A 142256-nucleotide genomic window follows, 5' to 3' on the forward strand; every position below is an offset into this window, starting at 1 on the left:
GGAGGTGGCCGATCTCTCAGAAAAGCCCAGTGCTCACGGTCCTGGGAGACATCTGCTGTGACAAAAGGGCTGCTGCCCCAGGCAGAGAGATTTAGTCAGGACTCTGGGAGGAGCAGAGCGTCTCTTTTGGGGAGAAAAAACTAGGGGAGGGAGGTGGTTAATCTTCTGTATGGCGGAGGCCAATAAGCTCTTCAAGAAATTTCTGTGGTTTGCACCCCCTAGTTCTACATGCTGGAATAAACAGTAACAGATATCTCAGAAAGCAGACTTGGATGTTACCTGGCAGCTTGGGAGAAAGGAATGAGGAAGAGGTACAAGCTGCTTTGTACAGGGACATCCAATGTTGTTGGTTTCCTTCCCCCACTCAGCCTTGGAAACAGCTTTAGGTACCAGGTGAACCTGCCGATGACGTGGGCGTAGCCAGGTTTTTTGTTAGGGGGGGCAGAACCTCAGATATGTGTTGATTTGTATTGATGTAGGGTGGCGCTGTGGGTTAAACCACAGAGCCCAGGACTTGCCAATCAGAAGGTCGGCGGTTCGAATCCCCGCGATGGGGTGAGCTCCCATTGCTTGGTCCCTGCCAACCTAGCAGTTCGAAAGCACGTCCAAGTGCAAGTAGATAAATAGGTACCGCTCCGGCGGGAAGGTAAACGGCGTTTCCGTGCGCTGTTCTGGTTCACCAGAAGTGGCTTAGTCATGCTGGCCACACGACCCGGAAGCTGTACACTGGCTCCCTCGGCCAATAAAGCGAGATGAGCGCCGCAACCCCAGAGTCGGCCATGACTGGACCTAATGGTCAGGGGTCCCTTTACCTTTAGACTGATTTAGGGGGAGAAGTTGCCCCACTAAATGCCCGTGGCCCATGAGACTTGGCGAAGCAGTTGCCACGGGGCAGCAAAATCAGGAAAGCTGGGAAGGGCAGCAGATCTGGGCCCATGAGGTATGTGCCACTCACCCCCCTTCCCCCCTCCTTTACCTCCCATTTTTCTTGGTGTTGTCATAGGCAACAGGGGTGGAGTCACTGGCAGAGATTGCATTTTCTATTTTACCTCAAGCAAACAACAGCATGGGCTGGCCCTGCTGGGTACTATGCACAGGTCATACAGTACATCCATTTCTCTCCTTATTTTGAAGATTTATACCCAGGGCTGAGTTCTGGCACCCTTTAGGCACGTTATGGCACCTCTATAGCATTGCCTATTTTTAAAAAAGCTCACCAACTTTGGTTGGTTGCTCCCCCCCCCAAAAAAAAGCACTGTATTTTTCGCTCTATAAGACGCACCTAGTTTTAGAGGAGGAGAACAAGAAAAAAAAATATTCTCTCCCTCTCTGCGCAGCACCTCTCCAGCAAAGCGAAGTCAGAACAGCAAGAGGGATTGCTGCTTTCGCTGCGCAGTGATCCCTCTTGCTGTTCTGGCTTCTGGGATAGCTGCGCAGCCTGCACTCGCTCTATAAGACACACACACATTTCCCCTTACTTTTTAGAAGGGAAAAAGTGTGTCTTATAGAGCGAAAAATACGGTAAGTTCCAGTACAGTGGTACCTCGGGTTAAGAACTTAATTTGTTCAGGAGGTCCGTTCTTAACCTGAAACTGTTCTTAACCTGAAGCACCACTTTAACTAATGGGGCCTCCTGCCACTGCCGCACGATTTCTGTTCTCATCCTGAAGCAAAGTTCTTAACCTGAGGTACTATTTCTGGGTTAGCGGAGTTTGTAACCTGAAGTGTATGTAACCTGAAGCGTATGTAACCCGAGGTACCACTGTATCTCCTTTTTTATAGAAAAAAAGCCCTGATTATACCTCACCTTTCGATCAGCACAATCAATTTCAAATCAAATACAGTTACAGATGGGTAGCCGTGTTGGTCTGCCATAGTCAAAATAAAAAAAATTCCTTCCTGTAGCACCTTAAAGACCAACTAAGTTAGTTCTTGGTATAAGCTTTCGTGTGCATGCACACTTCTTCAGTGTATCTGAAGAAGTGTGCATGCACACGAAAGCTTATACCAAGAACTAACTTAGTTGGTCTTTAAGGTGCTACAGGAAGGAATTTTTTTAAAATCAAATACAAATTGTAATGAAATTGTTTTTACAAAGAAAGCTGATCTCTCTCTCTCTTCTCCTCGGTCAGCAGCCCTTAATTCTCTGTCAGGCGAATGGTGGCAGCTCTGGCTTCCCTTTGGTTCTGCAACCCCAGATCACAAATGAACGGCTTCTGATTTGTTGTGCTATTGCCCTAAGCATGGTTCCCGGTTGCAGCTCCCCCAGGAAGCAAGAAACAGTTGCCCTGTTGCAGCTTGATCCTTGGATTATCACGTGTCTACCCCACGCTGCTTTCTCCAGAAGCTTAAAACTTACTTGATTAATCAACTTAGATTTGTTTAATTGGGTGACAATCCTGCCCCACAAAAGAATAAAAGAAAATATTTTTAAAACCAGTTATAGACAGTGCCACAGACTCTATCAGAACTGTCTCTGGGTAAATATTTTCCGGACTTGGGGTTTGCGGCACACTAAAGATCAGGTGGGTCAGTGGGGCATCCGGGGAACAACTGAGCTAACAATCTGCACCAGCCCCGGACAATGAGGCATTTGAAATGGACCAGTTTTCTTCTGGATGTGTGCCTAGAAAAGACATCCATTCTCTTTCTGCAGCCCTCGTTATATTGCAGCAACAGCTAAAAAGTGTTGACGGAAAGCTTCAAAGCTGCGCTCTGTGACATTGTTAGCAGAGTGTGGGAAACAACCGACCCCTTTAAGCTACGAGTTGCGATTTCTCCCTGTGAAAACCCTGCACAGCAGCAGCAGAAGCCGGCACAGCAGAAGAGGGTGCGTGTTGGACAGGAGTAAAAAATGGCATTACTACTGTTTGTGGAAATGCTGATAAGGACGGTTGTGTGGAAGGAAGAGAGGAAGTGGTTAGGCAAGTTTGCATTTTTAGTTTTCTAAGGAAGGAACAAAAGGATCTCTGTGTTGCAGAATTAAGCTCTTTTCCTGGCAATTTAGACACTCTACAAAGAGAAGGCTACTCCTGTGTAATGTTCATGAAAACTACTGCAACTTCTGCCATGGCTGTCTTGAGCCTTCCTCTGGATTGGGACCCCAGAGTGTAAACCTATTGGATCCCCCACACTTTCACTTTCCCTGGTGCTATGGTATGCGGCAGGCTGAATCCCAGGAGAGCCACTGCCAGTCAGTGTTGACACTATTAAGCTAGACTCAGTCTAAGGAAGCTTCCTGCATTCCCAGCTTCTTTAAGGGGGAAGGCTGTAGCTCACTGGATGTATAGGATATTGGAAAACGACAACGAAAACAGAAACAGGAGCAGAAACGGCGGACACTCACTTATTCTGTAACAGAAAATGATCCAGTGAATACAATCGGTATTTGGTGTTTTGCTTTCTACCTGCAAACAAAACAGTAACTGAGTACGTCCTCCCTCCCCCATTCACATTAGGTTTCCTTTGCAATGAAATAAATGGGGTGGAATAATGTAATGAAAATGTAACATGTAATTAATTATCTAGATTGCGTAAGCTAGGTAGTTTTGCCACAGTGGGCAGCAGGATAAACAACATGGTTTTTGGCAGAAAGTGAACTGCAGTGGAACAGAAGCAGTGTTGTATGCGATGAGCATAGGGGCTCATGGAAGATGGTGCCTTCTTCCATCTCTGGTGGAAGAGCAACTGTTTTGCATGCAGAAGGCCCCAGGTTCAATCCGTAGCATCTCCAGGTATCCATGGCATCTCTGCCTGCAACTCTGGAGAGCCACTATCAGTCATGTTGGCAGGCCATACTCAGCTAGATGGATCAATGGGTTGACTTGGGGTAAGGCATCTTCCTCTGATTCTAGGACCTTTGGACAGAGCCAGGAGAGTTCTTGTGATGTTCTTAGGCCCTGTCTCTTGACTACGCAGGCCCTGAAACCACAAAGAAGGGACCTGGGACAGCCGCCTCCAGGTTCTGCCTCAAAGACACAAGGTGTTTGCTTCATTGTATGCACACACACAGAACTTTCTTTTTAATTCTCCAAGGCTTTTCAACCAAATTTGAAGCTTTGGCTTTTCAGTTTTGCGTGAGTTTAATTTTATTGCTTACGCTCTGCTGTGATGCTATTATTATTATTATTATTATTATTATTATTATTATTATTATTTTACTGCAGTAGTGTTTCAGTGTTCATTTTGCAGGAGAGTTTCACTTATAAGGTGCTGTTGTTAAGCAGATAAATAGGTACTCATTCTCTAATTTTCAAGAGAAGCCCGGATTTCACAATGCATCTTAGAATGCAATTAAAATAATATACCGTATTTTTTGCACCATAACACTCACTTTCTTCCTCCTAGAAAGTAAGGGGAAATGTCTGTGCGTGTTATGGAGGAAATGCCTACGGGTGGCATGCCTACGGATTTTCCTCCTCTAAAAACTACATGCGTGTTATGGTCGGGTGCGTGTTATAGAGCGAAAAATACGGTAATTTTAAAAGCAATAAACATTTCCTAATACTGTGAAAACATTTATTCTCACCCCTCTTCAGTTTAATTTAGGACAGTCCCTCCCAACCTGGGGCCCTTCAAGTTTTGTGCAACTACAACTCCCATCAGCTTCAGTCAGGTTAACCATGTGATGCTGAGGCTGATGGGAGTTGTAGTCCCAAATACCTGGAGGGGCCCAGGATGGTGAAAGCTGCTTCAGAATCTCCCCAGGGCCAAGTTGTCCAAGGGGGAGCCTCTCAAAAGCTGCAGCCAGCCAACTCTCGCTGGTTCTCATGAGGAAATGGAAGGTTGATGGGAAATAATCTATGACTTTCGACATGTGGAGGGAAGTTCATTTAAGAAGCAAGGAGACAGTTGGAAATTGGGGGACATTTGCATTTTAATCTGAGGATTTCCATGTACCACCAATTAGAGACAAAAGATACATAAGAAATTCTGATGAATGACTCAGGCAGCTCGGTAGCCTTCTCATTACATTGGCATCTGAAGTGGAACCAATGCCATTTATTAATAATTTAATTAAAATGGCAACACATTATTTTTTCCCCTGTACTATACAGAACTGTAAACATTAATTTGATATGGTTGAGGATCATGAAATGCAATCTTAATTACTTAGAAACTAGGATAGCCAGTTGAACTGAATCAGGCAGGCAATTATCTTGAGTCCCCCCCCCCTTTCTTCTCCTTCTCAAAACGAGCATCCATCCATCTTAAAGAGCGGAGATAAATAACAAACTGAAAAAATGAAGACTATTCTGGAGAACTCTTTGTATAAACAAACCACCCTCCTCCCCAAACTGATCGAACAGTTCTATGACGCTGTTAAGGAATCTCTAAAAATGAGATGTTTTGGTGCTCAAGGCTCAAAATGGCTCACACACAAAAACACTCAGCATCAGCTGCAATCATCCAAGAGGTTCTTCTATGTATGCTCCATTTAAGTGAATGGGGAGTGGTCTACAACTACACCACAGTGCTCACAGAATCATAGAATGGTACAGTGGCGTAGCGTGGGGGGTGCAGGGGGGGGCCCGGCCGCACCGGGCGCAACATCTGGTGGTTAGGGTTAGGGGGCGCAAATCCACGGGTTAGGGGGCGCAAATTACTTGCCTTGCCCCGGGTGCTGACAACCCACGCTACGCCACTGGAATGGTACAATGTAGGAATCTCAGCTAAAGCATCCATGACAGGTGGACATCCAGCCTCTGCATAAAAATCTCCAAGGAAGGAGAGTCCATAACGTCCCGAGAGCGACCGTTCCACTGTCAAACAGCTCCGTCAGCTCCTGCTCTTTGCAATGGGATACCTGGAGAACAAGCCCCACATTCTGGACGGTGGAGAAGGCTCTGAAAAAAGGTAGGACAGGAGCTCAATTCCGTTGTTTTTTAAGAAGAAGGTGGCGCATAAATTTGTCGCATGTTTCATAAGAACAGGATAAGAACACACAAAATGCACTGAATTTAATTGCCATATTTCTAGGGTTGAGCCTTTGAATTAAAAATAGCTGCTTCCTGTGTGCCCATTTCATGAGCCACCATCACAGCATGAGCTGGACACCACGCCCGCTTGCAACAACAGAGATAAAGTGGCTTTGTGGAATATGAGGTCATTGCTGGGAATAAAAGAGAACTGCAATCAGCAGCCCCTGGTGCCTTTGGCTATTCAGCCTAACGGGGTTCATGGGCAGCGCATGACGCACACACAGAGCATGATAGAGAAATGGGCCCAAGCACAGCCTTCTTTTGCTGGGCCGATTCTCGCAGACCCACATCCACAGGATGAGAAATCCATGGCCTGTGTAGAGCACAAATCCCCAGGTCTCCATCTCTTCATTGCAGTCGGGCAAAGAAAAGAAACCTGAACGTGTCTCTGTCTGTGGCTCTTTCAATGAGGGCTGCTGTCATGAATGGCAGGACAACGGGGAGGAGGAAGAGGATCCCAGTAAGGGACTGGGACACACCAGAGCAAGCTGGGAGTGGAGAAGGAGAGGTTGGTGTAGAAAGTGCTCACGGGGCGAGAGAGGATAGCGAGGGGATGGAGGTCAGTGGACAGGAACCAGAGCAGCAGGACCCATCACCAGAGCCAGAGGAGCCCCTGTTTCCCCAAAGACAGCAGGCTCTGAGGTGTAAGGAGCAGCAGTAGGTGTGCTTGAGGAGGCTAAGGCAGGCATGGCCCCCCAACCCAGATCATTAGCTGTGACGAGGTATGATTCCTCAGCTGGAGTAGGCTCGGGTCAGGTGAATGTCACCTGCCTCATGCAGTTCAGATGCTGCAATCAGCATGCAAGGTATAAAAGGGAAGCAGTGCTGAGGAGCGCAGCCCTTATCCCTGATATGCTAGCTTTCTACTGTTTTCCTTGGAGAAACTGGGCAGCTCCTGCCCCAAATTGCCCTCCACCCTCAGCTCGCAAGAGCACATTGTCCCTGCCTGCAACGCACAGAGAAACGCAAGAAAACTTGGATGCAATTATCTAAGACGCATGTTGAAAAAGAAACATAAAAGAATTAAATGATACAGACTTCCAACAGATTTATAGTCGTCAAAAAACCGAGCTGAAGAAGGCGTGTACTCCGACTGATCACCACTACTGAGTCGTACATCTGATTCACACTCCGGATACTCCTTTTGGCCCTATTTGATTCTTTATTCTTTATTCTTTATTCTGATTTTATATAATATGGACTCCTTTTGACTGCTATTGAGACTTGTATAAAACAATTGTTGTGCACTGGTATTTTATGTACCTTTGTACTATATCACTGTATATTTGAAACTACATTATTTCTGTACTTAAACGTTGTATCCAAACTTACCATTACTTTAAAACTATCGTACTTACACGTTGTGTTTAAATTTACTACTAGCTTTAAACTGTTATTCTTAGCAGAATATACACGTTTTTCATTTCAACTCTTGAGTAGGAATTATTCCTTATATTGAAACTTTTGGCCAGAGTTCTTGATATATCCTTTTCAGTGCATGCTCTGGCCAGCAAGCAAGACTAACTCTGTTATGTACTGAAGTTCTCACCCTGGGCCAGCAGGGGGATACTGTAGATAGTTTTCACTCAGGTCCACATATGCAAATAAGGAATTGAAAGTGACGTTCAGTGATTGGATAGTTACAGAAAGTTGTTACTGTTGCTTTGTAGTTGAGCTCTATATAGGCAGATTGGCTGAACCCTTCAGCTCAGTTATGTACTGGGCCTGTGAATAAACAAGAGCTGTTTGAAGAATCGCTGTGTCGTCTGATATGTTCACCCACAACTTAACAAACTCAACAGCTTTTATAGGGGTCAGGAGGGTCCCACCTGACCAACCCTGGCCTCCATTATCCTCCCAACAGATAAAAATGGAGAGACATTTTAGAATCATTATACTCATTCCAACAATGGCAGCTTGTGCTAAATTCCTTTCTTTGGCAATTGCCTCCCCCACCTCAGACTTAGCTTGGTGGTCACATTTAGTTGTGTGACGATTGCAGGAAAGATGAACCTAAACCTCAGTCAGAGATTTGATTCTGATAGCAGCGGTGGGGACCCCTAGGCCCTGGCAATGAATGTGGCTCTACAGTCCTTTTTCTCTGGCCCTCTAATGTCTCCCCTTATGGCATTTCCTTGAGCCCTTTGGCCTGGCTGGAATGTGTCCTTGGTGTTTGATGACACCTTTTGCCTGTCTTTGCATGACTGGGATGCAGCCTACTGAGCAATAGTAAGAGACGAGCCATTGCTCCGCCCACATTTGCCCCTGGCCTTGCCCACCATTTGCATGTGTCTCCTAGAAGGTCCCCCACGAGGAACTGGGGTCCTTGAACTGAAAAAGATTCCCAGGCCTGTGGGGAGGGAGCTGACAATGCCATATTTGTTAAGGCTGGTGACTCGGTATAAGGCAGCTCACTTTGATCCTAAATACCACTCACGAAAAGGCCAAAAAAGGGGACAATGACTTCCTAGAGCAGGGGTCAGCAAACTTTTTCAGCAGGGGGCCGGTCCACTGTCCCTCAGACCTTGTGGGGGGCCGGACTATATTTTGAAAAAACACACAAAAAAGAACGAATTACTATGACCCACAAATAACCCAGAGATGCATTTTAAATAAAAGCACAGATTCTACTCATGTAAAAATACCAGGCAGGCCCCACAAATAACCCAGAGATACATTTTAAATAAAAGGATGCATTCTACTCATGTAAAAACACGCTGATTCCCGGACTATCTGTGGGCTGGATTTAGAAGGTGATTGGGCCGGATCCGGCCCCTGGGCCTTAGTTTGCCTACCCATGTCCTAGAACAGCCTTTCTCCACCTGTGGGTCTCCAGATGTTGTTGAACTACAACTCCTATCACCCCTAGCCAGCAAGGCCAGAGCTCAGGGATAATGGGAGTTGTAGTCCAACAACATCTGGGGATCCACAGGTTGAGAACCGCTGTCCTAGAGTGAGCTGAACAGGAACAGCTGGAGCAAGTGACTTCCATGGATGGAAGGTGGGGGTGAGCTCAGCCGGGGCACCCTGGGCCAGCTGCCCTTTTGAGCGAATGGCCAAGCATACTGGGACAAGCAGGAGGCGCCTCAAGAGCCAAGGTGGGCCCAGCACAGCAGCAGTATTTGTGCAAATGTTTGCCCCCCCCCCCGCAATTCTTACATCTGTTATTGTCGAATCTGCAAACTAATCCTCTGCGTTCGCTTGATAGTTAGCGACAGCAGCCAATTTCTCCCAAATCCGTTTTCGGGGGATTTCAGATGCTTCCTGTTTAATGAGGGAAGAAGAGAAGGGAATAAGATCCAGAGAGATGCACTACTGAGCCAGATGGACCCAAAGGTCTGACTCAGTATACAGCACACTTCCTATGTCCTGCACCTGATACTGAGGCATCTGATCAAGACCTGTATTTTAAAATGAGCTTAAAAAATATATTTGTAACTGTTTGTATCTTTCATGCCAGGCAGAAACCAGCTGGCTAAGTATTTTGGCAGATGTTTATCTTCCTAAACAGGGCCCCTCTGATTTATAGCATTAGCAGGAGATAAGTACCTCAATGTTGTAAAAGGAAATTACAGGCTGGGAGCAAAGGTTACAGTGACCATACATATTACAGAATACAATCAAGCTGCAAAAACACAATTAAGAGTTGGTAAATAGTGAGATTTATTGTTTAACAGAAAATAATACTAGGTGCCTCCCATTAGACTTGAGCCATATTTTCATAAGGTTAAAGGGCAAGAGCTAATAGGAACAGCAGCTGGCTTGAAAGAGGGGTGTAAATTTAAGGGGTTGCTTTTGGAAACTGTTTTTACTAAGTTCCTTTCCTTCTAAAAAGCTATATATGTTAATGTATGAAATATATTGGCTTAATGTAATTATGCAAAGGATTTAGAAAGTAAGAAATGTTAGATTCTTATGTTAGATTCTTATTTCATTGATGGTGTGTGAGAAGGTGAACCCAAGATCTCTGTTTAAGATAAAAATTAAAACCATGAGCCATCTGTTTTAGCCATCTGTTTTGGAGTGAAGGGGTAATAGGGCAATAGGGCAATAGGGCAAAGATGATCTGGTAATTAAGGTGCCTTGTCGAGGCAAATGTAAGATATATGGCTACTTGTCTGCCATTTATGGATAGAAGGAAATATAGCTCTTTGTCTCCCATAAAAGGTAATAGGAAATGGGTGTATCTTTTATGATTGGTTCTAGCAAACAGCCAATAGGAATTTCAACCAGGCTGATTGGACAGAGGCAGCCAAAGGAGGAGCAAGGGGGCTGGGCTGTGGAAATATAAGTGCTGGCCATCAGGGCTGGAGTGGGCAGAGCTTTGGTAACCATATACCACTGTGTCTCTCATTTATTTGTCTGACAAATAAATTATTATTTTAATTTCTCTATTGCTGTGTTGAATATTTCATTCCAGCTAAGCATTAACCACAAGCAGGGTGCTACAATACGGGCCCCTTTCCTATCTTCTGCTTCTAAAGCTCCCAGAAGCATCTCTTTGCCTACTCTGGGAATTTGGGTGCTGGATTATACTGGACTCCAGTCTGTTTCTGTAAGGAAGTTCTGGTGTTCATATGTCTAAGGCCAGCCATCTTTCCCTCCCCCAGTGGACTCTGGGATAGCACCTTTCCTGGGCCATGCAAAAATTGCTTCCTCCTTGCTCACCTTCCCAGTGATGCTGTCTGCTTCTGGAGGGGTTGGCAGTGATAGGCAGTATTAGATGTGGGGCAGGGCCTATCCGTCCAACGGACAGCAGAATCCAGCCCTTGATAAATGGCCCAATTGCAACAGCTGCTTTGGTCTGGGCTCATTAAGCTACAGTTTTGTTCTTTGGGTTTTTATTTTATTTAATGATCCTCTTGTCATTAGAAGGTTGGTTGTTCTCCTGGGTATTTAAACTGTTTTAATTACTTGTGTATATATGCCTGCTTTGTCAGCTATAATGGCAATTGTGGGGTGTGTGTGATACTGATCCCTCTTAAATCTTTTTTTTATAAAAATGCTGTAACTCTAGCTATAAAAATAAATTCAATAAGAGTTCGGCGTCGATTCTTTCTGTCCAGGAGAAAGGCAATTCTGTCTCCCTCTGTCCCTTATTTGTAATTCCTCAAATAGCGTAGGCTCTAGATGGGACTGGATGGTGTGATCTGGGTGCTGCTTTCAGGGTACAGGGCTATATTCAGGCTGCCTCTACACCTCTCAGGTGATTAAAGAGCCAGGGCCTAAGAATAAGGAGCTGAGAACGGCAACCGAGTTTCTGCCCTCCCTACAGGCCAGGCCTCCTATCTGCTGTTCTTTCAACTTCAGAGCGGCACCTGGCCTTGGAACTGGGCTAATCTTGCTGCGGTTTATTTCTGGGTACTTTTGCGCTGGTACACCGGAAGGTAGGGCAGGGAATGATTAACACCAAAATGAGGAGGGAAAGTCTCTTTTGTGCTCCCAGTTGCAGGCTGTCCAAAGTCAGCAGCAGCAGCAGTGCCAGCAGGGTAGAAAGGAAATTCCACTCTTCCTTTCATCTGTTTGCACTTCCGGGCTCTGGTCACCAGGTGACCAACAATTGCAAAAAGGGACAAGCACTGTTGCCGCCTTCATGTCCTGCGTGTGGGCATCCCACAATGGGTATCTGATTGCCCACTGTGAGAACACGGTGCTGAACTAGATAGGTCCCCTTTGGACTGATCCAGCTACAGCCGGGCTCTTCTGATGTCCCCACAAGTAGAGGGGGAGGGGAATATGCCTCCCATAGTAAGCTCAAGAGGTCTGAAGGCAGAAACTCTGAAGCATGGGCAGTGCCACACTATCTTCCATGGTTGCTAGTTTTAGAAGCCCCTCTGAGAGGGGAGGGAGAATCAGGGCAGTTTCCTGATGTTGCCTCGAAGGCCTTTCTCCTCTGTATGCAGTACAAAGCAAACAAGGCAGACAAACACAAATGTACCTTTGACTTTTCAAACAGAGCCAGGGCTTGTTTGTAGTAACGGATGGCTGGACCAAAGTGGCCCTGGCAGAGGTGAGTCATGCCCAGCTGTTCACAGGCCTGCGCCTCACCATAGGAGTCACCTGGAGGAAGAAACACAGCCAATAGTTGCAGGACAGGGGCCAGGAAGTCCAGGATGGAATGAGGAGGAGCGTAGGGTCAATGGCTTGTAGTTTATTGCCTGGAATTGGGGACACTTTGATCTACAACTAGCTCAGGTCTTTGGCTGGCATATAAGCTGAGCTACTTTTCAAAGTGAAACAGTGTCAATCTGCCCAGTTACAAGCGGGAATATACAAAACTACTCCTTTTTTAGTTTCACCTCCTTGTCAGGCGGCAGGCATTGTAGGTTTCTGGAGACATCAGTGCAAAAACAAGGTTTGCAGTGGTGAGTTGCTGGAAGTTCTTAATAGCCCATTGCTCCACATTTAAGAGGACTTTCAATTACCATTTGTATAAAACAGGTTTTATTGTTCCATTTGCATTTTGCAAGCAGAAATAAGGCAGCTGGCCCCAGAGGCCTTCAAGGTACAGTGAGAGTTCCTTCTTCCACCCTGGCCGTGTAAATTCAGACACATTTTGCACTCCAAAACATTCCTTCACTCACACTCCAAAATGTCTCAACAACACTAACAGCTGCATCTTATATACAGTGGTGCCCCGCAAGACAAATGCCTTGCAAGACGGAAAACCCGCTAGATGAAAGGGTTTTCCGTTTTGGAGGTGCTTCGCAAAACGAATTTCCTATGGGCTTGCTTCGCAAGACGAAAATGTCTTGCGAGTTCCTGCGGGTTTTTTTCCCCTTTCCCCCCCTTTTTCCCAAGCCGCTAAACCGCTTATCAGCTGATCCTAAGCCGCTAAGCCACTTAACAGCTGATCCGCTAAGCTGCTTATCAGCTGATCCGCTAAGCCCACTAAGCCGCTAATAGTGTTAATCTGCTAATGGGCTTGCTTCGCAAGACGAAAAAACCGCAAGAGACTCGCGGAACGGATTCTTTTCGTCTTGCGAGGCACCACTGTACTTACAGAGAACTCATTGCCTGTGTGTGGATTCTTGTGTAGCCAAAGCAGCAGTACCCAAGCACAAGAGGGAGGAGGAGATACTAGCAGGCATGGAGCGAATGACAAGGTGTGCAGAAGTACAAAAAGGCTTTTGGGGCGCAGGGGACTAACAGCTCAATGAACAATACCTACAGAACAGGTCAGTTGGGGGCCCAGGAGGATGGAAAACCAGGGAGAAGGCAAAATGGAATACTGTAGAGTGTTCTGAATGTAGGCGAGGTGGCATGCATGTAACATTGCAACATTTTGCCGCTGGTCCCACCTGCCTGTTCTGTCTCTCAAATTGCTTAGTATGAGCTCTCCTGGAGGTTAACGTAACTCTGTCCCAAACCCACTTGTAGTTCATGATCTTAGCCTGGAGCCTGCAGTGTCAGGGCTGGAGTCAGCAATGAAGGAAGCAGATCTCCGTTGTCAGCAAAGTTAACTCTTTATTCAAGGAAACGGACATACAACTCAGCCTAGTGGTCCCAGCAACTCTCTCCAGTAGGTCTTGCTCCTATGGAGCAGGGGTCAGGACTGAAGGTCCCTGCCAGCCATCCTCTCTAAGCCTCCTCCTCTCCTGGGTGTTTCCCAAGCAGCCTAAAACTGCGTCTGCGTACCTCTGCTCTTTGGTCTGCTCTTCTCATTACTCTGCGCATTCTTGGGAGACCAGGGGGGAGGAGAGCTTGTCACACAGGAGAGGGAGACTCCTGGGGTTCTTCAGCAGTCCCTTGACCCCTCTCCTCCGCCTCCTCCTCAGAGTCTGAACTGCTCCCTTAAGCCTGTTGCCCCTTCAGCAGTGGGCACCTCCTCCTAATCTTCTCTCTCTGGGTCTCCCAGCTCCTAGTCTGGCCCTCTAACCACCACACCACCACTGGCTCTCTGCTTTGCATACAGAAGGGCCCCAGCATCCCACGCTAGCTAATACAGTAGGATCAGTAGGTGTTCCTGGAGAGCCCCTGCCAATCAGAGTGGACCTGCCTTCCCCAACTGGGCACTCTGCACATGTTTTGGACCACAACTCCCATCACCCCTGACTCAGGCTGGGGCCAAGGGGAGCTATCATCCAGTCATTGGGAGAGCACCTGGTTGGAGATGGCTGGAGTGGGTCATACTGGATCATAGGCACCAAAGGACTGACCTGATACAGTGGTACCTCGGGTTAAGAACTTAATTCATTCTGGAGGCCCGTTCTTAACCTGAAACTGTTCTTAACCTGAGGTACCACTTTAGCTAATGGGGCCTCCCGCTGCTGCTGCGCCGCCACACGATTTCTGTTCTCATCCTTAAGCAAAGTTCTTAACCCGAGGTACTATTTCTGGGTTAGCAGCGTCTGTAACCTGAAGCGTCTGTAACCCAAGGTACCACTGTATATAAGGTGGGCTTCACCACAGTCACTTACCTGCATCCACAAAAGCTTTCAGCGCCTGCTGGGAGTAAAATCCAGCCATGTCGTAGTTTTTCAGCTGGCCATGAGCAGTGGCCAAATTGTAGTGGCATTGCGCCTGAGCAGCCCTCTCTCCCAGTGCCCCTGGCAAAAAAAGAAAAAAAAAGAAAAAAGATCCAGCATGGATGATGTCAGCAGCTTGGCAAATGGATCCAGCCCTTCCCAGAACTCTAGAAACTTTCCCCGAATGGATATTGTTCTGAAAACATCCCTAGCAGGGGACATTTTAGCCTTATGCAATTCTGTAGGCGTGAGAGCGAATCTGCCACAGGGGCAGTGAGGGCTCCTGAGTCCTGCAGGCTTGGAATTCTGCATCAGAGTGACCAAAATTATGCCCCAATGAAAGCTACAGTCTGCAATCTGCATATATTATACAAATCACCATACCGTCTCTTATTTGACTGTTTTGCTGAGAATTGAAGCAAAGAGATCTACATGCTTCACTGGAAGCCTTATACAGCCATCTGCTCTGGCTTCTGACATTTCAGACAGGGTAAAGAAGTGGAAAGGGAACCAATTTGCAGGGGGGTTTTCATGATTGAGGCTCATGGTTGATCCCCACTTACCTTTTGCCCCGCTGTTTCCAGACACAGGCCTGCACTTTAAAGCTCCAAGTCTGAGTGCTCTTTTTTGCCCCAGAGCTTTCCCCACCAAAACCCACTCTTTAAAGCTCAAGTGTAACAAGCAGCAAGTTCGGAAAACCCAAATTGTGATTTGCTCTGATTCAGCAGTGAAGATCAGGTTTTTCTGGGGAAAACAGCAGGACAAAAAATATATATAAATCTCTTGGACACAGACTGGGAAAGCATGGACTTGTGTCTGTGAAGACACAGGGCAAAAGGTACCGGCAAGTGTGGATGAGTCCTTTGCTTTAAAGAGTGTGTCTTCATTGGAAAAAAAGTCCAGAGGGGGAAAAGTACCCCTCAGTCACAGAGTTTTCAAGCGTGTAGGAAAGTTAAGTGTCAGAACTGACCTCTGCCTCTACTCACTTGGTGTGGTCATGGCCAGTTAGGCGTTTCCTCACTTGTGCCTTTCCTTAAAATGGGCGTTGTATTGCAGCAAGAAATAAGACAAAAGAGTGTTTTGGTTTTTGGTGTTCAGATCCTACCTCTCCATTACAGTCTGTTTGCTTCATGGGTATAGTCATTTGCAGTGTTTGAAACTCCCATTGTCCTAGGCGCATTTTGCAACAGGGAATTTCATTAGTGTGAGCAATTTCTTAAGGTTGCCATATTTCAAAAAGTAAAAATCCTGACACAGGGCAAAAGGTACCGGCAAGTGTGGATGAGTCCTTTGCTTTAAAGAGTGTGTCTTCATTGGAAAAAAAGTCCAGAGGGGGAAAAGTACCCCTCAGTCACAGAGTTTTCAAGCGTGTAGGAAAGTTAAGTGTCAGAACTGACCTCTGCCTCTACTCACTTGGTGTGGTCATGGCCAGTTAGGCGTTTCCTCACTTGTGCCTTTCCTTAAAATGGGCGTTGTATTGCAGCAAGAAATAAGACAAAAGAGTGTTTTGGTTTTTGGTGTTCAGATCCTACCTCTCCATTACAGTCTGTTTGCTTCATGGGTATAGTCATTTGCAGTGTTTGAAACTCCCATTGTCCTAGGCGCATTTTGCAACAGGGAATTTCATTAGTGTGAGCAATTTCTTAAGGTTGCCATATTTCAAAAAGTAAAAATCCTGACACCTGCAAAGTTTTTGAGCTTTTGTTTTAGAAAGCCACCACTCTGAAGACTGGAGAAGAGACCCTCTTATGAATATTAGGGGGGTGGACAGGGGATAGACTAGATCATGAACATAAAATTTTAGTTGCAGTTCATTCATTTTCAGCTTTGTATTCTTGTTATTAAAAAAGTGTGCCTAGACATTCCATTGTTGTGCCCATAACCTAGGTTTAAGGCGCCATTTAGCTCCCAGCTTTCATATCTCAGTTTCTAACACCGGTCATTTGTCCCTCTCTAGCCCAGTATCCTATTTTCCACATAGGCCAGCTAAATGCCTGTGTCAAGCCCACAAACAGGGCACAAGAGCAAGAAAATTTCCCTGTTGCATGCCCCCAATATTCTGAGGTAGACTGCCTCTGAAATGGAAGGTTCCATTTACCTGTTGCGGCTTACACAGGCACAGAGAGGGTGGAGAAGGGAGGAGGAGCTTTCAGTGGCTGGAAGTGGTTTAGTAGGGTGCAGCACCCCTGCAGTTTGGAGGGCAGCACTTGGTGGAGGAGGAGAATCTCAGGGAGCCCATGGTGGGACTGAGTGCTGTCTTCCTGAGGCCTTGAAGAGTGTGGCTATCAGCCAGCGGAGGTGGGCTGTGGGATTAATTTAGCCTAAGGAGGCAGCCTGGCAGAAATAAGGACATTTTTTTTTGTCTCTCAACCAGTGCTTGCTTTATGGCAGTGGTGGCCAAACTTGGCCCTCCAGCTGTTTTTGGACTACAACTCCCATCATCCCTAGCTAATGGGACTAGTGGTCAGGGATGATGGGAATTGTAGTCCCAAAACAGCTGGAGGGCCAAGTTTGGCCCCCACTGCTTTATGGTGTCGCCCAAGCTCCACCTCTTCCCGTCTCTCCCCTGCAAGAGGCAGCCATGAGAAACTGGCTCCCACCATGTGAGCTTAAAATCTGAAGCCCTCCTTGCAAATAGAACAGAGAGGAAAGCAAAGAACACCCCGCCTCCCTTTACCAAGGAGCCCTGTGTAGCCTCCCATGGCTCTTTCCAGCAGAAAGAGGCACAATGGGTGGTGTGGTGGTGGGACCAGGTACAGTACTTCCAGCTTCTAAGTCTTTCAAATCTCTGCTAAGCCGCTTAGCAATGCATACCCCAGCCTAGAAACTCCAGGAGGACATGTTTTCAAACAGGGATTGTAACATTCTAGGTAAGAAGGAGTGGAAATGAATTGAACAAGCACAGCGCCACACAGATGAGACCAGTGACCCACAAGCTTTGTTAGCTGACAGACAGAGGCCCAATTGGCAAACAAAGCTGAGCAGAAATTAACAGACAATGACATGCAAAGATGTGTGAACAAAATAAACATTGCAATTAATTATTTGATGTGATCAAAACAACCAAATATTATAAAAGTTTGTATTAAGAAGTAGATATTTTGTTTATCTTTAACAGTAATATGAATAGGGACAATAATTTAAGCTTTTTGTTTATGTCACATCATTCTCTATGTATTGGTACAGCAATGTGTTTTTCAGACTTGAATAATTTGGCTTAAAAAAACCTAGCCCAATGCAACTCACCGTACATGTCAGCTGCTTCGCTGTGGTACCGCAGGGCCCTGTCGAAGCACTCCAGGGCATTGCAGGCAGCCCCCAGGTTCTGCAACAGGACAGCTTTCTTCCGCACCGAAAAGCCTTTCCCGCTGCAAAGGCGGAGAGCTGCTTCAAAGTGCTGCTCTGCCTGCTGGAAGCACCTCATTTCCGCGTAGTGCAGCCCCAGGTGATTGTAGAGTTTGCCTGAGAGCCAAAGTGGTGGGAGAAAACCCACCATTAGCTGGAGCTTGGGATCTTTCCAACTGATCAAGCAGGACCTTGTAGGCATTGCACAGTTGAAGGGAGCAAGACTCAGAGGAAATGTGTTCCCCAAAGATTGGGTCTTTCCACTGGGATGGAGCATCCCCCTCGCCCCTAGACTTAAAGGGCCCCTGGGGGTAGAAAAGGCTCAGAGGATGCTCCTCCCACTCAAAAAGTGGCAAAGCCCCCATCCCTACTTGAAACAGGCCATCGTCAGTTACTGTATTTTTCACTCCATAAGACACACGTTTTCCCTCCTAAAAATTAAGGGAAAACGTGTGTGCGTCTTATGGAGCGAATGCAGGCGGGAGGCTCTGCTCAGTGCTCCCTTTAAAGAGCCGCATGGTGTGTGTGTGCGGCTCTTGGGGGCTTTTCCCCGAGGAGGGAGAAGGGCAGCCCGTCAGTGTTGGGTGCCCTTCTCCCTCCTCGGGGAAAAGCCTGCAAGCGCCGCACACACACTCCATGCGGCTCTTTAAAGGCTTGTGAAAGGGAGCGCTGAGCAGAGCCTGGGATGCAGACAGGCTCTGCTCAGTGCTCCCTTTAAAGAATATTTTTTTTCCTGGCATCCCACCTCTAAAAACTAGGTGCAACTTTTGGAGCAAAAAATACAGCACTTAAAGAACCTTCAGCGTCCTCTTCTTGCAGAAGTTCTCTTAGCATTGTAGCGTCAGTGTGAGTTCCAGCTATGACTGGAAGATAGGAGTCAACTCCTAGGGGCCAAGGCCCCTTCGCACCCCAATAAAATATTTGAGAGGGCATGCCCCCCCAGAAGTTGATGGACATTGCCATTCAAAAGGCGTGTGTGAGCTGCATCTTGTGAGGGGCTTACCTGGGCCGCCCTAATATTTTATTCAAGTTGGCACCCCTATTGGAGAATGAGAGGCAATTAGAGTAGCATCCTGCTAGGCCAGGCTTTCCCAACCAAGTGCCCTCCAAATGTTTTGGACCACAACTTCCATCTGCCCCCAGCCAGACCAGCCGGGCTCCTAGCAGCCCTAGCTGTGCAGGCCGGGGTTGAGGGGAGTTGTGGCCCAAAACATCTACAGGGCACCAGGTTGCAGGAAGTCAAGCCAAGATTTTCCTTGCAGCGCACAGGAAGAGACAGGAAGGGCCACTCCATCCTCTCTGCTGCAAGACCAGCTCCACCAGGACCTTCCTCTCCCAGTTCCCATTCAAGCTGGTCATTCGAAGAACTACCCCTCCTTCCCTCAACACGGCCAGGAATATAATATAACTGCAACTCAGGATAACACTTCATGCATCTGCAGAGGTGGGCTGTAATTCACAAAAGCTCATGCCATAATAAATTTGTTAGTTTTTAAGGTACCACAAGGCTCTTTGTTGTTTTTGCTGCTAGAGACTAACCCAAGGGATACCCCTCTGGAAAATATGTAGCTTTTGTAATTGGTGTCTATTTTATGGTTACCAGATTTTTTTCAAGGAATCCGGGGGCACTTTTTAAAAAAAATTCATGCTTCGTTATTTTAGGAAAGGATTGCCCAGAGTTCTTGACCTTTTTTAGGGGGTGTGCACCTTGACACAAGGCAGGTGGAGAAGCCCATCTCCCATCTACAAACACACAAATGCCCCCAAAAAATAGGTTTGCGGGGGGAGAGATTGACTAAAGGTGCTCGCTGGTCTTGAGAAAACACGCATTAAAACATGCACGCAAGGCTTCTCCTCTTCTTCTTCACCACCTCAGCACCTTGCTCACCCCCCCAACTCGGGTGTGCAGAGCCCGCAGCAGAAGGGTGTCAAGGACTCTTCTGCGGGCGGCTCTGCGCAATTTGGGGGCAAGCGTTGATCGAGGAAGCGAGTCAGAAGGAAGCTCTCTGGCTCGCGCCTCGGTTTAAATAGCCCCCCCCCCCAGCCAGCAGATTGGCTGGCTGGAACTTTGACATGGCCGGGACCTCCAGTGCTGCTTCCATGGCACCCTCCATGTTGCCTCGCCGGAAGCCCCCAAGCATAAATCAGGGGACATTAATTAAAATCCAGGGACATTCCGGGGACAGATTTTGTCCGGGGACAGATTGGTGAATTCGGGGACGTCTGGTAACCCTAGCCTATTTGCCTGTTTCCCTCTTCCCTCCCCCTCCTTTCCCTTTGTGATGTGCCCATTGTAAACACGTGAACAGGGACAATCTTGTTTTTAATGATCATATGTAAGTTGCCCTTGGAGCCTTTCTAGCTGAAGAATGTGTTAGTACATCTGTCACACACACTGTCCCTGGGCATGAGATTTCGTCTTCTGATTCATCTTAATACTTGTCTATCAAAAAACCTGCGTTTGGGAATCCCCATTCCTGCTGAGATCAAGGGTGGGAACTGGGTCCCAAAGGCAGAGTAGCTCATCTGGCTAGAGGGCACTCTGGCAGCCCCCTGAGATTTCTGGGGTGGCAGGATTTTTCCTTAAGGAGACCCAATGGGGACTGCGGAGGTACTTAGCTATACCCAGCAGTTCCTGGTTCCTTATCTTGGTGCACAACCGGCTGCAGGCCTGCAAGCTCTCCAAGACGTCGTCTGGGGAGTATACTGGGCTTCGCAGGAAGTAATTTGCTGCCTCCCTCATAGCCATGGCTGCGTCTTCTGGGAGTTGCACTCTTTGGTAGGCCTGGCCGGCCAGGCGAAAAGACTGTGCGGCTGACTCCACGTCACCTGTGCTCACCAGGCAATAGGCCAGCTTGATCAGGGCATTGGCTGAGCTTTGTGTTTGATTTGTGCCATATTCCTGGATGGCCTTTCCGTAGAACTCTGCGGCTTTTGCGTATTCTCTCATGTCGTCGTAAGCAGCGCCCATGTTGAAGGAGAAGTCGCCATCCTTCCCCTCACCTCCGAGCTCCTTGGCCTTCAACAGGCACTTGAGGCCCTTCTGGGGCTTGCCGGTGGCAACGTAAGCCGCCCTGAGGTTGAAGAGACACTTGGCTTTGGAGCAAGGCTCTGGGAGGCTACCCGAGAGCCTGTATGCCTTCTTGAAGGCAGCCAAAGCCTGGCCTTCCTCATTGCTGCTGAAAAGACATATACCAGCCTTCAGCAGCCTTTGCATTTCACTTTGGACAGAGCCCAGCTGGCTCACAGACTGGTCTCCGACAGAGCCAGAGGTCGGAGGAGCAGAGGCCATCTCTTCCGAAGGCGCAATGGAAGGGAACTGCAAAAGGAAGCAGAGCATCACAACCACCTGCACTTTGAAGCACAGTTTATCTGCATATTTAGGTGTTTTTTTAAAAAAATCTAGACTGCTTTTCTTTTCTTTTGTTGTTGTTGTTAATTTCAAATTCTTTTTCCCCCTTCTTTTTTTTGTATTAAAGATTTTCTTGTTTCACAAAAGTGTTTGCAATGTCTCTCTCGTATTTTTTCCCCCATGTAACATTTTTACAAATCAGTTTCATTTGTTGAGACATTGGGAAGAAAAAGGGGGAAAGAGGTGGAGGGGGGGGAATATGGGTGGGGGTGGGGTCAGGCGACGGTGTTTCTATTTTACTTACTATATGCAGGGTTTGATGTCAGCGTTGTTTGTGTAGGTTCTTTGCTGTTCGCTTGTGTTCCTTTGGTGGTGAGAGAGGTTGGGGTTGGTCTAGGGTGTGGCTGTTCATTTGTGGTTGGCTGTGGTGGTCTTTGTTTTCATGTGTGAGTGGGGTGGGTGGGTGTTTTGGATCAGGTTAGCCATACTGATTTGTATGCCATTGGTGGATTATTGTCATTGTCTTGTTGGGCTGTGTATGTGATAAAGGGGAGCCATACTGGGGTGAAGGTGTCTAGACTGCCTTTCAAGGCACAGACCGTGGCTCTAGGTAACTACCTCCCACCTCCCAGTGATGGGTCAGAAAAACAAATGTAAGGGAGACCCATGGCTGGCATCAGCACCCAGCCCTTCCAGGGTGCAAGTTGTCCAAGTAAGCCACCCTTCTCAGAAGATGGAGGTGCCACTTTCCTCTCTTCCTCCATGTGGTCAGGCAAGATGACCTTCACGGCCCCCCCAGCTTTATGATTTGCCCCACTCTCCTTTTTATAGCTCCCAAACCAGGGGCCATCATCACTACACCTTGTGGCAGAGAATTCCAAAGAATATCAGGATGTTACACAGAGATCTCACCATCTTGTCTAATGCCTCACTTTCCCACTGATCTTGCAGTGAGAATGCATCATGTAGCTATATTTGTATGTTGCCATTTCAAATGATCTGTGTCAAGAGGTTATAAAATCATAGAGTTGTAGAGTTGGTAGTGACCCTGAGGATCTCTAATCTAACCCCCTGCGAGGCTGGAATATGCAGCTGTCTCATATGGGGATCGAACCTGCAACCTTGGCGTTCTCAGTACCAACTGAGCTCTAACCAGCTGAGCTGTCCAGCTGGTGTCTGTGCCTTCCATTTTTCCTACATGCATTTTATTATCCCATACTTGTTTCGCTTGCCCGCTCCCCACAACGTAGCTTTAAAAATGATTTCTAACAGGCAAAAGGGGAGCAGAAAAAGGGTGAGGGGCGCGGAATATTATGAACCAACACGTGTCTTCCATGAGAACATTACTGACAGGTAATGCAAACAAGTCAGCAGAAAGAAAAAAGGAACTTTTGAAGAGAGAGATGCAGATTTTGGTATAATATTAGCTTCAGCTATCCAGGGAGCTCATTAGTTCCTCATTAAATGTTTGCTATAAACATACGTTTTGATTGATAATTATGTAATGAGCTGGAGAGCCTCATTTCCCATCATCATGCTTTCCAGCTTGCGTGGCTGTTGTGCAAACTAGACTTTGATTAAAAATAGTTAATTGATGGGGGGTGGTCAATAAAGGAAGCAGACCATTTATGATCTGTGCAGTGGGAATCCTCTCGATTTCCTGGCTCTGGTGGATTATCTTTGGCTGCTTAAATGCCTTTCCAGGGAGCTATTTTGGTCTGTATCTGCATGTGTGTGTGTAAGAGAGAGAGAGGGAGAATGATTCTGGGAGAGGAGGCAAAATTCTCTGCAAAAGGGGTGGAGGAAAACAGCATATACCAAGGAGGATGAGTTGCAATTTCTTTCAGTAACTCAAGATGGCTATAGCAATGTTGTTGTGGTCACTATGGCACAGGAATGGGTTTCTGAAACCTCAGGGTTGGTGGAAAAGTCCATGGCAGACCCTACAGGAAGGACACCGAGAATGGCCAAGTCTGTCTTGGGGAAGCGGGAGTTGAAAAATAATCACACATGGTCTGGAAGGTGTGGGGTGAACATTACTCCTTCATGCTCAGTGGCACGCCTCATGAGTTTAGGGATGCAAAGATAGTAAACTGTGCATAGAATGGTAGAGTTAGAGGGGAACCCAAAGGTCATCTAGTCCAGCCCCTGCAATGCAGATAATCTCACCTAAAGCATCCATGACAGATGGCCATCCAAACTGCTTAAAAACCTCCAAGGAGGGAGAGTCCACCACCTCCCGAGGGAGACCATTCTGTGGTTGAACAGCTCTTACTGCCAGAAAGTTCTTCTTGATGTTTGGTCTGAACCTCCTTACTTGTAACTTGAAGCCATAGGTTCGAATCCTGCCCTCCAGAGCAGGAGAAAACAAGCTTGCTCCGTCTTTTATGTGACAGCCCTTGAGATATTTGAAGATGGCTATCCTATCTCCTCTCAGTCTCCTCTTTTCCAGGCTAAACATACCCAGCTCCAACCATTCCTCATAAGGCTTGGTTTAAAAACCCTTGATCATCTTGGTTGCCTTCTTCTGCACACTTTCCAGCTTGTCAACATCCTTCTTAAATTGTGGTGCTCAGAATTGGACACAGTGTTCCAGGTGTGGTCTGACCAAGGCAGAATAGAGTGGTTCTCTTACTTCCCTTGATCTGGACACTCTACTTCTGTTGATCCAGCCTGGAATAGCATTAGCCTTTTTTTTGCTGCTGCATCACACTGTTGACTCATGTTAAGCTTGTGGTCCACTAAGACCCCTACATCCTTTTCACATGTACTACATGTACATGACCAGGACATGGTGTGGAGGCTAAAGCCACAGAGCTGTAGGGAGAGGAGAAGGGGAGGTTGCTAGGCATTGCTAGCTGCATGGCTACCTGCTCTTTTGCCGGGCTTCTCTCCTCCTAGGTAGACCCATGGCAGTCAAATGAGCACTACTCTGGGCTTCTGCTGCCTTCACTCCTGAGGCCTGTCAGGGGGAGGGGGACATGGGTGAGGGTGGAGATCAAGGCAGGGCTTGGAATTGGATCGGTGGGGTTCCTGAGGAATCCCTAAAAGGGGGCTCTGAATCCAGTCTGGTTTCTCCAGGTCTTCAGTTGGGAGTGAGATCTGCAGGGCCCTAAGCGAAAGAGGTCTCTCTAGGGTCTACGTTGGATGGGATCCTGCTGTAAACACAAAGCAATGGCTTCTCTCTGGGGAAGACCTATGGGGGTGGACCAGGAAAGCTACAGCAAGCAGCACAAGGGGACAAGGCTGGTCCCAACAGCAGCTGGCTGAGCCTGGAACATCTGCCTTCAAGGATACTTCCAGACATGGACAATTTAGCAGTGGCCTGTGGCAAAACGCAACCAAGTAACAGCCTGTAAATTTGGTCATTTTTGAGAGAGGGGGCTTTCAAAGGGAAAGCGTGTGAGGTATTTATCTTGGACTGTCAAATAATCTGTCCATTTAAATTAACTTTGACACCTTTATGAGTATTTTTCCTCAACCTCAGTTGACCTGCTGTTGGGTTTTAGGTTGTTGTTGCTGCTATGTTTGCTGTGCCCCTGCCCCAATATCTCTATTTTTTGCTTCCCAATAACCTAATCTATTGTTGGGCATCTCTAGTTGCATTATTGGGGGGGGTGCGCCATACACAGGCCAGGAATCTTGAGGTGCTTTAGTCTGGAATGGCTGACAGGGAAGGAGAACGGGGGGAAAGAGAGAGAGAGGAAAAGCACAATCCTATGGGGTGCGCAGAGCTGCTCATCACTTACCTGTGCAAACTTTTGGAAAGGAAAGTTCTGAATTGTACCAGAGACGGCAACTGCAGGCAAGCCCAGAGGCAAGAAGGAGAAGGGGCAGTTCGGCCTTTCTGCAAAACTCTGTTAGGGAAATGCTTGTGGAGGCATCAGACAGGCTTAGCAACAATGCCTGGTTGTCATCAACAAACTTACTAAGGCTGTGCACACGTCATTCATTGAAGCCACTCCCCTAAAAAAGAACAATTCTTGGAACTCTAGTTTGTTAAGGGTGCTGGGAATTGCAGCTGTGTAAGGAAGGCCGGCTGTTCGAATCCCTATGATGGAGTGAGCTCCCATTGCTCGGTCCCTGCTTCTGCCAACCTAGCAATTCAAAAGCACGCCAAAGTGCAAGTAGATAAATAGGTACCACTCCGGCAGGAAGGTAAACGGTGTTTCTGTGTGCTGCTCTCGTTCGCCAGAAGTGGCTTAGTCATGCTGGCCACATGACCCGGAAGCTGTATGCCGGCTCCCTCGGCCAATAAAGCGAGATGAGCGCCGCAACCCTAGAGTCGTTCGCGACTGGACCTAATGGTCGGGGGTCCCTTTACCTTTAAAGAGCAAACTACAGTTCCCACGGTTCTGTGTGCGTGTGTGTGTGTGTGCACTTTAAACATATGGTGTATATGCAGCCTAAGACTGTGATTCCAGACGCACCTACTTGGCTGCCTGTGTTTAAAGCCTGCCTTTCATGCAACTGCAAGGCAAGCCATCAATTGGAGGACAGCCAGCACGGCACCACCAGAAAGGGGCTGGCTGGCTTTCCTGGGTTCAACGGTTGGGTTCCTCTGGAGCACTGTGGGCTACTTCCCGCCTACCTGGTGAACATTGACAAGTTGCAACACTCCTGTGATGGCCTGGGGCTCGGGCTCGGACTCGGAACTGGAGGAGTCTCAGTCTGCACCGGATCCTCTGCCTCAGGATTCATCTGAACCAAGTCTGGGGCCTGATCCTGAGGAGTCCCAGTCTGCACAGTTTCCCCTGCAACAAGCACCAGCTGGGCCAAGTCAGGGGCCTGAGCCTGCCCTGGCTCCAGATGTGGGGATGACCTCGTTGCCTCCAGCTGGGCCATCACTTACAGCTGCTCCACTGCCAGTTGGGTCAGGAGAGGCTGAGGTGGCCTCTGGGTCTAGTAGCCCACCGACATCTCCTGAGCGGCAGAGACTCAGATCTGAGAGAAGGAGAGACCTGAGTACTCGCAGGAGGAGTGCTCGCCTTCGGGCGAGACAGGGAGTTGAGTCACTGGGGGATCAGGACCGGCCGCTACCCCGTCAGAGATAAAAGGCTGTCGGACCCTGCCCCAGGTTGTGGCAGCAACATTGCTGTTTGCTGGAACCTGCCTGAGACCCTGTGCCTGACCTAGCCTGGTTTCCTGCCTTGGCCCTGTTGGACTGACTCCTCATAGAATCCTTGGATTTGGGACCAGACCTGGACCACGTTGCTCGGGTTAACCCCTGGGCCCAGCACAACTTCCTAGTCCAGGAAGTTAGCCTCTTTGCCAAGGTTTGGAGGCACTAGATTGTTCTGTGTTCTAGTTGTGTGGTATCCTGGGTGGAGAGCCAGGGCAGGGTCAGAGGCAACTGAGCTCAAATTCCTTCTCAGCCATGGAAGTTCATTTGGGCGACCTGGTTGGCTCAGCGCCATACTTTCTCAACCTAGATTATCTTGAAAGGTGGTTGTGAGGATAAAATAGTGAATCATGGACACTCGTCCTGCTCGACCTTATGCTCTCCAGATTCTGCTGGGCAATAACTTCCACCACCTGCCTGACCGCTGGCCAGGATGCCTGCGGCTGAGAGGGGTTGGGAGTCGAACAACATCTGGAGAGCATCAGTTTGGGGAGGACTGATGTATGCAGTTCTGGGCTTTCTGAAGGAAAAGCGGGAAGACAAATGTAACAAGTTATTAAAAAAACGAAACAGATTGCCAACCATAAATCTGAGCTCTAAAGATGCAACGAACCTGCACTGGCTACCAATTTGCAACCAGGCCGGTCTCATGGTTCTTGTTTAGATTCTTGTGTTGGTTCACAAAGTTCTAAGCAACTTGGGCCCAAAGTCCACCTGATTCCTTATGCTCTGATCTTCTGATGGGGCACTTTTGGTGGTCCAACCTGGCCCTGAGGTTTCACCCGGCCTTTACGAGGCGCTGAGCCTGGCCCTGTGGAACACTGTGCCAACAGAGGTTCGGCAGGAGCCCATTCTCTGCTTGCTTTGAGTCAGCTTCTGAACAGGGGCGTAGCGCTGCTTGCTGGTCCTGGGGCAGGTGAGCACAGTTGCCCAGCTCTTGCTGCCAGGTGGGCTCTCTCTTCACCCTCTGCTCTCACCAAGCCCCTGCTGCTGGAGTCAGGCAGGGCACAGGGATCTCTGTGGGGCTGGGGCGCCCAGTTTGTGCCCCCGATTCTGCACCTAGAGCCATGCCCCCCTAACACTACACCGCTGCTTCTAAAAACTGTATTACCCAGGCAGGCCTTTCAAACCTGCGATGGTCTTCCAACTGGCTCTTTGATTTTTCTGTTGTAATGCTGTGTTTTTAATCTGTATGCTGCCTTGTGATATAGGAAAGTGCGGCTTATAAATATTTCAGCAGCTCTTGGCCTCCTACACAGGCCAATTTTGCTTTTTGATCTCATTAGCTGCACTGTTGTAGTAGTGGAGAGACACCCCTATTACCTGCACAGGTGATGCTGTGACCATCGTGGCATGCTGCTAAGAGGGAGTTCTGCCACACACACACACACACACACACCTTGTTTTGCCCCAGATAAACTTTTGAGTTACCAGAAGACCAAAAAAATCACTTTATTTGTGGTCATTATCAGTGTATATATAAAAATCAGAGAAGGCTCTCTACTCTTTTCCCACTGCTGGAAACCAGGAGAGAGGGCGGGGGGGGGGGAGAGGGAGAGGGAGGAGAGCGCACTTCTGCCACCAAAGACTAAGGCCCAAGCGCCTCCTGCCCATTCTGTGGTGGAGAAAAAATTTGCTGGTTGCTGGTTGGGTCCTGCAAAGCGTTTTGGAACCTCTTAAGTAGGTATAAATACTTTCCGTTGAAAGGCTAGTCCTTGGGTGATATGCCAGGGGAAAGAGGCAAGAGTGAGTAGGAGAAAATATGGCACATTGCGGAACTTCCCTGACAAATTTAGCATTACTGAAAGACGCAGAGGTGCTGTTGGTGATGGACTCCTCCCCACATTTACCATTAATAAACATGGGGCACAGTCTGCTGGGAAGTTGTTATTGTAGGTGTTAGTGGAACTTGTGTAGGAAGGAGAGTGTCCAGGTGGATTGGGCCCTGTGGGTCAGACCTGCCTATCTCCTGCACAGCATGTTTAAAAGTCCTCTGTGCACAGGGTGCCCTGTCCAATGTGCTCCTCCCACTCTTTTGTGCAGAGATGGCTAAAGTGTAGCCGCCTTTCCCTGATGTTATCAGACTACAACTCCCATCACTCTTGAACATTAGCTATGCCTTGGGCTGAGGCTGGTGGGAGTTGGGAGTCTAGCAACATCTGGAGGGTCATGGGGGGGTCACCCCTGCATTGGAGTTGCTGCTTTGGCCTTTGAGCCTAACAACCACTTCGTTTGAGCCTAACAACCAGCCTAAATGCCCACTTCGTTCCTAAACTGTTGAATTGCTTGATTAAACTGTTACAGGTGGAAGATGTGGGTGGAATGAGAGGGGTACATTTGTAAAATGTTCTTTCCCCTCCAGAGCATTTGCCCCCAAAGGTGCGGGTGCATAAAATCAGAAAAAGAGTATTTCGTGGATGGATACTGATGAACAGATGTCATAGGAACAGCAAAGTTATGATTAGTGATGCGTGTATTTAAACACACGACAGTGAAATTAGATGGGGCTGCAGACACAAACCAAGAAACACAGGAAGGGAAGTACAGGGAACTCTTCTAGTTTAGGAAGATCCCATTAAGATTAAGATATCTGGCACGGGAAGTAAGATATCTGGCACGGGAAGCCCTTGGAAATGCCTGGAATAAAGCCTTTGGTGTCCCAAACTTTAGTGTCCCAAAAAGTTAGAGACTGACAATTTTAAATTTGGTTTTTCCAATATTCAGTTTTCCACATCCATATATATATTTATATCTCTCCACAAAGATTGCCAGGATTTTAATGTGCATTTCTTCTAAAATACACATTTTTGCATCCAATTTGCCTAATTTTAAAAAAATATTTCCTCCCAATAGAATGCATTTTGTATATTTTCACATAATTGCATTTTTTTACACATAGTGTGTGTGTATGTGCATGTTTACTCTTTTGGCTGAAGGATTGCCTAACAAAAATTAGAAAAGTTCTTTTCCATATATTTTGAGAAAGTGTATAAGAAAGCATATATTAGTGAAAACAATATGCAAAAATGCAAAAATGCGTTCTATCAGGGGAAATGGGATCCAGAAGCCAACCAGGAGCCTCTGGCGAAACTGGCAAATATGGCAGGAAGGGAAGGAGTCTTTCCTATTGTTTGTTCCCAGCATTCAATTATGTAGAGGTAGACTGCCCTTGAACATGGAGTCCCCCCATCAGCCTTCATAAGCATTGTTATACTTATCTGCCATCATTGGTCTAATCGTCCATGAAAACCATCTGAGTTAATTGCTGTTTGATAGGTGTGCTGTTAATGCTTTTAAAACACAGCCAGGCCAGCCTCATTTAAGGTTATCTCATTCAAGGGCGTATTTTCTTTTTTAAAAAAACCTCCACCCTGTAAAATATAGCCTTTTTCAACAGATGCTTTTGGCAGTAATGAGTCTCTGCTAGTGGCACCACGGAACAATTAACAGCCTCTGTCTGCAGCTTGTTGACATGAACCTCACTCATTAGTGGTTAATTAGGCGACATTATTTAAATTGCATAGGTTGCATTAGCAGGTCAGGTGACTGCTCCCCCTTTTAGATTCGGGGGTGGGGGTGGGAACTGGACCTCAGCTGCGCAGAGAGCAAACATCCTTCCCCAGGCGATGCAGCCATCTCCCGGTTCCCTTTCCACCTGTCCTGCAATGCAAAGAAGAGGGAGGTTGAGCTGCCTGGCCCAACTCTCAAAACCCTCTGTTTTCCACGTGGCCCACCTGGCAAGGGCTGCTCTAGGGGGGCATGTCCATTTTTAAATGGAAGTGTGGAGCGACTTCTCTTCCTCCATGTTTGTGAGGGTGTATTTCTCATGTTCTGCACTGCGCTGGGGTGGCTCCCGAGGGGCGTGGTGAAGTTCAATGAAGAGCATGTAGATAGCAGTTCCGATAGCGGCCCCCACCATCGGGCCGACGATAGGGACCCACCAAAAGTGGTGGCCAGCCCTGGGGGAAGAGAGAGAGAGATTAGCATTCCAATGTTTTCGGTGCCTACATTTTTGTAGACCTGATATGTGGTGGCTCCCCTATCCACTTCCACTATCAACTGCCTCTCTGGTGTGGTGAGACAATGTGGTACTGAAGCTTTGAATGGGCCACTGTGCTTTCAGTTAAAAGCTTCCTATCCGTGGGGAAAGCTGTTTCTGCCCTGGTAGAGCCTCTCCTGGTATGTCCCACGGAGGACCTTACGGTCTTCAAACAAAAACATCTTGAAGGTCCCAGGCCACAGGGAGGTTAGGCTGGCCTCAACCAGAGCCAGGGCTTTTTCGGTCGTGGCCCCGATCTGGTGGAACGCTCTGTCACAAGAGACTAGGGCTCTGCGGGACTTGGCATCTTTCCACTGGGCCTGCAAGACAGAGCTGTTCCACCAGGCCTTAGGCCAAGGCACAGTCTGACCCCCTCCTTTGGCAATCCTCACAGAACTCTAGCCCAATGGTTGCCATTAATTTGATTTTGAATTGATTTTAAAATGAATTGATTTTAGAATGCTGTGTTACTTTTATTGTTGTTAGCCGCTCTGAGTCTGGCTTCGGCTGGGGAGGGCAGGATATAAATAAATTAATAATAATAATAATAATAATAATAATAATAATAATAATAATAATAATAATTTCTCCTTGCTAGGTTGTTAAAGGCAAAGGAGCAGAGTCAGAAAATGGATCTGCAAGGGACGCAGCTAGGCTACTGTCACTCTTCAGGTGCAGCCACGTGGGGGCTGGTTTGGCAACAGGCAGAGTGTATTTTGAGGGGCACCCTGTTCCCTGTTCTGTTTGCAGGCTACCATTGCTGATTAGAGCAGGAGGGGTGGAAACCCCTTCGACATGGAAGCTTGTAGCTGAAGCACTGCAACTTATTACATTTTCAAGGCCAGGCCTGACAGCCTGCAGACAAAACCTCTTAAATTGGAAGTTTATCCTCATTTTGAAATGGAACAGAAATCACGTCACAGTGTGATGATGCTAGCAGGGATGGAATTGGGTAATATGGTACCCTGAGCGAGGACAAAATCTGACCCCCCCCCCAATACTTCTTATTTTCACAATAATTCCTTTTGGTACAGTTGCTTATTATTATTGTATTGCACACGCTTGGCTCAGCACCCGGGGGGGGCGGGGGAGGGAACCACCCACACTTCCCTAAATCTGGCACTGATGCCAGCCACACTGGAGGCTGCGGGAACGACAGCACCAGGAGCACTGCTGGAAAGAAACTCATACAGTACTCTTATTAGAGTCTCCCAAGAACAATTGACTGTTTCCTCTGCTCCGATTAGAAAGAGATGCTTGTGTGTGTCCACTAGAGGTCACCCTTGCAACACGATGGAGGCGAAGGCAGAGGCATCTTCTCCATCACCCTGAATTCCTCCACCTTCCGCTGTCTTTTCTGAGCCTTGGCACTCACGGGATGAAAGACCCCCACTCTCTTATTTCAGTGAGCTTTTTAGAACCGCTCCTGCTTCCACAGCCAGGTGAAAGAGCTTCAGCTTTGTGTTTAGAGCACTAAACCCCTGCCCCAGGTTCAGATCTCAGTCTCTTCAGGTAAAAAGGAGCAGGTTAGGGAAACACGACAGCCAGGTAACATACAACTGTGTTTTAGAATCATAGAATCATAGAATCATAGAGTTGGAAGAGACCACAAGGGCCATCGAGTCCAACCCCCTGCCAAGCAGGAAACACCATCAGAGCACTCCTGACATATGGTTGTCAAGCCTCTGCTTAAAGACCTCCAAAGTAGGAGACTCCACCACACTCCTTGGCAGCAAATTCCACTGTCAAACAGCTCTTACTGTCAGGAAGTTCTTCCTAATGTTTAGGTGGAATCTTCTTTCTTGTAGTTTGGATCCATTGCTCCGTGTCCGCTTCTCTGGAGCAGCAGACAACAACCTTTCTCCCTCCTCTATGTGACATCCTTTTATATATTTGAACATGGCTATCATATCACCCCTTAACCTCCTCTTCTCCAGGCTAAACATGCCCAGCTCCCTTAGCCGTTCCTCATAAGGCATCGTTTCCAGGCCTTTGACCATTTTGGTTGCCCTCCTCTGGACACGTTCCAGTTTGTCAGTGTCCTTCTTGAATTGTGGTGCCCAGAACTGGACACAGTACTCCAGGTGAGGAGTTTTAACATGGAAGGTTTTAACATGGAAGTTCCTGGGAAGGGGCCCCCACTGAACTGCTGCTGCTGCACCTCAGACAGAACAAGCCAGAGTCCGGCTTCTGGTATTCTGTAAACCTGGACTCCAGCACAAGCCAAGAACAAACCTTGGAAATTGCTCAGGGTTTGTTTGGAGTGAAGCCAATTCAAAAGACAAGACGGACTCTCTTGAGAAGTGTGCATCACCATGCTGGTCTTTTACATTAAACCATAGTTTGTTTTACATTATGGTTTAATGTGACATTAAAACTGGGCCATAATAATAATAATAATAATAATAATAATAATAATAATAATAATAATAATAATATTTTTATTTATACCCTGCCCTTCCTGGTTCAAAAACCAGGCTCAGGGCAGCTAACAACAAATTCTAAAACGCTAAATTATAAAAACAGCATAAAATACAATATATAAACATGAATAACAATAAAATTCAAAAATCAATTAGATAATCCCCAGGGCTAGCTGGCTGAATTGGTCCTACTTGGGCCAGCGAGGAGCCCAGGGGAGAATTAGCTGTGGGGTCTCAGAGTGGGTGATCTTCATAAAAGGGGAGGGGGAAGGAAGAAAAGGGAAATAAAAGATCAGGCTGAATTCAAATTAAAGGCCAGGCAGAATAAGACAGCTTCAGATAGATAGATATAGATAGATATCCATATGTTGGTATCTATGGGGCAGAGTGGTGGTTCTGCCCATCTCTGCTTTCGTTGGCAGGGTAAGGAGTTACTGCAGAGTAGCAGCCAAGAGACTGAGCTATGAGTCAGAATCTCACCCCTGCCATGAACACAGATCTCATGAAGTGACTTTAAACTAGTCACTCTGCCTCTGACTGAGGGTAATAATGATGATTTACAGGATCGCTCTAAGGATTACAGCAAGGTAATTCACGTGAAAACAATGATAAGAATATAAGACAACCTGCTGGATCAGGCCAGTATCCTGTGGTCACAGTGGTTGACCAGATGACCATGGGAAGCTTGCTGGCCAGATATGAGGAAAACATCCACCCTCCCCACAGACCCCACCTATGAGCAAAGCCATCCTAGCTTTTAAATGGTTCCACAAATGCGGTTTATCCTTCTGCCAAGGCGAGCGGACTTACGTGAAGACTTCAGGCCCCCATCCAGCAAAGTAGGTGAAGAGGCGTGGGGACAGGTCTCTGGCAGGGTTCATGGCACAGCCACTGTTCCTGGCCATGGAAGACGTCAGCAGTATGATGACCAGGCCAATGGCAATGGGCTCCAGCCCCTTCGGCACAGGAAGGTTGCACGGGTCAAAAACGGCAAAAATACCCAGGAGAAGGATGGCTGTCGACATCACCTGGTCAGTGAAAAGCAGGCGGATTCAGCCCAGGAGGTAGGACCAGCCCAAGACATTTGGGTACCAGAAAAGGGTGCCTCCCCCACCCTGGCCAGGGAAGAAGGGGTGAGTGAAGATCTACAACAGGAACGAGGGGGCGGGGGGGGAATTGACATTGGGATCTGCTGCCCCTCTGGATCCTGCCACCTGAAGCAGTCGCTTCACAGATTGGCTGGCCCTGGATGAAGATTTACACCTGGATCCATTGTCTCAGTGGATCCTACCGCCTGAGGCAGTTGCTTTACTTGGCCTCATGGGTGGGCTGGCCCTGCCAGGAAGAAGTAATTTTTATTATTGAGGGAGTGCTCAGCCGCTCCCACAAAACTTTGAAAAGACTTCCCTTTAAAAAGCCACCACAGTTAGCAGCTGCCGGGGACACTGGGGGCAGCCTCGCCAGCTGCCTATGCATATAGGAAAGGCCAGCTGAGGACATTGTGGGGTCCTCAGGAAGTGCAGGCTGCAGACCTCCAGAGAGATGGTTTGCAGAATTAAAGAGAGGATCCTCAACTACCTCAAAAGTAAGGTAAGCAGAACAAAATGCCCACACGTTGTAATTTTTGAATAAAACGTCTTCTTAATTGATGTGAAATGTTTGACAAGAATGTAGAAGAAAATTTCAGCACAGCACCAGTGGCTTCAGCCCTCCCCCCTGCCCCCAAATGGTGGTAGAAAGGTTGCATGAGCAGATTTGGCCCCCAATGAGCCCTTGATACGGGACTACCCCTGTGCCCAGTCTCCAGTACACAAGGTCGGAAAATCCCTGGCCCAAGACTTGGGGTTTTGGGAGGTCCTACAGAGACTTGGAGCCCCCAAAGGTGGTGAAGATTCCAGCTTCCTCATACCCAGTTTTACACCACAGTTCACCCAAAGGAAAGCTCTTTTGTGGGCAGACCCTAACATTATTGCTCTCTTACTCCGCTTTGTGCTGACCAGCTTCCAAATCCATTTTGCAGGGCTGGAAAAATAAAATTGCCCTGGAATTTGGCACAGCTGGTTCCTGGGCAATGGGAATGTTATTCCAGCCCTAAAGTCCTGTTTCCACCCCATGCCTTCCCAGTGGCTCAGGCGTGTAATAGCAGTAGGGAGTCACCTTACCCCATATATGCCCGCTCAACTGCTTCAGCCTGCAGAACTGGCACTGTTACAGGGGCCACATCAATCCCATTCCACACACACACATAGCTCATCATTTAGTGTGGCAGAGCCTACACTTCGGAACTTCCTGCCTATTGACACCAGGCAGGAGCTTTGCTTTACTCTTTTTGGCACCTGCATAAAAAGTCTCTCCAGTCAGGTAGAAGTTACATGTGTTTTATCTCTCTTTAGCCACTGTAGATTTCAATTTGTGTGTTTAATGCTTTTATATACTTGATTTTATGGGACGCGGGTGGCGCTGTGGGTTAAACCACAGAGCCTAGGACTTGCCGATCAGAAGGTCGGCGGTTCGAATCCTCGCGACGGGGTGAGCTCCCGTTGCTCGGTCCCTGCTCTTGCCAACCTAGGAGTTCAAAAGCACGTCAAAGTGCAAGTAGATAAATAGGTACCGCTCTGGCGGGAAGGTAAACAGCGTTTTCATGCACTGCTCTGGTTCGCCAGAAGCGGCTTAGTCATGCTGGCCACATGACCTGGAAGCTGTACACATGCTCCCTCGGCCAGTAAAGTGAGATGAGCACCGCAACCCCAGAGTCGGTCACGACTGGACCTAATTTGGATCCCTTCCAGTCAGGATTCAGGCCTCATCACGGGACTGAAACTGCCTTGGTCGCACTGGTTGATGATCTCCGGTGGGCTAGGGACAAAGGTGAGAGTTCTGCTGGATCTCTCAGCGGCGTTTGATACCATCGACCATAACATCCTTCTGGACTGTCTTGAGGGGCTGGGAGCTGGGGGCACTGTCATACAGTGGTTCCGCTCCTTCCTCCTGGGCCGTGTCCAGAAAGTGGTGGTGGGGGATGAGTGTTCAGACCCCTGGGCCCTCACTTGTGGGGTGCCTCAGGGTTCTGTCCTCTCCCCCATGCTTTTCAACATCTACATGAAGCTGCTGGTAGAGATCATCAGGGGATTTGGGCTGGCTGTTCATCAGTATGCGGATGATACCCAGCTCTACCTCTCTTTCAAATCAGAACCAGTGAAGGCAGTGAAGGTCCTGTGTGAGTGTCTGGAGGCGGTTGGAGGTTGGATGGCGGCTAACAGATTGAGGTTGAATCCTGACAAGACAGAAGTACTGTTTTTGGGGGACAGGAGGTGGGCAGGTGTGGAGGATTCCCTGGTCCTGAATGGGGTAACTGTGCCCCTGAAGGACCAGGTGCGCAGCCTGGGAGTCATTTTGGACTCACAGCTGTCCATGGAGGCACAGGTCAAATCTGTGTCCAGGGCAGCTGTTTACCAGCTCCATCTGGTACGCAGGCTGAGACCCTATCTGCCCACGGACTGCCTCGCCAGAGTGGTGCATGCTCTGGTTATCTCCCGCTTGGACTACTGCAATGCGCTCTACGTGGGGCTACCTTTGAAGGTGACCCGGAAACTACAACTAATCCAGAACGCGGCAGCTAGACTGGTGACTGGGAGCGGCCGCCGAGACCACATAACACCGGTCTTGAAAGACCTACATTGGCTCCCAGTACGTTTCCAAGCACAATTCAAAGTGTTGGTGCTGACCTTTAAAGCCCTAAACGGCCTCCGTCCAGTATACCTGAAGGAGCGTCTCCACCCCCATCATTCTACCCGGACACTGAGGTCCAGCACCGAGGGCCTTCTGGCGGTTCCCTCACTGCGAGAAGCCAAGTTACAGGGAACCAGGCAGAGGGCCTTCTCGGTAGTGGCGCCTTCCCTGTGGAACACCCTCCCACCAGATGTCAAAGAGAACAACAACTACCAGGCTTTTAGAAGACATCTGAAGGCAGCCCTGTTTCGGGAAGCTTTTAATGTTTGATGTATTATAGTATTTTAATATTCTTTTGGAAGCCGCCCAGAGTGGCCGGGGAAGCCCAGCCAGATGGGCGGGGTATAAATAATAAATTATTATTATTATTATTATTATTATTATTATTATTATTATTAATGGTCAGGGGTCCCCTTTACCTTTACTATACTTGATTTTAACTGTGTTTTCCCCACCCCTCAGAGAATCTTAATAGTTTATTTTAATTTTATGTAGACTTCTTGTTTTACAATCAAGTGGAATGTAGACTTCTTGTTTTACAATCAGTTTTGTTAAATAAACACATGAAAGCACTTAATAGTGGAACCCTCAGCTCAGTCACTCCTGCTCCCTTAATTCTGCCTGCTAGATGCCCAGCTGAGCCACACAGGAGACAGGTTTAAATGGGTTAAATTACCTGATCTGAAAATCCATTTGCCACGGACAGATACTCCTCTGGGTATGTTGCAAAAATATGTGCCGTTTTATTTACTCCTGTGACGGTGAGCTTTCCCCCAGTGTAGAACATCAATAAATCTAAAGGGAAATCATGGTTAATAAATATTAAGCATTTAAACAGCATATTTCAGACCACCTCATAGAAGGGGACTGCCGGCCCTTTTGTGCTCTTGAGGCATTGCTTTCTTGCAACTAGCATGAAGTGAAATTAAAAAGTCTGCTTGGTGTGTACACACACACACACACACACACACACACACACACACCCCATTGAAACCCTTCAGGTGGTGCACATTCCTGAACTAACCACTGTTCTCTCCTTGCGGGAGAGGGAAGATTTAATTACTCATTTCCTCTTTGCAGCCAGAGCAATTGCTGAGCATTTTTAATGTTTTTGTTTATTATAAATAATGATCAGAATTATTTTTTTATGACTGCAAAGAGGAGACCTAGAATTAAAGGCTTCCGCCATCCACAGCAGGGAACAGGGGCTGTCTAACTAAGGGTCAACCCAGGAATGTTGGCCATGGCAGAGGACAGGAGACAAGCAGGGGCAAAAGTCTCTTTAAAAGAAAGGGGCAAGGAGGAGCCTTCTAATTAAAGAGACAGATCCTCTGAAAAGAGGAGTTTGTTGCTAGTCCACATGGGACAAGTGGAGGCAAAAATTAACCAATTAAGTAATTAATCTGTCACATCTGAAGAAAGGCAGGAAGAACTCACACGCTTTGGCAGAAACCTTTTATAGATTTTCTGGGAATAAAACAAATGAGAGTGAACAACGAGTGAAGTTAATACTGGAGAAAATGGCTTCAGTGGAAGCAAACCCCAGTCTGCAAACTTGGACTGCCCTCTCATACCCTCCAACATTTCTCCGATGAAAATAGGGACACCTCATTCCATAATGATAATTTTACTATTTATATCCCACACATCTTACTGGGTTGCCCCAGCTACTCTGGACAGCTTCCAACATATATAAAAACATAATACATTTAACATTAAAAAACACTTCCCTATACAGTGGTACCTCGGGTTACATATGCTTCAGGTTACATACGCTTCAGGTTACAGACTCTGCTAACCCAGAAATAGTACCTCGGGTTAAGAACTTTGCTTCAGGATGAGAGCAGAAATCGGGCTCCGGCGGCGCGGCGGCAGCAGGAGGCCCCATTAGCTAAAGTGGTGCTTCAGGTTAAGAACAGTTTCAGGTTAAGAACGGACCTCCGAAACGAATTAAGTACTTAACCCGAGGTACCACTGTACAGGATTGCCTTCAGATAGGTTGGGGGCAGGATAATGCCATATCCTCAAACATTTCTTCAGTGAAAATAAGGACATCCTAAGGAAAAGTGGGACATTCCAGGATCAAATCAGAAACTGGGACAGCTTCTCTAAATCCAGGATGTCCCTGGAAAATAGGGACACTTGGAGGGCTTGCTGTCTCCCTCCCGTCTTTCTCTGAAACATGCTTTTCTTTACCTCCCCCACTTTGTACACGTGTGTGTGTGTGTGTGTTGTTTAGTTCAGCATCAAGTCTGATCAAGCATGATTACCATCCTAATAAGAAGAATATTAATTAATAAATGATACCCGCTACTGTTACTTCTGTTTGTTTTCTAATGGCACAACAGGGTTACCTCTAACGATTATCCCTGAAAAGTGGGTGAATAAAGGTAAAGGTAAAGGGACCCCTGACTATTAGGTCCAGTCGTGGGCGACTCTGGAGTTGCGGCACTCATCTCGCTTTATTGGCTGAGGGAGCCGGTGTACAGCTTCTGGGTCATGTGGCCAACATGACTAAGCTGCTTCTGGCTAACCAGAGCAGCGCACGGAAACACCCTTTACCTTCCCACCGGAGCAGTACCTATTTATCTACTTGCACTTTGATGTGCTTTCGAACTGCTAGGTTGGCAGGAGCAGGGACCGAGCAACGGGAGCTCACCCCGTTGCGGGGATTCGAACCGACGACCTTCTGATCGGCAAGTCCTAGGCTCTGTGGTTTAACCCACAGGTCCACCCATGTCCCTTAAGTGGGTGGATACCAGCTTTCATATTTGATAGCTAAACCTTATTTCTGGGCAAAATCCCTTAAAAAGTATTGTTGCATGCCTCCTCAATCTCTGAGTGGTGTGAGATTACAGGGTTTCCAGGAACTTACCCAGGGTTCAGTTTCCTTAGAATGAGGGACAGTGGAGACTCTGGTGTCTTTAATATATATGGCTTATTAACACACATATATACAACCTCGCAGCATTAATACCCTGAAAGGTCTTGCTTCTCCCATAGTCACAGAATCTGATTCCAGGAGAAGTCAAGCATGGCTCTGGCACCCAGCTTCTGCCTGCAGTCTGCTCTCAGCTCACAAACCAGCCAAGTGACGAGGGGCAAAGCCCCCCATTTGCCCACTAGTACAGACGCGGGTGGTGCTGTGGTCTAAACCACTGAACCTCTTGGGCTTGTCGATCAGAAGGTCCGCGGTTCAAATCCCCGCAATGGGGTGAGCTCCCGTTGCTCGGTCCCTGCCAACCTAGCAGTTCGAAAGCACATCAAAGTGCAAGTAGATAAATAGGTACCGCTCCAGCGGGAAGGTAAACGGCGTTTCCGTGTGCTGTTCTGGTTTGCCAGAAGCGACTTAGTCATGCTGGCCACATGATCCAGAAGCTGTCTGCGGACAAACACCGGCTCCCTCGCCCAATAAAGCGAGATGAGTGCCACAACCCCAGAGTCATCTGCGACTGGACCTAACGGTCAGGGGTCCCTTTACCTTTACAGACCACTAGGGTTATTAACTCGCAAAGAAACTTGCCTGACTAGTTCAACAATGGAATTCTCCATTAAATTTTAACCCTTGCTAGATCTACGAGGACCTCAGGAATGAGAAGGGACTCAGGCATCATACAGACTAACCCCACAAACTCACAGCAGTATTTTCCATTGTCTACTAGACTGTCATTTCAGTTTGGGCACCACAAAACACATCCAATCTAGCAGGAACTTCTTCTTTTTTTTGGACAGGAGGGGTCAGAAGCTACCTTGAAATGACATGAGATTCCTACAAGAAATTTCAACTTTTGAGTGTTGGCCAAAAGGTTTCAACCTAAGCGTAACTTTGGTCTTTGTTGGGAAGTTTCCTGAGGAGGAGGAGGAGACAGGTCTCTTCCACTCACCGTAGTTGATCCAGTAGACAGCAGCTGCTCCAACAAATGCGCCAAGAAACTGTGCTATGACGTAAACAGGGAATTTAATCCAACTTATCTTCCCTGACAGGCACATGGCAAAGGTAACGGCTGGGTTTATGTGACCACCTGAAAGAAGGAAGGTAGGGAGAAGAACAAGGGTTGGGAATAATTTTTATATGCAAGTTTTTATGAATCAGATATTTCCCTTCAGTAGATTTATTTCTTACTTATTCATTGCATTTATATCCCACCTTTCCCCCCCAAGAAGCTCAAGGTGGCATACATGGTTCTCCCTATCTTTGTTTCATCCTCACAGCACCCCTGCCAGGTAGGTCAGGCTGAGAGGGAGAGTGACTGGCCACCCAGTAGTTTCATGTCCTATCCTGACACTCTAATCACTACACCACTACTACAACTAGAGGTTTGGTGAAATAGTACAGCCTATCATAGTACCAATATTTTGGCCACCTCATGAGAAGAGAAGACTCCCTGGAAAAGACCCTGATATTGGGAAAGATGGAGGACCCAAGGAGAAGAGGATGACAGAGGACGAGATGGTTGGACAGTGTTCTTGAAGCTACCAGCATGAAACCAAACTGCGGGAGGCAGTGGAAGACAGGAGTGCCTGAATGTTAGAAAGATGTTGGATAGAAATTAAGTGGTTTCCAGCTGTAATGCTTTAGGAGATATGAAAAAAGGATTATAAATGGGTAAAAGTTTTATGGTAAAGATTTGCTGAACCAACAATTCGAATTGGAATACAAAGAAGGGAAGTATGAGGAGGTCAGAGGAAATAAGGATATGGAAGTTATATTATTGAAAATTAATGTGTGTTTTTTTATTGTTTATTATTTTGTATGTTTATTTTTTATTTTTTCTTATTTTCTGAAAATTTTCAATAAATATCTTTAAAAAAAAAAAAAAGAAGAAGACGGGAGTGCCTGGCGTGCTCTGGTCCATGGGGGTCACGAAGAGTCAGACACGACTAAACAACAACAACATCATAGTACCAGCTTCATTTTGGGTGGCCGAGTGGGTGATCCTTCTCCTGGTTCCATTCCAAGCCCAGTCCTTGGTGATTGTTCTGACACAGAAAGCCACAGACAGCTTAGAACCGAGGCATTTGATGGGTTGCTCTGAGCACCTGCCCAGACATGGTGATGGCTTTGGGCATGGGGAACACCCATTTAACTGTGCCACATCTGCTGAGCTCTTGCCTTGAGGCCACGCTGCCACCCGGATTGCAGAAGGTCCTCCCCCCTTAGTCTCAGGTTCGACTGGCGCCAACTCTGCATGGCTTGTCAGCACAAGTTAAAAGCAAATTTATCTTCCCACCTGCCTTTGTCTAAATTGGCACTGCTAGAGGAGGGCTGTGCCCTTGTTGAACTTAATGAATGAATGAACCTTTATTTGCTTCATTGCCATCGGCCATAGCAATAAAACAACAATACAATATACAAAGAATAGAAATAAAAAGTCAGTTATATAAAATACATTTTAGGGTTTTGAATCAATAGTCAAATAGTTATTCTGATTGCTCCAGATAAAAATCTGCTGAACTTGTTGGTTTGCTGATGGTACTGCTCTTTTAAGGTTCTGTTCTGTTTTATTTGAAAGGACGCTTTTAAATGTGTGGCGTCAGAGTCAGCCACGACTGGACCTAATGGTCAGGGGTCCCTTTACCTTTACCTTATGTTTTATTTATAATTTGGTTTTATTACATTCTAGGAATCATCAGTGCTTTTTTTTACCTAGAAAAAAATGGTGCCAGTACTGACCATGAAGTTGTTACAGTAAGTGCCACCTTTTTAACATGGGGGGGGGGGTTTTACTGGGACTGTGTCCCCTTGAGGACCCCCAGAAAAAAGCACTGGGCGTTATATTTTTTACATGCTATCCTGCTCCAGGATTGGTTTTTATGAAGAGCAGCCTAGAAATGCCTCAGATAGATAGATACATGCAAAGCAACCATAACTGAGGTGGTATATGGCCCCTGACTTTAATGAAATGTTTCTGATAACAGTGACCTTTGCCTGTCAAAGGGGAGCTGGGAAGCAGGGGCCCCCTCTATGTGATCCCTCTGTTTGCTTGCACTGGGGGGTCAGGGTGTTATCTCAGGCACCCGAGAGCACCTCTGATGTATCATGAGCAGCAAACACAGATAACCAAAGTTGGATAAAGGCCAGCATTGTGATGTCTCCAAAATGGTGTGACCTGCGACGAGCCACGGGGGAGTTAATTCTGAACTTTGGATTATTTCTTCTTTCACATTCTTCCACATTCTTCATCTAAGGATTGATGTCTGCTGGTTCTGTGTGCCGAAGAGGTGGCTTTTCAAATTTCCTTGCCTTTTGGTTTTCTTTTAATCTGAATGAACAATTTTCTTCTCTTTCAGCAATTGCAAATATGGGCAGCGCATGGTAAGGTTTGGAGTAAAGAATTCATTTACTTTGTCATGAGGCCTTGTCCATCACTGACCGTTCCTGTCAAAAGAATGATTGTGTCTCTTGCTATGGATTCAGCCATTGAGCAGCACTGATGTGAAATGATTGACTGGTATGTGAGTGAAATGAGGGAGGGGCCACATGCCAGTGGTGGGCAGGGCCACAGGCAAAAAAGAGCAGGGCCAAGGGGAAGCTGACTTTATACAGTAGGCTGCATTCCAACCACACACAAGGCAGAGGCATCCATGCTGGACCTGTTCGCATTCTCTCCATCCTGCACCCAGGCAAACAAGAGTCGCTGGCCATTAACGCCAAGGAGGCATTCCAACCAGGCAAAAGCACTTGAGGAGGGCAGAGAAGAGAACAGATGAGACACTTGGCCTGGAAGCTCAGAGAGAGACTTCCAGGGCTGTCTTGATCTCCTGCGTTTGCTGTTCTCCACCCCTAGCTCAGTCAGTCTGAATAGTGTCGAGCCATTTGCAGAATGGAGAAGGGGAAGAGCTGTAGCTCAGGTGCAAAGTCCCCTATTTTGTAAAAAGAAGCTCCTGTGGCTGGGAATGACTTCCACTTGAGAGAGTGGCTGGAAGAGCCATGGCTAGTCTGCTTAGGCAACCGTGGGAGAGATGGGTGGACCAGTGTCCTGACTCAGTATAAGGCTGTCCACTCTCTCTGGGCCTTGGAGCCCTACATGAGAAGAGGATGAGGACTGCTGTCCTCTCCTCCTTTTGCAGTGTGGGTTAAACCACAGAGCCTAGGACTTGCCGATCAGAAGGTTGGCGGTTCGAATCCCCGCGACAGGGTGAGTTCCCATTGCTCAGTCCCTGCTCCTGCTAACCTAGCAGTTTGAAAGCACGTCAAAGTGCAAGTAGATAAATAGGTACTGCTCCGGTGGGAAGGTAAACGGCGTTTCTGTGTGCTGCTCTGGTTCGCCAGAAGCGGCTTAGTCCTGCTGGCCACATGACCCGGAAGCTGTATGCTGGCTCCCTCGGCCAATAAAGTGAGATGAGCGCCGCAACCCCAGAGTCGGTCACGACTGGACCTATTGGTCAGGGGTCCCTTTACCTACATGCAAAATAGCCCTCGCTGAATGTGGACATCAAACATCAGCATCGAAACATAGAATTGCAGAGTCAAACTTTTTTCTCTGGGCCACACTTTCAGAATAAAAAATTGCTCATGCCACATACTCGCTCCCAGTCTAGTGAGTCCATGAACCTCACCCTGGCCCATTATTTGCGTGTGACCTTGGCAAAACGGCAAGAAAACAGATGAGGCAAATATTTTGAAAAATGACACTTTGACAAGCAGGTGTCATTAGGTAGCCGTTTTCATTTGTGGCATGTTAGAAATTATGGCTTACACAGTGGCTCTTCTTCTTCACAAACTGTTGATAAGACTTCTGTGACGCTTCCTTTGTTGTTAAATGATGTGCAAATTTGTTGTCCCAATCATTATCTTAGAAGAGGCACCCAGGAGAAAATGACTTTTCCAATATTGGTATTTGCTGTGTGCAGTTATTATAAATACTTGCATTAAAACAGAGTTTTAAAAATCTGCACCAGTGTGTGATAAGTTGACTAATCAACTGAAGTGTTGCAGCTTTGCACCAAATACTATTGTTGGTGTGGGGTGTGTGTCAACATTTAATTAGGAGTAGGGGAAAATGGAGATCACCACACAATCTGTGCATATGTGCATGAAAAAAATGGTGATGCATGGATTTGGAAAGGCAACATCTAAGTTGCAAATATTTAGTACAAAAGCCATAAAAAATGCCATCAAAACAGAAGCCCTGTTCCACCCCCCCTGAATTTTGCAAATACAATTTCTTACAAATCTTGGCTGTTTCTGAACATTTTGGATTACCTTTTAAATCCTTTAAATTCTTTCTTTCTTTCTTTCTTTCTTTCTTTCTTTCTTTCTCTCTCTCTCTCTCTCTCTCTCTCTCTCTCTCTCTCTCTCTCTCTCTTTCTGTTCTTGCAACACAGTTTACCACCAGCTCTCTTCTGAGTTACTTCTCCTTTAATAACTCCAACTATAGGTTCAACCAGGACCAACAAAAGCACTTCTTCCTCCCTCCCCCACCTATGGATTCTTTTTGTGAATTCCTCCTGGATGGACAGCATCATACTGCAGATTATTTTCCAGTGAGTCACCCATTATAATGTGGATGCCTTTCTTGGTATTATTCCTGCATTTATTTCTTATGCAACAGGGGTGTTTTTTGTTTGTTTTGTTTGTTCCCAGGGGCAACACTTGCCTGCTGTCTTTAATTTAAATCAATCCACTCATTTTCAATGGACTGATGTAGCCAGTTAATTGATTACACAGTACAGCCTTACTAAAGAGTTTCACTGTTGTAGACACTATGAAAATAGCCATCAGATTTGTACTGTATAACATTTTCAAGTGTTCAAAGTGCTTCATTCACTGTTACCTACAGAATCTCTGAAATAGACCTTGCAACAACCCTGTAAGGTAAATCAGGATTATTATCCCATCCTCTTTATTACAAAAGGGGGGGGTGAGCGGAGAAAGGGGGCTTTGGCTAAGGCCACTGAGTTTTTTTATGGCAGAGATAAGATGCAAGCTGTGAACCTCCTGATCTGTAGTCTAGTTTCCTAGCCATCCCACCAGCTCTCTTCCAACTTCTTTAGCAACACGGTGAAAATGTCAGCTTACCAGAAACACCTCCGGCGATATAGATGGCGATAGTGACAGCCATGGCAAAGCCAAGAGATATCATTGGTGCTCCTCCCAATTCACCTCTGCTAAGGACAGACTGCGCAACCGCGCCACATCCCAGGGCCTGCAGTTTGGGAGAGAGAGAAAGAGAGGGAGGGTGGGTGTACGCTCATGGTTTATAATGTTAAGGAAGGGCTAAGGAATGGTTTTCATAATGTAGTTGAACACGTTACGTTCTACTTTGAACGGTCATAAAGCATTATTAAAATGTGACACTAGAGGGTGCTGCAGAGTAATCAGGAACCAGCAATAGGCAAAGAGTGTTTTGAGGATTAAAACAGGTAAGAAATGCTTTTAATTTACAAGTAGGCCCTGTGACGTTTTATAATGATATATCTAATATCGTTCTAATAGCATTAAATAGGTCAGTGTAGACCCAGCCAGAGAGAGAGAAAAGCATGCAGCCAGAATTTCATCTTCTTGGGAAGATCCTAAAAAATGGGCACATCACCTCCAAGTGTACTTTTGCATGGATCTTTTTTTAAAACCTGTTTTCCCATCAAAGGCATGTTGTGCATATCACATACATCATTTGTCCATTAAAACAAAAAAATGAAGTCAGTTCTTTGAAGCAATTTGCCCACTGCGGGGCCCCTGCTATATTTGTGAATACCTTGTTCCTCTTGACAGGGTGGAGAATTTTCGGAAAGGGCTAATCATTATTTGCAAATGCAAACTTTAACTTAAGCATTATTTGATTAACTGGCATATTTTAATTGGTGAGTCTGCAGAGCAAGGAGGACACAGGGGTCTTTTGGGGAGGAGATTCTGGTTCCAGCATCTTAAAAAGTCACTTATATTTAGGTTTTGGTGGTATGCAAATATATTTCAACTTTAGTCAATTGATTGATCAAAAGACTGCATTTTAATCTACCTTGAATTGTTTAATCTATTGTCAAGCCTTCGAAAAAGCTATATGAAGCAAATAAAAGTGAAACCTGACCCTTTTAGCCAGCTTAAAAGCTTCCTTGGGAAATTAAAGGGGAAGTGGAGAGGCCAGGAAATCCTGATGCCAAGGTCAACCAAGAAAAATACAGTTTAAAATGAGAGATCCTCTATAAACCATTTGGTTTCTCTGATAATTTATCTTCCCCCAGCCCCACCCTGACACTAAACGTTTCATGAGATTTTAGTCTGTTTTATTAGATGTCAGTGGAACCCATTCCTCTTTGGGGTCTCCTCACGACCCACATTCAGGGTATTATTAATGGACTCCACTATAAAAATGTCCCTTCTCACGTTCAAACTTCTGCCCAGTTCAGAGCAGCCCCAAAGCATGGAACTCTCTGTAAAACTGGGCTGCATTTCACTTCCTTAAATGTTGTGAAAACAAGGGTGAATTTGACATTTCCTTCTCTAATTACAAGCAGTGATTCAGACTTTCCCCCCTGCAATAGCAGAGCTTCTCTTTGTGGCAAATGTTGAGTCCAGAGGGGGTGGGAATGGGGCTGCTACTAGGGATGGCAAGAAGGGATTTAGTTTGTTTCAGCTACCAAATTTACACTTCCCCAAACAATACACAAATCACAACACAGATACCCTTTGAAATTTACACTTCTATGAATTTTGCAGTTTAGATATCTGACAAAAATGAATGCATACAAAACTGTGTATAAAATGCATATATTGGTGAAAATGACATAAAATGTATTGTTTAAAAATGCACACAAGATGAGTTTATTAAGAGTAATGCCCACTAAAACACTGACAATTTTTCATGGGATTTTTTTGCAAACACACACACACACGGAAATGTAATCAACTGAATTTTAAGTCTGGGGAAATGAGAAACTGAAGAGAATCCATAGTTGTTGCCGTGGACACAAAACCACCCTACATGCCCAATTCTATGCTATAATTCGAGGCAGCCCTGTTTTCAGGGGTGCATATGGCCTGAGATCCACACTTCCAGAAACCTTTCTGATGCTGCACCTCAGAATCCTTTGTGACATTGCAAGAGAGCTCCCATTCATTTCACTGATGGTTGTGCCAGAGAAATTGCAGGTGGCGAGAGGTGAGGAAATGCAGTGCCGCATGGATTGTCCCACTCAGGCACAGTGAAACTGGCACAATCTGAATAAACCAGCCCCTCTTTGCTGACTTGGTCAGATGCTGGCCTGGCAGTTATGCCCCACACAATTCCCCCCCTGTTCCATTTCCTTGTATTATGTGACATTACACAAGTGGCAACCCGATATGCAGATAATCTCTTCTCAGGTGGTTTGGACTGCGCTCATTATAACACTTACCGGTACTTTCCCTCTTCACTAAAGAAGGGGGGGGGGAGGCAATTTCCTTCTTTGTCTCCTGCAGTCATTTACTCTAGAGTAGCCTGTCTTGCACTGGCTACACCAGCAGATGGTCAGCCTGGCCCAACTCAGCTCTGCCCCAAAGGGTGGGGAGGACAATAGAAAAACCAACCAGGACATGACAGAAGTCACTACACTGTGGTGGTTCTCCCTGAGATAAAAACAGCCTTTGTCAACCTGGTGCCCTCTAAATGTTTTGGACTACAACTCCCATCAGCCCCAGCCTGCAGTTCAAAACAACTGAAGGGCAACAGATTGGCGCATGTGGCTCTCCAAGGTTTCTGGGCCAGGCTTGTTTCTGGGGCTGCCTGGGCTCTCCTGGGCCTCCTCTATGCTTGGCAGGAGCTACGGCTGGCAAATCTGCACCTTTTTGCCCTCACTTCCCAGTTCTCATTATCCTTGCCGTTTGATTTTCCGCCCAGCGATAAATAAGAAAGATGGTAGCTATTAACCGAAAGCTTAGCTTGGCAGCGTGTGAGGATGGCCGCCTGGGCCGCCTCTGCCAAAAAGCCCTTGCCTCACAAGACACCGGATCCTTGTTTTTGTCTGGAAGGTGGCTAACCTCACATGGAGGAAAACAGTTCTCCCTCGGAGGAGGGAGCAGCCCCCTTATCCCTAGGAAGTTGCCGTGTTTCATCAGCAGCCCACTCATAAGGGAGATTAAAGACCGGTGTCTTTTTCTTTCAGCTGCTTTCAGGAAGTATGTATTAGTGTTTCCAAGATACATAAATATGACTTTCCAGTATAAATAGGGTTTTTCTAAGAGGTCTGGGCCCTCAGCTTTTGGAAGAACAGGGCCTCCCTGGGTGGCCTCCGCCAGGCTGGTAATTCCTTTGGCCTCCATCTCACTTCGTTAAATGGGGATTAGAGAGACGGCTACCCTACAGTTGGGATCCGCCTTTGCCAGAGGATGTTCGATGTTAGCGAAGCTGACTAGAAACTGAGGCAGAAATGTCTGATAATAAATAATAATATAATAATAATAATTTATTATTTGTACCCCGCCCATCTGGCTGGGTTTCCCCAGCCACTCTGGGCGGCTTCCATAGAAACAAAAAATACAGTAAAATATCACAGATTAAAAGCTTCCCTGAACAGGGCTGCCTTAAGATGTCTTCTAAATGTCAGGTAGTTATTCATCGCTTTGACATCTGATGGGAGGGCGTTCCACAGGGCGGGCGCCACTACCGAGAAGGCCCTCTGCCTGGTTCCCTGTAGCTTTGCTTCTCGCAATGAGGGAACCGCCGGAAGGCCCTCGGCGCTGGACCTCAGCGTCCGGGCAGAATAAAGTCACCTTCTCATCCTTTCTTAAGAAGGGCATTTGGGGCTGGATTAATGAATAAGGTAAGGGTGATTTAGAGTCCTGGATAAATTGTCTTATGACAAGGAAAGGCCCATGGTGTACATTCATTTTATCCCATTATCAGCTTTAGTCTAACAGGTGTGGTAGGTTTTTTGGGGAACCACAGAAATATTCAAAACCTATTTAACCAGAGATCATAGAACGATAGAGTTGGCCTCGTAAGCCACTTAGTGGAGTGCATTGCAAAACATGAGAATCCTCGTTGTTATGTATTTTTACATGGCTGTTTATTTGTATATATATTTTTAAAAATTATATGTATGTTTATGATGGCCTATATTTGTAATGCCTAATAAAGTTTTGGCGAAGTAAGTAAGCATTGCAAGAAAAGGACAATGATTTGCATACATTCGCATGTGCATAGATGCAAATTTTGAAATAACAGTATAAATGAAAAAGAGATACAATATATCTCACCACAGAGGGGTTTCCCAGATGACCCTTATGGCCCCTTCCATCCCTACAATTCTACGGTTTTATGGTAGGATTGCTATACATCTAGAATTTCCCAGACATAGACTATATTCTGCTCTTGCTAGGAGTGTCTGGGCATAAATTGCTTTAATGTCCGAGAAAATCCGGATGTATGGCAGCCCTATTCTATGGCTTTTCACCTTTTTAAATATGGCAACCCTATTCTATGGATGTTCTTGGACTCCAGCTCCCATCAGCTCCTTCTGGCATGGCCATCGGTCAAGGATGCTCCTGGCCAGGAATGATGGGAGAGGCAGTGTGGCACAGTGGTTAGGCTGCTGGACTAGGACCTGGGAGACGGGGCTTCAATCCCTGCTCAGCCATGAAACTCACTGGGTGTGAACTTGGGCCTCTTAGCCTAATAATAGAGGACACAATTGATTCAGCAGTGCAGAAATGCCTGAATGAGTGAACATGCTGTCCAAATGATGGTGGGATGACTGTGTACACACCATAGGCAACAACTGTGCTCTCTTTTCACCTTCAGCTCTTTCAAAAACTGCCATCCATCTGCAGCCTAGCAAGAGAGCAATCTGAGAAATATCCTCTGCAACATTGCCAGGGGGCTGGGGAGCACGGCCTGCAGCTGGCCGCCCGGACATTAACAATGACTGATACGTGGTGAGATTTGACCCATTTCTCTTGGTGCAGGTGACACATAACTCTCTGGTAAAGTACTGAATTGGCTGGACAACTAAGTGGCTCTTCCTTGATAATTAGTTATATATTTATCGTTTCTCTGCTGCATATTAGAAGGTAATCAAACTTGCAGTAATAAAATGGGCCAGATCCATTATTCCATAGGTCTCCAAGGAACACAATCAATACCCTTTCAGGTTCAAATGGATTTCCCTTCATTTGGTTTCAGGCCCAAGTTTAATTTATATATTAAAAAAGCAGCTTGGAATTAAAGATGGCCATTTAAGTACTCAAAAACTGTGGATGTAAGCCATACCAAGATTGCTTTTTCAAAGACCGCTTCCATTCAAATGGCAGAATGTGAGATTATCGCTCAATCACAAATTGTATGTTCCATAAGGCGATAGCCAAACTCTATACATTTTAAAGCTTTTAAAACTCATAAAGGTCTGGTTCTAATTGCACATGGAAAATTAAACCTGTACACTCAAAACATTATGACTGTGTTTTTGTAAAAAAGAAAGAAAGGTAGTTTTTACATGTAAAAACATTAAGCAGGAATAGAAGTGTTAAAATAGTAAATAGAAAAGGAACTGGCTGTATTTTCTCATGTGGATGAGTTCTGATGGCTTGTGCCTGGGTGCTAAAACCCTTTTTTTATAGACAGGCAAGCATTACAAGGAGTTGGAAAATGACCACTGTGCGTTATGGTGGCCATGAGTCCCACAATCAGAACAGCAAGGAAGCTTTGTTATATATTGTCTTGGCATTATATCCCAGATTAAAGTCTCATCCTTCCTCCGAAAAAAGGTGGAAGTGGTTACCTGCCGTTTACCATCACAACAATCAGGTGAGATAAATTGGGCTGGGAGGGAAAGAGGCCTGATTCACAGGTGCCAAATCAGGGTTGATTAAACTACGGTTTCTTAATTGTTCATTTGTTTGAACCCTGCTCAGCAGCTGAACTATGGTTTGTTTACTGGTAACAAACTGATCTAATGCCATGATTTGCTCTTACAAGCTTTGGTTTTTACTAAAGAACACAAAAAGAGCCTGCTATATCAGGCCAGTGGCTCATCTAGTGCAGTATCCTGTTCTCACAGTGGCTTCCCAGATGCCTGTGGGACACCTGCAAGCAGGCCCTGAAGACAAGACCACTCTCCCCTCCTGCAGCCTCTGGCAACTGGTATTCAGAAGCAGGCTGCCTCCAAGCATCTTTCAACCGTGGCCTGGTGTTGTGCAGGGCTCCAGCACCCTTCCTTAACCATGGTTTCTTTGAGCACCCCATCTCACCAAACAACAAAAGCACTTGGCAAGAGCAGCTGGGAAACCAACCCAACCCAAGCTCTCTGGTATGTTGAAAGGATAGCTCCGTTGGTAGAGCCTGAGACTCAAGGTCAAGGGTTCAAGCCCCATGTTGGGCAAAAGATTCTTGCTTTGCAGGCGGTTGGACTAGAATCACCCTTGGGATCCCTTCCAACTCTCCAGTTCTATGATTCTATTATTCTACTGGCACCCAAAAATTCAGAGGTGGCCTAATAGTAATGAGTCACAGGATACTGGAGTAGGCAACAGCTGGCCCCCCCTGCTAAGAGAGGGTGGCTGATTTAAGCTGGGTGAGTGTGAAGAGGAAAACAGCAGTTTGGGTTGTCTGAGGGAGAGAGAAGGAAAGATGAGAGGGAGAGAAGGCTGTGATCTGGCTGAGGATCTGGTCTGGGTTCACAGATCTGCTGCTTTTCAGGCGTGCCTCCTGTGGCCTCCACTTACACTCTGCCTGCAAATTTGTAATTAAAGTATTTCAAAAGTGCCTCATGCCATTTGCAGTGCTCTAAATTGCATCCAAAGGAAGCCAAATTCAGGCATTGCAGGAACTTCTCAATATTCTGGGTAGTAGAGAATGTCCCTCAGCTGAGAGTACGAAATGGGAAAAGTAAACATCCACAGCAGGAGCCTTCACTAACTTGGTGCCCTCCAGATGTTTTGGACTACAGCTCCCATCAGCCCCAGATGGGACTGAGAGGCAGAAACAGAAGGAGGGCGCCAGGCTGCTGAAGGCTGTGCCACTTTCAGCGCTCTGAATTGAAAGGATTGTCTGCCTTCAGCCATTGTGCTCTACATCTGCTGGGTAAAATGGAAACACTGGACAGCTTGTTACGATGGGGTGAAAGTACCAGCAACTTTAGAGCCACACCCATTGATAGCCTCTAGAGATCTTTCCCAGCTATCACACGGGGTTTTTTGTTTCTTTATAAAATAAATCACACTAAGGAGGGCACTTGATCATGTCATTGTCCAGGGCTGTCCTTCCAAGTTAAACTCCAGACTGGCGCTCACACAGATGGCATTTTCTGGCCTCCAGGGGACTGTCAGGGTGGTTATTTTAGTCTGGATGTGCTTCCCTGGAAAACGTGCCACCCTCGCCTCTTCTCCAGCCTTATCTCCAGCCTCTCCAGCCTTATCTGGCAGCTCCCCTTTTCAGCAGCCCTCAGCCAACACATCTGCAATGTGAGTCGCCACTGTTATGCATCTACAATTCCTGGCTTCATCTTGACTGGACCCCTCGGGGACTGAAACTGGGCCGTAGTGGAGCTGCCTGTTGCTGGCATGCCAGAGACAAAAGAAAGGCAGGCGCTTGGCTAAGAGTGACCTGCTCTGACCAGGACTGGGGAGCTTGAACAGAAAAGGGAGAGCAAAGGGTGCTGCCCCTTGCTTGGTTGCTGCCTCTGGGTCTAGCCAACCAGATCCGAGGGATGTCCTTCCCCTTGGCCGGATCCTGTATTTCTGCCTTGGCAAACACTCGTTTTCTCTCCCACCCCCGCCTTGAGCATCTGATTCATTTCAAATTCATTTCAAATACCTGTAGCTTGCTTTTCCATTTCAAATAAAGTTCCCAAAATGAGTTGCAATAATTTGAGGAATCAAAGGAAGACAAGCGGAATACCAACTCGCCAGATTGCAGTGCAATAAGAAGCACCACCAGTCAGATCTCCCTTTATACAATGTCAGGAGCTGGAATCAGGAGCAGGTCAGTAGTAAAACACCCAGTGTCAGTTAACACTATTCAAAGAAACCCAAAACAGTGCAGGCCTAGTGATCACAGCAACTCTTCCCAGTAGGTCTTGCCCCAAGTAGGCAGTTGTGAGGACTGAAGGTCCCCGACTCCCCACCGCTCTCTAAGACTCTCTCCCAGGTCCTTCCCCAGCAACCTGAGGCTCCTCCATATTGTCTTTCTTTGCTTTACCCTCTTCATTCCTTTTTCTGTTCTAGGAGACAAGGCGGGAGGGGAGCTGGTCACAGCAGGAGGGGAAGACTTCCTGGCTTCTTCAGCAGCCTGCCTGACCTACTCTTGGCCCCCTTCCTCTCCAGCCTCTGCTTCTGCTCTTCTGCTCTCTGCCCCAGCCTCTTCCTGCTCATTGAACCCTGTTACCTCTTTCAGCTTCTGACACCTTCTCCTCCCAGTCTTCTCCCTCTGACCACTCATCGTTGTCCCACCACCAATCCCCTGGCTCTGAGCCTTGGGGTTCCCCTGGGGGTTCCCTTGAGGGTTCCCCACCATTCCTCTGCATCCCGCCAGTCCATGGCATAGGGCCCCCAAGAAGCAGCCATCTTGGGAAGGAACTGGAGAAGGGCCTGTGCTGAAAATTCTGATTCTCAGACATGTTCAGATAGGAGAAGAGGACCTCCCAGCATTTGTTGTATGCAAAGGGAAGAGGAATTGTGTTCCCTCCAGAGGTGGTGGTGGTTGCCATCTGTGACACAATTTCCATGCTGCAGGTCTCAGATTGGGTGGGGAGGGAGACCCCCCAGATTTCTCCTGCTCCAGGCAGCTGCTGTCTAGATTGCTGGCTACCCCACAGCAGAGGATCACAGGGGCTGGCAGGCTGCAAATCATGGGCAGCAAAGCCATGCCAGACTATGATTACTTCTGCATTCCAGGGTTCTCTTGCTATCTGGGCCAAGCATCAGCCACCTCCATCCTGGCTCTTGCCACCCCTTGCTTTCAGCTCTCAGTTTACCCTCCTTTAGCCCTGTAGTGTATCAGTCATGGACACTGTGATGTTCCCTCCCTGCATAGGCAAATAAATGTCCACTAGCTGTGCTAACAAAGCCCCCCCCCCCACTGCTTTCCTAACCTTTGACCTTTGTCTGTGCAGTTTGTTGTCTTCTGGTGTCTGTTTGATGTTGTGTGTCATTGCAGGTCATTTGTTCTGGAAACCAGCTGGAATAATGTAGAAAAAAACCCCAATTGCTCCTAGGACATACTCTCCAACATTTCTCTGATGAAAATAGGGGCGTCCCATTCCATAATGATAATTCTACTATTTATACTCCACCCATCTGACTGGGTTGCCATTCTGGGCGGTTTGTAACATATATATAACATATATAAAGCACAGCTTTAACATATATAGAAACATCATGTAAAAACATCCCTATACAGGGCTGCTCAGATGCCTCAGGGGTCAGACAGCTCCATACCCTTGAATATTTCTGCAGTGAAAATAGGGACGTCTCAAGGAAAAGCAGGACATTCTGAGATCAAATCAGAAACCGAGACGGCGTCTGTAGATCTAGGACATCCCTGGAAAATAGGGGCACTTGGAGGGTCTGTTAAGATGCTCAGGACAATATGGGCCTAAGCTGAGAGCCAGCACCTGGACTTTGAAAATAATTAAAATTATGCAAGCGTCCATTTTGTGTTTGCTTTTATAGGGATAGAGATTAATTCTCAAGCCCAGTTTGAATTTAGTTTCCAGTTGGGGGAGTAGCCCAGGTTCCAGTTGGCAGGGGGGTGATTTCTTGAACAGATCGAGGGAATCTGCATTCCACAATGTTCCAATCAAGAGTTTGGGTAGAGCGGAATGCATTCTGGACTTAAAAGTTCTGTTCTTAGACTTCAAAGTGGCAACACTCTTAGGGGCATCTTGTGTTGGTACCACCAACTGTAGGATCATATAGAAACTTTTTTAAAGTGTTTATAAGCCCCTGAACAATGCATTTTCTGTTACTTGTTCCATGAAAATCAACAGGTGTCCCATCATTTATCTCATATCAAAGATCTACCTTATCTGAGATCTATTTTTATTCCAGCTGTTCATTCCTGGTTCATCAATAAATAAAATAAAATGAAACACAACAAATTGTGTGATCAAAATATGGGGGGACTTGTTAGATAAACACTAAAACAGCATGCATGGTGTAATCTGAATGTGACTCCGATTATGTAGTTCAATTTACCATATATTGATTTCATAAAAGCTTGTAAAAAACAACAACCCCTCAAAGTGGTTTACAAAAAAGATAAAGCAAAAAAATTATCGATAAGAAGGCATGGTCTCTTTCAATGTATTCTGCAGCTTCCCTTCATTTCAATGGGGCTTGCAGGGAGAACAGTCTTGTGGATTACACCCCATGGTAATTCATAGAAATTCCTCACCTCCGGCACCAAAATGTGCCAGGCCAGTACAAACTTGCAAAGACCTGTGCTTACTTCTTATTTGGAAGCCCTCAGCAGGGGCAGATTTAGGGGAGCACGACTGGTTCGCCCACACTGGGCGCCGAGCCGAGAGGGTGCCTCAGGGGGTGCTGCAACAATGACTTGGAACAGAAGGCGAGAGCCAGGGTGTGGGCAGACTTTGGGTATCTCACAGGGTGTAGCTGAGATTTGAAAGCTCAAAATCTGCCACTGGCCTCAGGCACCTTATTATCTCACAGGCTCAGTTTCTCAGTCTGTAAAATGGAAGTTCTAACTATGGCTGGAAATAAGCGTGAGCTACAGTTTCCCTGGCAAACTACTCTAAACACACAGACCCTGGGTTGTTGCAAGGACAAACAGCATTTGTGTTATTTAGCACGTTGCCATAGAAATAGGTAGCTATAGTTGTTAACTGAAACCCAAAAACCCAACATGTTTTGGATTAAGTCAGCCTTCTCCAACTGGCGCCCTCCAGCTGGTCTGAATGCCAGCTGGGACTGGTGGAAGTTGAAGTCCAAAACATCAGGAGGCGGCTGGGTTGAAGGAAGGCTGGGCTGTGTTAGTGATGCGTTCCTGCCTGAACTTCCCTTCCCACCCTTTGTTGTCTTTCCCCGTGTTGAATTTTGGATTGTAAGACTCTTGGGGCAGGGAGCTGTCCTCTTGAACCTTTCTAAATCATCAGGCACACTGAGAGCACCATAGAAATAGTCGTAATGTGCTGGGCATAGAAAGGGCAGCTTGTGCATTATGTGAAAAAAAGCATGCACCCAGCCACCCTTTGCACAGCCCGCCCAACACCAGTTTAGCCAGTAAGCACTGGGGATGAATAAACTGGGGAGCAAATCTGAGAATTTCACTTTCCCTCAGTTTATTATTTTTCCAGTCCTAAATTCAGTTTCTCCACATTTCCTCATCAACTAGCAAACTTTTTTTTAGGTCCTGAAAATTCTCCAGCATTTTAACATGCATTTTATACCTAATACAATACATCACATTTCTTGTAAATGGCATAAAAGTTTTATTACAATCAAGTTATATATTTAACTTGCCAAATAAAGTCAAGCAATAATATTTTTGCAAAGCAATTTTCTCTAACACAATGTGCTTTCGTATGTCATTTTCACCAATGCATGCATTTATTTGCACACGACCCTAGTAGATACACATCATTTGGGCTGGAGAAATGCAAAATTTGGAGACGTGTGAATTTCAAAGGATGGCCTCATTTTGCTCTGCACACTTTTGGAAACTGCTAATTTGGTGACTTTCCCTTTAAATGAAAACAGACTTGAATGTGCCCCTCATCCCTCAATCTGGGACTGCTATGTTTTATAAGGCAGCACAACAGCTGAGTGGGCAGCGCACCTCAACCTTCCTTGCTGAACTGCTGTGGCAGAAGATATCACTCACCAGTTGCTCTGCTTTGGGTCAACCCTGTTAGGAAGGAAAAGAGGGAGGGAGGCAGGCAGGAAGCTGCTCAACTTACTACAAGAATGAACGTTCCCAGGAATTCTGAGAGGGCTTCCTTCACCAAGTGGTTCTTCAGGGCCAATTTTTCCTTGAAGCTCCTCTTCATGTTCTTGCTCATTTTGGCTCCTTCTTGCTTGGTGCTTCTGGAGCCAGGCAACAGAAGAACGGTAGTAGCTTTACAATCTTCTCTGCAATTGTCACTTTCTTCCCCCCCTTTTCTTCTTAACTTTGGCACTCCTCCTCATATGTTGAAATACGAGCTGTGGAGTGCCGCAACACAGTCCTTGGAATCATCTGATCGTTCCAGAGCTTTACAGAGACCACTTCACATTCCCTGCTCGTTCATTGAGAGTTTCCATCATGTGCTTTTCCTTCCTGGTCCTGCAGGCACTATTTATATCAGGCCTGACTAGATAATAACACACGTCAGCTCACTTCCAGGAACTAGCCCACACTTTCCCTCCTAATTCCCTCCTAATTTCTGGCTCTCTGGATTAATCATTACCTGCTAATCATGACCCCCACCTCCAAAATAAACACCCATGCAATTAAACAAGCTGAGGGCGGGGGGGGGGGGGGGACAGGACAGAAAGGCAGGCAAACGATCTCTTATATTACCTGCCAAATGCAAAAGCACTGCAGTAATTGGCTGGTTTTAAAAAAACAACAACACAACAACCCTCAAAAGATTTTTCCTTTGGATGCTTACCAGGATGTGTGTCCATACTGAAAAGGTGAGAGTCAGATTGCTGCTTGCATTTGTGGAATGCATTCTGTCTCCACATGCCCAGGTGAACAGAGAGCATTTCAGGCAAGGCAAATCAATGGCATCCCACCAGAGAACCTTCTGGGTGTTGAAAACATCAATTGAACCCTGCTGGATCATTCAGACTCCTCCGCCAAGGAGCTTCTCGAGGCAGTTTACAAGTAAGCAAAGATAAAAACCACAACGGTCCAATTATTACAAAACAAATTATTACAAAAAAGAGGAACAAAGAGCAGCACTAGCTATCAACATATTAAGCAGGAACGGAATCAAAAACTTGCTTAAAAATGAAAGGTTTTCAATTCCCGGTAGAACAAAGATGGAGAAGAAGAGGACCCCTAGCCTCTTGAAGCAGGGAGTTCCACAGGCAGAGCCACCACAGAGAAAGCCCTGCCATCATGTCGCATCATGGGGGCAGGGGCAACAGCCAACCTTAAAGGATTTTGGGCAGAGTCACATAAGAGGAGACTGCCCTTCAAGGAGTATGGTCTCAAGCTTTTTTTAGACTTTAAAGGGTCTCAGTTCAAGTAGATCAACAGCCACTTCGGGTCTCAGATCACAGGTTCATTCCTGGTGGAGCCCTTCAATTTCTCTTTGTTCTCCACTCTGGTGGTGGATCAGAGGCTCCAAACTTGGACCCCAGTCCCCAAGCGGTCTCTGTAGTTGCACCCAGGGCCTCAAGGCACAACTCCGCAATCAAATCTGATTTCCCACTGGTACCCTGGGAGTCCCCTCCATCTTTTTTTCTCTTGCTGCCCCTGGATCACTTCACCCCCTGCTCCAAACTGAAAATCAAAGTCCTGCCACAAGTCTTTATCTGGGGGCCCCTTCTTCAGGAACAGCTGGCCCAGTCACCCAAGCTGACAGCCACGTACTCCCCTCTCTGCTTATTCCCAGTCTCTCTCGCGCTCCTCATGGGCCCAAATAAAGGCAGGTAACACAGCATCTCTTGCTCCCCAAACTCACAGGACCCTAGAGGCTGGGGCCTGCTTAAGGCCTGCACTCAGTATAGGGACTGGTGCCCATCCCACAAGGCCATCTTGGGGCACCCAGAAGGCAAAGTCTTGGGAGGGTTTAGTCTCACCCAGTTCAGCAGGCACTACCCTGGTGCATGCCCACGGATTGCCAACTTTCTCCACCACCACTTCCTCAGGTACCAGCTGCTCTTCCTGCATGCTCACACATGCCTCCCATTTCTTCTGCTGCCCCCCTTCTTCTGGCATTCTGCAGGCACTAGTTCCTCTCGCTCATGCATGCCCACCTCTTCCATCTCCTCCTGCACCACTGGCACACATGGAGTGAAGAGGTCGATGAGCAGCAGCTCTTCACCTCCATCCTGCATTTTGCTCTACTCACTGTCCTCCTGCATCCCTTTTCCCCAAGGGGTTGAGACTGAGCAGAAGCAGCTCCTCAGCTCCAACCAGCTTGCCCTTCTCCATAAGAGCCAACTCCTAGGGGCTGCGGGGACTTCAGCCCCCACAATAAAATATTTGAGGGGGCTGGGCCCCCCAAAGTTGATGCATTCAAATGGTGTGCATGCACTGTGTCATGTGATCAGTTATGTGGGGCAGGGCTTACCTGGGTCCCCTACAATGTTCTATTCAAGATGGCACCCCTGCCCTTCACAGAGGCATCGTCTTCCCCCTTGCTTTCAGCTACTGACTGCCTCTGTTTGCAGTCCCAGCCCCTCTGCTGCCCATTTGCACTCTGGATCTCTCTGCCCACTCCTTCCATCTGGGTGCCTTGCAGCAGGTTCCTGGGTCACTTTCAACCCCCTGTAGCATCTCACACAGCATGGCCCTCATCTTGTGTGGAGTCACGCTTTCCTCCCCATGGAGACTTATCACCCACTTTGCCACCAGGGAAAGAACCAGGGCAAAAAGAAAGAAAGAACAGCTACTTTCTGGCAGAATTTAATCAGGGTCTTGTATCAGGACCAACACAGGGCTTGGTCAAGGCATTGCGCAAAGACTGCAGGAGTAGGTTCATCAAGGACATAACAGGAAAAGTATATGTCAGCTTGCACATAATCTGATTTGGGGTTTTCTTAGAAACTTGGAAGGAGCTATAAGCCAGTTTCATCAGAAAACCAACTTCTGCTTTGCAAAATGCCTTGGTCAGAAGGGTGGGCGAAGCAGTTGTTGGCATCTGTCTGTCTCTGGAGACAATGGAGGAGTGCGGCTTTGGGAGTGAAGTAAAACTGTTGGAAGGTTGCAGCGCCTGCTGTGGCTGTAGAAATCGATACAGGAGAGGCATGTTTTGTTGCAGCTGGGGCAGATGGAGGAGTCTGATTGTGCTGCTGCAGTTGCACCATGGGGCTTCTTCTCTCTGCACTCCTTCCAGTGGTCATTCCTCCTCTGGACACTGCTATGAATGTACAACCTGACTATCTGCCTCCAGGCGCTGTGGTCGTCTGCAAGGGAGTCCCACACCGGGGTGGGGGGGTGTTGTTTGATGTTTCCAGCCTTCACGCCACATTTGCAGACATCTTTGTAACACAGAGTTGGAGAAGCAGTATAGACACCAGAAGCTGTTTCCAGCCTTCCTCCTCTTTCTCCCCCCCCCCCCGCTTCCCCTGCTCTTTCAGATCTCATTTATTCCAGCACCACTCCCATACCCTCCAACATTTTTGCCCCCAAAATTGGGGCGTCAAAAGGGGTGCACCTTCCTGTCCAGGGCTCTGGCGCTTGTCAGCTGGGTTGCGCCAGAGCCCTAGTATGACCCTGCTGACCTGTGCCAGAATGAGCATGTTTTGCAAGACATTCAGGGCTTCTTATAGGGAAGCCCAGTTCTTTTGGGCACTCCATGTTAAGCCCCGATCTGTGGAGAAGGCCCACCATGGGAGCTACCATCAGCAAACTGGGTACTGTAGCCCCATGGATAATTGACACAGAAGCTTCTTTCTGTGAGAGTCTTAAGTCCTTCTTGGCTAAACCAAGGGGAGGATATAGGAAGATCAGTAATATAAAAGGTGGTGGTGGGGATGTCACACAGGGGACATTCCCAGCCCTATTTGGAGATGCCAGTGGGAACTGAGCCTGTGACCTTGTGTGGTCAAAGCATGGGCTCAACCACTTTGCTCTGATCTTTCTCCCAGTATCAGAAGAATAGGCAGCAAGTCTCTCAGCAGAGGCAGGTTTCTCAGCATGAGGAGCAAGCACTGAGGTTGGGCCCAGGGCTTCATAGGGCCTGGTGTGCTGGGACTGACTGGTTGGGAGCAGCTGATGGGATGCTCTGGAAAGTTGGCACTGTAGCCTAGAAGCTCCAGTCTGCTGGGTTTGCAGAGGGAGTGAGGAACATGGTAGAATAATAATAATAATAATAATAATAATAATAATAATAATAATAATAATTTATTTATATCCCGCCCATCTGGCTGGGTTTCCCCAGGCACTCTGGGCGGCTTCCAACAAAATATTAAAAATACATTAAAACATCAGTCATTAAAAACTTCCCTAAACAGGGCTGCCTTCAGATGTCTTCTAAAAGTCAGAGAGTTGTTTATTTCCTTGACATCTGATGGGAGGGCGTTCCACAGGGTGGGCGCCACTACCGAGAAGGCCCTCTGCCTGGTTCCCCGTAATGTCACTTCTCGCAGTGAGGGAACCACCAGAAGGCCCTCGGTGCTGGACCTCAGTGTCCGGGTAGAACGATGGGGGTGGAGACGCTCCTTCAGGTATACTGGACCGAGGCCGTTTAGGGCTTTAAAGGTCAGCACCAACACTTTGAATTGTGCACGTAAATGTACTGGGAGCCAATGTAGGTGGCCGCTCCTAGTCACCAGTCTAGACCAATGCATTTTTCTGCCTGGAGAAGTTTGTGTACACCCACACCCACCGACACCCACACCCTACATACAAAAGCTGACTGGAGCAGCAGCTGAATATTGTTTCAGCACTGGTGAAGGGCAGCGTCTTCTAACGCGACTGAGGCAGGAGGCTACCTTAAGGGTGCAAGGCAGGTCACGTGGCCTAGAGAGGAATGGCTGGGGATTCTACAAGGAAGAGTCAGGGGCCTGCTGTTATGACCTCCTCCAGAGGATGTTGCCTCACTCTGCCTAATGGTAGAGCCAGCCCCTACGTTCAACACAAGCCCCAACATGTGAGTGAGTGTGTGCACACGTGCATGGACACAAACACACACCCTTTCTCTTTCACACACTGTTATTTAATCCCTGGAAGGAAATGTGCCATTGCTGCTGCCACAGCATGCCCCTGACAGTTCCCTTGCCCAGTTAGTCAATATGAGATTATAAAAAGGGTGTGAAATTCAGGCATTAACATTTACCCAGAGCAGTTTTTGTTTAGTTAGCTGTGGCATACCTGCTGGGGCTTGTGAGAGTCCCCTGGAGGCTTCAGGTGCAGCCTAAGTCCTGTGAGGCGTGCCCTTGCCCACCAGGCAGCAACATGCTGGATGCTTGACCATGTATTCAATAGGCAATGTGATCTAGCTGTCCTTTGTTCCAGGTCTCTTATTCAGGGCTGCAAGGTGTGGTGGAACAACACCCCATGTAAACCTATAATCTACATGGGGAAGTGCTGTAGCTTAATGGCAGAGCGTCCGACTCACATGCTGAAGGTCCCAGGTTCAATCCTTGGCATCACCAGGTGGGGTTGAGAAGGTCTCCTGCCTGAAACGCTGGAGAGCTGCTGCCAGTCAGTGTAGGAAATAGAAAGCGAGATGAACCATATTGTCTGACTCAATATAAGGCAGCTTCCTATGTACATTTGTTCATTCCATCAGCCCAGCCTTTTAAATTTCAGATCCCTCCTTTCTTCCATCAAGAAAACAGTGATGTGCAGGGGGGCTTCCCAAGCTGTGTCCACTCCAGATCTGCTTCTCTTCAACAAGGCAGCTGCATCTGGATGGCCCACAACAATATTTTGCTGTCTGGAGCAAAGGACAACATTTTGCTGCCTTGACCGCCCCACAGCCCTCACTGGCTGAAGTTGGCCAGGCGGAGAGTTGAATGTTACTCCCACCCTGGTGACAGAGCAGTGTCCCCCACCTCACCAAGCTAGTTTAGGGGGACACTTCTACTCTAGGGTTACCAGACGTCCCCATGTGCACAACACATGACTACCGCTGCTGCCGACACTGCCAAAGGGGAACCGGGGGTGTCTGGTGGTACAGATCTCCTGCCCCCTGCCCCCTTTGTTTCAACTGATCGGGGGAGGCTCGGGTTGTGGGTGGGCGCTTGTTGCTCAGATTTTTAAAAACTCTGCTCATTTATGTTTCACAGGGTGCAAAAGAAGGGCTTTGCACCTTTATGCAATATGCATGTGTGCTTGGGCCCAGGGTCTTTTGCCTCACCATCCCCACTACTGACTCCCTGTTGCTACTCAGCTTCAAAAAAAAGAAAGAAAGAAAGAAAAGGGGGGGTTGGAAAGAAAAAGAAAAGAAAAAAAGAAGTGTCCCCAGATTCATTGGAAAAAATTCTGGTAACCATATTCTACTCACCTGCCCTCCAGCACCTCCCTGCCACTGCCCATCCCCTGGCCTCTACTACCTGACACAGCTGCTTTACTCTACCTAATGGTTTCATTTCATTGTAAACTGATTACTGTCTGAAAGATCTCAAGGCAATTTACAGTAGATAAACACATAAGGGTGTATCAGAGGTACACACAGTAGGAGAGGGTCTTCTTGGTGGCTGCTCCCAGGCCTAGGAACTCCCTTCCTAGAGAACTTTGGTGGTTGTCTTTTCGCTGGCAGGCAAAGACTTTCTTGTTCCAACAGGCTTTTGGGAACTGACTGTATGGAAAGGGCTTGTGCTGTGATGTTTCTGTTGTAACAATTGGTATGTTTTAATAGAGAGTGAGTATGTAGTCCGCCCCCTCTTGGTGTCTAATTGTTTTTTAATGGTAGCTAATATCTGAAAGAGCAATGGACTCATGCCCCAGCCACACTGGTCACTGACCATCTAATACTCCTCCCCATCCCTCACCTGAGAAGGGGCCAGATTGATACCAGAGCAAGCTCTCAGCCTGGAGGATGTTGAACTCCTTTCATCCACTCATTTGCAGCTATAGAGTCACAACATGCCTGAGTCTGCACAACTGATAAAGGGACCTTCAACACTGGTAGCAGATGCAGACATCAACCTGACACTCAAGGTGGCTCTGAAGGTCACCATGAACTCAGTTGGTTGGGCCAGCCCTCATGCCTGGGACTCCTTGCCTTGGATACTGTGTGTATTGGGCTTTGCCACCAAGGGGGTAGATCCCTTTGTTTCAGAAAAATCTTCAGGGGCCTTTTGGGCCAGGTTTCTCACGATAAGGCAGCAGGAGTGGGTGGCAGCAGTTTGCATTTACTGGGCAATAAGCAGACTTATTTTTGGATTAGGGAATGTCTCTGGGTGAGGCCTTTACAGGAGGCAAAATCTTAGAGGGAGGGGTCGTGGCAAGTACCCAAAAGGCTATCCAAGGCAATAATGATTCCCCTTCTGTGTAACATTTTATGAGCTCCTAGGAATCACCCAGTGCCACAAAGGGAGATGCAGGCAAGGTACACAGGGAGGAGTGAGAGAGTCATAATCCTTTAAGACCGTAATTACCCTTTTATGTTGGGCCTGTTTCCTTTTACTGCTGCTTTTCTTCTTAGGGCTGCTAACTTAAATAAAGGAAAGGTGATTTATGGTCACAGTGCAGTGTGTTAAAGGGCGTGGGGATCTTCCTGTGGCCTTGCATGCTGGGAGTGCTCTTTAAGCCATATTCTCTAAGGACCACAGGACCCAAGCATCTGACCATTCGGATTCTGTTTCTATCACCAGTGTCCAGGACCTGAAAACCAGGCTCAAGCAATGCCAACTTTTGCCCTGAACCCAGAGCTCCTCCTTGTGCTCTGGGTTCCCATCCTGCTCAACTCTCAGCTGCCAGATTATTCCAGGCTTGGCTCTGAGGAACTCCAGGGCTAGGACCTCCTTTGCCTCCAAGTCCCACCACCTGACTTTGACATAGAAGAGGAAGAGTTTGGATTTGATATCCCGCTTTATCACTACCCGGAGGAGTCTCAAAGCGGCTAACATTCTCCTTTCCCTTCCTCCCCCACAACAAACACTCTGTGAGGTGAGTGGGGGTGAGAGACTTCAGAGAAGTGTGACTGGCCCAAGGTCACCCAGCAGCTGCATGTGGAGGAGCGGAGACGCAAACCCGGTTCACCAGATTACGAGACTACCGCTCTTAACCACTACACCACACTGGCAACGTCATTTCATGCTGCCTCAGATTTCATGCCATCCTACTCTTCGGGGTCATCCCCCGTAGGAGACTCTGGTCTTCCTCCTTAACCCTCTGCTACTGTTTCTCCTCCAGGCCTGGAAAACCGAGCTTGGTGGTACCATCTGAGGCTGGTGAGAGCTGGAGCTGAACAACATCCACAGGGCACCTTGTTGGCTACCCTGCCCTACATGTGCCAAGCCAGCTTTGGAGGCTCAGCTCGCTATTCTGCCCACACGTGAGACCAGACTGCTGGGCTCCACCAGGCAGATGGCCTTCTTGGTGGCGCTGGGACTTAGAACTCCCTCTCTTGGTGACAGTCTGGCCGGTTCCTTCCTTCCCAGTTCGAGACAGCTGGTAAAGCTTTTGCTAATTCCGGCCAGCTTTTAAGGCAGTGGTTCTCAGACCTTTCTCTCTAAGCCACACTTTCAGAATAAAAATTCTTTGCGCCACACCACATTTTTGATAAGAAATACAATGGAAAAACAAAGAGACAACTCCTAGCCGTGCTTGATTTATAACACAGAACACAACTACTTTATAATATGATCATGGGACATCCAGACAGTATAAAACAAAGAACGTGAACCATTTTGAAAAAATGAATCATTCCCAAAATGTAATTATAAACATATGTACCATAAATATGTATGCAAACTTAATGAGAGGTGTGAGCTTGCCAGGTAATCTCGTTTAGATGTCTAATTTGAGACAAACGTACTCTCATTGCCTCATCAGCACAAAGAAGCCTTTCTCTTTTCCAGTCTCCCATATTTGCCAGAGTTGGAAATCCCCGCTCACAACAATATGTTGTGAAGAACTATAGAAGAGCCAATGCTGTTGAAGAGAAGCGTGGGTACTGTTTCTGGTTGTATATCCAAAAAGAGTCCAGTGCCATACAGTAAACGACACTGAAATGTTTAAATGCTTCTTTGATGGTCTTTGAATCTTCCTGTCACACGTGCCACCCTCTCCTGCCACACCAGTTTAGGGCGCCACAGCCTTTCAGAACCACTACATCTCCCACCAGCACCAGCCAGCACCAATAAAGCCGCGCTAAGGCAAACGATAACACTTGAGCTATTTGGCTTTCTGTACAGTCTCAGCCTCAGTCTCAGTCTCATCGAAATCAGATTGATTATATTCTCTGCAGCCAAAGATGGAGAAGCTCTATACAGTCAGCAAAAACAAGACCTGGAGCTGACTGTGGCTCAGATCATCAGCTCCTTATAGCAAAATTCAAGCTTAAACTGAAGAAAGTAGGAAAAACCACTGGACAGGTAAGATACAATCTAAACCAAATCCCTTATGAATACACAGTGGAAGTGAGGAACAGGTTTAAGGATTTAGATTTGCTGGACAGAGTGCCTGAAGAACTATGGATGGAGGCTCGCAACATTATACAGGAGGCAGCAACTAAAACCATCCCAATGAAAAAGAAATGCAAGAAAGCAAAGTGGCTGTCCAACGAGGCCTTACAAATAGCGGAGGAGAGAAGGCAAGCAAAATGCGAGGGAGATAGTGAAAGATACAGGAAATTGAATGCAGATTTCCAAAGAACAGCAAGGAGAGACAAGAAGGCCTTCTTAAACGAGCAATGCAAAGAAATAGAGGAAAACAACAGAATGGGAAGAACCAGAGATCTGTTCAAGAAAATCGGAAATATGAAAGGAACATTTCGTACAAAGATTACCATAATAAAGGACAAAAGTGGAAAGGACCTAACAGAAGCAGAAGACATCAAGAAGAGGTGGCAAGAATACACAGAGGAATTATACCAGAAAGATATGGATGTCTCGTACACCCCAGGTAGTGTGGTTGCTGACCTTGAGCCAGATATCCTGGAGAGTGAAGTCAAATGGGCCTTAGGAAGCACTGCAAATAACAAGGCCAGTGGAAGTGATGGTATTCCAGCTGAACTGTTTAAAATTTTAAAAGATGATGCTGTTAAGGTGCTACACTCAATATGCCAGCAAGTTTGGAAAACTCAGCAGTGGCCAGAGGATTGGAGAAGATCAGTCTACATTCCAATCCCAAAGGAAGGCAGTGCCAAAGAATGCTCCAACTACCGCACAATTTCACTCATTTCACATGCTAGCAAGGTTATGCTTAAAATTCTACAAGGAAGGCTCAAGCAGTATGTGGACCGAGAACTCCCAGAAGTGCAAGCTGGATTTAGAAGAGGCAGAGGAACCAGAGACCAAATTGCAAACATGCGCTGGATTATGGAGAAAGCCAGAGAGTTCCAGAAAGACACCTACTTCTGCTTCATTGACTATGCAAAAGCCTTTGACTGTGTTGACCACAGCAAACTATGGCAAGTTCTTAAAGAAATGGGAGTGCCTGATCACCTCATCTGTCTCCTGCGAAATCTCTATGTGGGACAAGAAGCTACAGTTAGAACTGGATATGGAACAACTGATTGGTTCCAAATTGGGAAAGGAGTACGGTAAGGCTGTATATTGTCTCCCTGCTTATTTAACTTATATGCAGAATTCATCATGCGAAAGGCTGGGCTGGATGAATCCCAAGCCGGAATTAAGATTGCCGGAAGAAATATCAACAACCTCAGATATGCAGATGACACAACCTTGATGGCAGAAAGTGAAGAGGAATTAAAGAACCTTTTAATGAGGGTGAAAGAGGAGAGCGCAAAATATGGTCTGAAGCTCAACATAAAAAAAACGAAGATCATGGCCACTGGGCCCATCACCTCCTGGCAAATAGATGGGGAAGAAATGGAGGCAGTGAGAGATTTTACTTTCTTGGGCTCCATGATCAGTGCAGATGGTGACAGCAGTCACGAAATTAAGAGACGCCTGCTCCTTGGGAGAAAGGCGATGGCAAACCTAGACAACATCTTAAAAAGCAGAGACATCACCTTGCCAACAAAGGTCCGTATAGTAAAAGCCATGGTTTTCCCAGTAGTGATGTATGGAAGTGAGAGCTGGACCATAAAGAAGGCTGATCGCCGAAGAATTGATGCTTTTGAATTATGGTGCTGGAGGAGACTCTTGAGAGTCCCATGGACTGCAATAAGATCAAACCTCTCCATTCTGAAGGAAATCAGCCCTGAGTGCTCACTGGAAGGACAGATCGTGAAGCTGAGGCTCCAATACTTTGGACACCTCATGAGAAGAGAGGACTCCCTGGAAAAGACCCTGATGTTGGGAAAGATGGAGGGCACAAGGAGAAGGGGACGACAGAGAATGAGATGGTTGGATGGTGTTCTTGAAGCTACTAGCATGAGTTTGATCAAACTGCGGGAGGCAGTGGAGGACAGAAGTGCCTGGCGTGCTCTGGTCCATGGGGTCACGAAGAGTCGGACACGACTAAACGACTAAACAACAACAACAACAACAGTCTCAGCACCTTGACCCTGCGCAAGGACAGTTTCTGCCTGCGCTCCTGGGCTCCTGGGCTCAATGGCCAGTTCACTCCGGACCTTGCCCTCTGCTTGATGTTGACTGTGTGTTGCAGCCTTCTGGGACACTGGGATGGGCAGTCTGACAGCCCCGTCAGGTTCCTTGAACGGTGTCTAAACCTTGCCAAGGCCAGAGAGAGCCCACCCCACACGCTGACCACTATTGTTTGCATCTCCAGACAAGGATTTGGGTCCAGGTGTTTGCTGACCTCAACCCTTCCCTCCTTTCCAGAGGTGAGGGAGGTGTGTGTGTGTGTGTGTGTGTGTGTGTAAGAAGGATTGCTCCCGGATTAATTCCAGAGCCCTTTTCATCACCAGCAGAAAAATCTCCATCCCCTTAACCCAGGCTCCATATTCATTAAGCCATAATGACTCTATTAATTGAATATGTAAGTTTGCTTAATTAGACACAAGACTTATTTCTTCAGTTTAAAGGGTAAAAATAAAAAATTTAAGCAGGCGGACGAGATCGAGCATTTAGCGATGATGGATGGGAACTGGGAAAGTGCAATATCCCAAGATGGAGGTGGTTAATGGCACCCGCTCATTAGGCGATGTACATTAGCAGAAAGGTCAGTCCATTTTAGGGCTTGATGCGTTTCTCAGATAGTAAATTTTAAGCAGGGATGAGTGGGAAGGGGAAGGTGCACTGAGAAAGAGCTGGAAATGGGGGGTGGGTGCCACTGGATCCCAGCGGGAGCACAGTGGTTTTCAGAAGCAGCACTGGGACCAGATTACTTCACATGGGTGGAAAGCTTGGCATTTCACTATTGGGGAAGATCTGTACAGGTGTGTGGCTCTTTTGGGCTCCATATCATCACATTAGGCCTCTGGAACTCCCTGCCTCATGAGCTCTGTCTGAATCCTCCCCTCAAAACCTGTTCTGAGGGAGCCTAGTTAGAAAAAGAGAAGCTGACCTTTGGCAACAGTGTATCGGAAGGGGTCATAGTTCAGAGACAGAGCTGTCTCACCAGAGTGGTGCATGCTCTAGTTATCTCCCGCTTGGACTACTGCAATGCGCTCTACGTGGGGCTACCTTTGAAGGTGACCCGGAAACTGCAATTAATTCAGAATCCAGCAGCTAGACTGGTGACTGGGAGTGGCCCATAACACCAGTCCTGAGAGATCTGCATTGGCTCCCAGTATGTTTCCGAGCACAATTCAAAGTGTTGGTGTTGACCTTTAAGAAGAGTTTGGATTTGATATCCCGCTTTTCACTCCCCTTCAGGAGTCTCAAAGCGGCTAACATTCTCCTTTCCCTTCCTCCCCCACAACAAACACTCTGTGAGGTGAGTGGGGCTGAGAGACTTCAGAGAAGTGTGACTGGCCCAAGGTCACCCAGCAGCTGCATGTGGAGGAGCGGAGACACGAACCCGGTTTCCCAGATTACGTGACTACCGCTCTTAACCACTACACCACACTGGCTTTAAAGCCCTAAACGGCCTCGGTCCAGTATACCTAAAGGAGCATCTCCACCCCACTAAGATCCAGTGCCAAGGGCCTTCTGGCGGTTCCCTCATTGCGAGAAGTGAGGCTACAGGGAACCAGGGAGAGGGCCTTCTCGGTAGTGGCACCCGCCCTGTGGAACGCCCTCCCTTCCGATGTCAAATAGATAAACAACTACCTGACATTCAGAAAACATCTTAAGGTAGCCCCTGTTCAGGGAAGTTTTTAATATTTAACGCTGTATTGTTTTTAACACTTGATTGGCTGGGGAAACTCAGCCAGATGGGCGGGGTATAAATAATAAATTATTATTATTATTATTATTATTAAGCATCTGTCTTGAATACAGAGGGTCCCAGGTTCAGTTCCTGGCACCTTCAGGTAGGGCTGGGAGAGAACCCAGCCTGGAGTCCTGGGGAGCGGCTGCCAGTAAGTGTAAGCAGTACTGAGTTAGATGGCCCAGTGGTCTGACCCAGTATGCCAGCTTCTTATGGTTCTTCCTAGACTATGAGCTGAATTCTCCCCACTGGGCAGCTCTACTCCGGCTTCCTGTTTCACTTTATTGCATTGTATTTTAATCGCCTTGGGCAAAGTATTTTACCGTCACAGCACCGGATATGTTGTGCTGTCAGGATCCCCATTTCAGGGCCAAGCTAAGAGCTTGTGCTTGAGGGAGGGCCCTTGACCCTCCATCTCTCAGCTCCCCTTTGGAGCATCTGGTTGGAAGAACTGCCTGCCTGCTTGGCCTCTGGACAAGAGGGGTGGGGGGAGTCAATCCAGTTTGAATTTAAAGGCCAGCCTGCCTCATTCACACTTCCTTTTTTTACATATATAATAATAATTTTATTAAGGTTTCCATTTAACAATCCAATCAAATCGCATTAAATATTCCAAATTATACAAATACATATCATAAAGTCCAAATATTTTGCCAAATTGTAATTTTTTGTTGGGACTTCCCATGCTTCAAGTTCAGTGGGGTCCAATCATCTTATGTTTCTACTGCCTTGAGTTTCCAAAAGTTCCTTCTTTGAGTCTTCCTGTTGTTATCCTTCTTTCTTTCATGGCCTCTGAGTTGTTTCCACAGGCGAGTTGAAATGAACAATAATATACTTCTGTGTGAAATTTGTATGGCTCTCCTAGAGAGAGCCAGCGTGGTGCAGTGGTTAAGAGCAATAGACTTGTAGTCTGGGTAACCGGGTTTGCTTCCCCGCTCCTCCACCTGCAGCTGCTGGGTGACCTTGGGCCAGTCACACGTCTTTGAAGTCTCTCAGCCCCACTCACCTCACAGAGGGTTTGTTGTGGGGGAGGAAGGGAAAGGAGAATGTTAGCCGCTTTGAGACTCCTTAAAGGGAGTGAAAGGCGGGATATCAAATCCAAACTTTTCTTTTTTCTTTTTTGCGGCTGGTAAGTCTATTATTTGCAGTATGTCCTCATACGCTGATGTTTATGCCGAATCAATCCAAAAGCCCTTCTCTGGTGGCAGACGCCATCTTCTCTCAGTTTCGATGAAATAAAATCTAGACGTTTGCTCATTAATTTTCTCAGACAGGTTGCATCAAACATTAGTCTTTCCAGGGGAGGTTTGCCAAATTGGACTTGAAGTACAGAATATAATAACAAATTAAGAGCTTGCCTCCCCCTAGGACTATTGATCTCTGCAACTCAGTCTATCCCATAATGGCGGATCCCAATTAAATAGTGCGTCACAGGAGAGTCTTTTATCTTCTTCCAAATATTTCAAAGAACAAAGGCTTTAGTTAGTATTATTTCCACACAGTTTATATTTTCCAATCTCACTTGCTATCAGTAATGTAAATGGTTCTTCTGGGGGGGGGGTTGTTAGGTATTATTGTAGTAGAAAAAGAATAAGTTTTATCCCCCCCTCCTTTCCGTTCCGTTCCAACATACCGGCTTAGATGTTATTCTTTGATGTTATCTTTCTTCCTCTCCATCACTCTTGGCTCCTCAGTGGCTGGCTTAATTGGCGGATTAATTACCCTTTCTTCACCCGAAGCATGTCCAAGATCTTAAATCAAATTTTTTATCTTAAGAAATGGAACTAGGAGCTATCATGAAGACAGCGTCCAGGAGATCCGAACTCCCTCAAGGGCTTTCCATCCAGTGCTCGCACCCCCTCCTTCTTTACGAACTCGGGGGTGATTTGTTGGGCACCGCAGATGAGACTGCATCTTCCCTTCCACCGGGAAGAATTTGGGAGGCTGATTACTCCCATCTCAGCCTCTAAATTACCTCGTGGGAGCTGGAGAGATGGAATTGTCAGCCATCTTTTGCGGTGCCCCTAGTGGAGCCCCCCTCATTCGCACTTCCTAAAGCAATACTGGAACTGGAACACAGTCATCCTTTGAAATTCAAAATTCTCCAGCCGGGTAATGTTCACAAAAGGGCATTTACTAGGCGAAAACGAGTACAAAATTGCAAATCCTGGTGAAAACAGCATATGGAAATGCATTCCGTGAGGGGAAATTGCTCTGCAAGAAATGAAATTTCCACTAAGTTTTGATAAGTTTTCACGAGGACTTTAAAGAGAAATCACAAACTGATGGAGAAATGTGGTTAATGGAAATTAAGATGGGAAAAACGAGAAGCTGAGAACACCTGAAATTGACTTATTTGCCTTTGGTCTGATCCAGTTGCAGGCCTCCTCTTGTGTTTTTCACAATTCCTCCAAGTGTCACCTTTCCTCTAACAACTAATTAAGATGTTTGCAGGAATCTTTCTTGTGCAGGACCATTGAAATGAATGGGGACCCAGGTGTGAGCTCCCCTGCTCTCCTCTTCCATGGCCCCTGCTCATCTCAGTGTGGCTTCTGCAGAAGAATTTCCCACTGGATGGTACCTCCTGGCTCACCTCTGTTTCTCTCCCACTTTACCCCACTTATGGACACCCAAAATGTGGTGCTTGGGGTCAGGTAGCCCACACCTCACATTGTTCCAGGTTCAGGCCAGTTGGCCCCAACCTCCTCCACTGCTCTTGGCAGCCAAAGATTTGTCTCCAGAACATGTGCAGAGGTGTAAGGCTGCAACTGGGTGGAGTGGGGAGAAGCTGGCCCTTGGCTAGTTTGGCTAGTTCACTACATCGTGTACAGTGGTACCTTGAGTTAAGTACTTAATTCATTCCGGAGGTCCGTTCTTGACCTGAAACTGTTCTTAACCTGAAGCACCACTTTAGCTGATGGGGCCTCCTGCTGCCACTGCGTTGCTGGAGCACGATTTCTGTTCTCATCCTGAAGCAAAGTTCTTAACCTGAGGTACTATTTCTGGGTTAGCGGAGTCTGTAACCTGAAGCGTATGTAACCTGAAGCGTATGTAACCCGAGGTACCACTGTATAGGCCGGTGTTTTGTGGTGGCTTTGCCATTTTGACGGCTGATTTCTTGAACTGTTATAGTATTTTTCATTTCCGCAATCTGCTGCTCGCTTTGCCCTAACTCTTCTGAGGAACTTAAGGAGGCCTGCTCTAGATTAGCCCCCTAGACTCTGGAATGCAAAAGACGGCTTTACACTGAGAGACAGTGGCATAGCGTGGGGGGTGCAGGGGGGGCCAGCCACACTGGGGCGCAACATCTGGGGGTTAGGGTTAAGGGGCGCAAATCCACGGGTTAGGGGGCACAAATTACTTGCCTTGCCCCGGGTGCTGACAACCCACGCTACGCCACTGCTGAGAGACCATCTCAATCAGGATTGTCTCCAGTGACTGGCTGTGGTTCTCTGGGGTCTCAGACAAGCAGAGGTTGGATGGCCATTTGTCATGGATGCTTCAGCTGGGATTCATGCTTTGCAGGAGCTTGGACTAAATGACCCTTGGGTTTCCCTCCAACTCAGCAATTCTGTACTCTTTCCCAACCCTGCCTGGAGATTCCATGGGCTGAGCTCATTGGGACACTGGAATGCAAAGCATGTCCTCTGCCAGGGAGCTTTGTCCATCTTGCCCAATATTTTTCACTCCAGCCCCTTGCCTGCCTTTAAATGGGAGAAGTCAGAGCTTAAAGCAGTGGTCTTCTGCATGCAAGACGTGTCTCCCACCATGACTGAGTGATGGTCTCTTCCCAGGCACCTTGCTTGTCAGAGAAGCCAGGACAAGGGATGAGCCAAAGGACTGGACTCAGGGGTCAACAAGGCAGCTTCGTATTTTCATAGGATGCCAGGTGGGGGAGGAGGCTGCTTGGGGTGGCAGCCTTGTGTCATCATGTGCAAAGGGTTGTCCCATCCTCAATTCAGGAACGGCTGTCAGGCCCCGTCCTTCCCTGTAAAAGGTCTAGAGGAGGAGAAGCAATATTTTGACAGATGAACCATTTGGTGGGAACACTTCTCCCTGCACAAAGCAGCAGGATCATTTTGCAGCCAGCCCAAAAGGCAATAAATTTGCAGGGGCTTTCAAATGGTGACCTCCTCTCAAATCATCATCAGGCTTGGAGGCATTTAAAGAATTGATTCAATTAACCCAGGTGGTGAGTCTTGGATGGGGGAGATGCTATAAGGCATGATTTATTCTTGCACTAAAATTAAAACACAAGTATCTGTTGAAGAACATTTGCTGCCAATGTGATGACTAATGAAAGTGCCAAGTAATTAATGAGAGAAAGCTAAGGCTAAAGCACTTGAGATATAATAGCGCATAAAACCATCAGTACATCGTAAGGGCTGCCTTTCTGGACCGGACTGAAGCTCCATTAGTTTAACATTTTGTTTGCAGCAGGAGTTCCCAAGGTGACAATTCCCTGGCTTGGGTTTGGTCCCCACTGCTTGCCTCAAAAAGGTAAACTGCATCTAAACCTGGAGGTTCTATATTGTTATTACATGTAACAGCCACTGGCAGACCTTCTCTCTCTCTCTTCTCTTTTTGTCTAATTCCCCTTTGGAAGCTATCTAGACTATATGATGGATAAGGCAATGATATGTACAATTTTATAATATGCAGAGATTAAAATGTGTAAACAAACCAGAGAGGGGAGCTGAGGGAAGTCCTTGGTGGGCGGGAGAGGGAGGGAGGGATGGAAGGAAACAAAAAGGGGTGGTCGGGAAATATAATCGGTTATATTGATTGATAACTTGTTTTGTTAAAATGGTTTAATAAATAAATGTTAAAAAAGAGAAAGCTATCTAAACCTACATTGATCTCTACATCTTGTGGCTGTGAGTTCCTAAGTTAAATATGCATTGTGTGAATAAAACCTTTCTTTTCTACTGCCAGTACATCAACAGGGCTCCCCCTACTGGTGGTTGACCCTTATGAGACTACCTGCATGATGGGCAGGAGTCAGTTATAGTTGGTCCAGTTCCAGTGCCTAAGCAAATAACGCTCACATCTGCAACCAATAAAGTTGTGGCCTTATTTATCCCATGAACCCCAAATACTGGTGTCCGTGTATTTCATTATCTAAGAAATGGGGTGGTGCTTGGCGCCTTGCCATGCAATGCCCCTTCCCAGTCCATTTAGGGGTTTAGAAGGCACCCTCAAAGTGAGAGCTGGACCATCAAGAAGGCTGATCGCCGAAGAATGGATGCTTTTGAATTATGGTGCTGGAGGAGACTCTTGAGAGTCCCATGGACTGCAAGAAGATCAAACCTCTCCATTCTTAAGGAAATCAGCCCTGAGTGCTCACTGGAAGGACAGATCCTGAAGCTGAGGCTCCAATACTTTGGCCACTTCATGAGAAGACCAAACTGCGGGAGGCAGTGGAAGACAGAAGTGCCTGGCGTGCTCTGGTCCAGGGGGTCACGAAGAGTCGGACACGACTAAACAACTAAACAACAACAAAGCCAAAGCTGATCTTTCAATGCTGCCAAGATGTGATCACCATTGCAGGCTCCCATTCACAGCCTTCCTGCCATCTTTTGAACCAACTCAAGTTTTTTAAAATCTTTCAGTGGCACTCCCATATATGGGGCACTGTAGGACTCAAGCCTGGGTTGCATGTGCCCCCCCCCCCGAGGGATAGCTGTCTCCCTTTGGCACACATTTGAACCCCCTAGATTCTAGAGAGATTGGCCCTAGGCCGGCGTCAACATGTTTGTTCAAGCACCGAAAGGAGTGTGGGTGGGTGTGGAGCAGTGTTTAATCTTGTGATAATCTGCAGGCTGACATTAGCTACTGGGCTAAATTCAAGGCGTTTGTTTTGGTGTATAAAGGCCCATACATCTTGGGTCCAGGATACCTGAAAGTTTGTCTCACCCCTTAACTATGCAGTTGATTACCGTGTCCTGCAGAGAACTTCTCAGGAGGTCCATTCTGTACAATCTAGGAATTGGCCCTTTAGTGCTGCGGCACCTGCCTTCTGGAATTACCACCCCCTGAATATTAGACAACGCTGGTCTCTTTTCAGTACCTACTGAATACCTTCCTCTTCCAGCAAGCCTTTCAAGCTGAGATCTTTCCCAGTCTGCATCTGTGCTAGAATTATTTCTAAGTTGTTTTAATGGCATTTGTATTGTTTTTATCAATTGGTTGCCACCCTGGGCTCCTTTGGGAGGAAGGGCGGGATATAGATTTAGTAATAATAATCTAGGGTGCACCTATTACCCCCCCCCCACGTACCTCTTGGACTGGTGATTAAGAAAGTTTAATGCCTCTTGCTGACCTGTCTGGTACCTTCTCTCTGGGTTTCCTTGGAGAAGGCCCTGCAGAGATTCAGAAGTTCGAACAGTGATTTGATTTGTCAAGATTTGTGCGGCAGAGCGATTCTTACACCTCCTCCGCAAAAGGTGAAACTGGCAGGATTTGAGGTCCCCTCCTCTTCCCACGGCTGAGGCCAGTCTCTGCAGGGTTCAGAGCAGCCTCGTCCTCCGCTGCCTCTGAGCGTGTGTGCTGCCTCGAGTCAAGGAAGACATCCAGAGCCTCCCTCCTAACAGCATGGAGGCTCATGAAGTTTAATTGAGCAGATTTAATGTGCTCCCGCTGCTGACAGCTGGTCCTTCTTACAACGCCGGGGCTGCAGCTCCCTTTGGAACAAGAGAACATGAATTCTTGGAAGGAATGTTTCCGTTCACAAAAGGCTGCTTACAAATGCCCCAAAACGTGTTCAAACATAGACTCTTTGGCCTAATCACATTTACTTTCTGCACTGATTTCTTCCTTCTCTTTGGGGCTACATGCTGAAGCAGGCAGATTTAAGAGAAGGCCCCACTGAACTCAGTAGGAGTTCCGAAGGGAAACAGGACATAGGAATATGGGAAACTGTCAGAACATTGAGCCATCTAGTTCAGTATTGCCTACACGGACTGGCAGCAGTTGTTGAGGTTTCAGGCGGGGTCTCTCTTCCAGTTGTATCTGGAGAAGCCTGGGATTGAACCTGGGACAGTCTGCAGGCAAAGCAGATGCTCTGCCACTGAGCTACAGCCCTTACTTCTGAGTAAGCATGCACAGGGCGTGGATCACTTCTTGCAAAATCTCTGCGGAGGGACCTAAAAGAATGAAAAGTGATTTTTTAGTCCAACTCTGAGATCTTGCAACCTTTGTCCTTTGGCTACAATGCAATAAAAGGAGAGGTCTGGGCTACTGCTTAAGTTTGCAAGCCAACCACAGAAGTATTAATCTGAAGCATGGTGTGGTGGGCAGCCTGGGAACTGTAGTTTGCTTAGAGGGCTGGGAATTGCAGCTCTGTGAGGGGTTAGACTTTGGAGTAGTCCCTGGATTCTTTGGGGGAAGTTTAAAAGCAAAACAAAAACTGAGCTTGATTACTTTCCTTTCAAAATGTTGAAAAAGAAAGGATACAATTACTATTACTATTCCCAGTAGAATAATAATAATAATAATTTTTATTTATATCCCGCCCTCCCCAGCCGAAGCCGGGCTCAGAGCAGCTAACAACAGTAAAAATAACACAGTTTACATAAAATCACAATCAATTAATTGAAATACATTCTAAAACCAATTCATTCTAAAATCAATTCAGAATCAAATTAATGGTAACCATTGGGCTAGAGTGCTATGAGAATTACAGAAGGAGAGAGGGGGTCAGGCTGTGCCTTGGCCAAAGGCCTGCTGGAACAGCTCTGTCTTGCAGGCCCTGCGGAAAGATGTCAAGTCCCGCAGGGCCCTAGTCTCTTGTGACAGAGCGTTCCACCAGACTGGGGCCCCGGCCAAAAAAGCCCCGGCTCTGGTTGAGGCCACCCTAACCTCCCTGTGGCCTGGGACCTCCAAGATGTTTTTATTTGAAGACCGTAAGGTCCTCTGTAAAGGGACGCGGGTGGCACTGTGGGTTAAACCACAGAGCCTAGGACTTGCTGATCAGAAGGTCGGAGGTTTGAATCCCCGCGGCGTGGTGAGCTCCTGTTGCTCGGTCCCTGCTCCTGCAAACCTAGCAGTTCGAAAGAATGTCAAAGCGCAAGTAGATCAATAGGTCGGTACCTATTACCTCCAGTGGGAAGGTAAATGGGTTTCTGTGTGCTGCTCTGGTTAGCCAGAAGCGGCTTAGTCATGCTGGGCACATGACCTGGAAGCTGTACACCGGCTACCTTGGCCAATAAAGCGAGATGAGCGCCACAACCCCAGAGCTGGTCACGACTGGACCTAATGGTCAGGGGTCCCTTTACCTTTACCTTTTAGGTCCTCTGTGGGACATACCAGGAGAGGCGGTCCTAGGCCTTATAGGGCTTTAAAGGTGAAAACCAGCACTTTAAACCTCCACCGGGAGCCAGTGCAGAAGGAGCGGTGCTGGCTGTGGCAGTTCCCCGCTTGGCCCAGCAGATGGAAGCAAACACACGGGAGATGCTGCCTCCGCTGGGGAAGGTGATCTTGGTCTGCGCATCACCCCAGCGCGGCGCCTCCAGACCCGGCCTGACGGACGCGGGTCGCGGAGAGGCAGTGACCTGCCCTCCTGCCGCCATCCAAGCTGCACAAAAAGCAGCCGCGGGAGTGCCCTGCTGCGCCCAGCCAAGGCGGGCTTTCTGCACGAGCCCCGGAGCTATTAAATCAGACGCTGCAGGCGAGACCAGGGCTCTGGCCAGGTGCGGAGCGGGGAGCTAAGTCCAGGCGGAGTTGGGGCTGTCCAAGTAGCGCGAGCAAAGAGGGGCCGGGTGGGGGGAGTCCCTGTGGCCCCTGCGCCCCCTGCGCCCCTCCCGGCAGGAGTGGCTTCAGAGGCTGCTGCCTGGCCAGCAACCTGCCAGCAGAGCGGAGTCTTCCCTTCCCTGCTCTTCTGGGGTGGCCCTGAGCTCAGCCAGCAGGCCCAGTGGTCGGAGGTGCTATGCCTGGTGGGGGCCGCCCGCTCCGGGTCTCCCTCCCCGGACATCAAGTTGGGAGGCTGGTCCCATGCACGTTGGCTTAGCGGGTGACTCTTGCGCGGATCATGAAACTGCATCTAGAATGGATTTATGAACACACTGAGAAAGAGAGAGACACGCGCAGACAGACAGAGATCTCTAAAGCATCGGCCGCATCCGGAGCCGCCGCCCCCCCCATCGCGGGTCCCCGTGGCTGCCTTCGAGGATCGCAACGGGGCTTGCTTCCTTGGGGACCCGCAGAGCGAGGGGGGCCCATGTGGCCACCCAGGTCACGCGCATGGCCAGGGGTCTCGGGGTCCAGCAGCGCCTGAAACGGACAGAGCTGTCCAAGCCGGGATGGAGAGGGTCGCCCTTCCAAGTCCGGTTGATTTCAAGTCCTAATTCTCTCCCCTCGAACAAACTCTTCCCTTGGGCCGGAGGATCCGGCGGGGGTGGGGGTGCTGCTTCCCTCTGGATCGTGGCCCAAATGCCAAGCGCTGCGTTTGCCCCCGCCTTGCCGCCCGAGCAGAGGAGGCAAAAGGGCTTCTCCCTGGGAACGGCTCTCCGGCATTTCATACCGAGCGAGTTTTCCTCGCAAGCCTATTCCTTGCCCGGCCTACTCAGAGGAAGGACGGCAGGCAGGGCCAAACTCGGCCCGCCAGATGTTTTGGGACTACAACTCCCACCACCCCTAGCTAACAGGACCAGTGGTCAGGGATGATGGGAATTGTAGTCCCAAAAACATCTGGAGGGCCAAGTTTGGCCATGCCTGATCAATGGGCCTTGCCCCGAGGAAGGGGATGCTCCCTTGCTGCCCGACCAGGGCCTTGCACGGATCCATTGGGTGCGGGGAGCAGAACTGACGAGCCCTGTCTTTGGGGGCTAACTGGTCTCCTGACTTCTCTTCTTAGTGGAGAGTTTCTCACAGCCACGCCATCCATTTAAAGCCCTCTCGCGCCTCTTTAAGAGTCTTGGCTCTCCTCTCAAAGAACCCTGGGAACCAGTGGCGTAGCGTGGGTTGTCAGCACACGGGGCAAGGCAAGTAATTTGCGCCCCCTAACCCGTGGATTTGCGCCCCCTAACCCCCAGATGTTGCGCCCGGTGCGGCCGGCCCCCCTCAGCCCCACGCTACGCCACTGCTGGGAACTGTAGTTCGTTGAAGATTTAACAACGCACCCTTCATAAACCACAGTTCTCAGGGTTATCTGGGGGCAGGGAGGCAAGACTCTTCAAGTGTCCTACAAGCCTGGGCATATGTTGCGGGCTCAGGCTTTATGCCGGGGGTGGCCACAACCTCAGTTAAGTTTTTTTTATTGATTTACTTGATTTAGGGGGCCAGCTGCCCCCTGCTCTCCCATGCTCCCCAGTGGACGGTGCCAGGTGCGATAGAGCGAGCATCTGGGGCCCTTGAGCCTTTTGGTCCCTTTGCGAAAGTCACCCAGCAGTGAAAGGGTGGTGGTGAACCTCGGGCGGCTCACTTGGGCCAAGGCTTAGAGTCACAAGGGAACGCGGGTCTGCGGATGGGGCTTAACGACATTAGATGACCCCTGCGACCCCTTCCACTTCTACCATTCTATCAGTCTATGATCTGCGCCGGGTATCGGCCAATGAGCTCTACAAGCGAGACTCCTGCAGAAGAACTTCAAACCCATTTCCTTCCAAGGGCGCGCGCCCGGATGTGTCAGGATGAGTCCCTCCGACTCCTCGCTTTCTCCTCGCAGGCGATCAGAAGCCAGATTGAATGCGAAGGTTGGGGTTTTTCCCCCGTTCTCCGTGACGTTTGAAACTGAAATAAGTTTCCAATTAAAACAAGAACAAAAAACCGATCTGCCAAACTCGGAATAAAACAGCCCTTCAACAACAAAGGGTGGGGTTTTTTGGGGGGGAGGGGGCGTTCTGCCCCTCTTTGGGTCTTCTTCTGCAATCCCCGAACTGGTCTTCAAAGCAGGTGCTGTCAGTCATGCCTCAGCCCAGTCAGCTCTGGGAGGCATAGGAGCCAAGGTCATTTCGGCGCCCCCAATAAAATATTTGAGGGGGCAGGCCCCCCAAAAGTTTATGGGCTTTGCCGTTCAAATGGTGTGGGTGTGTGCCACGCCAACTGATCAATTATGTGGGGTGGGGCTTACCTGGGTCCCCCAATATTTTATTCAAGTTGGCACGCCTGCTGTGAGGGGAGCAGGGGTCTCTCAACAACTCTCAGCACCCAGCAAGCTACAGTTCTCACGATCCTTAACTGTTCAGTGTGGTATCACAGCGCTTTAAATGAATAGTGTGGATGCTGCTTCTCTGCCCCGCCCCTCTGCCATCCATGGCTGAAGTGGCTTGGGAACACCCTGGCTTCCCCAGACCCTCGCATCGCTCCCACCTGGGCTGAGGCTCCGTGCCTGCGCCCCCAAGAGAGAGGGGGGCGGAGCGCGTTTCTGGGTCTGACATGTTTATGGCTCCTTTTCCTCCCTCCCTTGGCAGCGAGTTTCTAATTAGATCCCCAAATTCCTTCTGGGCTGCTGGAGGAGTGAGTCCCCTTCTTCCCTCCTGGAGCCTCTGCCCAGAAAGCCCCCTCGTCGGATTTCCGCTGGGCTGCATCTAAGACCAAGGTGCTAATTCCTCTTTAATTATCCCAGGGAAACCCTCCGTAATTGCTTCTCTTCCCCCCGCCCCGCCAGCCTCGCCTCGGACCCTCTTCTCCCGCCTCTGCTTATCAGCAAAAGGGGGAAGAAGGATTCAGGCAAAGCCTCTTTCCCCGGTGAGCAAAGGGAGTTATCAGTTCCTGCTGGTGCCCAGTTGATGGGATGAAGCTCAAGGGGGGAGCGGGTGGCTGGACTTGACGGCCAGCCAGGGAGGACCTGTTGCCTCTCCTCGACGCCTCTGCAGGGCTTGGGGTGGAGAGGCTCTGGATGCTCCCATCCTCCTTGGAGGTCGTCCTGCCTCCTTGGCCCTGCCCTCCCGTCCAATAAGGAGAGGTTGCCTTGACACCTGCTTATATACCGAAGACGGCAGCAGCCTCCAAATCTCCAGCGCTGGGTTGGGGGAAGAGGGGAGAAAATACACACATAAACACACCCACACACTCCCCTCTCTCCATACCTATTTCAAGCCACAGACTTAGGGAGACAGTCGCCCCGTCGGGCAAGGAGGAGAAGGCTCCCGAGACGATGACCTCCAGCAAAATTGAGATGCCAGGTGGGCTGAAGGCGGACCCGGCGGCTCTGATGGCTTCTCTGCATTTGCTCCCGTCTCCCACCCTCAACCTGGAGATCAAGTACACGAAGGTAAGTCACCTGTCTGCTCTTCCCCGCCAGAGGAGCACGGGCTTCTCTTTTTCTGAGCTGACACAAAACCGCTTCCCTCGGACTTCTCTTCAAAAACACACAAACACAAAAGCCAGAAAGAGGTGCGTTTTCAGGTGCTGGATGCCAGTAGATGGGTGGCTATATGTGAAAGAAAGTCCATAGCATAAGAAAAAATATCTTGCCCTTTCCAGTTTGCCTGGCATCATTTTAACTCTTTGGATCAGTTTTTCTTTCTTTCTGGGAAAAGGGTTTCTCCGCACAGACTTGGGCTCCTGAAGATTGTTGGAGGGCGCGATTGTACAAATCTTGTTTTAGCCTATTGAAAGATGATGAGAATCATGTTCTGTTTTGCTGTTCTAAAAACTGGTGTCTTTCGCTCCTGGGACTCTTCCTTAACAATTCCTGCCGCAGATGTCACCGAGCCAAGTTGTTGTAACTTTGGAAGGAGGGAATCGTTTGCTGCTTTCCTTCCTAGACAAATAATAACCATCTCGAATACAGGCAACTTGGCAAGAAAATTATTTGCTTATCCACATCACCAAGTGCCCAGGGTTGATGGCTTATTCTGCGGGCTAAGGTGTGCAGAGCTTTCCTATATTTACAATTGATACAGATCTGCAAGGTTTTTAGTGTATGTGTGTTCGAAGACAGTTATTCCAAAACGCAATTTCGACAGGAAGTGTGATGCCTTTGGTCCGTCTTCTGGTTGTGAATGCCTGTTTGTATTATTAAGCACACTGGACACGATCCCGTGGGATGCAAGGCCATTTGCACAAGCCCCCTGAGGTTAAAGGGGAATTGCGCGAGAGCGTGCAACTCAGTGAGCAGTCATTGCAGGAGAATTTGGGCATGGATCAGGTCCCAAGCGCGGACATTCTTCATCCTTTGAAAGGGACATTAGACGCTTTAGGCTTGTAAAAAGGCGGCACTTCTATTTAAAGCCAATATAGACCTGAAGGTCACGCAATGCCGATTAACAAGAAACCACATTGATGCAAACATACATGATAAATGTTTGTTAAAGATTCATTCTGTTCCCAGAATGTTTCATCACGAATGTGTTCTAGTCCCAAATTTTCACCATGAATCTGCGGCTGCTCCCTGTTTTTTCTTAAATCCGAAATATTGGTGATCATTCGAATAAACCACCTATTTTCAAATTAAAATAATAAAAAATAAAAAAAATGTGAGTCTCGAATGCCTTGTGCCGGTTCACTTACCTGGCACTTAACTGCTCTTAACAATGTAAGGATTATTTATCTATAGTGCTAGGATTACTGGGGGTGCGATCCAGTCAAATTAAGCACTTTCAAGCCTCATTGATTTCAGTGGGAGATAATGAAGCCCGTCGCTGACTCTTCCCGTTGAAATCAAAGGAATGTCCAGAAGCGTAGCTGGTTCGTAATCACAATACTCGTGGTTTTATGCGCAGAGGCTGCAATTCTACATACACTTCCTAGTACGGGGTAAGCCCCATTGAGCTCAATGGAACTTACTTCTGAGTAAAAAAAAATTCTGTATGAATTGTGCTGTAACAATCTATAGCTAAGCATCTTTACATCCATTGTGATGGCAGCATCTTGCTTAGTTCTCTCCAGCTGAAATCAGTGAGATCTAATAGCGCTTAACTTGGGCTGGATCCTACCAGTCTTGATATTATTTATAAAAAGAGAAAGAAAAGTGATCTAGATTAAATATGGATATGTAGAAATATGGGGGGGGGGGAAATGTCTCACGGCAGCTTGTTTCAGTAGCATACAATTAGTCCCAAAATATTTTTGGGTCACACCGTCGCCTGGGCTAGAAGATATGCACCGAACGCGAGAGAGACCAGAGCAGATTCTTGAGGACCAGAAACTTGCGCCCCAAGTAGAAGCGGGGGCGACGACGGGCTGGGATTAAGGAGTCACAAGGATGGGACAGGAACCTCCCTCACTCGTCCCAAAATGAATGTTGATCTGAAATATTGAGTGGCTGTGGCACTCGTAAAATTACTTTACCTGCGTGGAACTGTGTTACTCTGCAAAAATCCATGCACAATGATGGTGTATATCAGTAGTAAGTCCTTGTCGTTTTTTATCCCATATTTCTATAAAAATTACAGTGCACCGAGAAATGGAAATAAAAGCTTGCCTTTGCAAGAGAAAACATGGTGTGTGTGTGTGAGAGAGGGGGGGGGGTCTTAGTTTCGTACGCCCGTCTCTGTTTTTCTCGCTCCGTTTTTCTCCGGTCTCTCTCCCCCCACTGCCGCCCTCTCTCTCGGCAGGCCAGGCAAGTGATTTATTGCTAATTGAAGCCTTTAATTGGGTGTCGTGGCTCTGGCCAGACTTTTATCCAGGATCCACTTTCCCACTTATTGCAAAGAAAAACAAGGAGATAGAAAATGACGGCCCTGCGCTGGATTCTCTCAGCCGGTGGGGTCACTTTTATGTCTCTCTCAAGTGACAACTCCTGTAAACAAAAGGGAACAAATCGCCTCCAGAAGGGGAAGGGGAGCGGGGGGGGGATCACTTGTAACCTCGAGCATCTCAAAAGTTATAGCAGCGCCCATTCTCTCTGGCTGCTCCGCCTCCCTTTTCTTCTGGGCTGTTCCTTGAGCGCCCAGCGGGATTTCCTTCTCTTGCCAGAAATTCGGCGCAACCGTCCCAGTTTGTGGATGCTGCGCGGTTCTTGCAATCCTGAGTCTCGGTGGAAAGGCCTCCGCAGTTGTGTCTGTGACTTGCATGCAGAGGCGGGACGAGGGGGGGACACTTTAGGCGTGAAATTTCGAGCCTCGTTTAAGCGTTGCAGAGACCTGTCCCCCTGGGGCGCACAATCCACCGGGAGGTTCTCCTGCGCGCAACCCTGGAAATGAGTGAGAGTTGCGCAAGAGTGGTGCTGTGCTCCCGCGCACCTCTGTCATTTCAGGGGGGCTTGCCCGGGAGAAAGGGGTTGGCAGAAAGCATTCTGGGTTCATTAGTGGGGGGGGGCTGGTTGTTTGTTTGTTTTGCACCTGGGGCACCCAGATGCATTATAGACTGACCCCATCACTAAATGGGGTGATGTTGCTCAATGGAAGTCCTTAAACACATTAAACTATTGCAAGCATGCTCAGATGAGCGCTGAGTGCAGGGTGAGGGCCAAAGGTGGACCAACAACCACAGAAGGAGCATGATGTGTCCTTCACCAGAGACACTCCTTCTCCCAGAGTAGTAAGACTTCTACACCCTACCAGACACAGGTAAAGGTAAAGGGACCCCTGACCATTAGGTCCAGTCGTGGCCGACTCTTGGGTGCTCATCTCGCTTTATTGGCTGAGGGAGCCGGCATACAGCTTCTGGGTCATGTGGCCAGCATGACTAAGTCACTTCTGGCGAGCCGGAGCAGCGCACGGAAACGCCCTTTACCTTACCTTCCCGCCGGAGCCGTACCTATTTATCTACTTGCACTTTGACGTGCTTTCAAACTGCTAGGTTGGCAGGAGCAGGGACCGAGCAATGGGAGCTCACCCCATCGTGGGGATTCAAACCTTCTGATCGGCAAGTCCTAGGCTCTGTGGTTTAACCCACAGCGCCACCCGCGTCCAGACATAAGACTTCTTTAAAAACAGAGTCTGATTGGAATCAGAAAATAAGAGTTGAAGGTTAGAATCAGATGGTGGCTGAATGTATTGAGGAAGCTCTTGACTTCTGAGGGTGACTGGCAAAGAAGCAATTCCAGTCAGGTGGGGACTGGCCAAGGACAGAGTAAAATTGCTAGGGTTGTCCCCCACTAGCCGCGCTGGAATAGCCTCCACCAGGAACAGAGCTCCTCAATGTTTCTCAAATCTGGGTGTCGAGCTGTACCTGGACTACAACTTCCATCATCCCAAGCTAGCAGGAACAGTGGTCAGGGATGATGGGAGTTGTAGTCCAACAACAGCTGTCAATGGCCCTCCAGATGTTGCTGGACTACAGTCCCATCACCATCCCTGGTCATTGGCCTGGCTGATGGGAGTTGGAGTCCAGTCACATCTGGAGGGCCACAGGTTCTCCATCTGTGCAGCAGCCACCTGTACTAGCAACCTTCGCTGCTTCTTGTGGCAGCAAGTTTCATGTGCTAATTCTGCATTGTGCGTGATGAAGAGGCACTCCTTCTTTCATCTGTTAAAAATACAGGGAAGGCTGGTGCATCTGGCCATCAGAGGAGATGCACGAATTCGCCTCCAGATGCTCAGGAACTGAATGTGGAGGCAGCTTGCCTTTGTGTGTTTCCTTGTAACATCCGAAGCCACCCTGCGGAGTCTGAGATGGGGTGCGGGGTGTAGGGAAAGGTTCAGGAAATATTTTGCTGGATCTACAAGCTGTTTACATTGCTGAGAGGTCTGCCTTAAATAAATCCAGCATGTTAAATTGTGCAGTGAAAGACAGCAATATTCACTGAGTGACTCATAAATCTTTCAAACATCAGGAGGTGGACCAGTTTGTTGGGAGAATTGTTGGCTGATGCTGGAGGCTCGGAAGCACCAGGATGTATTGCAAAGGCTGCTTGCTTGTGTATCACAGCTGCACATTCTTCCTCTTGTGTGTAGCTTGAACCGTTATCCTTTAGGGGAAATACCATAATGAAAAATGAAATTTACCTGGACAAGGGCAGTTTAACAGAAGCTCAATCCAAGTAATGCAGAAATGTTGACAGTGAGCAGTTTGATTGCCTACTCCAGAGGGGCTTGTGTGCACCACTCTATTCCATGGGTCGGCACACTAAGGTCCACGGGCTGGATCAGGCCCAACTGCCTTCTGGATCCGGCCCACAGACGGTCTGGGAATCGCTGCATGGATCGCCAGGGCACGTGTTCTTTCCCTCTCTCTCCCTCTCCCTTACACGGTGGTGCCAGTGCCTTCTCCCTCCCTCCTCCTGGCTTCTCCTTGCCCTGCCTAGAAGAGGAAGGGGGCTGGGCTTTGTTGGTGCCAACAGCAGCAGTGCTCAAGCGGCTGCCATTTTAAGCAGCCCCTCTCTGGAGCCCTTTTGCGCACTGCTCATTGTCCCTCCGCTGCCAGCCCCTGCCACTCACAAGACACAGGTAAGCAGTCACTGGGGCTCATGGTACTCTTGCATCATTCCCCCCCATATAATCTGCCCCCCCACAAGGTCTGAGGGACAGTGGACCAGCCCCCTGCTGAAAAAGTTTGCTGATCCCTGCTCTGTTCCTTAAGGGGCACAAAAGAGCTAGTTGCTTGAAGCAGCATTGATCTTCTGCAGCTCGAGGTCTTTTGCAGTGCTGCTGAAGGGGCACAACTCTGCTCTTCCTTGTAGTTGTGCATGAACCAGGAGTTCCAAAGTATTCCTGGGACTGATTTGGGGTTTTCCCCAAGGCTGGGTGGTTCATACTGCTGGACCATGAAGATGACTGAGGAGTAAAGAAGCCTACCTACCTGTCCCAGGAGATTCCCTTCGCTTACTTTGAACTCCACTTTTGAATGGAAGCCAGCCTCATTTTAATCATCCTAAAGGGCAAGCTGTCTCTTTAAATATAGAGCCATTCATGGAGGATTCAGCTAAGTGGTGACTATCCAGGATTGTTCTGTGCAGGCTCCATGTTCAAAGGCAGTCTAACACTGAATATGGGTTTTGGGAGAGTGACATTGAGAGAAGTGACTTGTCCTCACACCCTGCTTCTGGACTTCCTGGAGGTATCTGGGGGAAGCAAGGGCTAGATGGACCTTCAGTGACACCCAGCACCAGCCAGGCTCCTCTGGTGTTCTTACGATCCTCCCAAACCATGTAAAATGACAACCATGTGCTTTGGAGGAATTTAAAATTAAAAGGAATAGAATTTTTAAAAAATATTTTTATTTTTTGCAGGAAACAAATTCTGTTTGACACAGATTTTGCAGGCCCAGCTTTAGGCAGCCTTTTAGAAGTGGCTTATCTCTCAGGAGACTTAGCACATGTATTCTGAAAAGTGAAATAAAGAACCATCACATTGTCCTGCCAATTGGCTAAGTCCCTGGGATGGAGAAGCAAGACGCGAGAGGTGTGGCGATTGCATCCTTTTTTGCCTCTGTTTAGAGTTGTGTCCCCCTGCTTGTTGCGCCTGGTAGAGCTCTGTGGTTAAACCCTCAGATAAACAGCTCGGTAGGAAGACAAAGTGGTGTTATGAATGGAAGACAAGGCTGTTGATACACCCGTCGGCCTCTGTGCAGGAAGGGAGATGCACCAGCCACGATCTCCTCCTTTCTGTCTTGCTTCCAGCTGTATAAACTCCATATAAACACTTTGGGGGGAGCTGGCAGGATTGTAAGCACAAACCAGTGGTCAAATGGGCTGGTGTGGTCTGCAGTGTAGGCAGAAAGTCTGAGGGGAGGGGGGAGATGGGAGTGTGGGGTGTCCCCTTCTCCCCTCCCCTGTCAAAGTGTGTGTGTGCTAAGTTGCAATGTCAAGGTGTTGATGGCTTTGCCCAAGCTCAAGGTACCGCTGAGATGCAATTACTCCTAGGCTGCAATCCTACACATACCTGGGACTAAGCCCCATTGAACACAATGGGACTTCCTTCCAAGAAAACAGGCACGGGACAGTCGTTTAGAAGTGACAGGTCAGCTTTCTCCACTGTGGTGTCCCTTCAGATGTTTTGGACCCAGAACTATGTTCTACTTCCACTGCTGGAGACCATAATGCTTCTGGATGTAACTTGCTGGAAACTGCAGGAAGGAGTTGTTGTGGTGGTGCTCTGATCCTGGTGGGCTTTGTGTGGCCATTGACTGGCCACTGTGAGAACAGGACGCTGGGCTAGATGGAGTACCAACATGACCAGCAAGACAATTCTTACATGAACCTGTGGCTTCTGCCTCTGCTTCTCGTAATGGCGAATGCTGGGCTGAGGCAGTCCTACCTGCAGACAAAGCCTGGGTGCGTTTAAGGGTGGCTGAGTGAATGAGGGTTGCATCCCATGGGGGTGGGGTGGTAGAGGCTCACAGAATGAGGAAAGAATGGGTAGAGAGGGATTTTTATCCCCCACAATTCATAGTCACCCAGTGCCACTGATGGGGAGTAGATTCATGGAGAAAGAAGTTCTTCACACAAGACAATGTATCATTCATTGATGGATCTCACTGTGAACTTAGGCAAATTCACAGAAGAAAGGGAGAAGGCCATCAGCGGTTCTTGTCAGGAAACGGCACTATCAGAGACCACATGCTACAAAATACTGTGTGTGTATTACTGGCAGGAGAGAGCCATGGAGGGAGAGCTGTTTGCCTTTATGCCCTGCCTGTGGACTTCCTGGAGGCTTCTTGCTGTTGGGTGCTGGAGTGGATGATCTGATCCAGCATTGGTTCTTCTGGTGCTCTTCCAAAAAAAGTCCATTTATGCCAAGCATAAGCAAGGTTCTGGACTACAGTTCCCCTCCTCTCTGCTGACGGGGCCTGATGGGAGTCAGAGCATCCGCCCTGGTTTGTTATCACAAAGGTTGGCATTTGTTCCGGTTTGTTTGTGAGATGGTTGTACAGTGCCGCATCAAACAGTTGTTATTCCACACACCTCCCAGCGCATTTCCCCATCACTTTTCTTACCGCAAGTAGTCTATGGAGGGTGTGTGGTTGTTGTTTCGGAAGCAGATCTGTTGTGGCAGAACGCCAAACTCACTCTAGTTGTACCACCTGAATTTGCCAGCAGGGGCCTGAGTCCGGTCTCCAAAACCCAGAAATGCCCTTGGTGTGCAAAACCACTGCTAAGGGTGAGTCCTGGTGAGCCCCCGCACAAACGATGCTCTGAGCGATGCCAGAAAACTGTACGGCTGCTCTTGACACAACACTTTGCAGCTGAATGTCTTTGGCCATTCAAGGTGGCTTTTAAAGTTAATATGAAGTGTGTTTTACGTTGTTTTTGTTTTAAAAAGCCCAGCCCTACCCTCTGCCTTTAAGCATCCTTTAAGCTGTGTTAGTTCTGGCTCACCACCGCAATCTCTTCCTCTCTTCCTCTTTCTCTCTCTGAGTGCGGTTGGGGGTATCAGCTTTTGTTCAAAGAGCCCATTTGAGATTCTTGCATCTCCCTACACAACCCCACTGTTCCTGTCCTATATTTGGCTTCAGAAATGCCCCCTGAAAGGGCCCTGGAGGTGGGGAGTGGGGAGAGACGCCTCCGTTCCCTCCCGCTTTCCTGCTGATTCTATGGACTCCAATTTCCGAACTCCTTGCAGGGAGTTTCAAATGTACTTCCTTTTTAAATTAAATCCACCCTCTTGCATCGTCGCACGGCGCCCCAGGGTGCAGTAAGTCAAGCGCATTGTATTCTGCCCAGCTCCGCTGCAAGAAGGCTGACAGTCTAACATGTTGGCAGTTAACTCACACACACAAATACACGCCTGTGATAGCTGCTTGAATCACCAGCCTTTGACAAGAATGTTTTGCATCACACAGGATGCCTTTTAATTGCCTTTATTTCCAGCAAATTAACATGGGGGGGGGGAGGCGTGTGGAATTACTACTAAGCTTATTTTTCTCATGAGCAATAAATATCAGGCATGTGCTTACATTTATAGTTTCCTCAGGATATTAATGACTTCCATGCGCCTAGACCTTGCAAAGAATCTCTTCTCCCTTCTTTCCATTTGTATGCAATCATTGGAGGCAGGGCCTCTCCAGGGGTTGTGAGGCCTGGGGGTTGAAAGCGGGTTTCCAGGGCCACCGCCAAGTTTCCTTCCCAGAGGCCCTGATCCCCCAAATCCATCTTCAGCCTTTCAGGCCTGTACTGCACCTTGAACCCTGTTCTTCACCTGCAGCAACTGGAGAGCTGTGGCTCCTCAGTGTCCTACCAGTGGGTCTACAGCAGAGAGGGCTTTTTTTGAAGGGAGGCAGCTACAAGGGTGAGGAAAGCCCCCTCCTCCTGGGAACAAGGGTGGCACCAGCTATTTGGGGTTTTTCAATAGTTTTTTTATTTATTGCCTTTCTATACCTCCCTTCTTCCCAGGATCATAAAAAGGTAAAGGGACCACTGACCATTACGTCCAATCATGGCCGACTCTGGGGTTGCGGCGCTCATCTTGCTTTATTAGCCAAGGGAGCCGGCGTACAGCTTCCGGGTCATGTGGCCAGCATGACTAAGCTGCTTCTGGTGAACCAGAGCGGCGCACGGAAACACCATTTACCTTCCTGCCAGAGTGGTACCTATTTATCTACTTGCACTTTGACATGCTTTTGAACTGCTAGGTTGGCAGGAGCTGGGACCGAGCAACGGGAGCTCCCCCCGTCGCGGGGATTTGAACCGTCGACCTTCTGATCGGCAAGTCCTAGGATCATAGGCCAGGCCTTTTCCAGGGTAGCATTGTGGGATATTGTTCCTGCTGGTTGGTTTTTAACTTTGCATCTTGTTTGTTATTCTTTTTTGGTACAATTCCACGATACAGTGGAATCTCGGTTGTCAAACGTAATCTGTTCTGGAAGACTGTTTTACTTCCGAAACGTTTGACAACTGAGGCGCAAAGGGTTGTCAGCAATTTCAATGGTGAAAATTGAGAAACATGCCTTGGAAGCTGTTCGACTTCTGAGGCATGTTCAAAAATGGAAGCATTCACTTCTGCGTTTTCGGTGTTCGGCTTCTGAAATGTTCGGCTTCTGAGATACTTGAAAACTGAGTTTCCACTGTATTTTCAAATGATGGTGTTTATCGGTAAGGACACAGGAACAAGTTCTTGCCCTCTGCCACCCCTTGCTCTCTGCTTTGCTTCAGCCTTTCTTGGCCTTGGAGGGAACCTGCGTATTTTGTCTTGTGGAGCAAAGAGTAGCAGCAGAGGGACAAATATTTTTATTAGGAAAATGATACAGGAAGAGAGGAAGGGTTAACATACAGACTTTGCTGCTACCACACCAATGCCTTGATCCAGTTCTGGGGACAGAATTGTATCTCTGCAGCTGCTACTGACTTTTTTTTGTTTCGTTTTTTGGAGTGGGGAGTGGGGAAAACCTTGACTTTAGCAATCTCTTCTCCCATAGCCAGTTGTTCCTTGAGAAATTCTGTACATCAGCTTTCTCCATCCTGTTGGTGCTCTCCAGATGTTTTGAATAACTGGCTGATGGGAGTCCAAAATCTCTAGAGGGCCCCAGGTTGGGGAAGGATGCTCTAAATAAAATAAAAAATGCCTTCAGAGGGAGGGGTTCCCTTCCGCAATTACCTGTCCTACTCCCTTGTGGTGGCTTCTCCTCTAAGGTCTCCACATTTCAGATGCCACCAGGGCAGATCTGGAAGCCTATAGCCATCCAGGAAAGGGTTCAGATTTGACAGCCAGAGGCCTGTTTGCTTTGCAGGGAGTTCTTGATGCAGACATTCCTGGTGGAGAGAAATGGCGGAATTCCTCCCCCAACCATTCCTGTCCTCCCTACATAGTTTATTGCCAGGCGTAATGGGATGCCATGGAATTGTCTCCATCCACTGCCTTTCAGGAGATCTCTCTCCCTCTTCCTTTCTCTCCCTCTTCCCCTCTCTCTCCTTCTGTTTTTTTTCTGGTGTGAAACAATCCAGATCACTCTTTTCCATGCTTTCAAGCTCCCCTCATTCGTTTGTGGGCACTTGCTCTTATTTCTTTTATTTTCTCTTTGTAATGAAGGTTGAAGTTCTAATCATGGAAGAGGTGATCATATGGGGAACAATTAGGAAAGGAACTGAGAATAAAAGAGCATTGTCTCACAATGCCTTCTTAAAAAAGGAAATCTCTGGTGCTGCTGCATTTTGAATAGCAGGCACAGTTTTGGTCGCCCCGTCTGAAGAAAATAATATAAGAAGAGCCAGCTGGATCAGGCCAGCTGCAGGCCTGCCATTCTGGGAAGCCCTCAAGCAGGATCTGAGCACAACAGCACTGTCCTCCTGTGGGCTCCAGCAACTGGCATTCGGAAGCATTACTGCCTGTGACCATGGAGGCAGAGCAGAGCCACCATGACTAGTAAACACTGATAGCCTTAACCACCATGAATGGGTCCGATGTGTTTTTAAAGCCATCCCGTTGCCGGCCATCACTGTCCCTGTGGAAGCAAGTTCCATAGTTTAACAGTGCAGTGTGTGGAAAGAATGGGATGCGGGTGGCGCTGTGGGTTAAACCACAGAGCCTAGGACTTGCTGATCAGAAGGTCGGCGGTTCGAATCCCCACGACAGGGTGAGCTCCCGTTGCTCTGTCCCTGCTCCTACCAACCTAGCAGTTTGAAAGCACATCAAAGTGCAAGTAGATAAATAGGTACTGCTCCAGCGGGAAGGTAAACAGCGTTTCCATGCGCTGCTCTGATTTGCCAGAAGCGGCTTAGTCATGCTGGCCACATGACCCAGAAGCTGTACGCCAGCTCCCTCGGCCAGTAAAGCGAGATGAGTGCCGCAACCCCAGAGTCGGTCACAACTGGACCTAATGGTCAGGGGTCCCTTTACCTTATGTGGAAAGAAGTCCTGTCTTTTAACTGTCCCGAATCTTCCAACATTCAGCTCTATTGAATGTCCCCAAATTCTAGTGTTATGAGAGAAGGAGAAAAACATTTCTCTATCCTCTTTCTCCATCCCATGCAGAAGTTTATAAACTTCTATCATGTTGCCTCTTACTCACCTTTTCTCTAAACGAAAAAGTCCCAAGTGACGCAACCTTTCTTCATGGGGGGGGGTTGCTCCTTTCCCTTGATCACGTGGGTTGCCCTTTTCTGAAGCTTTTTGCCAGGAAGGCCCTGGCCTGTAGGGGGCATCAAAGAACCAGCTCACAGGCCCCATGCTTTGAAGATGCTGCTGTCCAGAGCTTCCCTACGTCCCCTGCGAGGGCTGAGGCAGTGGCTCAAAAGGAGGTATTTACAACATTAGCAGCAGTGCGTAGGCATTGGGGAAGCATTGCAGTGCAACTAATAAAGCAGGGTAAATCCACCAACCCTGCAGTATTGCTGTGTCAAGAACATGGTGCGGAATGCATGCACTGCAATAAAGCACAAGTCTCGAGGGCCACCTAATCACAGCGCAAGGAGGACCCAGTTCTGCCAAGCAGAAGACTTGGGTGTGCATCATGACTGGAGACACATGGTGGTCAAGAGAACAGTTCCCTGCCTGCCCCATTAAGCTCACAACCTAAAATTTGATAATGAAGGGAGGAGGCCGGGGGGAAGGAGGAAGAGGTCTGGTGGAGTACCAATGTGGGCGGGGGGAGGGGAAGGGTGCTTTTTCAGTGGCCTGATGCCCAGAAACTTGGGGCAGTGGCCTGGCTCCACTTCCTGGGCCTTCCAAACCCTCCTGCTGAATTGAAGCCTTTGTGTGGCCTTTTGGTGCCATGTTTCCAAGCTCCCGGTTGCTACCAAAGAGCACAGCTCAGCTTTTCCAGTTGGGGGGGTCCAGGCCTTTTTGAGGCACCCCAGACAATTGCAAGCTCTTGGAGAGGCTGCCTGATGGAAGGGAGCAAAAGCATCTCAGAGAGAGAGAAGCCAAAAGGTTGTTTCTGCCGGGGGCCACCCTGCTGTGCAGCTGCTACCTCCGGGGAGGACGCTCCTGGCGGCAGAGGCCAGCCATGGCAAGATCCTGGGCCCAGCCTCTTGGACAGGGGGAGGCAGCTGTGGAGGGGAAGCAGTGAGCAAAGGCAGGCATTTCAGCCCCCTCAGCTCATCCCGCCCCCATCTGGATGTCTGCTGCATTCTTTCTCAGGGCGGGGAAGTGTGAGCCTTTCCCCTCTGGCTGGAGCTCCAGAGGCCGATATAGCCTGCTACTCTCAGGAAACACAGCAGGGTCCAGGTGCACAGCTTAATTGGAAGCGGGGCTTGATCCTCTGGGGCTCAGCTGCTGGACATCTAAAGCGGCAAGGGACAGTAAAGGCACTCTGGGCATGCGTCAAGTGCTTTTGCATCAGCTCCAAGGAAAGGCTGCCACATGTTTTGAGAAAGGGGCTTTTCAGCTTGGGCAGCATGTCCTGCCAACAAGCTTCATGAGTGGTGTTTTGGGGCGTTGGGGAGCCTTTTCCTATACAACTCTTGAACTCTGATGCAGCTTGATAGGCCAAGCTGTGGAGGACAGGATCAGAGCCGGCCTGTACAGCAGGCAGAAGGGCAACCCTTTCCAGTTCGTTCCTTTGTGGGCAAATGTTTTGGGCTGTGTGTAGCGTATGTGTCCAGGTTTGGCCCACAGGCCCGAGGTTGCCCACTCCTGCTGTAGAGAACACAGGGCTAGATCTATCCCAGTCTAAGGCAGCTTCCTGTGTTCCTACAAAATGAAGCAAAGGATCATCTTCGTTGTGGTTCAAAAAGTGCCTCAGTATCGCTTTCCATGTTGGCTTTGGGGTGAATGAAAGGAAGAAACTCTTGCGGTCTGATGTTTGGCCACCTATTAGTAAATAGTTACAGTATGCTTCACCAAAACATTGCCAGTGATGGCTGCCAAGTTATGACAGGGCCATGCTGTGAAGCTTCAGTTGCAGATTTGACACTATCAGACGAGGGCTCAATAGAGATTGGGAGTGGCTCACTCATCGTTACAGAGAGGAACGTTTCCTCTTCAAGTGTTTATGTACAACTTGCTTTGCCAATTCATTACCAGTCAAGAGAGACTCGCACCCACTCAGACTGGATTTTCAACCCTTTTGAGTAGATCATGTTTGCATTAGCACTTTGCATAGTTCTAGAACAGTCTCCCCCCCAACTGAAACACTCCAAATGTTGCACCTTCCCTTTGTAGGGCGTTTCACCCCCTTGACCATTTTGGTTGCCCCTTTCTGCATCTTTTCCAGCTCTACATTATCTCACCTCAGGCAGAGCCATGATGATGTTGGTGGTGACTCTGCCTTGATTTCTGCCAAGACAAGGGGGAGGCAAGAAAGTCACAGAAAATCAGGCTCTGTTCTCACAGGGACAGCATATTTTCAGGAATCTGGGGACTGAATATCAGCCCAGCCTTAATTTCATTGGTGGGATTTCAAAGCACTTTCTGTTCTTGTGCATTTGGGTTTTTTAAATACAGAAATTGCTGGAGGGGGGGTATTCCCCTACCTTTTAATATTAGGCACTTGGCAAAGAATTAAACTTACATTTTTAATTTACACCTTGAGCACTGCCGCCCCCTTTGAATTTAGCGGCAAATAGAAATGTCTTGTTCACATTGGCCTTTATTGGGGAACAAGTCATTACTATTCCCCCACTCAAAAATCTCACAATAGATTAGAACAGAGGTTTTCAACCTTTTTGAGTCCATGGCTCCCTTGACCAACTACATTCTTTCTGTGGCTCCCCTGTGAGGAAACACACTGTGAGCCTCAGGAGCCCAGTTATGTCACCCCTTGCCTGCAGAGCCAGCAGCCCCTCACCCCTTTTCAGACACCCTCCCTTGTGGAGTGTTCCCTCAGCCTCCTCTTGTCTCTCCTTTCCTTGGGAGTCCTCCAGGCAGCAGCTACCGCTAGCCCTAGTCTGAGCTGTCCTCACACTGCCCCACAGGAGCCTGGGAAGAGGATGCCCCCAGCCTTAGTGGCCTGATGCAGACTGGGCAAACGTGAGGCCAGCGCCTTGCCTTGGGGTCTCCTAATAATTCCCAGGGCCCTTAACTAACTACAATCCCTGGGGTGCTTTGAGGGAAGCCATGGCTTTAAAAAGTGGCGTGATGCTTTGTCATGCCTGCAAAAAACAGGGGAGGCGCTTGACCTTAATGTAGCCATGAAGAGTCAGAAAGGTGTCCTGGATTCTATGCTCTTGGCTTAGCAACCTCCAATTCTTGTACTGTCAAAGGAAGGAATCATAACTGCAATTGCACAGTAGGGTGTGTGGAGGGGATCTGTGTCCAGCAGATCACCACCAGGAAACAACTGTGTAGGACATCAATGCCCTGCCAGCTAACAGAGCCTAAAGAAAAGGGGGCCAGCAGTAGGAATCGCTTCTTTGCACAACCATGAGCTGCCTTACTAAATTCACTGCCACATGTGCAAGGGAAGATGGCCATTGGCCTGTTGTTGTTTAGTCGTTTAGTCGTGTCCGACTCTTCGTGACCCCCTGGACCAGAGCACGCCAGGCACTCCTGTCTTCCACTGCCTCCCGCAGTTTGATCAGACTCATGTTTGTGGCTTCGAGAACACCATCCCAACATCAGGGTCTTTTCCAGGGAGTCTTCTCTTCTCATGAGGTGGCCAAAGTATTGGAGCCTCAGCTTCACGATCTGTCCTTCCAGTGAGCACTCAGGGCTGATTTCCTTAAGAATGGAGAGGTTTGATCTTCTTGCAGTCCATGGGACTCTCAAGAGTCTCCTCCAGCACCATAATTCAAAAGCATCAATTCTTTGGTGATCAGCCTTCTTTATGGTCCAGCGCTCACTTAGAAGCATTTAAATAAGGTTTAGAGGCATTCATTGAAGAGGAGAGGTTTTTCCAAGGGCTGTTAGCCATGATAGCTGACAATGAATGCTCCAGAAAACACCTATCACTTAATACCAGGTGCTGGGTGCTGTCTTCCTATCCTGGTGGCGAGTTTCCTGGAGGCATCCGGGTAGCTCTTGGTAGGAAGAAGGGTGCTGTGGACCTTTGGTCTGATCCAGCTGGGCTGGGAACATAATGTTTAAATGTTTCTTTATTGGTTTCGTGTAAGAGAAAGGGTCCAAACTCCCTTTTGTTTCTTTGGCAGGCAAGACAGTGTGAAGGATCTTCCATTTAACTCCGTAAGGGGTTTTTTTTGGGGGGGGATGTGGCTTTTCCAGCTTCTGCTGCCATCACCCAAAGTTTGCTTAATGCCTTTCACCAAAGATGTCATAGGTGGCAAAAGGCAGCGAGTAAATGTTCTTTAATATGATGTAACCTAATCCTGATGGATCCAAAACTGTCCTTTTTCTGAACTCCCTGTTCATGTTCTCCCATTTCACTGAAGTTGTTGAATGCTTGTGCTAAATTATAAGAAAAGGTCTACCCACAAATGATCCTCGTTTGGAGCCCCTCCTGCTCTTTGCTGCTTTGGCCCATCTCTAATTATAGACTGTAATAATAATCACCAACATCCTTCTGAGCAGATGAATTTGTGAACATCAGAAAGATGCTTTTGCCAACCAAAAGAGAGCGAGAGAGAGTGTGCTGTGTGCGCATCTTGACGGTGGTAGTGCTGGTGGGGGGAGGCTAATTGGAACCACATGTGCAAACTTAACATTAGAAATACTCCATTATAGGCACCACAATCAGTGTTGATATGTATTCTGCTGCTTGCACTGAAATGCCAGAAGTCATTTAGACTAGCTAATCCTTCCTGAGCTCTTCCCATGGAGTTTTTAAAACTTTGTTTTAGAGCCACCAGACACAAAGAGACATGTCCTGCGCAGGCTCTCCACAGAGCTGGCTTTGAAATGCTCTAACAGGAGAATTGGGGAACATTAAGGAGGCTGGCGGGAGGCTTGCCGGAGTGAACCCTCATCCCAAAGCTGCCTCCTGATGGTTCACTTGGGCCTAATCGAACAGCCACTTTTTGCAGGTCACAGGCTCTGCTATTTGTCTCTGACCTAAGAGATCTGGAGTGTTCTTCACATCAAAACCGGGTCTTGCTGAGCTGAGATCAAACAGGCAAAGGTAAAGGATTTGGCCAGTGATTTATCATGCCACAGAGAGCGCTCAGGCCAGAAGGGGCCACTGAGGATGAAGCTGACATTCCAGCCGTTTCTCATATGTGCTTAGAAGAGGGACTTCCAAGTTAAACAGAAGGAGGCCCTCCCCCCTCTCTTTTTGCTTTTTCAGGAATAAATATTGAGAGATTGTGTTTAACTACAAATGTCTTCCCAAGGACAGCATTTTCCAAGGCTGACGATTAACAGGAAGGTATTCACCTAAAAATAACAGAGATACACAGACAATCTCAGTGCTACTGCAAAAGGGGCACATTCTACCAAGTGTAGAAGAGCAGTTCCTGCAGAAAGATTCAGCGCCTACCTTTAATGTTTTATTAAGAAGTCAAAAAGACACCATCCTTCTGAACCAGACCCCAGGCTCTACTGATCTAGTCAAGCACTCTGTTTTAATGGCATTTTATTTGCTTGTTTGTTTGTTGGATTTCTTGCCTGGGGTCTAAGGTACGTCACAACAATAAAATATACCATTTGTAAAACAAATAAAACAGTGTTATAGTGAATTCTATCATTTAGTTACAAATTGTGCAAAGAAGGGCTCTCTTTTGTTTGTTCTGATTCTGTTGCTGAGGAATGTCACTGAGTGTCCCAGAGTTCCTGTATTATAGAAGAGGGAGAAAGAGTTCTCTCTCCACGCCTCCCGCTCCATTCATAATTTTATAAATCTCTATCAAGCCTTTCCTTATGTATCATCTTCTCTAAACTAATCCTGCCATGTACTGTCAACTTTGTCTTCTCAGATGAGGCACTGAGAGCCAGGGCCTTCTTATGTGTGGCACCTCTCTTGTGGATCTCCCCTGCTCTTGTCCTGCAGAGCCCAAGTGGTAGTGGAGGGGGTGAAGAGGAGGAAAGCAGCACCATGGAGAGCTCATAGGGAGCTGCTTGCTCTAAGGAGGGCTGGAAGTGACCTGAGGCCTTTTGAAACTCTCCCTCCTAGGTTCTGCCCCCTTTTTGGAGAACAAGAGCCCCTGGAAGGGCCAGTCCACTGGCCTGGAGAAACCCTCTGTCCTAGTGTGGTCCCTATGCCATTGGACTGGTGAGATAGCATGCGAGGTACCAAAGCCTGTGAAGGTTCTGGCTCTGTTCCTATAGACCCTGGTGCTGTGGGTTGTGCTTCGGTGGGCTCCTCTGCCAACTTCTAGTCCAGCTGTCCTCTGATCTCCAGCATCTTGGAGTCTGCTCTGGTTCCTTAACTTCTGACTTGGTCACTGCAGGACTTCCCTTAGCGGCAGAGCCCAGACTTGGCACGGATTAGGTCCCGAGGTCAAATCCCTAGTATCTCCAAAGGAATTGGCAGCAGGTGGCAGGAAATACCTGTCTGCCCAAATCCCTGCCAAGCTGCTGTTTCAGTCTGAGCATCTAATACTGGCCTAGGCGGACCAATGGTCCTGACATGATAGTTATGTCCATGAGCAAAAATGTGCAGCGGTGTGCTTGTCTCCTTTTACCAAAGAGAGGCCTTGGCTCAGGGACAGAGCACCTACTTTGAATGCAGAAGGTTTCAGGATCCACCCCCAGACTCTAAAGCAGCAGCGAGAGATCAGGGGTCTCACCTGGGTCAGCGCAGCTAAGTGATGGGCAGGGGGGCACGACGACTAGGATACTCAGATTCCTCCTTAGCCATGGGTGTGAGACCTTCACTTCACCTCACCCCCCCACCTGCCTCAGAAGTTTGTTGTGAGGATGAAGAAGGGTAGAATACACATGGGATTTAAAAAAAAAATCATCCAAGGTAGCTTTGTGTGTCTATGTAGAAGTGTCTACACTGTGTGTGTGTGTGTGTGTGTGTGTGTGTGTGTGTGTGAGAGAGAGAGAGAGAGAGAGAGAGAGAGAGAGAGAGACTGTTGCAGACTGAGCCCAGCAAAAAGTGGTAGAGGAGTAAGCATTCCTGGACCTCAAGGCCGACGTGTGTGTGTGTGTGTGTGTCTAGGAGGCAGCAGGTACAGAAAGCACCCAAAGCTGCCTTTATAGTTGCTCATCCCTATCACCCACCTGGCCCTGTATTGCAGCTGCTTCCTGGGGTTCTTGCCACAGAGGCTATTCCCATCTCCAACTTCCTGGGATCCTTTTTAATCAGAGGTTGAACCACAGAACCTAGTGAAACCCCCTGTCCTCAGGACCTTTCTCCAAGATCTCCCCTCCTGTCTCTTAAGCACCTTCACTCTAGGCGTGCCCTCTGGGGCCTCTCTGCATCCTTCTGTGGGGCCGACAGCCTTTCAGGTCCCCCCCCTCAAGTTTCTCTTCCTCTGGCTGACCTGAGACCTTCCTTTGTGCCAAATCTGTGCCCTGCCAATAAGCTCTGGGTCTCTATTCCCTGTACCTCATATCTGGAAACCTGCAGCAGCCAGGCACTTTGGGGACAGAGTGTGGGTGGCAGAGACAGACAGGTGACCGTCTTCCACCTTTGCCAGAATCTGTGATGGCCTTTGCAGAAGGACAAAGTTCCGCTGGTGATGAGTCCCTAGAGCCAAATTCCTCCAAAGCAAAACGTTCATTGGGAAGGATTCTTCAGCCAGCTGCTGGTGGGTAGCTGATCCCAGGAATGCATGGTCATTCCCTGGCGGGAAGGTTTGGGCTTGTGTCGGGATCAGGACAGCCATGTGCTTGAGAGCAAATGAGCCCTGAGAAATCAAGACACATCACGCACCACACCTTGGGTTGGGGAGGATTTTCCTTTGCCAGGCTCAGCGCTGGAGCTTTTGAAAAGTTTCCAAACAGAGAGGAAATGAAGGATATGAAATTTCCGGAGGCACAGGTGCCAGGTATCTTCAGTGTTATGAAATATTTACCAAGGGAAGCGGGGGCTGCTGGATTTTTTGCATGCCTCCAAAATTATCCCCAAAAAGTGTCATTATGCACTCAGCTCCTGCAGCCACGAGATGGTCGCTTGGGGCCAAACAGCTGAGATTCCTCCCTTAAGCTTCTTTGGCATGTGATGCCTCCCCCCCCAAAAAAAAACCCTCTTGGAGGAACGAGCCTCATATGAAAAAGGGATCACTTTGATGGAATTGAAACTATAACCAGCTACTAAATCAAGAGAGCTAGGAAATTCCAATTCATCCAAAAACATGCTTCTCTCCTATGGGAAGCTGTTATTATGTGGATGTTAAAATCCTCTTCCTGTATGGGGGAGAGGGGAAAAACATTATGGAATTGCAGAACTACAAGAACATGGTTTATTAAATCCATGGGAAAATAATTCCACCTTGGAGGACCCGGGGGCTCAGGCTTAATTTCTGTCCACTGGCTGAGGTTCTTGCTGGTGCTCCAGGGAGGTCGCCGCAGATGCCTGATGACATCATCACGAATCAATATTGAAGGAGGAATGAAAATTATTCACTCGCACGTCGTTCCAGGACATATTTCAAGAGAGGAAATGAAAGGTTACACTGCATGCCATCCATGTTGATTCGTTGGCCAGTGGTGATTGTGATTTGGTTGCTTCTAATTGCAGAAGTTTAAAAGGAGATGGTAGAAAAAAGAGACTCAGTGGATGTATTACTGTTCGTGAGTTTTCAACATTGTCCTGTACAAACTAGGTGGATGTTAGAAGGAATTTGTATTCAAACCCCACACCACTTTGGTTCTATACAGAATAGAGCAGAAAAATGTCAAATTTGAAACTGGGATGGGTGGGTAGGTTTTATACAATAATTTATACAATATGTTTTCTATCTGAAAGGAATCCCCTGGGCACTGGGAAATTTCTCTCTCCATAAATGTGAATGAACTTCATTTTACTTGTCACTAAGAAATGGATGAGACACATTCATTCTCAGTTTTGTGTTCAACACTGACCAGGATGTGTCCACAGGGCCATTATTCCATTTAGTTTCATAACATGAGGCAAGGGGCGATTTAGGTCTTGTCATGGGTGGCAGAGTATCTTGTACTCTGCTTAGCTGTCTCCAATTTCCTTATTATTTTGGAACAGTGGAGGCTGGCCGGTTGCTTTAGATCACCCTGTGGTTTCTCTTTCATAAGGCAGGCCGTTCCAACGACACTCTATGGTTTGGGCAGGCAGGAAATCGGGAGAGAATTGGCTGACTCTTCCTCCCAGCAGCAACTGGAGACGCTCTGCTGGCAGTTTCCCAATTCCCAGGCCATGATCCTGAAGGCTGTAGGTGCCTCTATGACAACCCACTACGGGAGAGGTTATAAATAGTATTGTTGCCACACAATTTAAAGGTAGGAGCCATCAGTGGGGCTTTGGCCCCTTGCAGGGTAGAAGGATCTGTGTGATATCCTGGAGTTCTGTGCCTGCTCCTAAGTAGAGGTTGCCTCTGTCAGCCTGAGGCTGTGAGGCCCCTTTTCTTTGGATTTGGGGTGTGAGGAGCCAGCACCGTTGACTGATGATATCCTAGAACTGGGCTGGCAGGGGGAAACAAAGACCAGAAGATGGAACAGGCAGAGCAGAGCTGTGGTCCACAAGTGCAGAGGACAGGTTGGAATGGAAGCACCTCATCCCATTCTGACGCAGTTTGCACATCTGGCAAACCATGCAGGAGGCCTCTGATTCCTTGCAGGAGATTGACAGTCCTTTGGAGGGGAAACTGGACTGGCAGGAGGACAGCATCCTTTACCCACCATGGATATGCACTGACTCGTTTTCTTTCTCCTGCCTGTGGCCGCTGGACAAGGGCTTTTGAAGTGCTACTAATCCTGTTGAAAGCAGTCTAGAAAGGGGATGTCTAGAGGCAAGAAGGCCTCTTTCCTCCAAGCGCCTTCTAGAAAAATAGTCTGCGCTGCCTCAAGGCCTCCATGCCCTGCAGAGGAAGGGAGGGAAGGAAGGAAGGAAGGAAGGAAGGAAGGAAGGAAGGAAGGAAGGAGAAGTTCTTCCCTCTCTGGACAAAGTGATCCAGAGCACCTCCTCCACAGAGGACGAGGTAGGATCCACAAGGAGAGCCCTATGGAATAATTGGACCAAGGGTGGTTTCCTTAGCCTTGTATCCTGTTTCCAGATGCCAGTGGGAAACCCAGAGGCAGGATATGAGGAAGGCTTGCAGGGGGTGCACTCTGCCAGAGCCATGCCCCAGCATCCTTGGGGGGCACATTTCATGGCTCCAGTCTAAGAACTGGGCCAATCACATGCCTTTTCTGGATATTTATCCCTCTATTTTTCTGAAGGCTGAAGTGGCTTGCAGCATTTCAGCATTTTAATGTCCTAACTATGAAACACCAGTAAAAATAGCATTCACAGGGTGAGGTGGTGGTGGGGGCTCTCCCTCTCTCAAGAACCGGGTGAGATCCCGGAATTCAGATGCCAGGGGAGAGCAGGGACATTGGGAGTTCAGCTCTGGGCTGCAGTTAGTTTCTGAGCTGCGAGGCGATAGCAGCAAATGTTTATGTGCTTTCCGTGTTACTTGCAAAATATATCAAGTGTTTCTCTCCATCCTACTGCCCCCCTTCCAATTTGGCTCAGTTCCATGGACCGTGCCCCCATGAGCTAAATTACTTAACTGCTTACAGTGCCACATAGCAAACACATGACACCCCTTTTAGCAAACCACGGAATGTAACTCTGGGGTTCAAACCAAAACAAATGACCTCAGCAACTCTTGGGAGATTATACACACACACACATACATATTTACACACACACACACACACACACACACACACACACACACACACTTAAAGCAGAATTAAGTTGTAAAACCCAATGGCTGATTTATGGCCGCAGTCAGCCTTAATTAACATTGATTCCAGGGGAATAGTAAACGTTGAATAGGGTTCACAATTGAAGTTGAACAATGCCCTCTCTGGGTGTTGTTCAATTTGTAGCATGATTTACATGGAGGCGAGCCCTTCCATTCCAGGGGTTATCCCTTTTTCATCTGGTCCTTAGGATGAGTTATATATAATCCACTGATAGCAACATTTGCTGTCAAATAGTCCCCTTGATTTAAAGTTACCCACTACAATGGTCACTATAAATAAGAAGGAAATAAAAGAGGGAAACGAAAACCCAATTTGAGGCTTTGCAGGGATTCCTTGTTTGGGCAATGTGTCATCGCTTGTCCAGGCCCGTGGCGTTTTTACGAACTGGCCGTAATGAAAGTCAGATCAAATGTACAGGCTCTAAACATTTAATCAACAACCACTGGAACCGGACAAGTTCTTTAAAAGCCCCAGCAAGCTCAAATTTATTGTCTAAGAACCTCGGTCTTGGTGGGGAGGGAAGCCGGTGGAGGAATGGCACTACCTGACACCAAACGCCTAAAACTTTCAAAACGTGAGTTATTTAAACATAAGGTTGTGCTTGTAAAGCCGCCAGCTGCTGGATTTCAAGATTTGAAACCCTTCCAAGAGTTTGGACGAGGTACTTTATATGGGCAGGAGAGTAAATACTCCAATTTTACTGCCAATTTAGAGGCGCTCGGTTTACAGTAATGAGCTTGCCTTGACCGTCCTTTGTTTATAGAAAGTGGAACAGGAAGAAATGAACGTTAACCATTAACAGTAGCAATCCCTCAAGCCTCTCCTTCTCTCTCTGCTCCATGCCAGGCTGACGCCTTGCTCTTATTGGAAGGCTGGCTGGACACCTTGTCAACCGCAACTGGTCATGTAGAGAATAAAACTATTGGAGTGGATGCAGGGTCACTCAAAAAGCGGCCTTCCAACAGCATTCTCCAAACGCTGTCTGTGGAACTCATTGTCACAGGATGTTGGATTGACTACTTGCACCAGCAGCTTGTCAGGATCAGCCCTTCCATTAGGCAGAGGGAAGCATCTGCTTCAGGTGGGACGTGGCCAGGGTTAGCTTCCGCCACCTTCCATCACCCCCCTCACATACACACCCGAATCTCCTCAGCTAGCATGCTGCCCTCACAGACCTGGGTGGGGAAATGTTGCCTAATTCCTTGTGTGGGAGTCAGATTCAGTGGGTGGTCCAGTTGGATCCTGCACATGGAATGAGGTCATGCGTCCCATCTTGGCCTTCTTTGCCTCAGGCAGCAAAATCTCTTGGGCAAACTTTCCTGAGGTCTGGACAGTGGTGATGCTGAAGGCTGATATCTCTTCGTTGCTCAGATCTGGAAGGGGTTAAGGTAGGGCTGCCATACATCCATAATTTCCCAGGTATATATGGGATTCGCCCGTTGTGTGTGTCCAGATTTTCACTTGAAATAGGGCAACCGTAGTTAAGGAATATCACCTGACTCACTCCGGCCTATTGGTGAGATTCCTTGGGTGGTAATGTTATTTCATGGCTCCGTAGGTCCTTCCCTCAGCCAGAGATGGCAGCAGGGGGCAGCACAATGGCTGGACATAGGTAAATGTAAAGGGACCATTAGGTCCAGTCGTGGCCAACTCTGGGGTTACAGCTTCCGGGTCATGTGGGGAAGGCCGCCAAGTGTTGTGCTGTTGTTGTCTGTTGAATGTCTCAGTTGCTCCCATCTCTGACGGTTGGATCTCTGCTTGTTTTTGTGATAACCTGTGAAGTCAGGCATCTGTTTTAAGAGTTGGTCTTCTTTGTGATGCGTCTTGTATACTGTAAAGAACTTTGGGTGCCTGGAATCCTGTTAGGAAGGTATTCTGTCCCCTACTCAAAAGGTGTCAAGGAGTTTTGAGTGGTGGTGGTACAGCAAATGGAGAAGCAGAGAGGGAAAACTTGCACAGACTCAATGGACTGAATGGCAGCTAGAGATGGGTTTTGAGAAGGGGTGCACCAGAAAATGTCCAGATGGATGGATAGATAGATAGATAGATGATAGATAGATAGATAGATGATAGATAGATACATGATAGATAGATAGATGATTGATAGATAGATGATAGATAGATAGATAGATAGATAGATAGATAGATGATAGATAGATAGATAGATAGATAGATAGATAGATAGATAGATAGATAGATGATAGATAGATAGATAGATAGATAGATATAGATAGATAGATAGATAGATGATAGATAGATAGATAGATGATAGATAGATAGATGATAGATGTCTTCATGTTTGCAAGGGGGAGGGGAGTATGTGCCATTTGGATTTTCCGCCTTTGGCACCAAAATATTTTGAGCCAGTCCTGCATCTTGGATCAAGGCTCCGTTAATTCCACACAATGTGTTTTCATCTCAATCAATGGCTTGTTTCCTTGAAGAAGAGTAAAGTTGGAGATGATTTCACATTATCTGGGTGATTCCCATGACAAAAAGGTTTATGTTTTGAGATGGGGTATTTGGATGGCTGAGCTCTGGGTGGATTTGCCTTCATTCTGGATAGTTGTGTGATTTTAACAATTTGGGGTTTTGCAGTTTCTCTTTGTGCTCTGAGAATCCCAATTTCAATTTCAGGCAATCCACTTAAGGCTTTAAATCCTATCTCTCTTGCAAAAGGACTGTTGATTTGGAGTGACAGATGGATCCAGGCTTTCATGTTAATTTGCAGGAGCTGGTGAGCTAGCCAAACTTGCTGCAGCAGATCCTGCCCATGGCGTGTGTGGCAACACATCACACACACACACACACACAAACACACACACTTCATTACAAACAAGAGCCGCTCCCCAAAATAAGATGTGCCAAGACACCTTAACAGCACAGATGAGAACAGTACCACCATCTTAGTAGCTGCAAGTTTTAAAAACAAAACAAAAACCCCTCTGTGGCCTCATTTCTGAATACCAGACTTAGTACTTGGCCATGGAAAAGAAGCAGCAAAGTAGCTGAGTACATGTATCTCAGGAGCACCTTGCAGACTGAGTGCCACCACCAAGAATGCCCTACCCTAGAGATCATCCTTAAATCAGCCAGAGCATCCTTTGCTAACCTGATGCCCTCCAGACGTTCTGGATTACAACAACAGTCAACCCAAAACTTCCAGCAGAAACCACCTTGGCAAAGGCTGGGGCCAAGGATGCCAGTGAGCCTCCCACCCTCTTTGATGAAAGCAAATGTGAGGAAGCACATATAGCTTTAAAGAGTTACCTTTGTCTTTGCTTAATATCCATTTTTTCCTCATTCAGATTTTTATCAACAACGAATGGCAAAACTCAGAGAGTGGGAAAGTATTCCCTGTGTCCAACCCTGCAACGGGAGAGCAGATCTGTGAGGTGCAAGAGGCTGAGAAGGTAATGTATCCTCGGAATTTGTCTGCTCCTCATGACACCTGCCCTGCCCTATCCCTCGGCTCAGGCAGAGAAACAGATTCCTTCTCACCCTCCATGTGACAACAGTTCAGCTGGCAAGTGGGCACTTTGCCCACCCAAGGGCCCTCTCTGCCCATCTGAGCCACTGCCAGCCATTGGCGATGGGCAAGGGATTAAGAGGTTTCCTATGTGATGTAGTGGAAACATTTATCTGGTAACTTCTCAAAGCCCCTCTACCCCCACCCGGCACAATCAGGGTCGCCCTCTCCCGATTACCTGGGAAATGGCAGGCTGTGGGCAAATGGAGAAGGGCTCTTAGGCTACCTCCAAACCTCAGTGCCCCAACTTCTCTGGCCTCTGGAGTGGATCTGCAGCCACAGTCCCCTGGGAGGGTCTTCTGTGCTTGAGGAAGGGGCACTCGGAGGCTTGCCCTCACTGCCCAAAGTGTGTCATGAGAAGCATCTATCTGCCCTCTCCAGCCAGGCGGCCTTGCAGCCCTCCCTCGGCGGCAACCCAGGTTACCTGGTTCCAGTTCATGGTTGTCTAAGTCAGCCTCATCTTATTTTTTTAATATAATTTTTATTAGTTTTTTAAGATATCATTTTCAACAGTAATTAAACATACTTTTACATCTTATTCAATTTTTTTGACTTCCATCAGTCCTGTCTGAAAATTTTCCAATCTAATCTCTCAGTATGCATTTCTTATCTTCCCTATTACATTTCAAACTCATAACCAATATCTCTATCTTTTTCTACTTTGTAACACTTTGTATATTTCTCCTTACAAAACTTCTTGTAGTCCTACTAGCATAATTTGTTGGTTACAGTTGCTCTCAAATAATTCATATACTTCTTCCAATCTTCTGTAAATCTCTGGTCCCGCAGGTTTCGAATCCTTCCTGTCATTTTGTCCAATTCTGCATAGTCCATTAATTTCGTCTGCCATTCTTCTTTCGTCGGAAGTCAGCCTCATCTCCACCCTGGGCCATTCCAGGTGCTTCAGACTGCAGCTCTCTGCTTTAACGCCAGATCATGTCTTCTTTTCACCTGTGCATGTTTTAATCCGACGAAAGACGCCTTGAGTCTTTTTGAGAGAGAAAAAGTGTGTAAGGAATTTTTAAAAACTGCACTAATGAAATGGGTGGGAACAAATCCTAAATGTCTTTTGTGTATTTTTCAAAGACACCTATCCGTCAGTCCGTCAATCCACCGACATCTTTTCTTCCCAACAAGGGTTGTTTCTGGTGCCGTGTTTGTACTTTGTACTAACTAAGGTTTCTCTACCCCCTCCCCCCTTTGACAGCCTGACACAGACAAAGCCGTGAGGGCCGCTCGCCTCGCCTTCTCTCTGGGCTCCGTGTGGAGGAGGCTCGATGCCTCGGAAAGGGGGCGCCTTTTGGACAAGCTGGCTGACCTGGTGGAAAGAGACAGAGCCTTACTGGCTGTAAGTTTTGCAATGGGACTGGTGGGAGTGGGGCGCTGTTTTTTCTGCCCGCTGAGAGTACTGTTAAAAATGCTTTGGGCATCAGAATATGACATGCAAATAAGTTTGTTTGATGTGCTTTTCAAAACGTTTTATTAGAGCTGCCACCCAATTAAAAAAAAGTATGATTTTTGTTGATTTGGTAGTTCAGCCATGGTCAACCTGGAACCCTCCAGATGTTGCTGGACTCCAACTCCCATTAGCCCCAGCATCATATTGTCAGATTGGCTGAAGCTGATGGGAGTTGGAGTCCAAAATATCTGAAGGTTGAATAACAACAACAACAACAGAAGCAGCAGCAGCAGCAGCAGCAGCAACAACAACAACATATTTGTACCCTACCCATCTGTCAGGGTTGCCCCAGCCAGTCTGGGTAGCTTCTAGCATATATAAAAACATAGTAAAACCTTAAACCTTAAAAAGCTTCCCTATACAGGGCTGCCTTCCTAAAATATATACAATTGCTCACCTTCTTGACATCTGATGGGAGGGCATTCCACAGGGTGGGCGCCACTACCGAGAAGGCCCTCTGGCTTAACTCTTCCCAGAAAGCCCTAACGAGAAAGCCCCTGCTCCACATCTGGGCAATTGAGGTCCATGTATGTTCATGGCAAGGGTCAGTTCTTGAAGCCTCCCATGTCAAAACAGCCCCCGTGACATGGCTCCTAGATGGCATCTGCCACTGGGCAGGAGTCCTGAGAAAAAGGTCTCTCAGCAAAGCATCCTCTTGCTGAATGCAGGCTGCTGAATTCTGCATCAGGAGAGGCTTCTATACCGTCTCCAAGGGCAGCACTGCAGAAACAGGTGGGCAGACCCTCTTGCGACTGTATAGTTTCTCCCACTCCAGCTCTTTGGGGAGAAAGTTGTGTCAGAGGCTTGTGCCAGGAGCAACTGTGACTGTGACTGTGTCTGTGTCTGTTTGGGCTGTGGATCCCTCAAACCTTCAGGCTCTGGGGTCCAAACCCACTCTCTGTGCATGCAAACCCCTGCTCTCCAACCCCCTTCACTGGGGCTTTTGTGAGAGATGCCTTTGGTGGATTGGGTGCTCAGTGGGTTGCTCGCAGCCTGAAGGCTGGAGGTTGCCAGTCCCCTGCTAGAATAATAATTTCTGAGCCTGTGCAAAGCAAACCGCACACCCCGCCCCCCGCACGCTAAAGAGAGAACGCTGAGCTGCACAGTTCAGGCACGACGCGGAGGAGCACATGTGGTCGGCCCCGACATGGTGGCACTCTTAATGTTATTTTCCACATGTCAAGTGCTTTGAACTAAGCCGGCAAACATCTTAATTCCAGCTTTGTCAACACTTAAATCATCTTACCACCAGTGTATGCTGTAAAATCGCCACGGGGAGAAGGGGAGGGGCCCAGCAAATCAAGTCAGCTCCCTGCCTGTCGCTGGATTTGCGGTTCCCGAGCCAAATTCTTTATTGAGCGGAGCCCACCGCCTACCATGCCACTGACTTCAATTGCAGGATGGGAGGCAGGGGAAAAAATATGGCTATTGCCCTTCCGTATATCAATGGGATTTATGGCTCACATCCATTTGTGTGTTATACCTGCTTTCACGGATACATTTCCCCCAGCTTGGAACTATCGTGGGGAGATAATGGTGCCTCTTAAAAGTGATTTAAGCGATCTGGGTGGAAATTTTATGGGGTTCCTTAAGAGGATCTTTAAGGTCTTCTTTTTAAAATGGGAATATCCCCTTAAAGAAGGGCCTGTGGCTTGTTTCATTGGGGCTCGGAGCCTTCCTAGAGAAGAGCAGGCTTATTTGATGACGGGCTGGACGCTGTAGATATCACATTGCTCAGCAGGGGTCTTGGCAGCCACGGCAGAATTCCTTGGAGACTTGTTCCAAGGAACAGTGCAGTGGCAAAGCAAAGCGAGGGACACAGAGGAGTGTGGCTTTTTCAGAGCAGGTGTGATAGTATCACCTGCCAAAGTGCTTGGGTAACTGGCGGACCCTTCCATGCTCTGGTAGAAGCATGAGGTGATAAGGAGGCTTTCACATTTGTTTGTGACAGATTAGAGGGAAGTCAGAGGAGGAAGAAAATAATAATCAAGTGGAGGGGGGATACATCTTTCTTTTCCTTTAACACGGTTCCCACTTCACACAAGCAGTTTAAATGACACATGTCTTCTCTGCACAAAGTTTTGCATTTTTAACAAAAAGCTAAAGTTTGCATTTCATCTGAAGATATTTGGTTAAAGCTTGATGTGTTTTCCAAACTGAATGTGCAGTTTGATGCAGGCACCACTGAGTTCAATGGAGCTTCTCCCAGGAAATGATGCCTGGGGTTGCAGTCATGCTGATCCTGAAAAACAGGGCAGAATGGTACTTCCTGCTGCTCTTTGGTGCATGTAAGCGAATAGATCAAGGCTGCTGCCTGAGATTTGGGGCTCTAGTTGGGGGTTATCATGATGTACTCCTGTTCTTCAAAACTTACTATGATACCACTGTTTCAGAAGGACAAGCTGACCCTTCGGTTTCAATATGTTTCTTATTAGGAGAGGGTTCTGGCAAGCTCTCTCCCAGCTGCTGTCATTAATGTAGCAAAGCCCAAGGCTTTCGTTTTTCAGCTTGGCCCCTGTCCATAGGAACTTCAGGTTTATCTGGCTGACCTGAGCCCAGTGGCAAAAGGGAGGCGGACAACTCAAGGGTATTGGGTATTGTCAACTTGAATGGTGGAGAAAGGTGGATCTACAGAGCACACATGGTCTTCTGGGAAGTTTTCCTGTAGCTTGCCACCTGCAGATGAACAGGAGCTACGCAAGAGTATTGCACATCTCCCAATCGCGTCAGTGCGATTTGTACAGGAGAACTTCCTCCTAAGATGCCCTCATTCTGTGCTGTTGGGAATGGACCTCTTTCTGGGATATGTCCTGTGCCCCCAATTATAGCACTGAACTTTGGCAGCTACCATCCAGATACGCCCATTTCTTCCAGGCTTCTTTGCCCACTCCAGTTTGATCGCCAGGATCCCCCATGGTGGCTCGGAAGTTGCTGACATAGCAGCTGAGATGCCAGGAGAGATTTGGGAGTATACCTCTCAGATTATGTGCTGTTCATCCACACCCCGAAAAATCTTACCACTCCAGCCCCTTTGTACAGCTAGACCAGCCTTAGCTCACAATGGCACTTTGATGACCTGCTGCAGATACGGAGACAGGAGCAGCTGTCCAAAGGGGCCCTGTGACTTCCCTTTGCATATGGACTAGACACATGAGAGGTACAGTCAGGAATGCACTCTGAAAAGACCGATGTTAAAGAGGCAGTCCCTGGTGTGTGCCCAGCCAACTTCCTCAGGCCTTAAGGGTCAAAATCCAGTCCTTTGGCTCACAGGCCGAGGCGAAAACTCACCAGTTGCAAATTACCATATTTTTCGCCCTATAGGACGCACTTTTCCCCCTCCAAAAATGAAGGGGAAATCTGGGTGCGTCCTATGGGGAGAGGGGTGCGCACCGACCCCTCTCGCTCTCCAGGCTTCAGGAAGCTCTGCGCAACCCTCGGGAGACTGGCTCCGAGGGTTGCGCAGAGCTGCCTGCAGTCCCCGGCTCAGCACAGCTCTGCGCGGCCATCAGAAGTCCCGCTAAGTCCCGCCCCGCTCCGGATGGCGGCGCAGAGCTGCCTGCAGTCCCGGGATCAGCGCACTTCTCCCCATCGCCAGCCCCACAAGCTCGGGGGACAGCGGGGAGGCAGAGAGTGCCTTCCCACTGTTCCCCGACCTGGTTCTTCCAGCCCCGCACCTGGGGGGGAAATAAAAATTTTTTTCTTTATTCCCCCCCCAAAAAAACTAGGTGCGTCCTATGGGCTGGAGCGTCCTATGGGGCGCAAAATACGGTATAATAGCCTTTTTCTACTGTCCTGTCTCTGAATAGGAAATAGTTGTGATCGCTGGCTCTACATGCCTTTTCTTTTGTCTTCCTTGTCCTCCAGACCATGGAGTCACTGAACAGTGGGAAGCCCTTCCTGCAGGCTTTCTATGTTGACCTTCAGGGCGTCATCAAGACTTTGCGCTATTATGCTGGCTGGGCAGACAAAATCCATGGAGCGACCATTCCTGTGGGTAAGTCAAGTCCTTTGAAGCACCAGCTCTTGCCTACGAGGACAAGGCTCTCCTGGGGTTTTATTTGTGTCACGAGTAGACCAAGGGCATCTCTGTAGCTCTTAGCCAGGATGGCAGCTATAGAGAGATGTTTCACGTTCACAGGTCGTGTGTGTGACATCTGCCACTGAGAGAGGGATGCTGCCGCCTCCCACTCCAGGCTCTTCTCCTGGGCCTCCTGGGGGCATTTGGGCTGGTGTGGCAGGAAGCAGGATGCGGAGTGAAATGGACCGTGGGCCAGATGGCTCCATGTTTGGGGAAAGAGTGTGACTCAGAATGTATTATTTGTTTATTGCATTTACATCCCATCTTTTTCTTCTCTAAGGAGCTCAAAGTGGTGTGCACAGTTCTTCCTCTCCACATTTAATCCCCCCCAACAACCCTGTAAGGTTGGTCAGGCTGAGATGCAGTGACCGGCCCAAGGTCACCCACTGGGCTTCTCCATGGCCAAAGGGAGGGGGTTGAACCCTGCCCCCCCCAGTCCAATTCTGACACTAACCAATCCCAGAGGCGTTTGAAGGTAGAGCGACCAGTTCAGCTGCCCTGGGTGCTGGAGTTGCAAAGGGCACTGGAACAATGATGCAGAGCAGAGTGCGAGAGGCAGGTGGGTGCCAAACTTTAGTGTTGCACCAGGTGCCACTGAAATTTGGAAGCCCAAAGTCCGCCACTGCACCACACACACAGTTGGGGGGGGGGCAAGAGCAGAGAACAACTGCCCATCCTGCCCCCGCTTCTCATTCCATGGCCTTTGGCTCCCACAACTCTTTTTAGCAGCTCTGCTCAGATGCATTGTGGAGGCTTGGCCACTCAGCCAGAGAACCTGAACATCAATTGCTGCTTGCTAGGGAGACTGTGTCCGAAAATGTGCAAAAGAACCCCTGCCACGTGGCTGTGAGTCTCTGAATGTCTGGTGCTCTCAGGCCCCTCCATTTTGTTCCAGTGGGGTCAGTGGGGGTGAAAGCAACTGCAAAGGGTGCCTGGCTTGCCATCTCTTGGAGAATGCAGCTGCCCTGAACCCCCAGTAACAACAGGCATCTGAACCAGTCTGCGTTGGGAGCCTTCAAGTGTAGAGTGCCCTCCCTTCTTCCACTGCTGGCTCAGCCTTCGCCACGGAGGCTTGGGAGCTGGCTTATGCTCCAGCGGGAGAGCATTTGGACCCTATTCCAGAGTTTCTGTGCTATTGACAGAATTTGGCCTGTTCAGTGCCCACTGCAGCTGCTTTCCTTCCACGCACTGCACCAAGGGAAGTTTGTTTCATGGTGGTGATTCTTTTTTTGACAAGGAGGGAGGATGACTTTACAGCTCTCTTGGGTTTCTGTTGTCTCACCAAAGGCAGAGATGGCCTTTCCTCCCCTTGGCGGCAGCGCTGAGTAATAGTCTAATATTGCACACAAAGGTGAAGACAACAAAGGCCAGTGTGAAACATGACACAGGGCTTTTCTTCGTTCTTCTAGCAGCTAATTTAGTTGATTTAAAAGGGGCTTGGTGGGTGGGAAAGTTTGTCCTGGGAGGGGGAGAGACTTTAGGAGGCAGACGGCTTAGCCTGGAATAGGAGCACAAAGTCACTGCAGGCAGAGTTAAACCCGGCACCCACCCAGGGGAAACTCTGTGCAGAAGAAGCCAATGTCCAGATGGTTGCACTGGGTGTAATTGGACACCCCCAAACAGACCCCAAAATCTTCAGGGGATTATTAACACCCCTCCCCACATTTGCACACAGAGCCATAGCTTTGGAATGCATGAAATAAGAGTAAATTCTCACTGAGCATGTGCAGAGTGTCTGAGTAATTGTGCTTCCAAGTCATCCACTGTGATGGGCCAGCTGGGTGCAGAGGAATGGTGGGAGGCACCAGCTGGGGAACCCCTGGCAGAAGAAGGCTCAGAGCCTGGAGAGTGGTGGTGGGACGACCATGAGTGGTCAGAGGGAGAAGACTGAGGGGAGGAGGTGTCGGAAGCTGAAGAGGCAACAGGGTTTAGTGAGCTGGGAGAGGCTGTGGCAGAAAGAAGTGCAGAAGCAGAAGTAGAAGCAGAAGCAGAAGCAGAAGAGGAGAGAGGCCAAGAGGCAGAGATCAGGCAGGCTGTTGAGGAACCCAGGGGGTCTCCCCCTCCTGCTGCAACCAACTCCTCTTCCCCTGGTTCCCCAGAACCTGAGAAGGTATGAAGAGGGCAGAGTAAAGACAGACAAGGCGATACAGCTTCAGCTTGCTTGAGAAGGAACCTGGGGTGGTGGAGATTTAGAGAGGGGTGGGAAGGCAGAGATCTTCAGTCCTCGCAACTGCCTCATAGGGGCAGGTTCTACCAGGAAGAGTTGCTGTGCTCACTAGGCCTGCCTCCTGGGCTGTCTTGTTGCTTTGAATAAAGAGTTAAGTTCACAGAAGCCATGTGAGTTATTGCTGACCAGCTCCTGGCACCATCCTCTGTCATCTGAGGGCGTAGCTTGAATGAGAGCACGGCTTCTCCTGTTTGGACTCACTGGTCTCCCCAAGGTATTGCCTGCCTGACAAATGTGTGCCCTTTTCAGAAGCACTTGCTGCCACATGGATTGGGGCTGCCCCACTGTGTGTTGTTGGCTGCCTGCTGGCTGGTGGAGGATGGGAAACAGGCCACATGATGGCTCCCATCCTTGTGACAAGTGACTGTGCAGAGAGACGATGCTCATCCTTTCCCAACACCAACTGAATCTCCCTGCTGGGACAAGGTTCATCTGCTCCATTTCTCTTTCAGTCAGACTGAAGGTGCAGGAGCAGCACCCATGAAAAAAAGTGGCCACCCTCATTCACTGCTCCCTACCAGCTACGAGGGAGCAATGGGGGACATTTGTCCAAACAGACAGATCCTGGGATTTACTGCTCCCCAAAAGCCCACTCACCCAATCTCCATGGGTTGGCTAGTTCATGGGGCACTTTGCCTGGAGTCAGAAATTCAGAGAATCATAAAACTGTAGAGTTGGAAGGGACCACAAGGGTCCAGTTCCTTATAATGCAGGCATCTTTTGCCTCTCGACCCTGAGATGAAGAGTCTCATGCTTCAACAGAAGCCTTGCAATTTTTGAAAGTGAAATCCTGGACTTGAGAAGAAAGAGGTGTTCTGATCCATGGGACCTTATATTAGGTCTTATTCTCCCATTGTTTGCACATGTCAAGCATTAATGTGATCTGCTGCTGATTCTCTGGCTTGAATGCTTTGCTTTTGGGGGGAGGACAGTGGGAGAGCACGCTATTCGCCTTGCCCCCCTTCCAGGTAGGCCTGTCAGAAACCTCAGAGAGCTGCTCTGTGCACAGGAGGGAGCTTGATGAACTTATGGTCTTCCTCACTAAGAGGTAGCTTTTTGTGCTCTGATGCTGTTCTGCTGAAGGGGCTTCCAGGGAGTAAGGCGCACCCACCCTGCATAGGGACCCTCTGTTGCAACGCTGATCCGTTTCGCTAGGACCATTCTGTGGCTTACTTAGCATCCCTGTTAATCCCTCCCGGCTGCAACCATATTTCACTGAGCACATGTGAAAGCCCACTCTAAAAATGCCAAGGAGAATCCAAATGAGAACCACAAATGTTATTGATGCTTTTCTACAACATGTTAAAGTCGGATCATTTTCACTGCTGGGGCTTTCCGAGGTTTATATGGAAACAGTAAAACTTTCAACGTTGCCTGCTCAGTTTCCGAGCACAGGAGGCCCCCAGCTCCGGAAAGATCAATGTTTAGGCAAAGTGGGCCATTTTTGTCAAACTTCGTTATTCTGGTATCACAAACGCTGGTTTTATAGCAGGGGTTGGGCGGGCGGGAAACTCTGGGATGTGACTCTCCACATTCCGACTTTAATCTCCATCCTCTGTGTAAAACATTTGCCAAAAGGAGGGTCTAATAAACAGGTCTGTAAAATTCCGCCGTGATTGCAAATGCTGAATACAGGAAGGTGTTGAAAAAGGGCAGCTCTTTCAGAGTCCAGTCGCAGTTTGGAGTTTGGGAAGCCTGTGCGCAAAAGAAAACTCTTAGGTGAGGAGGGAAGACCTGGCCGTTTGTGTCTGATCAAATTAATTAGGGCCTTCCCAGGTCCTGATTTAGAAACTGGGTTTCCCCTCACAGTTTTGGCCTCTCATCCTCAGGCGCAAGGCAGGGCAGAGACGCTAAGAGGCCATGATGTGTGGACTTGAGCCAAACCTGGTGGAACCACCATGGAAATGGGGTGGAAATGTTGACAGGCTGCCTGAAAGGAAAATGAACCAGCAGTGAACAGAGGTTGCTGCAGGGCAACAAAAGTCACAGGCAAAAGGCTCTGCCCAATATGGACTGATTTTTTGGCTCATTTGCTAGGGTGTTTCCACCATGCTGGGCATTTCAGGTGGCACTGCCAAGCCTCGTTCACTCGCTCTTTTTACAGCCAGCATTTCCTCCGCGGTGGCTCTGTTTCCCCCTCAGGATTCAGTTGTATACTGGCAAATTTAGGTTGCACAATAAAAGTGGGTTGGGCTTTCTTGTGCAACCAGCCCAAATCAGAACTCTTTGTGGTAAATAAAGTGAAGGAGGAAATGCCCAGGAAAGCAGGGGGCCACAATTGCTCAATGCAATATTGCATAACCTTCTTGCAAACAAGTAAGAAGTAATGCTGACCTCGCAGGATCTCCCTGAAGGTTTTGTGAAAACAAATCAGGGTGGATGCTCACTAAAGAGGTCCTCTGGAAGAGCCCCCAGATCGCAGAAAGTCCGACAGATGCCATTTGCACCATTCTCTTATCCTGTCTTTTTAAAAGAGTGGGGGGAACAGCTCAGCACACATCAAATATAGCCTTTGTCGGGGTGGACACAATCTGATGACCCCATTTTTTAAAAAATCAATATTTTCAATAATCTCAAAAACTTTACTTAAAAACAAAACAAAATGAAAGATTGTTGTTGTTTAGTTGTTTAGTCATGTCCGACACTTCGTGACCCCCTGGACCAGAGCACGCCAGGCCCGCCTGTCTTCCACTGCTCCCACAGTTTCGTCAAACTCATGCTGGTAGCTTCGAGAACACTGTCCAACCATCTCATCCTCTGTCGTTCTCCTTGTGCTCTCCATCTTTCCCAACATCAGGGTCTTTTCCAGGGAGTCTTCTCTTCTCATGAGGTGGCCAAAGTATTGGAGCCTCAGCTTCACGATCTGTCCTTCCAGTGAGCACTCAGGGCTGATTTCCTTAAGAATGGATAGGTTGGATCAATTCAAAAGCATCAATTCTTCAGTGATCAGCCTTCCTTATGGTCCAGCTCTCACTTCCATACAACACTACTGGGAAAACCATAGCTTTAATTATACGGACCTTTGTTGGCAAGGTGATGTCTCTGCTTTTTAAGATGCTGTCTAGGTTTGACATTGCTTTTCTCCCAAGAAGCAGGCGTCTTTTAATTTCGTGTGCTGTCTGCAGTGATCATGGAGCCCAAGAAAGTAAAATCTCTCACTGCCTCCATTTCTTCCCCTTCTATTTGCCAGGAGGTGATGGGACCAGTGGCCATGATCTTCGTTTTTTTGATGTTGAGCTTCAGACCATATTTTGCGCTCTCCTCTTTCACCCTCATTAAAAGGTTCTTTAATTCCTCCTCACTTTCTGCCATCAAGGTTGTGTCATCTGCATATCTGAGGTTGTTGATATTTCTTCCGGCAATCTTAATTCCGGCTTGGGATTCATCCAGCCCAGCCTTTCGCATGATGAATTCTGCATATAAGTTAAATAAGCAGGGAGACAATATACAGCCTTGTTGTACTCCTTTCCCAATTTTGAAACAATCAGTTCTTCCATATTCCGTTCTAACTGTAGCTTCTTGTCCCACATAGAGATTTCTCAGGAGACAGATGAGGTGATCAGGCACTCCCATTTCTTTAAGAACTTGCCATAGTTTGCTGTGGTTGACACAGTCAAAGGCTTTTGCATAGTCAATGAAGCAGAAATAGATGTCTTTCTGGAACTCTCTAGCTTTCTCCATAATCCAGCGCATGTTTGCAATTTGGTCTCTGGTTCCCCTGCCCTTAAAGTCCTATAGCACTAACTCTTTGTGTCATGGGGGTTTGGGGCAAAGCCAGAAAAATGTTCTAGCACTAATTAAAAGATCATTTTTTAAAAAAACAACTGATGAGATTATAAAATGGCACCCACCCAGGGGCGAAACTAGGTTTTATTTCACCCGGGTCAAAGACCCAGTTTGGTATCCCCCGCTATGTGCATTTGCGCCCAAACACATACAGGCTGGGAGCCTCAATGGTGCCCTTCTGGAGTCTTCACCTGGGGCAAAAACCCTGGCTGCCCCCCCCCCAAGAGCTATGGCACTGCACCCACCACAAGGTTTATAGTGAGTGTGTGCTGCACTACAAAGAACACCCACACCAGCTACATTGCATCCACTCATGTGGATGGCAAACAGCCATGTGGGCATTTGGGGGAGGGAAACCCAGAATCCTCTCTTCCTGGTAGTGTGGAAGGTCATCTGCAATGTTGATAATACAGTGGAAAAGTCATGATTAACTAATGCTGGGAACCACTCACCTGCAAGCAGTACCCTCGGGTCCCCCTCGGCGTGTCCGGAGATGGGCCTTGCCTTAGTGGCAGCAGAACCGCCATGCTTCATGCGAAAGGCCACAGGTTGGTGACCTCTCAGTGTTCCTGGACTCCAATTCCCATCAGCCCTAGACAGCACAGCCATGCTGCAGGCTGCAGAAGGTATGGAGGACACACCAGGATGGAGAAGGATGAAGGAGACAGCCATGGGCTAAGACCAGACAGGGTCTAATGCAAGTCATCTCACAACAGAGATGTATTTTTTGAGCTGGATTCAGCCTGTTGTTCTTTAAAGTCACATTTCGAAAGCAGCTCCTGAGATTCCCCCCCCCTTTTTCAGAATGTTTTCTTTTTCGCAGGACTAGCCCTTCTGTTGACTTCTTTAAAAATCCAAGTTTCCTTTTTCGGGGGGGGGGGGTTCAGTTCTCAACATTGCAAAATAAGAAGGTGGCTGGCTGACACATCAACCATCTTTCCTGTTGTCTCAGGAACAGGAAAGGAAGTGAAAATAATCCCCAAATCATTGTTTCTTGTAATTTGGGAGGCCTTTGTGCTGTTCCAGGAAGAGACTTCAGCTTGCCCAGTTCCCAGATGAGATTATCTGAGCAGAATAGGTTCTGTGTGCCCACTGCTCAAAACCTGATAATGATGTGTGATCTGAGCAGATGTGTTAAAAGGGATCTCCCTGGTTTCTGCAGAATTAGGGCTTCCAAGTTGCACAAGCGGGGGTTTATTGCACGCACAAAAAGTCAGCCCCCTCTGTCTAGCTAGAATGTTTTCTTTCTGTCTCATCGTCTGTGCCTTTTACTAATTAGCCAATCTTTTCCTCTCTCTCCTTCTCCTCTTTCCTGTCCCTACTGCTTCTTATCGGGCTCCTCCTTGCTCCCACTTCACTGATAACGGGCCTATCTTTATTAGTCTCCTTCCAGGGCCTTGGAAACATCACATGGAGCAAAAGCAAATCCCCAGCTGGTCAGTCTGGAGCTCCGCACTGATCTGTCTTTCTCCCACTCATCCCACCCCGCTTTGTGGAGCAAACGGAACAGGGTGAAGAAATTCAGCAAGCTAGAGAAGGGGCTTGTTTCTAATCAAAGTCAAGTTGAAAACTATGTTTAGAAACCAGGATGCTTTCTGGATTCATCCCTTTATTATGACCAGATGTTTGCACAGATGCCTCCCCAAAATGCAACCAGCCCCAGGAAATCTTGATGTGTCCCTTGCCAGCCTTAGTTGCGGACTCCTGGCGTACTGGGCGAGTGACACATCCAAAGCCGGTGGGGAACTCCAGGAACCCCTAAACGCTGCTGTGAGAGGTACTAGTGTGGAAGTACAAGACAGCAAGGAAAGAAAGAATCAAAGGCTCCTGTGTGCCCAAACAGAGAGAGGAGGAGGCTGCCCGCTATAGCTCTCCATGAAATTCATTGTTTGCGCCTTGCTCTCCCTCCAACTAGTCTTTGCTGGCGGAAGTGATGTCGCATTGGGTCTGATTAGATCACTCATTTTTCCCAATGGGGACAAGAGACTTGCTCACTGAGAAGGAGGTTGCCTGTTGCATCTCTGTATGTGTTTCCCGCTTCTGGTCACAACAGCAGTGGAGCGTCTCCATGCCGCCCATGGGTGGGTGGGTGGGTGCACGCTCATGCCCTTGCTGGGGGTGGGCTGAGGGGCGGAAGACAAATGGAGCCCACTGTGCCTGCCCAGCCCCTTTGGCACTGATCTAGCAGTTTCTTCTGATGGACTTAGTCCTGGTGATCCTATACCCTGCTGCTCTTTTTGGGGTTCCCTGGAAAATCTCTGACCCAGTTTTGCTTTTTGGGGAGACTGGAGGGAAGGGTGTTTCTCAAAATGTTGTTAAGTGTGCATATATATGTATTGTACATTGTTGTTTGTCACGTTTCAGCACACCCACCCTCCAGCCTTTGCAGGTTAAGAGTAAGGAAGAGGGTGGCCTTTGGCTCAAGGGCCCAGACCTGGACACCAAATCCCCCCTTTTCCTGCTTCAGTCCCTCTAAAATCTGCCTATCCAGAGTGCAAATGCTGCTGAATCTGGCAGCTGTCCTGATACGTGCATGCGGATTGAGTGTGAGATTAAACAGCTTATTCAACTTTCATAAGTTTTATATATTATATGATGAAAGGAAGCCGTTATGGCTAATTTGCTAACACAAAACTGCTTCCGCTGTCAGCTGTTGCAAAGTTAGTGAATCACTTGTGGGCACTCAGCCACAAAGAGCTTTCATTTAGCAGTGGGAACTGAGCCCAAACTGGAGCTAAATTCAAGTAAGCACCCCCACCCTCGAGTTCTCTGTACACATTGGGAGCCGTGGTTGGTGAAGCAGGGGAGACTGGTGAGGATCAGGACCCACTCACATTATAGTTAGCATTTGCCAAAAATGTAAAGAGGTGGGAGCAGTGGCGTAGTGTGGGGGTGCAGGGGGGGCCGGCCGCACCAGGCGCAACATCTGGGGGTTAGGGTTAGGGGGCGCAAATCCACGGGTTAGGGGGCGCAAATTACTTGCCTTGCCCCGGGTGCTGACAACCCACGCTACGCCACTGGGTGGGAGACCCAGTTTTTGATCCACTTGAGCCTGCCCAGTGTGTTCCCTTGTAGGAGTTAAAGGGAATTAGATAAATTCATGGAAGAGGATAAGGCTACCCATAGCTATTAGTCACAAGGGCTACCCGAACCTCCATATTCAGAGGAAGTCTACCTATGGCAAGCTATTGCCTTCAAGCCCTGTCTGTGGACTTCCTGGAAGTGTTTGATTAGTCACTGTGGGCAAAAGAAAACTAGATGGATCCTTGGTCTGATTTGGCAGGGTTCTGGCTCTGGGGAGGTCCCCCCCCAAAAAAAAATTCAGTGTAGAGTAGCTGCCAGCTGGGCTGGCTGTTGGGGTGCATCTAAGTACTGAGATGGGATTGTATCCTGCACTGCACCATAGGGAGGTAGAGAAGGCTAGCTCAGAGGGTGCAGGACAGGTGTTGTGCCAGCCACAGCTCTGTCTGCTCCACACACACCCTCAGCATCTGCCACCTGAGGCAGCTGTCTCACAGTGTCTAATGGCAGGCCAGTCCCAGGCTCCCCTTATGTCCCTCTCACCACTGCTGGAATGCATCACCACGCAGAGGGGAGAGCCAATAGGGTCTGTACTGTGGGGCACTCTGTAAGTTCGGATGAGGCAACAATGAAAGCTAGCAGGGTCACCCTGGCATGCACTGCAATCTGACTGCGAACCCTGGAAGAAGCTCCCCAGAGCCTCTTCTGCAAGACTTGAACTTGGTGGCAGATGAACGTGGACCTTTTAGCTAGGGAGTTGATGCAGAATGAAAAGCACCCAAAAGGAAGACATTCTGCGAGCCCAAGGGGAGCAAGCTTGTTTTCTCCTGTTCCAGAGGGTAGGACCCGAACCAATGGATTCAAATTACAAGAAAGGGGGCTCTAACTAAACATTAGGAACACTGGTGCCACCTCCAGGGGGCCCTGGGGGCCTGGACACCCATAAAACTTTTGCTGTGGGTGCCCTCCCTCTGCCCCCCCTCGCATGCTGGCCCTGCACTTTGCTGCCTTATCTCTGGCGCTCTGGCACCATGGCAGCAACTGGGCCGGGGCCTGCGCTTCTGCTGTGGCCATGGACATGCTTCTGGTGTGTGTTTGTGGTGCAGGCCCCAGCTCAGTTGCCGGTGTGGCATTGGAACATGCACATGTGCTGCACCTCAAGGTTCATGGCACCCACACTGTGGGGTCAAAGCAGCACCGCTGAAGGAAGAACTTAATGACAGTAAGCATTGCTCAACAGTGGGACAGGCTACCTGGGAAGATGGTGGACTCTCCTTCTTTGGAGGCTTCTGAACAGAAGTTGAATGGCCATCTCTCACAGGTGCCTTAGCTGTAAATCCTGCATTGCAGAGGGTGGACTAATGGCCCTTGGATCCCTCTCAACCCCATAATTCTATGGTTCTGTGATCCATTCATTTATTACACAGCAAATGAATTGGTGCTTCCAAAGTTCCCAGGCTGAATGTTCTCCAGTAATGCTTTGGTAGCTTTAAAAAATATATGGTCCCACCCATCAAAGCTGTCTCAACCTCTTCCCCCTTGGATTTTCTTTTCCTTTTGTGTGGCTTGCCTGGCCCAAGTGCTTTTGAGAGTAACCAGGCTCCTCTCTTTCAGACGGAGATTATTTCACCTTTACAAGACATGAGCCCATCGGTGTGTGTGGACAGATCATCCCTGTGAGTATCTGTGCTCGCACCTCATATTTATTTTCACTGGAATGAGCTCCCTTGAAAAGGCCCATAAGCCCCAGGCTTCAGCAAGGCGTGTTTTTCATTATGGGAGACCGGGCAATGGGGTGAGGGGGGAGGCAGGCGGAACTGAGCGCACATTGTTGACATATCTTTAACAGCCGCCCTACCAGTGCTTATTTGCACATCCTAATAGAGTTTTAGAGCTGCAGTATTAGGGAGGTGAGGCCTCCAGTCACAGAATTCCCAGGACTGGAGAGAGCAAAGCAAAACACGGCATTAGCATCAGGCGGCTGTCAGCCAATTGAGATGTTTGCACAATGGGGAGGAAGTGGAGCCCCCCCCTTTCAATCCAGCAGGATCTTTTTATCTCTCCTGTTCCAAACTGCAGCGTAACAGGGATCCAAGGAGGATAATTTTCAGGTTCTTCATCTTTTTCCTTCTTGCCCTAAACAGGGCAGAAAACTCCACAATATAATATACTTTCCTAGAACTGGTCCCTTCCATTGGGCAAAAGGGGCTATTGAGGAGTTTGCTGAAGAGGAGTGCCCCCCCCCATCAGAGAGGGCCCCTGGTGTCCCCCTTCCAGCAGGAGGTGGCTATAACATCTTCTCCTCATCTGGATTAGCCTTCCACTGCTAGATCCGGCTCAGTCTAGCCGTTTTGCTAGGCAGGGGTAGGGCAAGCGTGTCTTTCCAACCAGACCTCCACCACCTAGTCTGTCAGATTTGTTGTAGGTCTGGAAGGGCAGGTGCAAAGGTGCATATGTCCCTGACTAACACAGAGTTAGTCAGCGCCTAGGGCTTGCCGATCGAAAGGTCGGCGGTTCGAATCCCCGCGGCGGGGTGTGCTCCCGCTGCTCGGTCCCAGCGCCTGCCAACCTAGCAGTTCGAAAGCACCCCCGGGGGCAAGTAGATAAATAGGTACCGCTTACCAGCGGGAAGGTAAACGGCGTTCCGTGTGCGGCTCTGGCTCGCCAGAGCAGCGTTGTCACGCTGGCCACGTGACCCGGAAGTGTCTCCGGACAGCGCTGGCCCCCGGCCAATAGATGTGAGATGGGCGCACAAACCCCAGAGTCTGGCAAGACTGGCCCGTTTGGGCAGGGGTACCTTTACCTTTACCTTTAACACAGAGTAGCCTCCGTTGTGTGACAGAAAGAGCAGCTTCCCCCCTGGGCAGTTTTGCACCTGATGCCCCTGGCTGATGTGCCTGCTCCTCCTGATGCAGACATCTAGCTGGTCTCCCAGGGAAAATTGGATTCAAAGCTTCAGACTCAGAGCAGGAAAAGAGGAAACACAAAGGCCACAGACTTCCATCACATCTATTGCATGCAGAACACTAAAATACAATAACCTATTAAACATTAAAAGCTTCCCTAAAGAGGGCTGCCTTCAGATGTCTTCTAAAAGTTTGGTAGTTATTTTTCCCTTTGACATCTGGTGGGAGGGCGTTCCACAGGGCGGGTGCCACTACCGAGAAGGCCCTCTGCCTGGTTCCCTGTAACTGGAAAGTGCATAATCCAGTATAGCTTCATGTTGCTATATCCACCAACTTCAGGGCCCCACAGAGTTCAAAGGGTTGGCTGGAGAGATTGTGCTACTCAAGCCAAGGTCTGCATCCCTACAAGAAGTCCATCATGTCCCCCATTAAAGTGGCACAACAGTGTACCAGCTCCCCTTTAGTAACTGCGCCTCTTGATTTGGAATGGCTTCTCACTGTTAAAACCAGAGAGTCCATGCAGAAGCATTCAAACTGTAATCTGCTGCTACAAAACCCCACAGACTTAATGAGCATTTTAAAACAAACCTTTGCAAGTTGCTCGGAAACTGCCAAGGTCAACCCAGAGTCCTGAAGCCCAGTGCCAGCTCCGATTAAAATCAGCACAGCTAAGCCTTCTAATCTGTGTTTGTACAGGACTGCACAGCAATAGGGGTCCTAGTGACACCCCCTACCAGTGGTGTTTAAATAAGTTATCATTCAAATAGTTAGCCAAAATATCCCCAGTAGTAGTTCTGACGAATATCAGAGCCTCGTGTATTTTAGTGCCTGTTTGAAAAGAGCAGAAGAACCAACAGATGGAATTTGCTGTCACAAGAGTGATGATGGACCCCTTGCCACATAGCCATGAGCCACAAGCGAGAAGTAGATCAGTGGCTGTTAGTCATGAGTGCTAAAGGGAGCCCCATCTTCAGAGGCAGCAGGGTGGGGGGGTAGGGTTTATTGCCCTCATGCCTTGCACAGTTGGCCACTATGGGAAACACAGTACTAGGCTAGAGGAACGTGGTCTACACCTGCAAAGCCTCACTTAGGAAGTTTGGCTTTGATTTTTGATTTTTCTGTGTACATTTAATTGTGGGATGTTGTATGTGGAGCACACAATAGTTACAGTAGATGTAACGTATCCAAGGACATCTGTTGGCCAAGCCCAGTTTTAGGAAAATTGCTTTTCATTTTTTAAACAATGATTATGATGATAATGATGCTTTTGTACTCTGGTCAAACCAGAAGCATTCCAGGCTTCAGAAGTGGAACGACACATTGGCACTGCATGATTACTGTGCTTAATATGAGTACAGTTCACCTACAGAGCACTTACAGTTTTTCTAAGCACAATCTAACAGACATGATACAAAAGGAAAAAAGGACCAGGGAGGGAAGAGGAACGCAAACATTGGAGCAGGTTGATGTAGCTCTAATGTTCTCCACCTTGTTCTTTAAAATGGACTAAATAAGTAAATAAATATCACTGGTAGATTGATAAGCTAAAACCGCCTTTGGCAACCCTTTTGCCCTCCAGAGGACTCGAGCAGCTAGGATTTCTTGGGTCATGTGGCTGCCTTAGTAATAATGGCTGCATTCTTTCCTTCAGTGGAATTTCCCCCTGCTGATGTTTGCGTGGAAGATTGCACCTGCTCTCTGCTGCGGCAACACCATCGTCATCAAGCCGGCAGAGCAAACGCCGCTGACCGCGCTCCACATGGGAGCCCTCATAAAGGAGGTGAGCAGAGCAGCGGGGTCAGAGCCGGGCTTTCTTTGAGCCAGGCCTTGCCGGAACTCAGTTCTGCAACTCGGTTTTAAGAGAGCAAGGGAGGTGTTCATGGTGAGTTCTGGCACCTCTTTTTCTAGATAAATAGCACTGAGTCAGAGGATGCATCCAGGGAGCTGCCCAGCTTGGCTTGTGTGTGGTCCATTCACCCTAAACAGATTGCGCCTCCCCCTCCCCTCTCTTTGTTGTCGCAACAGGCTGGGTTTCCACCCGGAGTGGTCAATATCGTGCCAGGATTTGGACCCACCACCGGCGCAGCGATTGCTTCTCACGCGGGGATTGATAAGATTGCCTTCACTGGATCCACCGAGGTAAGTGGGTGCTCTAGAGGGTGTTTGGCTTCACCTCAGAAGGAAATGGTACACCCAACAAGGCATGCTGGTGCCTGCGGCGGAGATTCGCTTTCCCATTTAAGGCCAGGGCAGAGCATCACCTCCAGGAAGTCCTTGCTGAACTGCCTGGGAGATGTGCCACAGGCCTTCCCATTTCAGTGGGGCTTTGCAGAAGTCCTTACCCATCAGCGTCTGGAGGTCTGGTGTGCTCCACTTTTCCCAAAGGCCCTGAAGAGGAGTCCTTTGCCTGAGAGGGTCTTTACAGAGGTGGAGCTTCTCTTGGTTGCTGTGGTTTTTAATGGAACTCTTTGGTTTGAAGAGACAGATAAATGTGGCTCTTTGGTTTGAAGAGACAGATAAATGTGGCTGCAGGCCATGAGCTTTCATAGAGAGGATTTCAGGTGTTTCCTTTGTTTAGTGTTGTGTTTTGAACTTTAATACATCGGCCACCTCGAAAGAGTGCTTCTTGAAAGGCAGCATACAAAAGTAAAAGTAAAATAAAAAGAATGAAGATAAGCTTGTCCCTGGATTGTGCCCAAGGTGGGGCCCCTTCGCTATAGACCCTGCAAAGGCTTCCTCAGATGGCTACTACCTGTTGACACCAATATTGGAGCATTCTGGAGAGTCTGGTAAAGACAGAGTCAAGTTCCATTGACAGATTTTGTAGCTGTATGTGGCCTATATTTCAGTTAAAGAGACTCTCATGCAGGATGCACTCCTGATTGCGGGACAAAAAATACAGATGGATTTGGTTTCAGAATTGTCTCTTGTAGCCAAAATAAATTTTTAGCGTCATTCCAGCGGGCTTTCATTTCTAATAGGCGTTTAAACTCAAAATGCTGTGGATTTTGTCCTAACTCAATACCTGCCTTTAAGAGCCTTACTAATAGGAAGTGAAAAGCGTTACAGAGATGAAAAAAAGCAATTCTCTAAGAACCTAAAGTGGGAACAGCTGGAACATTTTAATGTAACGCGAGTGTAAACTGTTCCATATTGTTTTTTATTTCCTGTTCTGTGGAATTCTTGTAACAGCAAGTCGATGTAGTAACACTTTCAAACCAGTAATGTAAGATCAGCTGTTCTGCGGAGCATTGGGCTTCTCAGAACTAATGAAGGCTGCCTGGCCTTGTTAACATAAAGGTGGAAATGTTTTGTTTTCTCCTGCTTGTATCCGTTGAATATCCCTTGCACAATGTGAAGACTGGGTTTACTCCTGCTTTCAAAATTTATATGCCGCCACCTCCAGGAACTGGGAGCAGCGAGTGATATTTTAGGAAAATTAAAAGAGGTCTTGTTAACAGGCAATAGAAAGTCTGGCAAAGTTTGCCAGATTCAGGCCCATAAACAAGCTTCCTGGTAAGGCCTGCCTCAAACTTCTGAAATATTTTCTGGCTTGGCTTTTCATCCACGCTGGGGAGAACATCTCAGCCCCCAAACGACTGGTGGGGGCAAACAGCACTCTGCCACTGAAGACCTTAGTTTGGAACCACAGGGTCTGCAGCTTGGGCTACCAATTGCCAGTCACTACTTCTTTTCATGAATGCACACAGATTTATTTGTTTCCAGTATTTGATCAGGATGATAGTCAGGGCTAGAGCTGGAGGTCAGGGTCACTGAGTGGGGAACAGCAAGCCTATCATCTTTTGTGACATCTAAGCCAGGCATGTCCAACTCCCAAGAGACTGCAATCTACTCCCACTATAAAAAACTGACAGTGGATTGGATTGACCAAAGTTGCTGAGCTTTTTTTCGGGGGGGGGGGATCAGAATCACGCAAATGACCAGGATCGACCAGGGATGCCCCACAATCGATTGGTAGATCGTGATCGACCTGTTGGACATCCCTGATCTCAGCTGTATAATATAATTTGTGTGCATCTGTGCAATACCCATTCACATGAACAATACAGAGACCCATGTGCTCTAATGGGATACTTGTATATACTGTATAATTGTTTTAAAAAAATGTACCTTTTTCTTTTTAAACCTCCTTACTGTTTCTCCAAAGAGACTGAGCACAGCTAACAATCAGCAATAAAAACAGAGTAACACAGATGTATGCACTATTGACTTTTAAAAGATGTAAAAAACACATTGAAATTGATAGGACAAGCAACTAATCCAGCCTCTTTGACAAATTCAAGCAACACAAAAATAGCAAAAAGTACATAACTAAAGACCCTTTTGAAAAGTCAGGTCTTTGCCAGCTGCCTGAAACTGTGAAGGAACTTGCTCTGCAAGCTGTTTCATAGAGGAGGCGCCACAACAAGGAAGGCCCTGTCCTTAGCTTCACCACCTAAGGTGGAGGGATTAGGAGCAGGGGCCCATCTGAGTACTGGAGTTTGCAGGGGCAAACATACAGAAAAATGGGGACTTGAGGCCCATGGAAGTCTTTCATCTGTGCAACCCAATTCTATGCCTCTTACTCAGAAGAAGTTTCTGGTAAACACAGACCAGCTCACTCCCAGACAAGTGCCTGTAGCATCTCAGTCTTTGCTGATAAATCACATGCATTTAGGATGAAGAGTTTGCAGCCCTGCTGCTTGTAAAACAACATGGGCATTGCCAGCTAACTTTTTTTGGTCATCCTCCAACTCCTGAATAATGACTGTTTGTGGGGGGAGGGGGAGATTGGGAGATGGACCATATGTCAGATCTTTGTGGAGCCTTTGATGTGCTCTCCCCATCCCAGCACCCCGCCTCTTTTCCCATTCACGGCTCACCTCTCCCAGGTGGGGATGCAGCGGGGTGACGGTCCCCCCCAGCCTGCAGGCAGGCAACTTCTTACACGAACCCGCCCGTCATGGATCGCTTCTCTGCACAATCCCCCATCGCTTGTGTTTCATGCTGCCATGGCTCATTAGGGACAGCTCTGCAAAAACGCTGGGTTTCTGTAAGCACCAAGGCTGAGCCCCAAATGCTGCCTTTGGGAGAAAGCAAAGCAAAATGTGTGCTCCACACTCCATGATTCCCCCCCCCCGCCCCCGCTGAGCCTCAGATCAGTCACAGAGCCCTCAGAAGTAGAAGAAACGGGTGTGGAGAAAGAAGGACGTTTTTCTCCTTCTCTCCATAGTGCAAGAACTAAATGGGATCATTCCATGAAGCTGAATGGTGGAAGATTCGGGACAGTCTAAAGGAGGGACTTCTCTGCACATCTCAGAGTTAAATGATGACATTCACTCTTGCAAGGTGTGCAATGGCTACCAACTTGGACTTTTTCTAAAAGGGAATTGGACCAATCCATGGAGCATAACACTCTCAGTGGCTACTAGCCCAAATGGCTAGTATGGCCTGCTGTGGCTGTAGAGACCGGTGTGGGAGAGACATGTTTTTTTGCAACTGGGGCAGATGAAGGCGTCTGGTTGTGCCTGTGCAAATGCACCATGGGATTTTTTCTTTCTGTGCTCCTCCCAGAGGTCATTCCTCCTTTGGTCACTGCTGTGGATACACAATCAGACTGATTATCTCCAGGTGCTGCGGTTATCTGCATGGCACATGGCACGATCAATGTTGCCATCCTCCATGTCATGTTTGCAGACATCTTTGTAAAGCAGAGTTGGCCTGCCAATGGCCCTGGTGTCTGAAGCCAGCTCCCCACAGAGCATGTCCTTGGAGATCTTTACTGCTTCATCAGCATCTCCAAAAATCTCTTTCCCCTACTTCCGAGCAAACACTTAGCTCTGGGGTGCTATCACGTTGGCCTTGGGAAGTGAACAGGGAGTGGTATTCCCGGAGCTGCTTGAGTGTTTTCATCCCCTGTATGGCTTCACTTGCCTTCCTACCTCTCTGCCCCTTGTTAAATGAGCATCCAGTTATCAAGGATGAAGAGAAAGCAGAATACAGGCAATGTAATGTCAGTGAGCCCTCAGGCAACAAACCAAATGGAATCTCAGGTCTGGGAAGAACTTTAGAAGTGTCTGGGTGGGGCTCTATGCCAGTCCCAATAGCCAGATGCCTCTGGGGAATATGTGGAGCAGGAGAGTCTTTTACCAGCATCTCAGCATCACGTTGCTTTCGACTCTGGATCCTTCCTTCCTTCTCTTTGCTCCTTCAGTGTTTGTCCTGTTCTAGCCTAGGTGGCTGTAGAAACAAATTGGAGTAATGGAAGAGGATTAGTCTATCAATAGCTGCGGCTGATGGGAGTTGCAGTCCAAACATTTGGCAGTAAAGGCTGTTGTAAGTCACAGTAGCTAAGCAGAACCTCCATGTGCCAAGGCAGTGCTCCTCAGATTATACCTGACACCAGGAGCAAAAACCAGTGGGTGGATCTCCTTCCTGTGCCTTGTTTGTGTGTATATCAGGATTAGACTCTGCTGAATTAGACTAACCTTGATCTCCTCCACCAAGACAATTCTTATACACGGAAAGGGGCCTGGGGCAAAGCATGAATAACCTGAGACAGCGGTCAGTCGCTGGATGATGTTTAGGGAAGCTCACAAGCGGTTTTCCTTGGGTGTGAAGTGGGCTACAAATTTGCTGCATTCTAGGTAAAATCAGCCACAGTGGTTACTTCTGTTCCAAGCTGACCACATTGTTGTCTCCATATGGTGTCTCCCAGGCAGAAACTGAAGATAATGAAACATCTGACATTTGTTCCAACATACTGAAGTCTGTATGAGTGAGAGGAAAGATGAAGATTTGGTTGATGCAACAAACACACCCAAGCAAACAAGTTAGATCCCCAGTTTAATGAGAGAGGGAGATCAGTGGGGGAGAGGGAGAGAGGGAGCGCTTTGGGCTCAAAGATCTTTAGGTTGAACAACTTCAGTCAAAAGCCCAAGGAAGCATCTTGCCTGATTTGCTTGCAACTCGGGTGTTTGCTTTATGCTGTGAGTTTAACAAAGCATGAGCTCATCATTAGTCAACAAGATACTGGGCGAGGCCATCAAAGCAAACTACAGGAGAGTCCAGGATTGAGTCATGCCAAGCAAATGTTTGCAGCTAACAGCTGTATTACCACTGATCCTGTCTTGCTCAGCAGGTGACCCCCCCCCCAAATGAGATGGATTTCATGCTGCAGGATCCAGACCCTGTTGTGTCAGCTCTCCCTTCTCATCCAAGAGGATTTTGCACTAAAGGCCTGCAAGGACCTTCCAGATCAACCCTGCGAGACATTTTGCTCATTTTTACTGAACCTCTTTGGTTTCTCTCAAAAGTTCTCAGAAGAACACTCAGATTCCCAAACTTGTGGAGGGGAAGGGCAAATTGGACTGGCCCTGTTGAAAGCAGAAGTGGCACGGAGCCCACAAATCTTCCCCACTTCTGTTCTGTGCTGAATAAATGCTACATTTCAGATTAAAATGGTCATTGGTATCATTGCTCATAGCCTAGACCAACTTTCCCCCAGGTGCCCTTGACATGTTGCTGGACTACAACTCCCAGCAGCCCCAGCAGCCAGCATAGCCAATGGTCAGGGGCAATGGGAGCTGTGATCCAACAAAATCCAGACGGCACCAAGGCTGGCTACCTCTGCATTAAGAGGAAACAGGCCAAATGGAGCCATAGGGCAAAGAGTCCACCAGGAATTCTACACAACAGGGTGGCCTGTCCTGTTTCACCACCTGAAGTGAAGTGGGAGGGTCCTGCTATGTGTGCACACTGTGTGTCACCTCTCCTTGCCACCCCTGATGCAGCTTCCAGGTTCTGGCAAGATCTCACTGGAAGCGAGAAGTCACTCCAGATGCTTCTCCTTGCTTCTCTGGTGGTAGCGATGGTGGGGTGCCCCTTGGATTCTGCCCTCTGAGGCGGCTGCCTCACTCTGCCTCATGGATAGGCCGGCCCTGCTGTACCAACACCACTGGGACTTATGGAGGACTTTCCTGATGAAGGCAAGCGGTGCCATTTGGACTTGTCACTCTGGACACTGAAATGTTTTGGGTCACCAGCAAGGTGGGAAGATGACACAAAAATCAAAAATGGAGTGAATGTGACCCAGTCATAAAGCAATGCAAGGTCTTCTTCACACAGGCCTTTTGTGCCATTTGTAAGCCCTGGTAGCTTGGGGGAGTCCTGAAAGCTGATCCCTGAGACAGGGCTGGTTTTAGGGTGGTGCACCCCATGGAACCAAGGGGGTAAAAATTGAGAAGATCCATCACTGAGAAGATCCATTTGGGGACGCCAAATTTTGGCCTCACTCAGGGCACCATGCTATCACAGATGACCAAAACCTGGCCCTGCCCTGAAATGCAGCTGTGATATGGACTGAGCTGAGAGGACCTGCCAGACCCGTGCATCTCTCTGTGCATCTCTGTGTGCTGCTGGGTTGGCTCATCTGGGCCAAGGAGGTTCTTCTGGGGTGTGCCAAGGACTGACAAGCACAGCTTACTCTTCTCCATGCCAATCTGCAGCCAGGGGCTGTGTTTGTGCAGCAAACAACCCCACATCTGCAGAATCAGTGTGTGTGTGGGTGTACTTTGCATGGGGAGTTAGGCTTTGACAGAGGAACCTGAGAATATTCTCATACCTGCAAGATCCTTGTTTGCAGTTTATGTTTGTTTTGATATTTAACCTTCCTTTCAGCCACAAAACAACCCCTTAAGCAGCTCCAAAACAGGACTACTTAAAATAAAACACACACACCAGAAAGCAAATTAAAAACAAATTACCATATTTTTCGCTCTACCAGACCACAAGACGCACCTAGTTTTTGGAGGAGGAAAACAAGAAAAAAAATATTCTGAATCTCAGAAGCCAGAACAGCAAGAGGGATCGCTGCACAGTGAAAGCAGCAATCCCTCTTGCTGTTCTGGCTTCTGGGATAGCTGCGCAGCCTGCATTCGCTCCATAAGACGCACACACATTTCCCCTTACTTTTTAGGTGCGAAAAAGTGAGTCTTATAGAGCAAAAAATACATGAATAATCACAGAGAACAAGTATAAGCTATTTGACCCTTTCAATGTACTTTAAATTAACTGGATTATTATTTAGTAATTGAAAAGACAAAAGAAAAATGAAATACATTTTTTAAATTTTATTTTTGCATTTTCTATTTTACATATACAAGTGAAATAAAAACATAAACACAAAATCCCCTTTGACTTCCTTTCCCCACCCCTGCCAAAAAAAAGCAAGACATTTGCCCCTTGTGAGTGACCCAAGCAGAACTTTCAAAAAAATCACATTTTTATAGAGGACAGAAGGTTATATATCTATATATCTATTTTAAGCAAAATTTGTCCAACATTTTAAGTCTAATTAATGCATTAAGGGGTTAATACTATAGAGTAAGCTGTCCTGCTAGGCTTAACCAGGTCACTCCCCAACACCTTGAGAGAAAGGTAAACCTCCGTCTACCTGAGAAGCTCAGTGTGTAAAGAGGTCTGAGCTGGTTGCACCAAGCTCAGACCACGTGGCTCTAACAAGCCTGAGTTCCTATACCAATAATTTAGGAACTTTCACCACTGTAGCTAGCCCACATTTTATTGATTGATGTATGAAAAAGCACATGAATCTGACCTTTGGAAAGTTTGTAAGTAAACAATCTTTAACTTACCAAATGTGTGGTCTTTTCTATGCTAAAAGAGAAGTTTTGGAACTCACAAGAGCATATTTTAAAAGTCGAATAGCCTATATTTCCACGTTTCACTTTGCAGCATAATTTGTGATGTTAAAATCTCTAATAGGGTTCTCTTGCCAAAGAGTACTTGCCCCAAACTTGTATCCCGGCATCCAGGAAGTCTCTTTTTATACCTATTTTCCTCCTTTTTTGTAATAATTTTTATTACATTTTCTGTTTTACAATTTCAAATAAACATTTTACAAACTCTAAAATATCCAGTGGCTTCCCTTCCTCTCTTTCTATGGTTCATTTTACATATCATACATCCTTGCATATATTACTATAACCATTCAAATAAATTTTACACTTTTACATCCATCAAAAATTATTTACTTTGTTGAATTTATCTTAATGCTGTCAGTGTTTTCAGCTGTACAGTTATTTTCCAGATATTCAGTAAGCATTTTCCAATCTTCTTTAAATGCATGTTCTCCTTGCTCTCTTATTCTATCTGTTAAACCTGCAAGTTGTGCATATGCTTTCGGCTTAAGTTGCCAATCCTCTTTAGTTGGGACCTCGCTCACTTTCCATTTTGGGGCTAACGAAACACAGGCCACAGTTGTTGCATATGTAAGTAACCTTTTCTGGCATCTGGGAATTTCATTCTGGGTTATCCCCAGCAAAAAGAACTCTGTGGGTTTTTTTTGGGGGGGGGACGGACGTAATTTTGAACATTTTTTTCAATTCATTATAAATCATTTCCCAATACCCTTTTACCTTTTTACATGTCTACCACATGTGGAAGAACGTTCCCTCTACTTCTTTACACTTCCAAAACTTATCTGATTCTGTCTTATAAATCTTAGCCAACCTACCCAGAGTTAAATAATAATAATACCATCTATGAATCATTTTCAAGTAGTTCTCTTTCAATGAGTAGCATGCTGTAAATTTCAGGTTGCTTTTCCAGAGTTGAGATCTATATTGTGTCCTATATCATTTGCCCAGTGTGTCATTGAAGTTTTAACAAGCTCGTCTTTTGTTTCCCATTCTAATAGAAGATGATACATTTTAGACAAAGGTTTATCCTTATTTTGCAAGAGTTCCATTTCAAATTGTGAACTTTGGTCCAAAAATCCATTCTTTCTATCTAATTTAAACATATCATGTAACTGGTGATATTGCAAGCAAGCAATAACTTGGTTCCTTAGGTTTTCCATTGATTTCAGTTTGGGTTCCCCAATGTAAATTCCAGCAGTTACATGGAACAGTCACCCATTGTCTACAGTTACAGTTGCCTATTGTACTGTGGTACCTCGGGTTACAAACGCTTCAGGTTACAGACTCCGCTAACCCAGAAATAGTACCTCGGGTTAAGAACTTTGCTTCAGGATGAGAATAGAAATTGTGCAGCAGCGGCACAGTGGCAGCAGGAGGCCCCATTAGCTAAAATGGTACCTCAGGTTAAGAACAGTTTCAGGTTAAGAACGGACCTCCAGGACGAATTAAGTACTTAACCCGAGGTACCACTGTATATCTACATTAACTCTCTTAATTGTAATTGCTCCGATGGGAGATAGCCATAAATAAAGGTGTTTTTCTTTCCAACAGATTTTTATGTTTCTCCCAAACTCTATACAGATTCTTCCTAAGAATGTGATTCATAAAACTCTTATAGATTTTCGCCTTCCCATACCAAAGACATGCATGCCAGCCGAATTTTAAATCATGTCCCTATACCTATAAATGTATATATACCTATTTTTTCCTTGCCACCAACAGAGATTATATTGTTGCAGGTCCTTGTGGCACACAGAGTTCTGGTCCCTCTTGGGTTATGCAGAGAATGATCCTCCCCTCCAGCCACTGTCTCACAACCTATTCCAAGTGGGGATTGAGGAGTGGAGGATGCCGGTGCCAACATTCCTGTTGATGAAACGTCTTGGCTCCACTGTCTATGGGGGAGAAACCTTTCCCCTGGCATTCCCTTCCTGGGCTGCACCGGCTGTCTGTGGGGAGTTCATTGGGAGTGCCAAGAGACGGGAAGGAGGAAGCAAGTGAGCAGGGCAGAAGACATAAAAGCCAACACACACCTCCCTTTGCAACCCTTTCCAAATTGAAAACTGGAAAGAACTGCCTTTTCTCTCTGCAAAGCTTCCCTCACCCCTGCCCAGGGTAAAAATACAGAATAATCAAATAATTAGTGAGTAGTCATTCAAGAGAGGAGAGGAGTAGCATTGGAGTTAGAGCACATAGTATTCTCCCAGATGAACGAACTGCAACACTCATTAAGCTTATATCTAGAGAGGCTTTGATCTGTGCACTTTCCTTTACTGAGCTAGTAGCTCTGTTACGTAGTCCCATAATTCAGGTGATATCAGATCCCCACCCTCAATTTACTGTGGCAGCCACTCTGAGGAGCTCCTTCCCTGGGAAAACAAAGTTGCCTCCCTCTTCATCAAATTCCCTTCCCGGACAGGTGGAAATCTCCCTCTTTGCGAAGGTGTTTGGGGCTTCCTCTTGTTGGCTTTGCAACATCTCTGGATTGTTTTGCTGCACAACTGCTCTTGGCTGGCTTTTCATTCATTGAGTTTTTAGCTGTGATCTGAAAATGTGATTGGTTTAGATTTCGTTGTGTGTCACATTGAACGTTTAGTGGTTTTGAACGGCTGGGAAAGAAACTGAGGTATTTTATAAATAAAAATAGAAACAGTTGACAGGATGAGGTTGCAGACCGAAGGAGCAACAGATTGCTAGTTCTTTGATTTATTGCTTGGTGTTTGCCACTGTGTTGATTGTAGGGATGTGTATAGATGTTAGATGTATTTATTAGATGTTATCCTACCTTCCTTACGTTATAGCAGAGTGCATCTCTTTGCAACTTAAAAGGGAAGCTTAGATTGACCAGTTTTAGCCTTTTAGTTTAAGTAACCAGTATGCTTTAAGGCGGGATGCGGGTGGCACTGTGGGTTAAACCACAGAGCCTAGGACTTGCCGATCAGAAGGTCGAGGTGAGCTCCCATTGCTCGTTCCCTGCTCCTGCCAACCTAGCAGTTCAAAAGCACGTCAAAGTGCAAGTAGATAAATAGGTACCGCTCTGGTGGGAAGGTAAACGGCGTTTCCATGCGCTGCTCTGGTTCGCCGGAAGCGGCTTAGTCATGCTGGCCACATGACCCGGAAGCTGTACGCCGGCTCCCTCGGCCAGTAAAGCGAGATGAGCGCCGCAACCCCAGAGTCGCTCACGGACCTAATGGTCAGGGGTCCCTTTATCTTTATCTATGCTTTAAGGCAGACTGGTTTCTCCTTTTCTCTCCCTTAAAACAACAATCACATAAACAGTCTTGTAAAAGGTAAAAAACATTTTGCTCACTCAGAATACTTGTTGAGAAGTAACAGATACAGCAGCTTTGTTCAGGCAAGCTTAAAATGGTAATTCTGTTACATAGGCATGCTTAAGTCTAGCTTAAGATGGAGTCTGATCATTGGAGGTCAGACATGGCAGATTGTTTTTCACATTTATAGCTTGAGATAAAGAGTAAAAGTGAAGAGAGGCAAAAGAGCAGAGAGCAAAGACGAATTGCTCAGTCAGGTAAGTAGATTATATATGGCTTTGCCCTACTTCTGGCTGGGCATAGTGGGAGTGTCTCTCACAGAGCTTTCTCTAGCAAACTTACAGGAAAACTCTGTGAGCTTCATGTGCCTGTCTAGCAAACATGCATTGCCGGTTTGCCTGCATTGTAAATACAGTGGTACCTCAGGTTAAGTACTTAATTCGTTCCGGAGGTCCATTCTTAACCTGAAACTGTTCTTAACCTGAAGCACCACTTTAGCTAATGGGGCCTCCTGCTGCCGCCGCGCCACCGGAGCACGATTTCTGTTCTTATCCTGAAGCAAGGTACTTAACCTGAGGTACTATTTCTGGGTTAGCGGAGTCTGTAACCTGAAGCGTATGTAACCTGAAGCGTATGTAACCCGAGGTACCACTGTATCCCACAATGATTTGGTGTTCTTGGGATATGTTGCCTCCAACCATCAGAATGTCTCAGGCCAAAAGCATCTGAATGGAGTCAGTTCTGAAGGAAAAGTCTGAAGATGTAACCTTTTCTCTAAAATGAAGCATCATAAGGGTCTTCTTGAAACTTTGCTGAGGTCAACGGGGCTTGCACAGGAGATCTTCCCAGGGACTGGGCTTCTCTGTCCTCCCAGCTGCCCTGTTTGGCTAGATTGCCCCTGCTTTGCATTTGCTCCATCTTATGCTGTCATTTTTACCACATTTCCCATTGTCAAGTGATGATGGGAAAGAAGAAACGACTGTTGGTAAGCAAGACCGTTTCATATCACAGGAGGGGAGAGGGCTGCTGTGCTCAAGTCCTGCTCGTGGCCTGACTGTAGGCATCTGGTTGGCCACTGTGAGAACAGGATGCTGGACTAGATTGGCCAATGGCTTGACCCAGCAGGCACTTCTTATGTTCAGCTCTGTTGATTTTGCACGTGTGCTTTTGGTAAAAATCTGTACATGTTCAAGGGTGTGGGCAGCAACAAAGCAGTGTTGAGGTCCGTCATCTATCCATGAGCATTGGCTTGTAGTGGAATGCCTTTTTTGATATGCTGGCAGATGCCACCTGATCCGTTAGAAGTGGCTCATTAATTCTCTGTCATGCTACCACCCACTTCTGTGTGTGTTGTTAACAATATTAACCTCCATCATAGGTGCTGGCTCTCTGAGGCCTTGAGTGCCTGAGCACCCACAAAATTCCCCATGAAGGGGCTGGCCACCCACAAAATTTGGCACCAGGGCCACCACGGCCCCAGGCACCCATGGTCGCAGGGCCAAGCTGGCACTCTTGACTTCCATTATATGCCCAGCTGAGCCTACAGCCAAGGTTGTTGTTGTGGTTACCTCAGGTTTGTGTATGATTAAGGATGACTGAGTGGACAACAGGCAGATATGGCCAACTCTCCTAGAAAAGGCTCCAGTGCAATGCAGCAGATGTTGCATAGGCGCACAGGGCTCTTGCAAGCTCTGCTTGGTTTTGCTGAGGCTTTTTGCTGCCTGCCATTATTGTGTGGCAGCTGGCTGCCATACAAAATGTCTGCCTCAGAGTCAAAATGTCTCAGGGTTTATCCACTCTTAATTTCCCCCTGCTTTTTCTAGGCATGGCCCACACTTAAAAGCTCAATGTCTGAACACCCCTTTCTTTTGCTCTGGAGCTTTCCTCATGAAAACCCACTGCCAGAAACTCAAATTGACATTTGCTCTGCTTGAGCACTAAAGAGCGGGTTTTTGTGGGGAAAGCTCCTGGGCAAAACAAAACAAAATGCTCATACCTGGAGTTTTAAGCACAGACGTTTTCCTGGAAAGAGTGGGGCAAAAGGTAAGTGTGGATAAGCCCACAGTCCTACATTTGAGTAAAAGTTGGAGACCACAGAGCACTGATTCTGACTGCTTGCAGTACGCCCATCTCCCCGCATGGACTGCACAGTCAAAAGACTAACCAGTGTCTAGACTGTGTGGGCAGGCAGGGAATCTCTGTGAACTTATATGGAGCAAAGAGACCAGGATGACTTCAGTCCCTTCTTAGACCCGTTGTTGATATGTCTGCCTCCACTCTTATCTGCCCATTGCTTCTGGGAATCAAAATGTTTTGTTTCTTATGTCAGCATAATTATGCATCTTCACCTGCATCTCGTCTCAGGGCTGGTTCAGCTGCAGGTCAGCCCAGAGACCCAGAGACTAGCAGTAAAGTTGATTCTTTATTCAAGGAAACAGAATACAAACAGAAAAACCTAAGGTGAGACTGGCGCCGGTGAAGCAGTAGCCAGAACTGGCAATCTGGGCCTCCTCTCCATCCGGCTGTTTTCCCTGCAGTCCACCAGGGAGGGGCCCCTTGAAACCTCTGGGCTGAACCCATTGTTCGGCCACATGCAAAAGTCTCTGAGACCTTGGAGACAAGAGGGGAGCTGAATACAGTAGGACCAGCAGGCTCCTATGGATCTGTTGCAGTCTCAGCCCCCACCTCCAACTGTCTGTCCTATGTCTGCAGTGTTTTCATCCTCTGTATTATGAACTGAGTTGAATAGGATCCACAAGGCAGCAGTCTGATTGGTCCTAGAACAATAGGATTCAGAATGCAGCAGTCTGATTGGTCCTAGAACAATAGGGTCCAGAATGCAGCAGTCTGATTGGTCCACAGGAGCCACCCAATCCAGCTCCAGATGGAAGTGAATCCGCAACCTGATTGGTCTACAGGTGAATCCCAGAATTAGCCAATCACATGGGGCCCATTGTGTAAATAATGTATATAAAGCAGACATTCTGGGGGAACTTCCATTCCTCCTCACCACCATGAGCTGAATAAAGAGCATGAAATCCACTCGACTCTGAGTATATTTCACTCTTCTTCCTCTCTCTCACTAAGAACTGTTGCTTGTCCAGTACAGTGGTACCTCGGGTTAAGTACTTAATTCGTTCCGGAGGTCCGTTCTTAACCTGAAACTGTTCTTAACCTGATGCACCACTTTAGCTAATGGGGCCTTCTGCTGCTGCTGCTGCTGCTGCGCCGCCGGAGCATAATTTCTGTTCTCATCCTGAAGCAAAGTTCTTAACCAAAGGTACTATTTCTGGGTTAGCAGAGTCTGTAACCTGAAGCATATGTAACCCAAGGTACCACTGTATTCAGCCATTTCCCCCCTCCTCTCTTCCGTGTCCCACCAGCATTCCCCTGGCCTGGAGCCCTCCTATTCTCAGGCTTCTCTGG

At 47.8% G+C, this 142256-nt stretch overlaps 3 protein-coding genes across 4 annotated transcripts in view; 1 reads left to right on the forward strand and 2 right to left on the reverse strand.

Annotated features, from left to right (window-relative positions):
• Positions 1-5653: 5653 nt before the first annotated feature.
• LOC309518424 (tetratricopeptide repeat protein 24-like) lies at positions 5654-21105 on the reverse strand. The gene is made up of 6 exons (XM_082198726.1): positions 20420-21105; positions 17696-17911; positions 14402-14530; positions 11920-12041; positions 9141-9245; positions 5654-5846 (listed from the first exon to the last, which is right to left on the reverse strand). The coding sequence occupies exons 1-5, from the start codon at positions 21084-21086 to the stop codon at positions 9165-9167; spliced, it is 1215 nt and encodes a 404-aa protein (XP_082054852.1). The 5' UTR covers positions 21087-21105; the 3' UTR covers positions 5654-5846; positions 9141-9164.
• Positions 21106-28723: 7618 nt separating this feature from the next.
• On the reverse strand, positions 28724-58132 carry AQP9 (aquaporin 9). 2 transcript variants are annotated; one of them, XM_082198817.1, is made up of 7 exons: positions 57985-58132; positions 57292-57418; positions 45482-45608; positions 40344-40481; positions 37136-37254; positions 33541-33758; positions 28724-30227 (listed from the first exon to the last, which is right to left on the reverse strand). In XM_082198817.1, the coding sequence occupies exons 2-7, from the start codon at positions 57391-57393 to the stop codon at positions 30038-30040; spliced, it is 894 nt and encodes a 297-aa protein (XP_082054943.1). In that variant the 5' UTR covers positions 57394-57418; positions 57985-58132; the 3' UTR covers positions 28724-30037. The 2 variants fall into 2 exon arrangements, with proteins under 2 accessions (XP_082054943.1, XP_082054942.1); XM_082198816.1 differs by lacking the exon at positions 57985-58132 and having other exon boundaries at positions 57292-57853.
• A 23732-nt stretch (positions 58133-81864) lies between these two features.
• Positions 81865-142256, forward strand: part of ALDH1A2 (aldehyde dehydrogenase 1 family member A2) — a 69473-nt gene continuing 9081 nt past the window's right edge. The window contains exons 1-8 of the mRNA XM_082198580.1: positions 81865-81942; positions 82443-82617; positions 108142-108246; positions 109570-109710; positions 113686-113815; positions 124548-124609; positions 127491-127619; positions 127865-127978. Of these exons, the coding sequence (XP_082054706.1) occupies positions 82501-82617; positions 108142-108246; positions 109570-109710; positions 113686-113815; positions 124548-124609; positions 127491-127619; positions 127865-127978 (798 nt within the window). The 5' untranslated portion in view covers positions 81865-81942; positions 82443-82500. The remainder of the gene's footprint in view (positions 81943-82442; positions 82618-108141; positions 108247-109569; positions 109711-113685; positions 113816-124547; positions 124610-127490; positions 127620-127864; positions 127979-142256) is intronic.

The sequence above is a fragment of the Podarcis vaucheri genome (assembly GCF_965113315.1).
Source record: "Podarcis vaucheri genome assembly, chromosome: 14".
Lineage (NCBI taxonomy): Eukaryota > Metazoa > Chordata > Lepidosauria > Squamata > Lacertidae > Podarcis > Podarcis vaucheri.

Excerpts from the sequence above, each read along its gene's own strand:
- LOC309518424 (XM_082198726.1), bottom strand. The coding sequence starts at position 21,086 with ATGGCCTCTGCTCCTCCGACCTCTGGCTCTGTCGGAGACCAGTCTGTG. Across the intron at positions 14,531-17,695 it reads CGAAGCAGCTGACATGTACG|GGGCACTGGGAGAGAGGGCT; the intron begins GTGAGTTGCATT and ends TTTTTTTGCCAG. Across the intron at positions 9,246-11,919 it reads CTCTGTTTGAAAAGTCAAAG|GAAGCATCTGAAATCCCCCG; the intron begins GTACATTTGTGT and ends CTCATTAAACAG.
- AQP9 (XM_082198817.1), bottom strand. The coding sequence starts at position 57,393 with ATGAGCAAGAACATGAAGAGGAGCTTCAAGGAAAAATTGGCCCTGAAG. Across the intron at positions 40,482-45,481 it reads TATCGCCGGAGGTGTTTCTG|GTGGTCACATAAACCCAGCC; the intron begins GTAAGCTGACAT and ends TCCTTCTTTCAG. Across the intron at positions 33,759-37,135 it reads CAAATGGATTTTCAGATCAG|GTGATGTCGACAGCCATCCT; the intron begins GTAATTTAACCC and ends TTCACTGACCAG.